Source organism: Paramormyrops kingsleyae, chromosome 6 (genome assembly GCF_048594095.1).
Source record: "Paramormyrops kingsleyae isolate MSU_618 chromosome 6, PKINGS_0.4, whole genome shotgun sequence".
In the NCBI taxonomy this organism is placed as follows: domain Eukaryota; kingdom Metazoa; phylum Chordata; class Actinopteri; order Osteoglossiformes; family Mormyridae; genus Paramormyrops; species Paramormyrops kingsleyae.
Window position 1 is genome coordinate 3,459,457 of NC_132802.1, and position 129,819 is coordinate 3,589,275.

General features: G+C 41.4%; 6 protein-coding genes and 1 long non-coding RNA gene across 28 annotated transcripts; 5 read left to right on the top strand and 2 right to left on the bottom strand.

Moving 5' to 3' along the window:
• Positions 1-14,687: 14,687 nt before the first annotated feature.
• ren (renin) lies at positions 14,688-30,306 on the top strand. Of its 5 annotated transcripts, none has more exons than XM_023793626.2 (10): positions 14,688-15,545; positions 15,799-15,952; positions 16,224-16,347; positions 17,117-17,235; positions 17,599-17,795; positions 18,198-18,320; positions 18,473-18,617; positions 19,302-19,400; positions 19,567-20,482; positions 23,120-23,725. In XM_023793626.2, exons 1-9 carry the CDS (start codon positions 15,472-15,474, stop codon positions 19,726-19,728), a joined length of 1,197 nt encoding a protein of 398 aa, XP_023649394.1. In that variant the 5' UTR covers positions 14,688-15,471; the 3' UTR covers positions 19,729-20,482; positions 23,120-23,725. The 5 variants fall into 5 exon arrangements, with proteins under 5 accessions (XP_023649394.1, XP_072569487.1, XP_023649392.2 ...); XM_023793624.2 differs by lacking the exons at positions 14,688-15,545; positions 15,799-15,952; positions 16,224-16,347; ... (3 more) ...; positions 18,473-18,617; positions 19,302-19,400 and adding exons at positions 24,902-25,051; positions 25,475-25,632; positions 25,938-26,032; ... (3 more) ...; positions 28,608-28,803; positions 29,217-30,306 and having other exon boundaries at positions 19,747-20,482; positions 23,120-24,763; XM_072713385.1 differs by lacking the exons at positions 14,688-15,545; positions 15,799-15,952; positions 16,224-16,347; ... (3 more) ...; positions 18,473-18,617; positions 19,302-19,400 and adding exons at positions 24,896-25,051; positions 25,475-25,632; positions 25,938-26,032; ... (3 more) ...; positions 28,608-28,803; positions 29,217-30,306 and having other exon boundaries at positions 19,748-20,482; positions 23,120-24,763.
• Positions 30,307-31,805: 1,499 nt separating this feature from the next.
• On the top strand, positions 31,806-63,399 carry LOC111834383 (neurofascin-like). 2 transcript variants are annotated; one of them, XM_023793613.2, is made up of 27 exons: positions 31,806-31,952; positions 38,729-38,889; positions 39,746-39,851; positions 40,422-40,618; positions 40,793-40,915; positions 41,009-41,191; positions 44,745-44,856; positions 45,435-45,619; positions 45,933-46,064; positions 46,375-46,518; positions 46,655-46,766; positions 46,933-47,099; positions 48,058-48,205; positions 49,747-49,871; positions 50,568-50,669; positions 51,484-51,681; positions 52,256-52,326; positions 53,724-53,946; positions 54,365-54,480; positions 55,119-55,329; positions 55,543-55,665; positions 55,956-56,126; positions 57,977-58,108; positions 58,309-58,378; positions 59,466-59,477; positions 59,824-59,859; positions 60,659-63,399. In XM_023793613.2, exons 2-27 carry the CDS (start codon positions 38,796-38,798, stop codon positions 60,885-60,887), a joined length of 3,522 nt encoding a protein of 1,173 aa, XP_023649381.2. In that variant the 5' UTR covers positions 31,806-31,952; positions 38,729-38,795; the 3' UTR covers positions 60,888-63,399. The 2 variants fall into 2 exon arrangements, with proteins under 2 accessions (XP_023649381.2, XP_023649388.2); XM_023793620.2 differs by lacking the exons at positions 31,806-31,952; positions 38,729-38,889; positions 39,746-39,851; positions 40,422-40,618 and adding an exon at positions 42,538-42,595.
• A 10,903-nt stretch (positions 63,400-74,302) lies between these two features.
• LOC111834312 (acidic mammalian chitinase-like) lies at positions 74,303-79,029 on the top strand. The gene is made up of 12 exons (XM_023793439.2): positions 74,303-74,379; positions 74,542-74,590; positions 74,772-74,801; positions 75,282-75,486; positions 75,569-75,625; positions 75,820-75,985; positions 76,215-76,339; positions 76,468-76,591; positions 76,706-76,888; positions 77,143-77,259; positions 77,963-78,095; positions 78,743-79,029. Exons 2-12 carry the CDS (start codon positions 74,566-74,568, stop codon positions 78,991-78,993), a joined length of 1,416 nt encoding a protein of 471 aa, XP_023649207.1. The 5' UTR covers positions 74,303-74,379; positions 74,542-74,565; the 3' UTR covers positions 78,994-79,029.
• Positions 79,030-83,758: 4,729 nt separating this feature from the next.
• Positions 83,759-92,588, top strand: LOC111834340 (acidic mammalian chitinase-like). 3 transcript variants are annotated; one of them, XM_072713387.1, is made up of 12 exons: positions 83,759-83,777; positions 86,192-86,241; positions 87,527-87,556; positions 87,676-87,880; positions 88,000-88,056; positions 88,292-88,457; positions 88,713-88,837; positions 88,970-89,093; positions 89,173-89,355; positions 89,444-89,560; positions 89,746-89,878; positions 90,090-92,588. In XM_072713387.1, exons 2-12 carry the CDS (start codon positions 86,217-86,219, stop codon positions 90,377-90,379), a joined length of 1,455 nt encoding a protein of 484 aa, XP_072569488.1. In that variant the 5' UTR covers positions 83,759-83,777; positions 86,192-86,216; the 3' UTR covers positions 90,380-92,588. The 3 variants fall into 3 exon arrangements, with proteins under 3 accessions (XP_072569488.1, XP_023649261.2, XP_023649258.2); XM_023793493.2 differs by lacking the exon at positions 83,759-83,777 and adding an exon at positions 84,461-84,598; XM_023793490.2 differs by lacking the exon at positions 83,759-83,777 and adding an exon at positions 86,040-86,083.
• Positions 92,589-94,865: 2,277 nt separating this feature from the next.
• LOC111834341 (N-fatty-acyl-amino acid synthase/hydrolase PM20D1.2) lies at positions 94,866-105,086 on the bottom strand. Of its 2 annotated transcripts, none has more exons than XM_023793495.2 (13): positions 104,816-105,086; positions 102,814-102,900; positions 102,211-102,446; positions 101,544-101,630; positions 101,107-101,240; positions 100,777-100,896; positions 100,020-100,095; positions 99,780-99,841; positions 99,620-99,698; positions 99,061-99,132; positions 98,306-98,471; positions 98,084-98,183; positions 94,866-95,392 (listed from the first exon to the last, which is right to left on the bottom strand). In XM_023793495.2, exons 1-13 carry the CDS (start codon positions 104,901-104,903, stop codon positions 95,263-95,265), a joined length of 1,437 nt encoding a protein of 478 aa, XP_023649263.1. In that variant the 5' UTR covers positions 104,904-105,086; the 3' UTR covers positions 94,866-95,262. The 2 variants fall into 2 exon arrangements, with proteins under 2 accessions (XP_023649263.1, XP_023649262.2); XM_023793494.2 differs by lacking the exon at positions 104,816-105,086 and adding an exon at positions 103,197-104,803.
• A 147-nt stretch (positions 105,087-105,233) lies between these two features.
• lemd1 (LEM domain containing 1) lies at positions 105,234-114,379 on the bottom strand. 14 transcript variants are annotated; one of them, XM_023793507.2, is made up of 11 exons: positions 114,229-114,379; positions 111,217-111,343; positions 110,187-110,336; positions 109,791-109,855; positions 109,327-109,392; positions 108,676-108,762; positions 108,061-108,147; positions 107,314-107,406; positions 106,723-106,803; positions 106,369-106,433; positions 105,234-105,965 (listed from the first exon to the last, which is right to left on the bottom strand). In XM_023793507.2, the coding sequence occupies exons 2-11, from the start codon at positions 111,293-111,295 to the stop codon at positions 105,653-105,655; spliced, it is 1,086 nt and encodes a 361-aa protein (XP_023649275.2). In that variant the 5' UTR covers positions 111,296-111,343; positions 114,229-114,379; the 3' UTR covers positions 105,234-105,652. The 14 variants fall into 14 exon arrangements, with proteins under 14 accessions (XP_023649275.2, XP_023649265.2, XP_023649264.2 ...); XM_023793497.2 differs by lacking the exon at positions 114,229-114,379 and adding an exon at positions 113,406-113,736 and having other exon boundaries at positions 107,359-107,406; XM_023793496.2 differs by lacking the exon at positions 114,229-114,379 and adding an exon at positions 113,406-113,735.
• Positions 114,380-124,936: 10,557 nt separating this feature from the next.
• On the top strand, positions 124,937-126,422 carry LOC111834411 (uncharacterized). Its single transcript, XR_002836003.2, has 2 exons — positions 124,937-125,435; positions 126,227-126,422. It is a non-coding gene; the product is annotated as an uncharacterized lncRNA (long non-coding RNA).
• The last annotated feature ends 3,397 nt before the right edge of the window (positions 126,423-129,819 follow it).

The following is a 129,819-nucleotide window of genomic DNA, read 5'->3' on the forward strand; positions in this document are numbered from 1 at the left end:
TCTAGTTATTATTATTAAGGGTCCAAAGCACGTAGTGCTATGGAACCTTATTGTTTTTGTTAGGATTATTATTATTTTTATTTTTATTTTTTTTATTATTTTTCTTCCCTAAAACTCAATGCCCAGCCTAAACCGTAAGTCCTAGGCCGACCAAATTTGGTAGGATGATTGGTATTCCTACCCACTACTCAGGTTGTCCGACCCGTCCGACTCAGCCAGAGGGGGGCGCCGTAGCGCCCCCCAACACGTTTCGGTCAATATCTCCTGTCCTGTTTGTCCTACAACCGAAATTCTTATTTCTGCTGATACAGACGGCCATGCCCTACCAAAAAGTCAATGGGACCATTAAGCTCCGCCTACTTAGATTTTTTGCTAATTTGCATATTTTGCAAATACTACTTATCTCTTAAAGTCATAGCTTCTCCTACCAAATCAGACAAATGAGGTGTCAAACGAATCAGAACTCTGAGCTCATCAAGAATTTCTAAAAAAATTGAGACATTTTTGTATTGTACGGCCATTAGCCACGCCGAAACAATGTCCAAATTTGTCCCGTTTTGGTCTGATGGCTATAACTTGGCCGTGCCTTGGTCTACATTGACCAAATTTGAAATCCTACCTCCCTACACCATTTTGGGGGCACCGTCCAAGGCGGGCCGCATTTCGTCCATAGGGGGCGCTACAACTAAAAACTGCCAATATCTTCTGACTGCCTTGGCCAATCCAACTGAAATTTGGAAGGTATGTACTAGGATGCAGCCTGAGGTCAGTCACGTACAATGGCAGTCATGAGTCCTGAAACAGTGGCCGCCATCGGCCAATCAAAATCAAGCAGCAATTTGACTGGCTTAATCATGACCAATCTAAATCAAATTTAGCTGGTACATTTGTCCTCTGACCCTCAGCCTACCCTGTAAACAGTGGCTATGGCCACTGTTTTTATATTACTAAGACCAACCTAGGCCAATTCAGCTCAAATGAGTTACCAGATCAGGTAGGAAGTTGTCTACTGATCTCACCCGTTTTGACCACAGCAACGGGTGGCTCAGTGGGCTAAACTTGTATGCTTGTAATCAGAGGGTCGCAGGTTCGAACCCAGCTTCGGTGGGTACTCAAGCTAGGCAGCCCGATGTGCACAGCATACCCTCCGTGAAGTGAGCTGGGGAGACGTGAAGGCGTTTTCCCCGCAAGGATCAATGAAACTTCTATTATTGTTAATTTAGACGTGCTCAGGCACTACTACAGAGGGTTGAACAATAATTATTTTTCTTCCCTAAAACTGAATGCCCAGCCTAAACCGTAAGTCCTAGACTGACCAAATTTGGCAACAAGATTACTATTCCTACCCACTACTCAGTAACACTGACCCGTCCCAGTCAGTCAGATGGGGGCGCTACAGCACCCCGATTTTCATTTCTGCCTATATCTCCAGACCTGTCAAGCCAACAGTTGAAATTTATTGCCAGTCCAATTTACTATGTCATGACGAATTTCAACTGCATATAGAACTTGGTTCTCCATCTTTGCCTTTTTGCATGATTTATAGTTGTTTGAAAACAGGTTATTTTGTTAACCTCCTCGGATTTTCGCCCAACATACATAAATCTGTTGTCATTCAAACCAGGAGACAGTAAATTTGAAGATTTACAGAAAAAACTTAAACTTTCGGTAAGGTACAGCCACCAGCCACACCCTGACTGTACTGTTGTCTTGCCCATTTCAATCAGACAGCTATATCTCAGGAATGCTTCAGCCAATCATTACAAAATTTGGCTCACTGATGTAGGACGGTACCACAGAGAGACCCTCCAAATTTCGTGTCGATCGGACAATTGGGAGCGCTACGCCACTGTCAATATACATCTAAGACCCACCTAGGCTCATTGAGGTAAAATGAGTTACCAGATCAGGTAGGAAGGTGTCTACCGATCTCACCTGTTTTAACAACAGCAACGGGTGGCTCAGTGGGCTAAACTTGTATGCTTGTAATCAGAGGGTCGCAGGTTCGAACCCAGCTTCGGTTTGTACTCGAGCTAGGCAGCCCGATGTGCACAGCATACCCTCCGTGAAGTGAGCTGGGGAGACGTGAAGGCGTTTTCCCCACGCGGGTCAATGAAGCTTATATTATTGTTAATTTAGATGTGCTAAGGCACTACTTCAGACGGTTAAACAATAATTATTTTTCTTCCCAAAAACTGAATGCCCAGCCTAAACCGTAAGTCCTAGACTGACCAAATTTGGCAACAAGAATCCTATTCCTACCCACTACTCAGGCCCACTGACCCGTCCCAGTCAGTCAGATGGGGGCGCTACAGCACCCCGATTTGCATTTCTGCCTATATCTGCAGACCTGTCTAGCCAACAGTTGAAATTTATTGCCAGTCCAATTCACTATGTCATGATGAATTTCAACTGCATATAGAACTTGGTTCTACATCTTTGCCTTTTTGCATGATTTATAGTTGTTTGAAAACAGGTTGTTTTGTTTACCTCCTCCGATTTTCGCCCAACATACATAAATCTGATGTCATTAAAACCAGGAGACAGTCCTTTTAAAGATTTAGAGAAAAAACTTAAACTTTTGGTAAGATACAGCCTCCAGCCACACCCTGACTGTACTGTTGTCTTGCCCATTTCAATCAGACAGCTATATCTCAGGAATGCTTCAGCCAATCATTACAAAATTTGGCTCACTGATGTAGGACTGTACCGCAGAGATAACCTCCAAATTTCGTGTCGATCGGTCAATCGGAAGCGCTACACCACTGTCTATATACATCTAAGACCCACCTAGGCTCATTGAGCTAAAACGAGTTACCAGATCAGGTGGGAAGGTGTCTACTGATCTCAGTCATCTTACCCACAGCAGCGGGTGGCTCAGTGTGCTAATCCTGTGTGCCTGTAATCAGAGGATCGCCGGTTCGAACCCAGCTTAGTATTTTGGTATTTCAGCTAGGTATCCTGATGTGCACAGTGTACTCTCTGATGTTGACTGGCCTGTTACACCTGCACTAAAAGCATCTCCATCCTAATGTCTGCCTACTACTGAGACCGTCCAGCTCTGTCCTACATCTCCTATCCTGTTATGGCAGTCTAATTCTGTCTGACTTTCTACTACCCTGGCCGCCGGTTCACTGCCGTTATTCCTCTACTGTCCGACCAGTCCGATCGTCCTGCGCTTTGGACCCTTTCGTAACTGCCTGCAGTTTCTAGTTAAGGGTCCAAAGGACGAAGTCCTTATGGACCATTATTGTTTTTCTTAGGATTATTATTATTATTATTATTATTATTATTTTTCTGCCCTAAAACTGAATGTACAGCCTAAACTGTAAGAGCTAGACCAACCAAACTTGGTCAGATGATGTCAATTCCTACCCACTACTCAGGTTGTCCTACCCAGTCCTGCCAGCCAGATGGGGGCGCCTTAGCGCCCCCCAACACGTTTCGGTCGATATCTCCTGTCCTGTTAGACCTACAATCGAAATTCTTTGTTCTACATATACAGACAGCAAAGCCCTACCAACTTGCCATTTGGACTATGAAGCTCCGCCTACTTAGATTTTTTGCTAATTTGCATAATTTGCCAATCCTACTTTTTCCTTAAAGTCCTGGCTTGTCCTACCAAATCAGACAAATGAGGTGTCAGACGAATCAGAATTCTCTGCTGATCAAGAATTATCCACAAAATTCAGACATTTTTATATCCTACGGCCATTATCCACGCCCAAACAATGTCCAAATTTGGCCCGTTTTGGTCTGACGGCTATAACTTGGCCGTGCCTTGGCCTACCTTGACCAAATTTGAAATGCTACCTCCCTACACCATTCTGGGGACACGGTCCGAGGCGGGCCGCATTTCGTCAATAGGGGGCGCTACAACTAAAAACTGGCAATATCTCCTGACTGCCTTTGCCAATCTAACTGAAATTTGGTAGATATGTACTAGGAAGCAGCCTGTGGTCAGTCACCTACAATGGCAGTAATTATTCCTTAAAGAGTGGCCGCCATCAGCCAATCAAAATCAAGCAGGCATTTCACAGGCTTCTCAATGACCAATCTAAATCAAATTTGGGTGATACATTTGTGCTCTGACCCTCTGCCTAAACTGTAAAGGACACCTCACTCGGCCAGATGGGGGCGCAACAGTGACAACTTTTGCATTTCTGCCTATTTCTCGAGAACGGTGAAGCCTACAATCGACATTTCTTGCCAGGTCAATTCAGTACGACATGCCAAATCAAACAACATGTAGAACTTGCTTCTGCATCTTTGCGTTTTTGCATAATTCATATTGGTCTGAAAACAAGACATTTCGTTAACCTCCTAGGATTTTCACCAAACCTACACAAATCTGGTATCATTTAAATCAGGAGACAGTCATAATAAATAATTCATAAAAAAATCATAAACTTTCCATGAGGTATAGTCACCAGCCACACACAAACCATACAGGTGCCATGCCCAATTCAATCAGACAGCTATATCTCAGGCCTGCCTCAGCCAATCATCACCAAACTTTAATATATCCTGTAGAATAGTAGTCCGGAAGGGCCCTCCAAATTTGGTGCCGATCGGTCAAACGGGGGCGCTACAACAACATAACATGTCTGTATAAACCTTGAAAATCAGTTCAACTTACATTTATCTCATTTCTGTTCTAGTGACATGTTACTGGTTAAAATATTTTGTACTGCCAGTTCTGTGAGTCATGCCAAATCAAGACATATGCAATGCCCAATGATAGTCATTTTCATTCCCTTGTGATGTTTAAAAACTTAATAAATAACATATTACTGTAACTTCTACAATGTTCAGCCCAAGTAGGTCATTCTGGTAGTACATCAATCAGGACATTGCCATTATGGATAATTCATAAAAATATCTTAACCTGTACGCTATGGCCACCAGCTACAACAAACCTGCACCATATCCATGCTCATTTCAATCAACCATCTAAAGCTCAGCTGTGCTTCAGCCAATCCTCATCAAATTTGACGGCCTAATGTAGTAAGGGACCTCAGACAGACCCTCCAATTTTGGTTCCAATCGGTCAAATGGGGGCGCTACAGCCACTGTCCATATATTTCTAAGACCCACCTTAGCAAATTCAGCTGAAATGTCCTTATTTCTCATAAAACCTTGAAAGAATTGTTACCTTTCCCTTCACCTGAGTCCATATTTCTTATTCACTTTCATTTTTCACCGATTTGCCTCATAGAACATTATCAGACTTAATTTACACATAAGAAGGCCTGAAAGTATTGAATACAATTTCTAAAATGGAGCGCTGACTCCACCTGCTGGCCACACTGTTTCCATGCCCATTTCATTAAAATAGCTATATCTCTGGCATGCTTCATCCAATCCTCACAAAATTTGACGCACATCTGTGTTACTAGACTTCAGAAAGACCTTCCAAGTTTGGTGGCAATCGGTCAAACGGGGGCACTACAGCCACTGTCCTAATATGTCTAAGACCAACCTTGGTTAATGCAGCTGAAATCTGCTTATCGTTTATTTAAAAATTAAAAAATTAATCACCTTTCCCTTCATCTAAGTCCATATTTTTAATCTGCTTATATTTTCCTGCCATTTGACTTTTACAAATCTTTCAAACTTCAATCTTTCTTCAGGCTGTGTACACTGCAGCAATTACAATTTTATAATAAATTGGCCAGCAGGTGGAGTCAGCGCTCCATTTCAATAATGCCTTCAATACTTTTAGCCTTTCTCCTGTCTAAATGTATAACCTAGAATATGATACAGCATGATATTACTGCTGTTACATGTCACAATACGCAACTCAGCACTTTGTTAAGAATATGCAACACAGCCTATGTTTACACAGGCAGTATAAAAAAGAAAACTCTGTAATATCTAGACTTACCAGACCAGGTATGAAGGTCCCTAAATCTACCAACTAGTCAGGCCATCTGACCCAAACCATGCATTCAGTCAGGCTAAGGCACTCCACCACAGGGTTCTACATTCTGTCCTACATTTGCTGACCTGTTAGACCGATACTAACTAATCTATATCCTGATTTCTACCTACTACTGAGACCATCTGACCAAAACAATGCATTCAGTCAGGTTCAGGCACTACACCACAGGGTTCTACATTCTGTCCTACATTTCCTGACCTGTTAGACCGACACTCAACAATCTACATCATGATTTCTACCTTCTACTCAAACCATCTGACCTAAACAAGTTCTGTTCTGTCTGACATCTGCTGACCTGTAGTTCTGTCTGACTTTTTAGTATCCTCCTCTACGGTTTGCCCTACATCTCCTGTCACATTAGAGCTACGCTAAATCTCCATCCTGTTATGGCAGTCTAATTGTTGCCCGGTCAATTAAGTACGACATGCCAAATCAAACAACATGTAGAACTTGCTTCTGCATCTTTGCGTTTTTGCATAATTCATATTGGTCTGAAAACAAGACATTTCGTTAACCTCCTAGGATTTTCACCAAACCTACACAAATCTGGTATCATTTAAATCAGGAGACAGTCATAATAAATAATTCATAAAAAAATCATAAACTTTCCATGAGGTATAGTCACCAGCCACACACAAACCATACAGGTGCCATGCCCAATTCAATCAGACAGCTATATCTCAGGCCTGCCTCAGCCAATCATCACCAAACTTTAATATATCCTGTAGAATAGTAGTCCGGAAGGGCCCTCCAAATTTGGTGCCGATCGGTCAAACGGGGGCGCTACAACAACATAACATGTCTGTATAAACCTTGAAAATCAGTTCAACTTACATTTATCTCATTTCTGTTCTAGTGACATGTTACTGGTTAAAATATTTTGTACTGCCAGTTCTGTGAGTCATGCCAAATCAAGACATATGCAATGCCCAATGATAGTCATTTTCATTCCCTTGTGATGTTTAAAAACTTAATAAATAACATATTACTGTAACTTCTACAATGTTCAGCCCAAGTAGGTCATTCTGGTAGTACATCAATCAGGACATTGCCATTATGGATAATTCATAAAAATATCTTAACCTGTACGCTATGGCCACCAGCTACAACAAACCTGCACCATATCCATGCTCATTTCAATCAACCATCTAAAGCTCAGCTGTGCTTCAGCCAATCCTCATCAAATTTGACGGCCTAATGTAGTAAGGGACCTCAGACAGACCCTCCAATTTTGGTTCCAATCGGTCAAATGGGGGCGCTACAGCCACTGTCCATATATTTCTAAGACCCACCTTAGCAAATTCAGCTGAAATGTCCTTATTTCTCATAAAACCTTGAAAGAATTGTTACCTTTCCCTTCACCTGAGTCCATATTTCTTATTCACTTTCATTTTTCACCGATTTGCCTCATAGAACATTATCAGACTTAATTTACACATAAGAAGGCCTGAAAGTATTGAATACAATTTCTAAAATGGAGCGCTGACTCCACCTGCTGGCCACACTGTTTCCATGCCCATTTCATTAAAATAGCTATATCTCTGGCATGCTTCATCCAATCCTCACAAAATTTGACGCACATCTGTGTTACTAGACTTCAGAAAGACCTTCCAAGTTTGGTGGCAATCGGTCAAACGGGGGCACTACAGCCACTGTCGTAATATGTCTAAGACCAACCTTGGTTAATGCAGCTGAAATCTGCTTATCGTTTATTTAAAAATTAAAAAATTAATCACCTTTCCCTTCATCTAAGTCCATATTTTTAATCTGCTTATATTTTCCTGCCATTTGACTTTTACAAATCTTTCAAACTTCAATCTTTCTTCAGGCTGTGTACACTGCAGCAATTACAATTTTATAATAAATTGGCCAGCAGGTGGAGTCAGCGCTCCATTTCAATAATGCCTTCAATACTTTTAGCCTTTCTCCTGTCTAAATGTATAACCTAGAATATGATACAGCATGATATTACTGCTGTTACATGTCACAATACGCAACTCAGCACTTTGTTAAGAATATGCAACACAGCCTATGTTTACACAGGCAGTATAAAAAAGAAAACTCTGTAATATCTAGACTTACCAGACCAGGTATGAAGGTCCCTAAATCTACCAACTAGTCAGGCCATCTGACCCAAACCATGCATTCAGTCAGGCTAAGGCACTCCACCACAGGGTTCTACATTCTGTCCTACATTTGCTGACCTGTTAGACCGATACTAACTAATCTATATCCTGATTTCTACCTACTACTGAGACCATCTGACCAAAACAATGCATTCAGTCAGGTTCAGGCACTACACCACAGGGTTCTACATTCTGTCCTACATTTCCTGACCTGTTAGACCGACACTCAACAATCTACATCATGATTTCTACCTTCTACTCAAACCATCTGACCTAAACAAGTTCTGTTCTGTCTGACATCTGCTGACCTGTAGTTCTGTCTGACTTTTTAGTATCCTCCTCTACGGTTTGCCCTACATCTCCTGTCACATTAGAGCTACGCTAAATCTCCATCCTGTTATGGCAGTCTAATTGTTGCCCGGTCAATTAAGTACGACATGCCAAATCAAACAACATGTAGAACTTGCTTCTGCATCTTTGCGTTTTTGCATAATTCATATTGGTCTGAAAACAAGACATTTCGTTAACCTCCTAGGATTTTCACCAAACCTACACAAATCTGGTATCATTTAAATCAGGAGACAGTCATAATAAATAATTCATAAAAAAATCATAAACTTTCCATGAGGTATAGTCACCAGCCACACACAAACCATACAGGTGCCATGCCCAATTCAATCAGACAGCTATATCTCAGGCCTGCCTCAGCCAATCATCACCAAACTTTAATATATCCTGTAGAATAGTAGTCCGGAAGGGCCCTCCAAATTTGGTGCCGATCGGTCAAACGGGGGCGCTACAACAATATAACATGTCTGTATAAACCTTGAAAATCAGTTCAACTTACATTTATCTCATTTCTGTTCTAGTGACATATTACTGGTTAAAATATTTTGTACTGCCAGTTCTGTGAGTCATGCCAAATCAAGACATATGCAATGCCCAATGATAGTCATTTTCATTCCCTTGTGATGTTTAATAACTTAATAAATAACATATTACTGTAACTTCTACAATATCCAGCCCAAGTAGGTCATTCTGGTAGTACATCAATCAGGACATTGCCCTTATGGATAATTCATAAAAATATCTTGACCTGTATGCTATGGCCACCAGCTACAACAAACCTGCACCATATCCATGCTCATTTCAATCAACCATCTAAATCTCAGCCGTGCTTCAGCCAATCCTCATCAAATTTGACGGCCTAATGTAGTAAGGGACCTCAGACAGACCCTCCAATATTGGTGCCAATCGGTCAAACAGGGGCGCTACAGCCACTGTCCATATATGTCTAAGACCCACCTTAGCAAATTCAGCTGAAATGTCCTTATTTCTCATAAAACCTTGAAAGAATTGTTACCTTTCCCTTCACCTGAGTCCATATTTTTTATTCACTTTCATTTTTCACCAATTTGCCTCATAGAACATTATCAGACTTAATTTACACATAAGAAGGCCTGAAAGTATTGAATACAATTTCTAAAATGGAGCGCTGACTCCACCTGCTGGCCACACTGTTTCCATGCCTATTTCATTCAAATAGCTATATCTCTGGCATGCTTCATCCAATCCTCACAAAATTTGATGCACGGCTGTGTTACTAGACTGCCTCAGCCAAGCTGCAAAAGACCTTCCAAGTTTGGTGGCAATCAGTCAAACGGGGGCACTACAGCCACTGTCATAATATGTCTAAGACCAACCTTGGTTAATGCAGCTGAAATCTGCTTATTGTTTATTTAAAAATTAAAATATTAATCACCTTTCCCTTCATCTAAGTCCATATTTTTAATCTGCTTATATTCTCCTGCCATTTGACTTTTACAAATCTTTCAAACTTTAATCTTTCTTCAGGCTGTGTACACTACAGCAATTACAATTTTATAATAAATTGGCCAGCAGGTGGAGTCAGCGCTCCATTTCAATAATGCCTTCAATACTTTTAGCCTTTCTCCTGTCTAAATATACATCCTAGAATAGCATACAGCATGATATTACTGCTGTTACATGTCACACTCCCGCAACTCAGCACTTTGTTAAGAATATGCAACACAGCCTATGTTTACACAGGCAGTATAAAAAAGCAACTATGTAATATCTACACTTACCAGACCAGGTATGAAGGTCCCTAAATCTACCAACTAGTCAGGCCATCTGACCCAAAACATGTATTAAGTCAGGCTAAGGCACTCCACCACAGGGTTCTACATTCTGTCCTGCATTTGCTGACCTGTTAGACCGATACTAACTAGTCTATATCCTGATTTCTACCTACTACTCAGACTATCTCACCAAAACATTGCATTCAGTCAGGTTCAGGCACTACACCACAGGGTCCTACATTCTGTCCTACATTTCCTGACCTGTTAGACGGACACTCAACAATCTCCATCCTGATTTCTACCTTCTACTCAAACCATCTGTTGTCCTACCTGTCCTACCTGTCCTACTTGTCATACCCTTTGGACCCTTCAGTAACTGCCTGCAGTTTCTAGTTTAATTTGTGTTTTTCCGGCAGGTTACTTATACAGTTTCCGAAGCTACGGTGTTTGTTATTATTTTAAGATTTTACAAAATCTTTTTAGTTTATTTCATACTTTTTGTCTAACATGGGAAGCTGAGGGAGGTGTAGTAGCGTTCAGTATATTCTGCGTTTTGCGGCTTTCTGAAGGTCCCCCTGGCCAGTGACAGACAACAGAGGCATTCCTATCCTTTGCATTTTGTATGTATATCCATTTTCTTAAATTTTGAAGGAGTTTAAATGTTTTCGTTTTCGCTTTTAAAACTGATAGGCACTCTGAATATTTCCGCTCCTAAAAGTACGAAGAATCTACGATGGTAAAGATTACGAGATAAAAAAACAGTCTGCCGTTTCCTGCATTACCCAACTTCTCTTTCCGTGTTTTATCACTTCGCTTTAGGTGTGAGATATGCCCGTCGAAGTTCCCCATTCATTTGGCATGTACTGTTGAGGACAAAATTATTAGCCCCCCTATGAAATTTCTTCAAGATTTTCCAAAGTGCATTTTTAACAGAGCAAAAAAAGTGTAAAATCCTCAGTAAGGGTCATTCAGCTGTCATTTGAGAAAGCACCATGCCAAAAACAAAAGAAATCAGCTAAGACTTGAGAAAAAGAATTGTTGATGCTACACAAAGCAGGAGAAGGATATACAAAGTTATCACAGCGTTTCCAAGTGTCAAGAACTGGAGTGAGAAGTATAATCTAGAAATTCAAAGAGAGCCACACAGTACAGAACAAGCCTGGCAGAGGTAGGAAGCGAAAGATTTCAAAGATCCTGGAAAGAAAACTAGTGAGAGATGTGTCTAAAGACCCCAGAACAACTGCCAAGACACTGAAGAATGACTTGGCCAAGTCGGGAATGGTGGTCTCTAAGAAGACAATCCCTAGAGCTCTGCACAGGAATGACTTTGAGGTTGCAGACCAAGAAGGACTCAAGTTTTGCAGAAGAGACACCTTCAAGCCAGACTAAAATATTCTCAGGACAACCTGGAGAAAGATGATGCATACTGGCCGCATGTCCTGTGGTCAGATGAGACTAAACTAGAGCTCTTTGGCCATAGAGACACTGCTTATGTTTGGAGAAGGAAGGGAGAGGCGTATAACCCAAAGAACACCGTCCCCACAGTGAAGCACGGTGGTGGGAACATTATGCTGTGGGGATGCTTCAGTGCATTAGGAACTGGAAATCTTGTCAAGGTGGAAGGAATTATGAACAAAGAAATATATGTGGAGATCTTAAAAGAAAACCTTAAGCAGTCAGCAGCAAAACTGGGTCTGGGTCGTCGCTTCGTCTTCCAACACGACAACGATCCCAAACATACGTCTCTCCTGGTGAAGAACTATCTCCAGAAGACCAAAGTGAACGTAATGGAGTGGCCTGCACAAAGCCCTGACTTAAATCCAATAGAAAATCTGTGGGGTGAACTAAAGAAGAAGGTCCATGCCAGAAGGCCATCAAATCTGGAGGAGCTTGAGAGATTTGCCAAGGAAAAATGAGCTAGGATTCCTCAGATGGGCTGTCAGAGAATTGTTGAAAACTACAACAAACGACTGCAGGCTGTTATCCAACAAAAAGGATACACAATTGACTATTAATATACAGAGGGCTAATAATTTTGACCATGGTAGTATAGATGATAGAAGAGATTTAGGTAGAACTATAGAACAATAAGTAATTAAAATAAAACAAAATATAAATTATATTAACATTGGCATAGATTAAACATAATTTGCATAGTGCCTGGTTTATTACAGCAAACATATACACAGTATACATGGTTATTTAAGGTGATTGTGCTTATGTTTGTGGTTTGTGGTTTGAGTGATCAGATATGTGAGTTAAACAGTTTTACTGTGACCGGCAGGAATGATTTCCTGTGTCTCCTGGTATTTAACTAAATACGAATTGGTCAAAGAAAAATCTGTATAATTATTTAAAATTAGGCTACATAAAAACATATAATTAGCTTTCATCAAAGTCTTTATATAATTTTGTAATGTATACACATAAGGATATACAATAACAATACGGGTATATGTTTTGTCATGTAAATTCCAGCGAGTATTATCAAGTACTTGTTTTCTAGCTTTTAGCTTTTATTGTCCAAAATTAAATTAGGTCACCCTATTACTCTTCCATGGTGCTGCTTATTGTTTAACTGATTTACTATTTCTGAAAGCTACGGTAAAATCTGACATCGGCATGTGCAGCTCCTGCCTCATTCAGTGGGCTTCGGCGTAGCAGTGGACTGAATCTCAGAGTATTTAAGAAAAAACTGCTCTGAGGTAGAAGGGCAGCCTTTTCCCATGGCAGCCTGGCTGAGGGAAGCCGGCCGGGCAGGCTGACGTACGGCCCTCACTGGGCCAGTGTGGGAACTGGGCTGGCAGACCTGCAGCCTGCACTGGGCCTGCCTCTCAACCACATTCACACGTGGCCCCAGCGAAAAAGAAAAACAGACCCTTCTCCGTCCAGGACCCTGGCCTACGAAAGAAAACATTGTCATGTTATTTTTTAAAGTGCAGTTTAGTGTAAGTGAGGACCAGATGTTTAGTAGCACTGTGCTACGCAGTCGTGGGTTCGCATAAAATGGCTCGATGAAAAACACTTGTGGGATTTCAGGAATCCCTGCAATATAAATATTCCACGTAACAGTGGAGAGGACCTTCCAGTAAATGACAGAAAGAGTACAGTCATCTTCACTTTTTTGTCTGTCAGATCGTGCACATCACTCTAGGTACTTAATCTGAATATAATGTACGTTTTTATCATCAATGTTCAGAAACATGATCTTTCTAACATCAGAGGTGGGCATGTAAAACTACACAGAAAGCCCTTACTGATGTTGCTGCTTGGCTTTTACGTTATTTTTGGTAAATCTGGACCTTGCAACCAAAAAACTACATAAAGTGGCCAAAATGCGACTAAATAAATTTTGCATGTATGCTCAATATAAATTACATGTTTTATTTTATGCAAAAGTAAATAATAATTGTCCCTGAAATAACAGTATTCATGTTTCAAAAAACACGTACAGTGTGCCTCCCATCCTCATCAGCCACGAAACATCAGACATTAACCAAGTTTCTTGATGCTTTGACAAAGGTGTGTAAGGGCATGCACACTAAAGAGAAAAATAACTAAAAAAGACTAAATGGATTAATTGTTTATGCATCTAAAACTGGTTTTATTTAACTTGAGGCCAATGCTGAAGTACTGAATAGAATTTTTGAATTTTGTTGAAGTATTCCTTTTTTTTCAGTGTATTACATGGAATAATTTATGCTTTTATTTATCCATTATTTAGTTGAGAATGACTGAAAAATCACATTTTTGTAGAGTGGCTGCTCCAGCAGTACTGAAGAGTGCATTAATACTGCATGTGTCAGAAAGCAGATACAACCATAAGATGGTCCTTACAAGGCTGTCCGCTGGGAGCCATAAAAGTCCTAAAGTGTCACTCCATGAAGCCTCTGGAAGGGGCTCAAAATCAAACTAGTACGTTTGACCTTTTATTTGATAATAATTAGAATATAGAACTTTACTATTGTCAGAGGTCTAAAATATAGTATAGCTGCATAATCCAACCAGTACATAAACACAGGTAAACCTGAAAACCAAATGTCTTCAGTTTTAATAGTTATTTTTTAATAATAAATCCTTAAGTTGCATGATTTTTGAGGCGGCACAGTGGTGTAGGGGGTAGTTTGTTGCAATTCTATGTGTGGAGTTTGCATGATGTCATTGTGGAATTCTTTCTATTTCCCCTCACAGTTCAAACATATGCTAAAGTGAACTGGAGTTGCCTCTGTCTATTTCCTAGTTTCTTATCAATATAAACCTTTCCCTTGAGTTGGGTGTTAGAATTCTATGCGATGATCACAATTGCTACAGCATAAGCACTGGGAGCCAATGAGAATTTCCTTGAAAACCATTTTCCAGCTCCAGCTAAAATCTGTACCTTATTGCAGATTTCAAATGCACCACACTGTCCTAGAAAGTCCCTTTATATAAAGTAATAAATATTTATATATTTTAACTTTATATAAAGTTAATAAATAAACAACAATAAAATGAAAACAGGAACAGCCAGTTGTGTGATGGTTAAGGACGCTTATTTCACTGGAAGGGACCTGTTGTAGGAAAATTTTCATGTTAAAATAATATTTGTTTTCACCACTTATCCTGTACAAGGACGTGGAGGTCGAGAGCCTGTCCAGGAAACAAGGGGTGTCAGGTGAGGAATAACCTAGGGTGGGGGTGCTCGCCTATCACTACACACACAGACCCTGCCTGCACACATTTACACCTATGGGCAATTTGGTAACTACCATAGCGATGACAGGCAACACAGGGCGTGAGGCGGAGAAACACTCAGCACAGCCTGTCCCAGCACAGGGCGCGAGGCGGAGGAACACTCCGCACAGCCTGTCCCAGGCAGCATAGGATTGCAGAAGTAGACCGGAGTACCAGAAAGACTAGTAAATTCTATTACTAGTTCTCCAAAACCAACCTGTTGTTTTGTCATCTCATTTTACCCCATATCAGTCAGAGTAAGCCGATGACGTAGGCAAGCCTGGGGAGAACATGGTCTCATGAGCCTTGGAGCTCTGCTTTCTGTCTCAGTCCTGCTCACAAGGGCACAGGTCAAGGTGCCCTGGGACCGTTCTATCAGGAAAGACTGGCTGGGTGAGTAGAGAGAGAGAGAGAGGTGCCCATTTTGGTTGTCATCTCCATGGAAGCGCCAAGAGCAAGCGGTGGCCCTTGGGTCAGTGGTGAGCTAAGGAAAAACAGTATATAAAGGCTGGACTGGAACTGATTCCAGCAGAGTTTCAGATAAAGCAGTTTCCTCCAAATTACACTGTTAGTCTGCACGTCCTCTATGGCACCGACGATGCGCTGTTGGCTTGTTATCCTGCTTCCGCTGATGGTCACCACCAGCCAGGCTTTGAGAAGGTAATCCTCACCGTCCTCATCAGCATCCATCGGTCTTCAAATAAAAAGAAAAACTGACACAGCAACCTAGCATGATGATAGAGAATAGTAGAGGACACAAAGAAGAGCAATCATCACAAATATGGCAATCACTGAAAGAATGCTTGTATTATGTCTCACAGGAATATATATATATATATATTGTCTTATGAATTGCTTGTGGAACTAAATGGTTGAGAAAATGTCCTTTGTGCTGCGTGTCATTTCCCTATAGGATCACTTTACGGAAAATGCCCTCCATCAGACAGACTCTTCACGAGATGGGGGTGTCCCCCGCTCAAGTGTTCCCGGAGCTCTCCCAGAAACTGGGAAGGAGTGTCTCCCCCAGCAACGGAACAGCACCGACGCCTCTCACCAACTACCTGGATGTGAGAAATCCTGGCTGGACCACTTATGTCAATATCCAGTGTAGAGTAATCTTGCTAGTCTATCTCTGTAAATACCCAGTTGATCATCAGATTTTTTTCATTAAGTGATTCTGTTCTCTTTGTATTCTTACATTATCCTACTGCTTTCAGTTAAAAAGGATACTGGTGGGAAAATAATGAATCATACTAATTAACATTAAGGTTTCTGGTGATTCAGTACTCAGGAATACTCTAATCATTACTTATTTATACCCTCTCCTTTGTTCCTCAGACACAATACTTTGGAGAGATCAGCATTGGTTCACCAGCCCAAATGTTCAACGTGGTGTTTGATACAGGTTCTGCCAATTTATGGGTGCCGTCCTATGAATGCTCGCCATTGTACACTGCCTGCTGTAAGTCCCTTGGGGGGGGGGGGTCGTGTCTTAGTGTCCATGGCCATGTCTTAGTGTCCACACAGCGTAACCAAGGCAACAGCTTATAGCTGCATCTGTGCCTAACTACACCTGTTTTATTGACTTTCAAGTTGCAGAATTCTGGAGTTTAGTTAGTCATTTGAAGTCATCTACATATTGTTGTTGTGAAGGTATTTGATATTACCCTGGTATTAAAATCTATAATAAATTTAATCTGCTCAATTCTGTTGGATTCTCGTTACTGGAAGGCATTTTTCATTGCTGTTAAGCTCCTTTAGATGGCAGCATTGCAGAGCTATAGTCAGTCTAGAACAGGGGTGTCAAACCCCAGTCCTGGGGGGCCGGAGCCCTGTGTAGCTTAGTTCTTTCCCTGTTCACCAGAAATGATTCAGCTCAAGAGCTGTGTGGTAATTAGCACAAGGAGCTGAATCAGGTGTGTTAAATGAGGGGAAAACGAAAAATGTGCTGGACTTCAGCCCCCCAGGACTGGAGTTTGACACACCTGGTCTAGAAGGTGCGGTTTGGTTTAAAAGGAAGTGATGAAAAGAAGATGGCAAAAGATGGCAGATAATGAGGTCACACGACGCTGAGCACTTTCTGACGACGAGCCCTAAGATGCTTTAATCATCTTATCTTCATGACACTGTGCATTTTAATACGATAGAAAAGTGCGTGGGCTTCTGAAGATCCCTGCTGTTTAATGTGTGTTTCATGTTTCACCTCATGTGTGTGTTTTGTGTGTCGCCAGTCACCCACAACAGGTACGATTCTTCAAAGTCAGAGACGCACATCAAGAATGGCACCGGCTTCTCCATTCAGTACGCTTCTGGGAACGTCAGGGGTTTCCTAAGCCAGGACGTGGTGGTGGTGAGCACAGTTACTACAAAACTGAAGCATTTTTTTTCTTGTGTGTCTTGGTTATACTAATTTCATGGTAAGCTGTTACTTCAAATTGCATCTGGGTTAGGGTTAGGGTTGTGTCATAGCTTAAAAAAAAAATAAATGCATCAAGGCGTATATCATGTTAAGGATAAATGTATTGTTTGTACTGCATTTCTCTGTAGTACGGTTTTATAATAAAATCAGTGATATGATTTAACACTTCAAACTTAACACTCTTCTGCATTGAGTGTAGAGCATTCCACTTCAGTAAAACTGTGTTGTTACATATGGGGTGCATCTCTAGTAAATGCACCGGTAACCCGACCTGTGATTGGTCAACACCTGCAGGTGGGAGGGGTCCCTGTGGTGCAGGTGTTTGCAGAAGCCACCGCCTTACCCGCAATACCATTTATCTTTGCCAAATTTGATGGGGTACTGGGAATGGGCTACCCCAACGTGGCTATCGATGGCATCACCCCCGTATTCGACCGCATCATGTCCCAGCACATCCTAAAGAAGGAAGTGTTCTCCGTGTATTACAGTCGGTAGGTACCTGCCTACATCTCAGCATCGAAGTAGGGCATCCTTGTCTTTCACAGTAAATTAAACATTGTTGCCACTGGTGTAATTTTGCTACTAGTAACACGGGCCATGATAATATCAAAGCATAATAATTGCTGTAATCATGGTAATAATATTTTGTTATTGTTCGTAATGTTAAATATTGTTACTGCTGTTGCTGTAGTTATGTAGCTTCCGAAGTTTTTATAATTGATACAAAAAACAAAAGAGACATGTTTATATGAATGGATATATATTCGCTGAGGTTAGACCTACCTGTACTGCCTGTCGGCCTGCAGAGCCTCTCTGATGTAGCACTCGCAGGAATGATATGTGTCTCTGTTTGGGAGACATTGCGTCTCCCCTCTGTCACCCATGTCTGCCAGAGACCCGGAACACATTCCTGGCGGAGAGATTGTCCTTGGAGGGACGGACCCTTCCTACTACACCGGGAGCTTCAACTACATGAGCACCACTGAGACGGGAAAGTGGGAGGTCAGGGTTAAAGGGTAGGCAAGACAGCCGTCACGAGCAAAGCAGTTTGGTAGTAAGAGTTGTATAAGTCGCACTTAGAGGTTACAAAAGCTGCTTTTTCTTAGCCTAGTAGTTTCTATAACTACAGAAGCTGTGATGCCTCTTTTTTCCTTTTGACCCCCTCTAGAGTGTCAGTGGGGGCGGAGGTGCTCTTTTGTAAGGAGGGCTGTACGGCCGTAATCGACACAGGAAGCTCCTACGTCACAGGTCCCGCCTCCTCCGTGTCAATCATGATGAAGGCCATTGGCGCCGTGGAGTCAGCTGAGGGCGGGGTTTGTACTCCTCACTTCATAGCAGCTAATACATTGTCACAAAAGTCTCAAACTACCAGTTTTAAGTAGCCAGTTGCGTGTTTTTACTGCATTATTAAATATGACCAATCAATCTTTGGTTGTCCAACGAGAATGAAAAACAATCGCTAATCGCTATTTCGCTAAAATGCTAATCACCCTCCACCCCCACCCCCCCAGCAGTGTTTTGGAAGTTACTCACAAAAGTAATCCATTACAGATGGAATGTTCAGGTCCTGAAAGTATAGAAATCCAGACCAAGGTTTTGTTTCTACCAACCAGTTGAGTACTCTGTGACTGTGAACTTTACACCTCTGTCTCTAACAGATTACTTTTCCTTCCACTTCTGTCTGTAATGGGTTAACTTCACTATCACTGCACCCCAAACCGTCATCATAGATGTTTCATCTTTTCATTCTCGTTTGGCGCATAGAAAATAGCATTAAAACATGTGCCCCCCTTGGGTAAAGACCACCTGTCCAGTGTGCCCCAAGTTATTTAACTTTGAGACCCCAGTTATAGTAGGTTTTAATCAAATATGTATTTTGTTCTAAAAAAATTACAGTGTAATGGTGTAGACTGAAGTTTCCCATAAGATAAGATGAAACCAGGGTTATGTGTCTTTAACTGCATTGATTTGATGTGAATATCTATCCTTCCACACAGTACACTGTAAACTGTGACCTGGTGAAATCCTTACCCAGCATCGCTTTTCATATGGGTGGTCAGGAATACGGTCTGACAGCAGAAGACTACATTCTCTGGGTATGTTGTTTGAAAATGTAATCTTGGAATCAACTAAGCGGCAGCTTTTGCACTAACACAACACATAATTGATTTTTGGTATTAGCCAAAAACCTGCTAGTCAGCTTCTGTGAAACGACGCCCCCCCCCAGTCTCATATCGAACACTTTGCCATGTGTATCCATAGCAGTCACAGTTTGGAAAGGACATCTGCACCGTCACTTTTCGGGACCTGGATGTGCCCCCACCAACTGGCCCTGTCTGGATCCTAGGAGCCAGCTTCATATCCCGCTACTACACCGAGTTTGATCGGCAAAACAACAGGATAGGGTTTGCCAGGGCTGTGTGACGCCATCCCTCGTGCTTCAGTCGAGCAGAACCCGCCTCTGTCTCCAGCCAGCCAATCGCATTCTCCTATTTAGCTTTTCCTCTCCACACAGCAGCCGTGAGCCAATTAAAGTGCTGATATGTCACCTCGCATCAGTTGTTGTCCTGATTACGCATCTTGTAGAAAGACATTGGGGAGTCACATTGCTAAAATAAATATTATTGTTCATAGTCACCATATTTAACTATTTTTTAACCAGACTTTTCTCATTTTCATAATTTTGTATTTGTTCCAGACCATTCTGCCTAAGTTGACTCTGCATCTGAATCTATTTATTTAGTTTGCTAATTGAATAAATGATATGGAGAGACCATATGGAGAACTGTACAGAAATACCCATTAAATTCTTCAAATTCAATAATGGTTTTTAAGTATCTGTATTGTCTACCACAGATGTATTATATTGCATAAAAAATTACAGAAAAGTGGATTAAAAGTAATTTGTTATGAGGTCACTGTAATAGCACAACACCTGTTTTTCTATGAAGTAGATAAACCATTAACAGAATTGGCCTGATTTAACCAATAAGCGTCCAGCATTGCATCTAAAGACCACCCTCCAGACAGCCAATAGGACATCGGTCCAGTTGGAAGGCGGGGTCATGTTCAGCTCAAAACACATGCCTGTTGCTGTACGACGAAAGCGGCCATAAAGTAAAAGCTATATTTGTAAATCAGTTTTCTTTCACTCTTTGTACCTGAAGCCAAAAAGAAGGTAAATACATCACTTTTTAAAATGGCTTTTGCAATGTGACTATAGTAAAAGCATGGAGATTACAGACTGTCCGTGACTTTTGTCTTGTGTTTAAAATCAGAGGTCATAATGACGAATACAGTGGACGTGCTATGTACTTGTCTGTTCCATTAACAATATTAAACATATCTATTATTACTTTTTAAATTTCTTATTATTTTTTAAATGGGTATATATTATTTGTATATGATATAAGTCGGCTGAGTTAGAACTAGGGTTAATTGTGATTTGTCTGAACAACAGGGTCAAATTAGACATGCTATACATTTTCAATGTATTGCATTTGTATGAACTATCTAATTTAAGTTTATTGCTTTGCATTTCCCTATTCTTAGGCTCAGAGAAACTCTTTTAATGCTTTCACTGTCTAGCTGGCACAGAAGTCAAATTGATATTGCTCTGGATTATAAGAGCTGCAGGTAGACTATGGTAACCATTCAATTATTCAATGCATAATACATTCAAGTAAGAATTTAAAAAGCATACTTTGTTTCAAAGTGAGTATCCGAATCAGCCTAATGACATACAAAAGCATTTTCATGAAATTTGACTTGGTCAACATGAAATTATCTAAAGTGAAGAGGACAATAAAATGTGACAGCTAATCTTGTTGACATGTTGAAATCTTGCACTAAGCTGTTTTTCAGAAGCATGCTTGATTCGGAATGTGTCCTGTGAGGTCTCCAGATCATACACCCACGATGCACCATCCATTTTACAACTGCTTATTCTGAGTAGATTTGGGGGGCTACTATTGACACTTACTGGCCACTAAAAGATACTACGGTACCTGCTCGGCCAAACAGCAAATCATAAGTAATCATGGGGAAAAAAGTGAGTAATACTAAATACAGCCCACAGACAGGGTCAGGCTCTATAAGCTGAGCTAAGCTAACAGCTAAGACTCTAGATCTAAGCAATTTTGAGCATGTTGCGATTGATGATGCCATGCTTGATGGTTTCAACTTTTGAGAAACAGCCACCCTCTTGAGCTTTTTATACACTGCATCGTTTAGTGGACAAAATGAATTTTGGAACGAACAAAAACATCCAGACTTTTACGTGGCCGAAAACACCCTGCGAATGCAAGAGGTCAGAGCAGATTGATCAGACACATTGAAGAGGCAAAAATAACAGTTCAGCAAAATAATCGTGTTCAGAATAGCTTCTCAAAACACACAACTCGTCTATCCTTAAAGCAGTTCTGAATGCAAAAGTGTTTTATACCCTCTAGTAGCTAGATGTATATTTCACATCATTATATTGTGGTGGTTTTGGGAAAAGGATGAATGTTAATATATAGATGTTTTGGGTACTGCTATTCTTTTGCTCTTTTACAAAGTTATTTCCTACCTCGATAGTTTCTAGATGGTCCTTGTAAATACAATTTATGTGCTGTTATGGTAATGAAATACCTGACATTTTCATAACTGCTGTACATCCAGTTAGACGCATGGACACAAAGGCTGGCTTGCACACATGATGATTTATGGCTGCTCTGACCGCTAGTGGGTGGGTGTGTGATGTACGTCATGTGGTGTATTTATAGGCAGAACACAGAGGAACATACCATGCTGTGGACTGACCTCCCAATCAGTGTCCTACTGCTCTCTGCAGTCACCCGAATGTAAATTTATGAATATGCTGGATTTTTGTTCCCCTTTATTCATTTTAATCATGTTTCACCTTAAATATTTAGCAAATTATGTTATAGAAGCCAGTTTCTTCCAGACCCTTGTGACCCTGCATAGGATGAGCGGGCATAGAAAATTGATGGATGGATGGATGGATGGATGGACGGATGGATGATGGATGGATGGATGGATGGATGATGGATGGCAGTAAATAAATATATTTGGCTTTAATTAGACATACATAATATGTACATGTTTTGAGAGAAAAGGATCAAAACCCCAGATTCCTGAATATTTTAGATACTCCCTTGTGGTTGTAAACTATTTCTATTATTACTGATTCAGTTAATTAAACATTACAACACAAATGAATCGTTATAAACATTTACACAGTTGATTCTGAATCTTATGGCATGACCCTAGATGGAAAATATCTGGCCAGACCAGCAGGAACTACCGGAGAACCCATGACGTTGAATTGGCCGCTTTCTTTCCAACATAACTACCTAAGACACCATGTACCTTTTATGGTAACATATAATTTCATTTTCTGAAACCTTCCAGGTATAGAGAAATGCAAGTGATGTTAAATGAGCATCAATTGAGCAATTTAATTCTTAAAATACTTCCATGGTATATTTTCATGTTGACATGGTGACTTTTCATTTTGACTGGTATGTCACTAGCCAGTGATTCACAGATTTCACATTTCTGTGGCATTAACTAAATGGCTGACAAGAAAAAATGCATTTTAAAACACGAATGAACAGTTTGAATGAATTGCTTCATTTTGCTGGTTATCCAAATTATTGTGCTGCAGTGTTCAAACCTGTGTAGAAATGTAAAAGCAGTTGAGAGAACCTCAAGAATGTTCAGAGAAATTGTCCAAAGCAACCGAGTAAAACTGTAATGGATTAGTAGAGCTACATTGTACTATATTTTATATTTTCATTTACATTTGCAGGCGGTTCTGCTTTTGTGACCTAAAGGAGCACGAGGTCATTGCTGAAGTCCTGGCTGTGAGGTCATTGCTGAAGTCCTGGCTATGAGGTCATTGCTGAAGTCCTGGCTGTGAGGTCATTGCTGAAGTCCTGGCTATGAGGTCATTGCTGAAGTCCTGGCTGTGCCGCAGTCAGTAAGGCCAAAAAGACTGGGACTTCCTGAATTTGCTCAGAAATTTCCACCTGTGTTCCAAGGGTTAAGTAGCGATTTTCTGCGATTCCATTCTTAGGCTCCCAGCTTTATGGGGACGACTCCGGTCAATATCATAAGATTAAAAGGAAGGAGGTTAAACTTCTGTCTTTGTTTCCACCGTGGCAGCTTCTTCCGGCAAAATATTAATCTGGAATATAAAGGCAGTATAAATTTACCAGGTTTCCAGGTCTACACCTTTTCCACTCGAGATACTCTTAGAAGCGAAGCCCTCAAAGACGCTCATATGGAGAAGAAAGCCGCTCTTCACCTGTTCTCCAAGCAGATTGGTTTTCTGGAATCACTTTGCCATCTTTCCAGACAGACTCAAACTGATTTAAAAGTACAACAGGTGTCCTTCCGGCCTATCGTTACAGAGGTTTGTTTTGTACATAGGGTGCAAAGGCGCTTTCAGAGTAACTTGTCAGATGAAGGCGAGGCAGCAGAAGCAGAGGACACTGCATCAGCCCAACCTCAGCCTCAGCCTTATTCCACATTGCAGTTATTCCACATCAGCTCTCTTGCTACCAGGTTTGGGGAGAGCTACAGTTATGTGGCCCAACACATCAACTTGTTCTTCTCCAGAGGTCCAGCCCAGGAAGTCCAGGCTCAGGTGTCTGTTGGGGAGCAATCAGGCAGCAAAAGTGGGCCAAGGAAACCCAATTCCAAGGGGGGGGATTCAGATCAGGGTCAGCTAAAGGACAACAGATGGACCTTGGTGGATTCTAGACCTTTGAATTCAGATACATCGGGCACATGGAATGAGGGCTATCTTCATGTGGCTCGCCGCATCAATAGCTATTTTGGAGCTAAGGTAACTGACACTGACCAAGAATCAGTGCTCAATCCTGAGGTTTCCAGCTCATGGGATGAGGGTTATTTGCATTTTGCCCACCATATAAACAGCTACTTCGGAGCTAAGATAACAGATGCCACCCAGCAACCAGTGAAGCAGAAGGCAGCAGAGATCTGTTCAAACTGTTCATCAGATGACAATACAAACTGGGAAAACTCACCAGAAGCCTACAGCCCCAGACTTAGCAACACCTTATTGACTCCTAAACAGGATGATTCCGTTATTCAGCCCAAATCCCTTGGCCTCTTCCACATAAGCAGTATTGCAACCAGGTTTGGAGAGGGCTATGTTCAATTGGCCAATCATATCAACCAATACTTTAGCAGTCCAGAAGCTGTGGAAAGGAAATCAGAGGAAGATGAGATAGCACATGGAGGCTGGAGTAGTGGAGAGACTAGTGCAGTGGGCATGCCAGATTCTGTTCAACAAAAACCCATGCCAATGATTGATGGACTTCTGAAGCCTGTCTCCAACATGCTAAGAAGGCTAGCAGGCTCATGGCATGAAGTGTCTGAGCTTAAGGCTGAGGCTTTTCCGGCTAAGACTATATTGACCAGAAGGGTGAGTCATGTGTCGCTGTACAATTAATCACCCGATTGCATATTTTTCGTTTAACAGTTTCCTTGGTTGAAAAAATAATTTGTTCGATTTTTTTATAGCTTAGATAAAGACCCTATTTCCCATCATTCCTAGCCACAGGTCATGAGCAGGAGGCGGGCTGAAGAAGAGACCCAGCATCTGATTGGCTTACTCCAGCAAGCCTCTAGGCCAAGCTCCCTCATTGGCTGCATTGAGGACCTGAATGGCCACTTAATTAGGCATCCAGCATGCAGAGCAGTAGTATGGCAGGTACACAGGGGAACTTAAAAGATTTCTTACTACAAGGTGGCATTGTGGTTTCCTCTTTTTTGTTTTTAATCTTTGCCTTTCTGAGTTTGATGAAAATTCTGTGACTGTATAATAGTATTATTAGACTGTAAAAAATAAGTAAATGATTTTAGACATGTTCCATAATCCATAAATAATACATTATTCAATTGTACTCTCATGCCCATTCATATATAGTTTATCTTGTAACTTTTCTGCTAAAATTTCAGCAAAACAAAAATACAGTCTTTAAATAAAGTTTTCTTTATACCTTTTAAAGAGGAATATACATGAACCTACCTCTGATTGACATAAAATTATTGGTGTTTCGTAATTGACAGGGGACAGGAAAATGCCTAATTCTTAAAATACAAATGAAAAAGGCTGCTTTTTCTTTAATTGCAGGAGAAGGCAGTTGTCGCATTGTTAAGCCAAAGACGACGTCTTGCAGACAACCAAGAACTTCAATGCGCTATTAGTGAAGCGTTGGCTTTGATTGGCTACACTGATCCAGTCAAAGGTCGAGGAATAAGGGTTTTGTCAATTGATGGAGGCGGGACAAGGTACAAGATGTCATTTTTTTCACATTGCAATTTGCAATTTATTAAATAATATATTTTGCTAATTATTAGCGCATGAAATGAACAAATATTCGTTGAAGTCTGAGCTGTTAGCTTTTTAAAAATGGCTGACTCAATATGTAAATATTTCACAGCCAAAGATTTATGTAAACACTTATCCCTTCTCTAGAAGGTCAGCTGAGCTATCAAGGAGCAGGTCATATTTGATCCATTCATTCAGAAAGGACGCACATGTGCCATTCCAGCTGCCATTCACCCTGAGACCCAGGTGTTCCCTCTCACCCCAGGGGGATCGTACCCTTGCACGTCCTGAAGCAGCTGGAAGAGGCTACGGGAAAGCCAGTGCACCAGCTGTTTGACTACATCTGTGGTGTGAGCACTGGTGAGGGAGACCGTCTGAGCTGCAGGCAATCTTCTTCATCATAAAGCACAAACAACACAGCACAAATGACAGAAGCCACCTATTACTCTGTCCCACATGGTATTACCGAAGAATAGTTCAGTTTCCATTTAACAATTTGTATAATTAGACTCATGATTAGTTATGCTGGCTACGTGTGCGTTTGAAGGTTCTTCTAGTTTTACGTAGGATTCCTGTGGGTACTTCGGGTTCCAATCATAATCCAAAAAGTTAGCTGAATTGGCATCTCTAGAATATCTACTGTGTTTGTACTCTTTGATGGACTGGCATCCGTTCCAGAGTGTTCCCTTACCTTGGTCCCTGGGAATGGCCCCGTGACCCTCTATTGGACAAGTGCTCAGCAGATGGTGTAAATAATAAGGATAACACAATTGAAGCTACGAGATTGAATGTCATTGTAGCTATTCGCCTAAGATAATTTCATCATGCAGTTAAAAAGACAACCCTGAAAATCACTCAGATGCTGTGCCTTGTGGATAGAATGCCGGTTGGTGGTATCGTATGGGGTTCTAGTTACATTTACTGTTCTGTCTTTGGTGTATTGCGTTCTCAGTTTCATGTGTGACGTGCATGTATGTGACAGGAGCAGTGGTGGGTTTCTTACTGGGACTGGCGCGAATGCCGCTGGACGAGTGTGAAGAACTGTACCATCGTTTTGGGTCTGAAGTGTTCCAGCAGAACGCTCTCGTTGGGACCATGAAGATGGGCTTCACACACTCCTACTATGACACAGAGACCTGGGAGAGAATACTGAGGTCCAGTATTCGACTTGTAATACATTTCATAGCAACCATGAACAGAACTTTTGAAGATGTATGATCCAACGTACAATAAGTGGTTTTTCCAGAGCTGTAATGCACATCTTGCTCATCTTCTTTAAACAGGGAAAAATTAAGGGACAAAGTTCTGATTAAAACATCCAGAGAGAAACTTAGTCCAAAGGTAAGTGCTATGCGATTCCAAACAGCAACATAATGAGGTAGGTGACATGCTTAAAGAGCTGGAATAGAAACTAAAATGGCCTCAGCAGTGACACCTTTAATAATGCATTCGTTCTTGATGACCTCAGAGTATCATTGCCTTTATTGTCATTGCATAAGGTGTAACGAAATTAGAAGACTATCCTTGTTGGTGCAAGAAGGAAAAAAGAAAAAACAGGAAGGATACAAAATACAAAAAAAATAAGATGAATAGAATGTAAAATAAACAGAATATTAATAGAATAATCAAAATATAAATAAGTAAATAGAGCATAAATTTGAATATAAAAGGAGTGTAAAGACAAAAATATAAACAATATAAAATTGAACAGGAAAATGACAAAAGTAGGTGTTTATGTTGCAGGTATTCCTCTCCTCATGATTCAGTTTCACAATAAATATGAAAATATTGCACATTTCAACACTGTAATTAAGAAGATACTGCACATGGCAATAAGCAAAATACATACATATATACATACAAAATACTTCATGAACCATCTGCTGTACCCCCTGACCCCACCAGATGGCACTCTGGGTTTGCTTTGGGGCATGTTTTTTGAACAGAAAATACCATGTATTGAGGTCAGAAAATACAGAAAATGGCTTATAAAGCATCGCCCTGGCCAACCAAAAAGGAGAGCGCAGCATCACTGCACCGCCGCCTTTTTCCATTATCATCATTTTTTGGAGTTTGTGGCTGCAGATTGTGATGGTGGATTGCAGGACTTTCTTCACGCATGAACAGGTTTCAGCTGTTAGCACCGTGGTGAACTGGGGCACTGGCCCCAAGCCCTTCATCTTCAGGAATTACAACCACAACCCAAGCCGCATTAGCCGCTACGCTGGGAGCTCCGGGTACCAGCTGTGGCAGGCAGTTCGAGCGTCGTCGGCTGCCCCAGGGTATTTTCAGGAGTTCCCACTCCACAACGATATTCACCAGGTATGGAGGTCTGCGCACATCAGAGATTGACAATGTGAAGTACAATTCACCTGTATTTTTTCTGCATGAATATATATTTAACCAGAAAGTGTGAGAGAGGTATGTTCATCAGCATTTTGTTAACCTTATGACCTTTTGCAATTTTTACAATAGTCCCAGTACATTTTGACTTGTCACTTAGAATCTCCATAACTGGTCTCATGGATGTCATTTCAATGAACTGGGGTTTGACAGAAAGAATATTTAAGCATCTATTTATTTTTGACATTACAGATCTGCCCTGCTAATAGAACCAATTGAGAAGAAGCTGTAAAGCAACAATGTTTTGTTGAGTTTTCTAAAGGTCATTGATCAATCATAGTGATGGACAAAAATGACACTTCATGAACCGTTTGCTGTATTTTTTTTTACCCACTAGATGGTGCTCTTGCCTTGCTTTAGGACATGGTTTGTGCCTTTTTATGAACATAGAGCACTTGTTAATTGTTAATTTATGGTCATTTTGCCCATCATTAGTCAATTCATTAAAATCACTGTCAGGTGACTGCCAGGTGCCATGTGGCTCTTCCCACTGGAAGCACTGTGTGCTTCAGGGTGCTCTGTCCGTCTGCAGGATGGGGGTCTTATCCTCAACAATCCCAGTGCCCTTGCGATTCATGAGTGCCGTCTGCTGTGGCCTGACCAGCCCTTCCAGTGTGTACTGTCACTGGGCACTGGTCGCTATGACAACACCAGACGGGCCTCAGCCACCTCCACCAGCCTGAGAGCCAAAATCAGTAACCTGATCTCTAGCGCCACAGACACTGAAGGTCAGTGTGTCATCTGCAGTAGTTACTCGCTTGACCGACTCATTACCCTCAGCTGACATCTTCAGAATTTCAACATTCTAACAGAAAGATATTTCAGTTACAGCCTTTCATCCACATTAGGTTACATAGGCTAGGGTTTTATGTAAGTTGGAGATAATTACATGTTAATAGGGATTTCTACTTTGGTCAGGGAAAGCAACAGAACCCCCCCCCCCCCAATATGAACTCTTGGTACTAGGTATTAGTAGGTAAAGTCAACATACTCTTTGCCATTGTCTTCAATTAGAATTTATATCCAAAGTACCTTATTTAATCACTGTAGAATTTTTCTCATGTAAGCAGCTCAGAATTCTATCGCAGTACTTTAGGTTATGGACTTTACAAAAGAATGAGGAACATCTATTTCTCCTTAGGGGTCCACATGCTCCTGGAGGACCTCCTGTCAGATAACGTCTACTTTAGGTTCAACCCCATGCTGAGCGCTGAGGTGTCTCTGGATGAGTGCCGGCCCAAGGCTCTGGAGCAGCTGCAGGCCGACACTCAGCTGTACCTGGAACGGAACCAGCACGAGATGGAAAGGCTGCATTGCGTCCTGGGGGCAGAGCGCAGTGCCCTGCAACACACCCGGGACTGGCTCAGCCAGCAGGCCTGGGCACTGCGCCAGAGTTGGAGTGGAGATTGACACCCAAGCCAGGGACTGACCTGACATTCTATGAATACAGAGATCTTGGCAGAAACTGACCTCAGTCTTCACACATCTGGACCAAGAATCATTGGCCACAAATCCGTGTGTCTGTTAGACGCATGAATTTGATCAAAGCCCCGAGTTAACTGAGATCTAAAGCAATTTTACCTTTATGTATTTCATTTCTATGCTGTGCTATATGCCGGTTAAACTTGCTGAATGCGAAGGAGGGCTCTATTGATTAGTGGAATTACATTGTATCATTTTTTGTTTTCTGCAGAAAATGATCGATCAGTCACAAGCCAGATTTAATAATGATATAAAAGCCTGTCGTGGGCCGGATAGACCTGTCTCATGAGCCGGATATGGCCCAGGACAGTTACTTTGAGACGCCTGCTTTATATAGTTTTACAGGATAGATATTTCAGGGGTGTCAGACTCATTTCAGTTAATGGGCCACATCAGTTCATGAACATCTCATGTTAGTCTACCTAAGTTTAGCAGGCTAAAAACTCACAGCATGTATTTTATCTTCATTGTAGCGTTACCCCAGTCTTACAATGAATAAAATCATTGATGCTTAATGTTAATATTGCAATACATGCAATGTATTACATGTAGTACATAAATCCTGGCTCAGAATTTTATTATATGTATGCAATGCAACTGTATCTATTATAAGAACAGTGACAAAATGATATGATGCTTTTGTAGCTGTGAATGGGTTTAATAACTCTACAATCCCGAATGGATTGCAGGGAAATTCGTATAAATCTGTATATGTCATTTATTTAAAATAAAGACCTTTTTGCAGTAAAGCTCCCCACCATTATTCTTTGTTCTTTAAAAGTACACAACACAACGATATTCTCACTTTAGTTTTGCCATGTTCATTTGGCATGAATATCAACTGACTATGAAAAATGCTTCAATTAACAAAAGTTTTTTTGTCATGAATTTATATATTTAAGAGAAACTATGTATCATTGCAAAATTTACACCACATCATAGGTGGTTCTAGACCCTATGTAGGGGGGCTTCAGTCACCCTATTTTGTCCCCCTGCTTGGCAAATGTTATCAATGGGAAAACCCCCTGCCTGACTTGCAAAATTTGTCGTGTTGGGATGACGTCTCGCATTTCATCAGATTGAAAGTGTCAGCTCTGCTGGGGACTGAACCTATCTAAGGGTGAAAAACCCTGAAATTGCCCCTGTCGTATATTTTAAGGTTATTATTAAGAGTGTATTCAATATGGTATGTAGTATGAATTAATGCCCATACAAATTTAATAAAGTTGAACATACTTTTCAAAGACTGCTTGTGATAATGTGCACTTTTATCGCCTGAAGGAAACTATAGCAGCACCAAGATTAATTAGGAAAACCAATAAATGCACGTATCATAAACAGAATTATTGTGTAGAAAGATCAAATGAATTCGTATAAGGTCTAATTTGTCTTGAGTGTAGGAGCTACAGGTTTTGAACAGACGTCATGGGCTTTGTGGACAGTCTGAGTCCTGAGTCCTGTCACAGAACCCCGCCTGTGTCTGTGTAAGGCCGACTTTGTTTGTGACAGAGAGGCATTGTGGGAATATGAGAGCTCCCGTGCCAGTCAGGCAACAGACACCGCATCTCTGAATATTAATCAGCAGGGATGAGCCCAGTGTAAACGTGTCAAACTAATATGTATTTCTTATTAATCTGAGAATTATACAATTGTTTAATTATAAATAGCAGTAGGACTTCGGTTACACATGAATATATTTGGATAGATTTATATGAATATTATTTTTCTTACCTGTAGTGAGAAGCAAGATTTTTGTTATTTTCTTAAGTATGTTTACTGGTAGTATTGGATTACTTGTTACTAAAATAATATTAAAGGCAAAGATTTGAACAGTATTCACATTTACATGAGGCATACCCATAAAAGGATTTTTAAACTTTATTTTTTAAACAGCGGATATCTAAAATCGTGAAAAAGATTTTAAATTGAAATATATTCAATCAATTACTGAGGCATTAGAGTCAGAATAAATTATCAGGAGAAGTAGTAATTGAAAAAGTACTCTTATTTCAAGTCCGTTTTAATTTCCCTTGTAGTAATATCATTGTTAGGCAGATGTATATCAAATATGACCTCTGGGCATGGCTGATAATGACTGATAAAAATATTTGGATTTCCCCAGTAGACAATGAACACCATGACACCTGGAAAAAAAACTCTAGCTAGTTTTGTTTGAAATAAAAATGGAAATGTGGGGTGTGGTTTGGGCTGAGGGAAGACGCTGTGTATCCATGTAGGCGAAGGCGGTGTGGCGAACCCACAGTGAGGGCTGTGGCACGTCAGGGCAAAACAAAACAGAACACAAACACATCACATGCAAGAGCAAGCAGGCTGGACTGGGCTGAGGGATTTTACCACTTGAGATGCTGGGAGGCCAGTAAAGATGACAGTGCAGGTATGATACCCACCAATACTTCTAGTCCTGATAACATTTATAAAGTGGCGAAATGCAATGACCCATGCTAGCGGAAACATTCTGTTATATCATGATCATATCATACTAGATGTTCCTATTTTTCTTAAGCATAACAAAAGGAGAACTGCAATTTTTGACCATCTGTGTTGGTTATGTTGTGTGGGGTCTATAAATTACATTGGAGATAAGAGTGATTTTACCGTGCTGTCATTGCTCCATATTATTAAAACTGTCACAATAGACACATTCATAATATAAACGTCACGTACAGGAATGCTAAAAAAAAAAATAGCTATCTGGCTGGCTCATTTTCTACCGTTGGAATGCTATTCTTAATCAGTCCTACTTATTGTTTATGCCAGAACTGTGGGCACGCATTGATGTCAGAAACCCGTCACAGAAACGGTTTGGGGGTGTTTTTTGTCTTCGTCATTGTGAGACAGCACTTTTGCTGTTGCCTTGAACTCTGTTATCCATCCACCACATCCAGGTATCCAGTACAGGGTTACAGTAGACCAGTTCATACTGGCTCATACTGGCATTGTCTCATTGTAGCCTTAGACCATTTCACTGTGAGGCAAGCTCATCTTTGACCCCCAGCTGCAGTGATCTTAAAACTTCAGACCTAGACTGGTGGCATTAGCAGTGACTAGTGAAGTGATTAGCAGTGTTTCTAGCTGTGACCTTCAGAGTGGGCAAGCAATCTGGCCTGGCAGTTTGAAGTTTTTCATTTGTAGGAATTGTTGCCTCTGATCTAAGAAGGTGTACTTTGATTTATTTTCTGTAAATATTTATGCTTTTTTCACCCCTTCCATCCTTGTAAGAATGCCACAAAATGCCGTTCCTGGGACATTAAAATTCTAAGCGTTTATGTGACAAAGATAGCAGCGTGGCCCATACTAAGCCGTGAAGGTGACTCTGTGTGAGGATATGACGGCCCAGCTGGGGAATGCTTCATCTTCAGTTCCTCCCTGGGCCTTGAACATGCCTACACACACAGCTCTGCGTGATTAGACATCTCTCTCAAAAGGCGTCTGGTGTAGGGGAACTTCCTACTGTACGTTCCATTTGCTCTCACTCCAGGCTTTATTTGTCACCCATGTTCATTACCAAGCAACCTGGGACATGGCACTGCTTAAAACAGGGCCTGAGGTGGCTTGGTGATGTCAAACATGGAGGGGGGGATCTGTGGTTGAACATGCATAGTTTACCCAAGATCTGTGGTTGCCCAGGATCTGTGGTTGAACATGTGTAGTTTACCCAAGATTTGTGGTTGCCCAGGATCTGTGGTTGAACATGCGTGGTTTACCCAAGATCTGTGGTTGCCCAGGATCTGTGGTTGAACATGCGTAGTTTACCTTCTTATGGCCACTGTCCACATTCTCTGTTGCATCCATAAAACTCCTTCATTATTTTTAGTAAATCAATTCTTCAACTTATTCCTCCACTTATACTGTTCTTTGTCTTATTATGTTTTTCGATTCTCTTTTCACACTAAAAGATAGTCGAAAGCTTATAATGATATAAGTTATACAATGATGGTGGTCTTCTTACAATGATTAACCAGCTGTTCAAACAGTTAACACTGTTCAAGCTGTTTCTGTGTGATCCATGTTGAAGCGCATTGAAATTCCTGGACACCCACTTTTTCTCAATGTGCCAAAATTACTGACATGCCTTTTGTGTGGCCCTCGCCTCTGTTGAGCCCACTAGGAGCCCCCATGCCTCTCTGTGCCAGCAGGCTTTTCACTCCTCCTGTTTTAGAAGCCTGGTCCGTAAGAAACTACAGCTTCACCACACAGACTGTGTGAAACCTGCCGTAAGGAGGACTAACTGAAACAAGTACAGTGTTTAGGCGTTATATGGTCTTTGGTTTTTTTTCAGCTTCATCCTCTGTCATTGGTTAAAAAACTGTTCATTGTGCAACAGAAAAATATACTATTTAAAGTGACCTTACCTCACTGTCGCTATTATTATTATTATTACTATTTTTACGGATTCCCGAAACACAACTATTTTTATGAGCTGTTTTAATTAACCATTTTAATTAAATGAATTTTGTTCACAATGTCTTCTTAGAAGACAGTGACCAAAATTTGGTTTAATTTGTATAATTTTATATACATATATATTGTGTTATAAAAACGTTGCTTTTCACTTCTGAGATGGACCTGATTTTTTATTTTTAATATTATTCAGCCATTTTAGGTGTCATTAAAACTTACAAAAAAAAGCAAACAAACATTCCATTCACACAGTTTCACAGTCAGGCTGCCAACAATGGAACCTACACAACAGATGTCAGGATCAGCAGGAATTTCACTGCTCATTTGCCATTTGCTTAGGCCCATAGACAAGAACAATTTTGAAACAATTTATCCCTGTTCCCATTGATAGAAGTACTTATGAATCAGTTTGGGGTGAACAAAGGATACTGCATCGTTCAGTCCTATTTACCATGTCAAACCTAACCAGTCAGCAGAAAAGAGGATGGATTCATGAAAGGGTCGATAAATCTGGCACTTTACTCCACTGTCAAAGCAGTGTTATGGACATACTTTAAATGTTCTTACTCATGTTTGAGAGCATGGGAGGTTGGAAAGGTTTGGGCAAGTTTCTAGCCATTGAAAATATCACGGGCTAAGTCAGCTTTATCTGGGGCTTGACTTTTTCTTGAAGGAAGACTGGCATCAGGGCTTAAAATACTCGGGGCTATAGTGAATCAGACCTAATGATGGCCAGGGTACTGAAAAGGACTCCTTTCTAAAACCAGGGAGCCCTAAATGAAAATCAGAGATATGTTACCAATACTAGAGCCCCGCTGCAAATACTAGTTCACAAGTAATAGTATGAATAGAATACACCGAAAACACTAAAACTAAAAAGAACATTTCTTATGTTTGCCTGTCCATATATCTATCTACTGTATCTATCTATCTATCTATCTATCTATCTATCTATCTATCTATCTATCTATCTATTTGCTAGCGCAGAGTGTACTGAGAGTGAAGCAGATATCGTGCACTGCGTCTGTGTGGGACTGAATGAAGGCTGGCCCATGCGCTGCACAGGTCCTTCGGAATTCATAAGATGGGCCAGACGGCAATGCGCTGGATAATAAGTGTTTGTGTGCGTGTTTACTGACAGAGCAAGCGAGGGAGCGCGCCGGAGAGGCGTAAGGGGTAAGAGATAACCACCCTCTCTTGAATTTTACACAGGAATTCTCCACTGCTGGTTTTCCTGGGATAGGTCGCTTATCATGACTTTAGTATTAACTGAAGCCTAAATCACTTTGCTGTGACATTATCAGTAGGCAATGCCAATGCTCTATGGGAGGCAATTCTTTTCATTAACATTTTCTGCACTGCAGGTTCATTTTGATGGGCTTTATCTTTTTTGGTTTTAATGGAGTCTTTATTAAATATGAATTCGCTGTACGTTAACTGCACTTGGGGACCGTTACGTTTTTCATAAAATAACTTTACAGAAAGACATTTTAATCATGGTTTCTGATATCTATAATAAAGTTTAATAAGAAAAATGTGCATTATAAGAAATAATCTTCAGTTTTAGTTAAAAAATTAATGTGATGAAAAACCAAAAAGAATCAGTACAGTTGATAGGATGGTGTGCGGATAGTGACTGAATGTCATTTGTATGTGTATTTAAGGAGATTGAATGCTTGTTGTAATGCACAGCAAAAAATATCAGTCAGAAGTTTGAACACCAGCGATTAGGTAAGAAATGCTTAAGAAATCAATCTCACTAGTTATAAGTTAAATAATGTGATAATAAGAATATGAAGTTTGCTAATAAGTGTGATTCTGCAATTCTTGTCTATTGAGTTTTTTTTTTAAACTATATCGATGGTCCCTGCCTCGCACCCATAGCCTCCAGGATAGGTTCCGCACCCACCACAAACCCTGCATAAGATAAGTGGTTATAGAAAATGGATGGAGGATGGATGGATGAATGGATATATCCATAATTATTTTGGTCATATAATGTATTTGCTGTTATTTGAAAGTCATCTGGCTTGTGCCTTTAATAATCTAAGAATCAAAGGAATGCTGAACTGAGAAATGCTCTGGCATAATTTAAACACCAACAAAGTATAATTAGATTTAAATATCTCCGTATAAAAACATTGCTTTGGTCGAGGGAACAGGAGAAAAATACTTCTTTGTCCGGGCTGTTTGACTGCTGCAGGCCCTTCTTTGGGGGATTCGGTCATCTTTCAATGTCCTCTTTTAGTTCTCTTTATAAAAAGCAGTTTCTGCTCTGCTCTCCTACATGGGCCGCTTTTGAATTTGTGAGTGGTTTGGCACCAATGTTGAAGAAGGGCAATTTTTCCTCCACAAAAATCTGTGTGGGCAAAAAAAGAAACAGGAGACATATGCTACAGAATATGTGTAGTTGCTTGTGTGTTATATGAAATTTATGTGCAGATATGGGGGAATGAATTCACATTAAGTACTTGTGTTCTTTGTAAAGAGGTGGAAATCAGCTACTTAAAGTGGGAAGCTTTTGTCATTGTTATGTGTATAATATCTGATTATGCAGCCGTCGAGGGACACAGACTGTGCTGAATCCATAGTGTTTATTGCTGTATTGAAGTCATTTTGCATGTAAAAAGTTTACTGCAGATATTAATGAAATGATAAACAAAACACAATACAAAAACCTAAAAGACCCTAAAGTCCAACAACCCAGATATGGAAAAAATGGGGCAGAAGTGTCGTCACTGTTGACGTGTGACAAAAGTGAAATCTCACAGGATAAGTGCTTATTCCTTTAGTGAAAATGATGGGATGCTGAACACCTTTTTCAGGAAGGACCAAGGGCTTCTGCCGTTCAGCGGTTCTCTCTCCCCTGTTGTTTTCCCAACTTTCCTCTGAATTCATGCATTCCACGTCATACTGACCTTACTGAAGTGACAGGAAATCGACATTCACTTATTTACCGCTACACTATTTCCTGAACGACATGCCAGCAGCCCCTGCACATGCTAACGTGGGAAGCACTATAGCAAAGTGATTCCTCTCTGAGGCTGCTTATCAGCTATGCAGTTTGAATAAACATTGTTTTGGTCGGGGCTGGAGACTTCTCAGTAGCAGCCAGCAAACCTCATAACGTTATTTGTAGGTCTCACTCAGTCAAGATTAGGACAAAGTGTGTTACAGTTAGGCATTGAGCTGACACTCTGACAGGGAGGCCTGCATGGGTTAGACATTGATTTGATACTCTTACTGGGAGGCCTGCTTTGCTGACACTCTGACAGGGAGGCCTGCTTGGGTTAGACATTGATTTGATACTCTGACTGGGAGGCCTGCTTTGCTGACACTCTGACAGGGAGGCCTGCTTGGGTTAGACATTGATTTGATACTCTGACTGGGAGGCCTGCTTTGCTGACACTCTGACGGGGAGGCCTGCTTTGGCTAGGCATTGAGCTGACACCCTGACAGGAAGGCCTGCTTTGTGACATAAATTGGACTTTGAATGGTCATTTCATCAAGCCATATATCATTCTTTTCACACCTGTATGTAGTTACTTTGCATAGCAGGTACAGTAGTGTAATGGTTTAGTGGGAAATGTACTCATTTTTAGATGTGTCCCCAGTTGGTTTACTCTGAGTCTGCATGTAGTCTGTGGTTTGTAAGACAAATTAAATGAACATGGGGCTTGAACCCAAGTCCTTTGACAGACCAGCAGTAGGGGGTCCTTACGAGGCAGAAATGTAAAGCGCATTGAGACAATGTAATGTTGTGATAATGCGCTATATAAATAAAATTGAATTGAATAGGCCGGTAAACAGATGAGCTTCTCTACCCAGCCTGGGCTTTCTGGGGGCTTCCTCTGCGTACTTCAGCTTCCAGCATGAAAACATGGTTTCTAATTTGTAATTATTAATTTCCCGCAATGCTCTGTGTACTATGGCTGGCCACCCTGTACTTTCTGCACGACGTGGGGTCCTTTTTAAAAAATGTTGTGCCTATTTATCAAAGGATTTTTTTTTATAAATCGACTGGTGATTATGAATGTCACTGTCCGTCCAGTTCTGGGCAGAACATCACGAAATGAAATGTTCCACAAAATGTACAGATTTTCTTAGATAAAACAGGACAATCCAAACCCCCTTGAGCCCATTCGCTTGCATCCCCTGACTGGTGTCCTGCGTTTGATTCAGAGCCCCTGGCCACCACTTCCGGGACAATTTATGCTCCACTGTTGCTTCTTTGTCTTGAATGGGAGAGGCTCCAGGCTGGAGTGCAGCCCCGTGCTTCTGCTGTCAGCACCATTGTTTGGAGCCAGACTGACAATGACGCTCTGTCATAACACCGGGCAGGGGGTGTGTGTGAGGGGGGGAGGGTGTACGTGAAATGTCATGATGAAATGTGTGTCCACTGTGTGGTAAGTGGGAAGGGGGTGAAATTAATCTGAGTTACCACAAGATGCCGTTATCGTTTAGGATAACAGCGTCATTATTTAACGTCGGCATCCCGGGCCAGCAGGTGGCGCTGCATCACACCTACAAGTTTACGGCAAGCAGGTGCTTATGGAAACAAATAGCTGAACAAATAAATAACTTACAATAAAACCTGAAATGCAACGTACAAAATTAAAACACAAGTATCGAATTTTCATAGCTCTACATCGCAATACTAATGATATCGCTAGCAATGCTTTTAGCTTCAAAGGCAATAATTACTCCAAAAGTTTTCGGTCCAAATATGTTTTTCTCTCTGTTTTGTAGCTCTGAGCCGCATGATCAAGACAATTTTTGAGCAGGACAGGACTGCAGAGAGCCAATCCCAGCAAAGATGCTTTCGCTGGTTTTGAAACTGGCTCTGGCTGAGCTGACAATATCACTGCTGTTGTCGAGGGGAGTTTACGCAATTGAAGTTCCACTCGATTGTAAGTCCTTTGCTGATATTCTGATTACCTGGAATTCGCATCGCCTTCCACTTTAAAACCAAATAACTTTCTGTCAGCAGCTAGAACTACTGAATGCATAACACAATTCTACATGAGTGGTTTCCAGTCTGCCCGCTGGATTGACAGAGTATATATATTTTTTCATGCTTTGTTGCAATAGTCAAATATTTTCTCAATATAGCAATGTCGGTTGTGAGTAGCTGCAATTTATGCAGACATTGAGAACTGCTGAGAACAGTACTGGAATACACAAGTTCCAGAAAATGCATTTATATTTTATAGTTTTTCAATATATTGTAAACTTTGTGTGATGGAAATCTTTGAGATATATTTCTATCAAATGTTAAACATTTTAATACAGAATGTTTTTTCAATACGGAATGTTTTTTTTTAATAGATTCCAAAATCTGGTGTGTGTTATTTTGGTAAAATATAGAACATAAAGCTTATTGTCTACAGTATCTGTTAATATTTTTCATTTAAATATACTATATTCCTTAATAAATACAAATATTGTGTCAAATGCTAAGTAATGCTAAGTGTTTAGCAATATATTTCAGGTATGATAATACTCATACTACCTGTATCACAGGTAGGAACCTCTTCTGCTGCTGTCTGACTTTATTTTTGCTTCACCTAAAATACATTAAAACACAAGTTCATGTAAACCTGTGGATTAATATGTGCAATCCGTTTTTTTCACTAAAAGAAAACATCTGTACTGTCCATAGATAATGTATTATAATGAAATCTAGAAATGTAAATGTGTAAAATGTGAATAAACACAGTGTGCTGTTGACACATTTGCCACCACCCCCCACCCCCACCACCACAGTGAGGCAGCCCCCCACCATTATCAAACAGTCTGTGAAGAACCACATTGTGGACCCCCGAGACAGTGCCGTGGTGGAATGTGAAGCGAAGGGTAACCCAACGCCAACGTGAGTCTGTCCTGATGCTTCACATCACTTCTCAATTCTGTCTTCTTCTGAGTTTCTCTCATCTCAATCTTTTTGCACTCCTCCGCAATCGATTATGATGCATGTCTTTTGGTCAACCTCTATTAACTAGTGATGGACAAAGTGACGCTTCATGGACCATTTAGTGTATTTTTTGAGCCCACTAGATCAGGGGTGGGCAGTCTTACCTGCAAAGGGCCAGTGTGTGTATAGGTTCTGGGATAACCTTTGATTAACTTAGCTGTTCAAACCCAGGTGTGAAGACTTTTCAGTCAATCAATCCTCTAATTAGTAATCTAATTAGGGAGTTGCACTGAAAACCCGCATACATGCCGGCCTTTTCTGGATAACATTGGCTACCCCAGCACTAGACGGTGCTCTTAGTTTGCTTTTGGGCATGCTTTGTGCCCTTTTTTGAACAGAGAGCACCATCTAGTGGGGGTAAAAAAATATAGCAAATGGTTCATGAAGCATCATTTTGTCCTTCACAACAAAAACCCAACCATGGAGCTCGTTGTGGTAATCAACACCTACCCCTGCATTTATTGACAGTTTCTCATGGCGGCGGAATGGGAGATTGTTCCAGCTGGGGAGGGATCCTCGTGTGACAATGAGAAGAAGGTCTGGCACCCTGGACATCGCCTTCTACAGTGGGCTGGCCCCCGAGGACTACGAGGGAGAGTACCAGTGCTTTGCCACCAACATCTTTGGGACGGCGGTGTCCAACAAAATCCTGCTTCGGGTGTTCAGTGAGAAGCTACACACTTTATCGACAGAGAAAACACACACGCAACCATCGGATATTCCTTTTTAGTAGTTAACTTACCTCGATCTGTAACGAATTCTTTCAGCACACTGCAAGAATCTGAAGGATATCTGGCTTGGCCAGTAAGTCTGATCCTACTCTTGTTAACGATTTCCAGAGTCTCCAGTGTGGCGTAGAGATATTCTAGAGCCAGTGGTGATTAACCAGGGACTCCCTCTGATCCTGCCGTGCAACCCGCCCCCCTTTTTCCCTGAGCCACACATCTTCTGGATGAACAACAGTAAGACCCCCGGTTAAAATCCACATCTGTCTATCTGCATAAATATAAACACATAAGTCAAAGGTAGATACTGACACAGTCTCTCTGCTTTAGCTTTGGTTCCTGATCCAGTTATGATGCCCATTTTGGAAGATCGCAGGGTGTCACTGGGGTTGAATGGAGACCTGTACTTCTCCCACGTCCTCGTCAGTGACTCCTGGACCTCTTACAGCTGCAATGCTCGCTTTGCTCAGACAATCCAGCAGAAGAATCCCTACACCCTCAAAGTGCTTACCAGTGAGTGTCCACCGCTGACCTGCAAACGCTTACATCAGTGTCAGCACCTCCAAGCTTGGCAGATGGGGAAATGACATATATTGTATGATTTTACTCCAGCCAAGTTGTCCCATGTAAGCACGTAACATGCATGTTTGAGGTCAGTTGCATTTTTTTAATGTATTTTACAGTCCTTTTTTTTTTTGCATTTTCTTGCTTTTCTTGTGTTAATAACTAACTTGTCTTACCTGTTCACAAGGAAAAAATTGCAGTTACTTCTGGTTTTCTGAGTCAGCAAGTTCCACGTTCAATTTCTAAAGCAACAGCCTTTTCAATACAAAAAAAAAGATCATTCTTACAGATATGAGTTATACAAGTATTGGTTACCAGATATTTGTACAGTAGGTGTTTTTGGTGGCTGCCCATATCAACTTTATATTTTATTTTCTTTATGATTATATCATACCACCATGTCATGAGAATGTGTATTTTTAAGTAGAGCAGATAGCTACATTCCTTCTGTGTAACTTTGACTGCACTGGATTGTTTTGTTCACTACAGCACAGCAAGGATGATGGTGAAGGATGTCGGTTTTAAACTGATAAGAACATAAGAAATTTACAAACGAGAGGAGGCCATTCGGCTCATCAAGCTCGTTTGGGGAGAACTTAACTAATAGCTCAGAGTTAGAATCTTATCTAGCTCTGATTTAAAGGACCCCAGGGTTTTAGCTTGCGCTACACTAATAGGAAGACTATTCCATACTCTAACTACACGCTGTGTAAAGAAGTGCTTTCTCAAATTGGTAACCTTAAACTTTCATGCTTTTATCTGTTGATGTAACTAAATGATGATTTGGTATAATTCAGTTCAGATTTGATTTTCTTTGTGCTTAGATCTAAATCAGCAGCCTTTGAAATACAAATGCAGCCACTATCCTGCCTTTGACCTTAAACTTGTACCTTAAATACCCTTATATACAGTTTGGCTTAGTGGACAGCTATATGTATTTGACATTGAACTCCCCCTGTAATAAATAAATATAACATGACGCAAGGCTCAGTGACCTCAGTGAAGTTATATATTCAAACTCAATAACGTGCCAGAACTGTATCTAGTTAACTGGTATGTAGAGAGGAAGACTAACACAATACTGAAACATGCTTTTTGTTGTAAGTTTACCCTATTAACTAATAGCCTGCAGTTGCCACTGTACAGCTGTATCGCTGCGCTTTTTAACCTTTATGTTTCTTGCTTCCGTTCTCCTCTCGGAGCACGGTGGATGATTCCTTCCTGTGCTATGTCTCCCCTTTTCTCTCAACACCCCCTTGTTTGGTTCTGATGGGCCTGCTGTTGTTTCATTGCAGAGGCACCTTAAAATGACACAGCAGGCTTCCCATCTCAACCACTCTGACTTTCACAGTGGTGAGTCTGCAGTCCTTCTGCTGTTTTCTTTTTAAATTTGTTCAGCACTTTCTAACCACTCGCCCCCCCCCCCAGCTGTCCTAACACTGACATCCATCTAACAACATGTGTCTCTGGGACAAACTTGGAGAGAAATGAGGCAGCTGCATAATAGAGTCTTGTAGTTTATGACGTGTGGCTGTATGGAACCTGAATGAGTCAGTCATTCATTTTAAAAGATTCTTTAAATAGGATGAGAGGAATGGCTGGAGTAGCATTTAACTTGATGTTTTCTGGCTCACTTCTCAGGTGGGGCCTTATGCAAGGTGTTCAGTCTGATTTTATTGGGTTTTTTATATTCTAGAAGATAGAGCATTGTTAGGCGACTGAATGTGCAACTAAAATGTTTCTTGTGGTACTTCAGATGAAACTCCATTTTTGGCATTCGACAATGCAATATTACGGTTGTACAACTGGTTGGATATTCAATCCAGTTTATTTTTTAAACCCAGCATATATGCACAGTATCAAACATTGCCTCCACTATCCAGATAACTGTTCCTGTCATTGACATCTAGGCTATGACATTACGTGATCCGGCCCTGACACCTTGGGGTAGCAAGCGGGAAGAGGTGCTGATTGAGGCGTTGCATCATATGTAGACCCCCGGGTCCCTACAAGGGCAGCACACACAGTAAGACAGGCTTCATTGTGCTGACAGACCGTAAGAAGCAGCACCTCAACAGACAGTGTTAGACTGTCCCTGAAGGGCCAGGGATGGGGGCCTGGTCACACCAAGCGTCACACAAGCTCTGTCTTTGTCACAACCCCTCAGGCTCCCTTTGTCACCACTCTAACAATAAATCTATAGATTGTGCTTGTAAAACTATATGTGTGAGAACAAGGTATTAAATACAACCATGAAGTTTCAAAGCTGCTCACTTCACATTTGCTCGATGTATGATGTCATGCACAGAATATCCAATGAATATCCATCATTCATTTTCCAGCTGCCTATCCTGGTTAAGGCCGTGATATGAACGTACGCTAACGATGGACGCCAGATTTCTGGAAATTTTTACTAAAATAGTAAAAAAAAATCAGTGTTTCAACGAATAGGCTTCTAATGGCCAACAGTAAAATTGCTTAATCTTTCTGTTTTTATAGAATACCTGTAGTACGAGTCAAATATTTGGACAAACCTACCCATAGAAAGGTTTATTTGTACTATTCTCCACATTTTAGAATAATTATTTTTAAAAGTATTAAACAAAAAAAAAAAATTGTTGGGGCGTGGGGCGGCTCTTTTGGTTGGGCCTCAGAAGGTTGCCAGTTCAAATCCTGTGGTTGGCAGAGTGATCTCACCATTGGGCCCTTGAGCACAGCCCTTAACCCCAACTGCTCCAGGCACTGGCTGACCCCACTGCCTCCCCTATGCCAGTTTCATGTGGTGGCCTCCTGGGATGCTTTTCCAGTTGTTCTGAAGGAGGTCCCATGTGAGGCGACACTATCACTTGCTAATGTAGGCAGCTTGTCGTGTTCAAACATTTGACTGGTACTGTACATTATTAATCCTTAATAATTGTATTAGTGTAATTTAATGTGTAACTGCTGACTAACAAACCTCAAAATAATTGTGCATTCTTTGTGCACTAAAAGCTGTACTATTTCAACACACCGAGTAAAGATTTCAGCAAAGATTTCACTGAAAATTAAATTAATGATCAGATTTTAATCACCCTGTTACGTAGAGAAGCATGTGTCCTGACCCGGAACATTTTGGTCAGCCTGCGACTGCAAAGAATTGATCTCACATCCAAGCCCCTGAGATATGAAGGCCTGACATATGCTGTTAGCTGTTAGCTGAAGCATGATTGACAAATGGGCGTTTCTCAATACCAAGAATGTCAAGATCGTACTTATGGTCTTGCTAACTTGCCTCCCAAGAACGAACTTGGGCACAATGAATCATGGGATGGGTCTCGTTTGGCAAGGATGCAACTGATGTATCATTGATATTTGGGCGGGGCAAGAACGTACTACTCTTCTTGAGTATTGAAACTGATCTTCCGTCAATGGACATAAAATGGGTACATGAGACCACAAGTATGGTCAAGTCCACATATTGAGAAACACCCACTTAGTGCTACCCTTCCTGTTCCACCTACAGCACGCAATGTGGCTGAGAAGGTTCCCAGCTTCCTGTCTCCACCCGGGACGGTGAGCTCCAAAGTGGTGCTGCGGGGGGAGCAGCTTGTCTTGAAGTGTATTGCATCTGGATAGTAAGTCTATGCCCTCTGACCTCTGTCACATGATCCGCTACACAATCATGTAAACAGGTGCTGTTCTGCCTTTGCATGTTAATTACACTCATAGGTGTCAGTCCAAGTAACAGGAAATCTCAGGACATCCTCATAGCATCTAAGCAGCCATTGAGCGCCATCTGACAAATTAAGCCCACACTGTTACCGACAGATGAGAATCAGATGCTGGCTGTAAACGCTGATAACTAGCGTGAGCAGGAAATCAATGTCAGGGAGGAGACTTTGAGTGTGGACAGGATTTGTAAACTACCATTTCAGTTAAAAGAACCTGGATTCCACTTAAGGTCTGAGTTCTTGCTGTGTGCTGACTGGTCTCCTGTAATCACGCATGTGTCACTAATGTTAATGTGAAACGGCTGGATGAGTCTTTCAATTAAGAAAACAAGCCAGTCGAAGCACAAGAAAAACTGAAATTATTATTTGCCCACGCACAAGAGCCTTTCAGTTTGAAAGTAGTTTGTAAAACCTGAAGGAGCTCAGCGTGTCCGTGCTGACGTGGGTTATCTGCTCGCCCTACGGAAACTCTCCTCCTGTAGCCCCACCCCTGTCATCAGGTGGTCAAAAATGGATGGAGATCTGCCCACCAGGAAGGTGAAGCTGGAGGACTTCGGCAAGACGCTGCGCATCATGTCCATGTCGGATGAGAACTCGGGGGAGTATGTGTGTACGGCCACCAACAGGATGGGCTTCGTCAGTCACACCGTCGTTGTCCATGTTCAAGGTCGTTCGCTCTAGGCTTCGTTTTTTTCCTTTGCAATTTCAGTGGATGTCCTGTGTTGTAAAAGTGGATATTTCATATTAAATATGACCCACGCACAAGCATAATATTACTTTTATTGCTGAGTCCAATTTTGCTCTAAATGAACAAAAAAGTCTACAGATTATGTTACTTTCAAAATTACTGACTTCAGCGTTAAGCAAAATTTTTCTGTACTTCATTTATTGTTATTTTTTGTTCAACCTAGTCGTCTAATACTTGATGCTATGAGCTGGAGGTTTCCCTACTATCTCACTCTTTTCTTCTGTTCCCACAGCACCTCCATCCTGGGTAAACAAACCGACAAACCTGGTACTGACTGCAGAGAAGAATGGACGGCTACTGTGCCGAGCCAATGGTGTCCCAAAAGCAACCATTCAATGGATGGTCAATGGGGAGCCGATTGACAGTAGGTTGGCTGGACAAGGGAAAGTTGACTGACAGTAAGCTTTCTGGTCAATGAAATTAGGATTCAGAGACGAGAGAATGACAGGTTTTCTGCAAAGTGGAGAGTGTATTGAAAAATGGCAGTAGGTGTTCTGAAAAATAGTACATCGGATGAAAGTGGGTTTACTCGTCAAGACTTTTTTGAGTTAGTGTGGTCAGTGGCAAGTATAAGTGAGTTTGAAGTAGTTAGTTATGGTTGTGCAGAACAGACTGGTCCCCCAGTTGACAAACTGGGATATGTTTCATTCATTTTCCCTGTGGTACTTATGAAGGTGCCCAGCCTAACCCCCGCAGGCAGGTGGTCGGTGACACCCTCACACTCAACTCCATTCAGATGGGGGACAGCGCCGTGTACCAGTGCAATGCGTCCAATGACCACGGCTACTTACTGGCTAATGCATTCATCAGCATTCAAGGTAAAACAGCTACCCTTACCTTGTGGTTCTATGCTGCATGGGTGTGTGTATCTCTCTTTGGCATTATACTGTACAGCTGTAATGTCTCATCTGCGTTTGTACTGAACTGTATGACAATACCTCTCTGTTTCTCCAGAGGTGGCACCACGCATGGTGGGCCTCAGGAACCAGGTGGTCAAGGTGATCGAGAGCAACCGCACCATTCTATACTGCCCCTTTTTCGGCTCACCTTTACCCGAGCTGCGATGGTGAGTGTTTACGGGATGGGCAACGTGAGAATACTCCCTCCAATCTAGCTCGTGTCAACCAACTGAGACATTCTGAATGTAAACATGCAGATGATGTCATCATTAGCACATAAAAATTCACAAAATTGTTCTTCTGTCTGGGGACTGTGTGGGCTGGGGTGTGTAGGGTTAAGGATGGGCTGACCGTGGGCGTGGATGGTGGCCCATACAGATCGTATCCCAACGGCACACTGGAGATCAGGCGCGCACGCATAAATGACCAGGGCTCCTATAGCTGTGTGGCCAGCAACTTCCTGGGCCGGGCAGAAAATCACGTACACCTGGAGGTCAAAGGTCAGTCATGCACAGCAGCAAGCGTCTGTATTATCCAAATATTCATTTATCCATCTATTGTCTTTGCACTTATCCTGTCAGGGTCGCAGAGATCTCAAAGAACAGAACATTTACTCTAATCAAATTAATATGTTGCCTAAGATTTAACATTCAGAATAAGATAAGTAATGCATTCAGAAATAAAACAAATTTTCCAGTTATTTGTCACAAAAAGCTGGTACTGTTTAGCGGGTGCGGGGCGGCATGGTGGTGCAGTGGTTAGCTCACACCTCTGGGACCCGGGTTCGAGTCTCCACCTGGGTCATGTGTGTGGAGTTTGCATGTTCTCCCCGTGTCGTCGTGGGGTTTCCTCCGGGTACTCCGGTTTCCCCCCACAGTCCAAAGACATGCTGAGGCTGATTGGAGTTCTTAAATTGCCCATAGGTGTGAATGTGTGAGTGCCTGGTGTGTGAGTGTGCCCTGTGATAGGCTGGCCCCCTGTCCTCAGTTGTTCCCTGCCTCGTGCCCGTTGCTTCAGGGATAGGCTCCAGACCCCCCACGACCCAGTAGGATAAGCGGGTCGGAAAATGGATGGATGGATGTTTAGTGGGTAGCTCTGTGGCCTGATTGTGGGTTAGATGCCCGTAGGGTTTGTGTCTGTGGAGTTTGCATTGATGTGTGGATGGCCTCACTGTGATCTTGTGGGTTCCTTCCTTTTCTGTGAGTGTTTGTCTGTGATGAGTTTGCACTGACGTGTGGACATCCTCGCTGTGTTTTTGTGGTTTCCTTCCTTCCTTTGTGAGTGTTTGCAGTGATGTGAGGACGTCTCTCTTAGCTCATGTGCTTGAGTCTCCAGGCTCACAATGACCCTGGTTGTTGAACTGGCTGTGCAAAAAGGATGAATCAGAATAAGTTTGCAAATTTCTGAATACATTTATCCCATTCTCGATTGTGACGGCTGCATTTCCTTTTGACTCAGAGCCCACGAGGATGATTCGTCCACCTGAGCACCTGAGGGCAATTCGGGGGAGTATTGCGCGGTTCGAATGCAAGGTCAAACACGACTTCTCCCTGCCCGTCACTGTCTCTTGGTTAAAGAATGGCCGGCATCTATCGCTTGGCTGGAGGTGAGCCCTGAAACATACTCATGTGCATGAAACACGTTAAAGCACAGCGATGATTCTCACCAGCTATATCAGTGTACATTCATATTTATATTCTTTAGCGGAAGCTTTTGTCCAAAGTGGTGTACATCACAAACATCTATGAAACGTTTTGGTCATTAAAAGTACTTGTGACTTATATGTAGTTTGAGACACAACTGTAATGTATTCACATTGGACCACTAAATATTTTAATATTAATTCTTTCTATTTTTGTTTTTCATTCTTTAATTTTTACATTAATATGTCCAATAAATGAAAAAAAATCAACAAATAAATAAATAAACAATATTGTCCAAAAGTCTTAGGCAACCAAAGAAAATGATGTTTATATGATCTTTATGTTGGTAAAACTATGCTGTTATGTCTGTCAATGTGTGTTAGCTTAGCCATTCCAAAACCTCTGCTAAAATCACCCCACTATTTCCAGCGACCATGCAATACACCCCTTTATTTTTTTGACCCAGCCACTAGCACACCTGGCATTACTAGTCAATATCTCATTGACTTTTTTAACCAATTAAGTTAGCTGGTGGTTTTAATTTAATAAACACATGGAGTGGCTGAGGAGCCCCTAAGGAGAGGTTTGGGATCTGAAGCGATGTTCATCTAGTCATCCAACTAGATATCAGTAACTTTTTGAGAACAGAAGAAATTTTTGCTAGTTTTTATTTTTACTCCTAATTTGCATATGATAATTTTTAAAATGTTAAATTCTATTTTTGTCCTGAGCAAATATGCAGTTGCTACTCAAATACAGATCCTCTCCTCTACTTATGAACGAGTTACGTTCTGAACGGCTGTTTGTAACTTGAAATGTCCGTAAGTCATTATTCAACATCATTTTAAGGGTATACACAAGTACAAAGGAATAGGATGCTGGGAGTTCGCACGCTACACTGATGCGCGGCGGGAATAGCGGCCAGAAGTCGTACTGGGCGGAATTGGGCGCGCAGAAAAAAAAAATTATGTTGTGGACAGGAAACGGGAGCCCAAGGAACACAATTTGGACTTACAGCCCTTTTTGTTCATATGTCTGAAAGTTCGTAAGTTGAGAGTTCGTAAGTAGATGAGTGTCTGTACATAGCTTTAAACATGTTTTGACTGCCTAAGACTATTGCACAGTACTCTGTGTGTGTGTGTGTGTGTGTGTGTGTAAGTGTTATTCTCTATATATTGAGGATAGAAATTTACTTATGCTAAACAAACATCTCAAAATAGACAAAAATTATGCCTATATCAGTGTGGCATGGATCAAATAACCCAGCAAAGACATAAAGGCATTTCACTGCACTGTCCACGAGCCACGTTTCTTAGAAGATAATGAACCAAGTAACAGTGTTTCCTCAGCTGCCCTGCAAACCAGATTAAGCACTGGGGACACTGTGACATAAGATGTTTTCCGTCATTATGGATTTCTCAAGTAAAGGCTTCATTAAGCCTATGTGACGATACTTATCCTTGCACCTGTAGTTCTTATATTCTCTTCCGCATCTCTTTCATAGGCTGAGGAGGGAGGATGACTCCCTGACCATCCCCAATGTCCACAGGGAAGATGAGGGCAACTACAGTTGCGTGGTCAGAACTGAGCTGGACAGGGTGTCTGCCTCAGCCCGCCTTATCATTTTGGGTATGCACACACCTATGCACACATACTGACACTCCCAGACCGACACTCCCAGACCGACACTCACAGACCGACACTCACAGACTGACACTCACAGACCGACACTCCCAGACCGACACTCACAGACCGACACTCACAGACTGACACTCTCAGACCGACACTCACAGACCGACACTCACAGACTGACGCTAACACTCACACACAGGTACTCAGACAAGCATTCATGGAAGCATAACATTTTAAACACAGTAACCATATCTAATGTTACATTATCAAATTACGTTATCAATAACATTTAGAGCTTTTGTAAAATCATATTGCTTACTCTGCCCATACCGTCTGCTAATACTGTTTATTTAATTGCTTTTTTTTTGCACTGTACTGGTTCTAATGGTGCTTTCATTATTATTTACTGCTTACTGCCATTTTTATCTTTTTGCTCTACTTTTAATTTTATTGTCAGTAATATCATCGAGCATGGAAGCTGCAGACTAAATCTTGTCGTACCTGTGCAATGATAATAAAGGTATTCTATTCTATTAATGGAGAGTGTGGTAACAAGGTGTAAACTTGCGTGGTCTTTCAGGTGTAATTCCAGAATATGGCTGTGTTTCCAAGATAAGATGCGTACTTGTTGTAAAGAGCTGGCAGTGAATCCTAGTTATAGATAAAAGCTGGGTTTATAATACCTCCCTGCAGACCAGCCAGACCCCCCGACGGATCTGGAGCTGTCAGACCCAACGGAGCGGACTGTGCGACTCACCTGGGTGCCTGGATATGACAACCGCAGTCCCATTAAAGGTAACCTCCTCAACTCCTCAACTTCAATGAGTACATTATACAGATGTAGAATGTTTGGTGTTACAAGGAGACAGATGCGGGTAGTTCAGGTCCACAGAGTAAAAATCCAGACCAGGATTTTATTTCAGTCAACCAGTTGAGTCCTCTGTACCTGTGACTCTTTATACTCAGCTGGCTGGTTGAAACAAAATCTTGGTCTGGATTTTTATTCTCTGCACCTGAACTACCCACCTCTGCATGATTTCTGAATTTGGTCCTTCTAGTCTTGTAACCTTTTTGGGAAGCCACAATCCACACGAATAGGTAAAGACTTCTATAAAATCTGAAACACATCTGATATGCCACCTGTAGTCATTAAATACTGGTTTCAGTGGGGTTACATGGAGTTATCATAAGGCGAAAATGCATTTTAATAGAGTACACCTAACCTAACAAACATCATAGCCTAGCCTAGCCTACCTAAAACATGCTTAAAACGTACCTTAGCCTACAGGTGGGCAAAATCGTTATCATAAAGCCTGTTTTATAAAGTGTTGAATTTCTCGTGTAATTTATTGAAAAATGTACTGGAAATGAGAATGGAATTGGAATACCAATCGTACAGTCAAAATATAGTAACACAGGCCATCGTAATACAGGCCATCGCAACCCAGGCTATCGTAACCTGGGCCATCGTAACTCCGGGAGCATCTGTATTCAATTTACATGCCTGAAGCCATAAGAGATCTTCGCCTTATTTTTGCTCCATCATTGAAGACATTCAGTCTGTTCCATCTATCTTTTTCTCCACTCTTATTTATTTCTTTTTATCTAGAGTTCCTGGTACAGTACGAGGAGGACTACTGGGAACCGGGCTGGTGGAAGAACCTGTCCAGTTACCCAGGCAACCTCAACTCTGTCATCCTACCACTGAAGCCCTTCATCAACTACCGGTTCCGGGTGTTTGCCGTCAATGCTATAGGCCGAAGCCTGCCGAGCCGCCCGTCCCAGCGTTACCAGACGAGCGGCGCTGGTGAGTCCAGAGCAGATGACGGCATTCCAACGCCATGTCCTCACAGCTGTGCTTAAACCTCATTTAGCTACTTGATTGTATGTGTGTGTGTGTGTGTGTGTGTGTGTGTATAAAATTTAATTTTTTTCCACTATAAGCAAATGTATATTATTAGTACAAAAACACATTTCATCCCATTTTTGTGGAACGAGTAACTTTCAGCTGAAGACCAGGGAAAATTGTCAGTGGAGCAACTTGGCAGCAGCTATTATTGCTGCCTGAATAGGAACAGGAACAGGAACAGGAAGTCCTGAATATCAGTAATTCTCTGCTGGCCTTTTGGATTGTTTTAACTTAGATTGCTGATTTCTTCTTTTTCCTCACTGCTATTTTGTTTGTAAATAAACTCAATTAAAGTAGGAAGTTCAAGTGTAAAAATGGTAAAATTTTAACTCTAAGGTCTATCTATCTATCTATCTATCTATCTATCTATCTATGACAAACTTAATGTTGGTTAGCATGTTTCCCATTTATAAGTAAATAGGGCAAATGATTCACTGTGTCTTGTGTTCTTGGTGTGTGCTGTGTTTTTCAGCACCAGACGCCATCCCGACAAACATCAGAGGAGTGGGAACCTGGAAGACGAGAATGGATATCAGATGGGATGTAAGAGATCAAAGGGAGGGATATGAAAACTTACAGCTCTACAGCTATCAAAACATTGAAAGAGACAAATATCTTCAGTGAATCCGGCTGTGCTACTGTGTTGTGTGCAGTGACGTGAGCATTTTATAGACCATTGTTCGCGTGTGGTATTTGTGCAATGCAACTATGTATTACATGATATATGATCGCCGCCATTGTAAAGTCACATGACCCGTCCACCATTTAGCAGTAGCATTATCCAGCTGCACGGACTATACATGGTGGCACAACCACAGCACATATCCTGCCTAGTACACTCCAAACATAGGAGTTTGTCTAAATTATCAAAAGTCAACCCGCAGCTCCCCTGAGCTCTGAATCCTGATGTTTTCTGCATTTTTAGCTGCGAAATCAACTGATACTACAGAGAAATCCTGAAAATATATATATATTTTTATCTTATGCACACAAGATATAATTTAACTTCGGCACATAATATAAGTTTTTGTGCACACAAGCTGAACTTAAAAGCAATAGTCTCCAACCCTGCTCCTGAAAATCTACCTTTTACTGTATATTATCTCCCTTTTACAGTTAATGTTGTGCACTGCACCACAATGAACTGCTTAAAGCACAATATACTTGATGTGTCTTATTTTTGAGTTGTTAGTTCAATTATTCCAGTGCACACTGAATGTACAGATTGTACTTAGTGATAATTATATATGAAAATACATAATCTGATTTCAATGGGTGTACATTGTCCCCCACAGTGAACTGTTGTAAGCACACTGTACTAGATATCTCTGTCTCGTCTTGTTTTAGAACTATTATGGTAGTTATTACACCCTTTGTGACATGAATGAACATTCAGGGCATTTGACTGTAAGTGTATGTCAAGTTCACATGTCAACAATTTTATTAATTTTTTTTGTATTAAAATTCACCCATTAAGAAATATGGAAATGCAAGCGGTGTACAAGAGTTGACATTAACTCTAAATGCTTAACTTATATCTCATTACAGCTGAAGGCGGCTATTTTCATAGCTATTAACAAGATTCAACACAAATAGTGAAAAGGCTCAAATCACAAAAATGATTGGTGTGCACTGCTGGACATCACGAATGTGTGATTAAAAACCAACTAGCTTGCTTTTGTTAAAAGATATTTCAGTCGGAAACCTGAATATCGAATATGAGGCTAACTTTGCCGTGCCATAACAAGATTTAAGTGGAATTTTATGAGCTGTGTTCACCGCACATTATTACAATAATCATCTAATATGGCAAAGCCCACAAAAGCACACATACAAAGGTCATACTTCTCAAAATCAATATTACATGATTGAAATATGTAAAAAATGGAATTGCAGACAACCCACTGGTGGACTGAGACTCTTTTATCCTTGATTGACAGGCCTTGCAGGACACAGAGAGGAATGGTCCTCGCCTGCGATACTTAGTCTGGTGGAGACGGAGGGACTCGCGGGAGGAGTGGAAGAATGCAACTACATACTGGCTGAGATACACCATCTACGATGCAGACACATTCACGCCCTACGAGATCAAATTGCAGGCCGTCAATGACTTTGGGCTGGGTCCTGAATCGAACATAGTTATCGGCTACTCTGGAGAGGACCGTCAGTATTCATTTTAAGATGATGATAATGATGATGAGGACAGTGTTATCTTTGTAGGTTAGCTACCTGTTCTAGCTTTGTATGTGTGAAACTATTTGCATATTCGCCATAGGTTTTTGTGGATACTGTGAGCTGCTTCCATAGTATGTTTTAGGTAAACTGGCGTCTCTAGTTTGCTCTTTGCAGCTGCAAGGAGAACTATTTTCCTAGAGGTATAATATGAAGATGTGAAGATTTCACTGTAACCTGAAAGCACTTTAAATATGAAAGGTTTTACCTTATTGGGGCAGTCCCATATACCTTTTACTCAGGATTTACTACCCTTGTGGGGAAAAGTACACACCACACACACAAAGGAAATCAGGGCATTCTAGAACAGCAGTGTTTAGGAAATATAGCTAAGACTTGGCTTTCACAGGTCCGATTGCAGCCCCGACGGATGTGCATGTGTCCCAGACGGACAGTACCATGGCTACCGTGCACTGGACTCCTGTACCCTACAAAACCATAATGGGCAATGTCAAGGAGTACAAGGTGGGTATTGCTTGCATTTAGGTGCTTAGATAATATTGAGTGATAAGTTTCAATGATACATTACTCTGCACAGAGTATGGCCTGAAAATAAGACACAGGGTGTTTCTCAACACCAAAAATGCATAGATCATGCTTGTGGTCTTGGGAAGACCGGTCTTGCTAAATAGCCTCCTAAGAACAAACTTTGGGAGCAATGAATCATGGGATTGGTCTTGTTTGACGAGGATACAACCCATTTATCCTTGATGTTTTGGGCGGGACAAGAACGACATCCTGAGATTTTTACTGTCCTCTGTACTTCTGTCGTTATTATTGGAACTGGTCTTCGGCAATGGAAGATGACGTTGGTTCACGAGAACACATGTACGGTCAAGTACGCATGTTGAGAAACAGCCACTATTTGTCTCTATTGTTGTAGTCATGTGATCATTGCAAGTGACCTTCAGAAACTATTACTGCACCTTCATGGTTTACAAGATATTCAGATAAATATTTATATTCATATTCAGTTACTTATTTTAGTATGTATAGCAACAAGGCTATACCATAAAGCTTGAACCAGTGCTTAAGTGTAACACTGGACCTTGCCCACCACTGGTTGAGGATTTACTGTATCCACTGGGTAATCCCTCTGGCAGGCATACTACTGGAGAGAGAGCAGCCAGCTGAAATGGCTTGGCGTGAGCCGGGAGAAGAAGTCCAAGGGCTTTGACAGCACCAACTCCCATCCCATGGGGGTGCTGACTGGCCTTATCCCATACAGCAACTACAAGATGTACATGGTGGTGGCCAACAACCGCTATGAGGGGCCACCCAGCAGCATCATTGAGTTCCAGACAACAGAGGGTGGTGAGCTGAGGAATGAGTCAAAATTTGTGGGTGTGGGGGGGGAGTGTGCAGCAAACCACGGGGAGGGGGGGTGCGCCTGGCCGAGGGTGAAAAGCAGAGTGGGGGATCAGGATATGGGAAATATCTGCTTTTAGCAAGGCTGCTCCTGGCGCTACAGTATCCTCATCATCACCCATGTGATGGTGTCCTTCCTTTTCCGGCTCTTCTGCACAGTCCCAGCACGACCCAGGTACTTCAGGGTCCAGCAGAGACACATGGATACCCTATACTTGGACTGGGATCGGCCAGCCGAGCCGAACGGCATCCTGACTGGATACACGCTCAAGTACCAAGTTGGTGCGTACAGAGTCTCATGCCACAGAAATGAAGGTCTCCCCGTTGTTACTTAGGTGCACAAATTAGGGTTGCAGGATGTAACATTGTGATTATTTGAAATATTTGCAGTTAATATTGCACTATAAAACAAAAAAAGGAAATGAAATTTACCCAAAATAAAGGAATGGCCAAATTTATACAGATTACTTCTGGGTGTCATATTTTAGGCGATATGGAAAAAGCAGCCTCTTGTATAGTACTCTACTTAATACAGTCAAATCAGTCTGGTAGAACCCATGTTCCGCCCTTAGTGAATGGGACCAGAGGAGCCCGCACACAGCTGGACTTCCCACCCAACACCACCTACTACTCCATGCATCGCCCCGACCGCTACACCCGCTACAGGTTTTCACTGGCAGCACGAACGCAGCTGGGGATCGGGGAGTTCACCATGGAGGATTCACCGCTCTTCACCACTGAAGGTGAGGCTGGACACACCGTGGTCATCAATGATGGCGATCGTACCATTCTTAATAAACCTGGAGTAGTGGGAAAGCTTGGAAATTCGATGACTCTCCAAAGTCAACTGTGAATGGCAGCAGTGGGCAGAGACTCTCTGAGGGGCAGGTGCAGGAAGCCTTCGACACATACTGTACATTAAAGGGGCAATCTGTATGTTTAAAAGGAGGTTCTGAAATTAGTTTGGGCAAAAGGGGAAGGTGTCCCCCCCCCCCCCCCGCCCACATGTGCCTGGTGAACACTGGTTAAACAGTAAACTGGTTAGTTCACTGTTTAAAGATTTTAATGCAAGAAACTGAATTGTATTTTCCACTGCGCAAGTAAAAGCAAGATGACCATCTCAAAATACATCCATCCTGTTTTTATCCTTTTTACTTTTTCATTTATTGGAACATAAAACTTTTTACTATCTGACTATCTGATTTATTTGTCCTAAAACTGCTGAGACAATTCAGAATGACTATCAATTAATCTTATCATAAATAATTGAGATTTTAGACTAATATACAGTATCGTTCAAAAGTTTGGAATCGCTCAGAAAATTTTCCATGAACTCAAATTTTTCTTAAATAAGTTGCAACTTTGTTTTCATCAAAGAATCCTCCATCTCAGCAATGCCAGCCTTGCAGTCCTGGGGCATTCTAGCTGTCAGTTTGCTGAGGTAATCCACAGAGATTTCACCCCCTGCTACCTGAAGCTCTTCACATGAGTTAGACTGGCTTGACAGGCACTTCGTTTGTACCAAGCGGTCAAGCTGCTCCCTCAGCAGCTCAACAGGATTGAAATACGGCTTTTCCATCCATGTTGTTCTGGCCAGTTTAATCTTTTCTTTTATTGGCCAGTATCAGATAAGGTTTTTTTTCTTTGAAACTTTGCCTAAAAGTTCACCATCCTGGACTCTCTTCACTGTTGAAGATGTGACTGGTGTTTTGCAGGTGTTATTTTAAAAAGCTACCTGCTTAGCAGCTGTGTGGCATCTGCCTGTCAAACTAGAGACTCAGATGTTTTCATTCTTCTGCGTAGTTGTGTATCTGGGCCTCCCACTTCTCGTTCTGTACTCGTTTGAGCCGGTTTGCACTGCTAAGCAAAGGGGGAAGTACGTATCTTTGTAAGATATTTTCAGACATGGCATAGCCCTCATTTTGCAAAACGACAACAGGCTGACAGGCATCTGATGAAAGCTTTTTTCTTTTTGATCATTTTGAGACCATAATCAGAGGTGGGTATTTCAGGTCCAAAGAGTATAAGTCCAGACCAAGATTTTGTTTCAACCAACCAGCTGAATATAAAGTGTCACAGTCACAGAGTACTTAACTGGTTTGTTGACACAAAATCTTGATCTGGATTTTTACTCTCTGAACCTGAACTACCCACCTCTGACCATAATGATTTCTGCAAATGCTGAAGCTCCAGATCCTCTAGTAACAACAAAGGCCAGTTTTATTGCTTCTTTAAACAGCACAATGATTTTCAGCTGTGCTAACATAATTACAATGATGAATTAACCTATTGACATGATAACTTAGGAATAGTTAGGTTAGGAACAGCCAACACAATGTGTCACTGGAGCACAGGCATTGATTCCAAACTTTTGTATGATAGTGTATATAATAAATGGAGATTATACAAATAAACTTAAATCTAATAGAACTCTAACTTCAAGATGTAATACATTGCAATGAGATGAATAGATAGTTGTGTTGTTTTAATCTTTTTATTTTGCTTACATGAAACAGAAAAATGGAAGTGGCAATATAGACATATTTGTATGTTCTGTCTGTTTGTTTCTCTCTGTTACTGTGTGTGATGGAAGCGTTCACCAGGGAACAGGTGGACATTGCCACCCAGGGCTGGTTCATTGGACTGATGTGCGCCATTGCTCTGCTGGTGGTCATCCTGCTCATCGTCTGCTTCATCAAAAAGAGCCGAGGAGGAAAGTACCCCGGTAACCCTATCTTCAGCCGAATCTCCGTAAAATGCATGATCCCTGCTTGACTCATTGTCACAACGTTAAAATTTACACTTCCGTTTCCGCCATTAGGGTAGAACGAACTCATCGACTTTTTTGAATGTGTAATGTAAACAGATGTAATGGACCTAATAAGTTTGCTGAGTGCGTAATTCTCTTCCTTTGTGTCTCCTCAGTTCGGGATAAGAAAGACCTCCCGTTGGATTCGCTGGAACCAAAGGATCAGGATGGTTCTTTTGATTACAGGTTGGTTACCTCTCCTGAAGAAGTTGGTGGACTCTCGATAACTCTATCTGGTTGTCCCTCAAAATAGACTGTTTCCAGGACAGGTCAATGAACGCTACTCCAAACATAAAGAAATTTTAAAATGCATTTTTTGACATATCCAGTACACAGGAAACACTCTTAAGGTACTGCAATGTCATCTTGCAAGCCCCTAGTAAAGTACAGGTCTGTACTGATCTTCAGGCTTCTTAACTAGTTTACCAGTGTCCCTAAACTCTCTTTCAGCTGTAATAATCATCCTACATCCAAGCCTTATCTCAGTAACTGAGATAGTAATTATTTGTTAGACAAATAATTTGCACTATTTTGATAAATATTCATATTTATCCATATACCCACCATCCATCCATCATTTTAATAAACAGTTACCAAACTAATGTTTTGTTGATCTGGAAGCTACCCAGTGAACATGTGAAATGCTGGAAACCATCACATAGACACAAGCGCACACACACACACACACACACACACACACACACACACGCACACTTTTACACTAGGAAGATTTTACACCTGCTTAAAGAAAAACACAGAACATGTGCAACCCAACAAATATACGAGAGAGGGATTTTGAACCTGCACCCCTACTGGTGTAGAGCAGCGATGATACCTACTTTTCTAGCTTGCTTCAGTCCCCTCACATTCTCCAGTCACCTGCTTTTTTTTTACAGCGCCCCCTATTGCCATTGTCCCAAACTTATCTGAGATGCTATTTTATTTAGAGAACGTCAAACAGCTTGTTTTACACAATGAAGTATTTATGATCACTGGGTGAAGAATATGACTAGTTTCAGGTGTCAGGTGAATGAAATGCAAAATGAAATGAGCAGGATCATTAACAAATTTTGCATCTTGTAAAAATTAATGTCTTAGAAAAAGGCATTTTCTGGGCTGACAGAGGCTATATTAGACCATAACAACATCCATCAGTAAAGTCATGGTCCCTGTTTCTCTACCATTTTCTTAGCTCTTTCTTTGTCCATCTCTCTCCTTTTCTGCTCTTTTCTGTTTTTTTGTCTTTGCTTCATTCTCCATCGGACTGATGAAGGTCTTTTGAAAGGTATGAAAGTAGTGAAATGTCAACATCATAATTCAGCTAAATGTCATTAACACCAAGATGAACGTTAATTAATCTGAATTTATGCTGCCAGAATTAATCAATTAATAATTAATCCATTAATCACTGAAAGGCCATTAAGTAACACTCCTGGAGTTCGGGGAAACAACACACTTTTTCATTCTGACTTCCTGTTTTGTGCAAACAAAAACACAAGCCAAAAATAATGTTTTCATTCTAGAAGTTCCAGGATTGGGGGATTTGAAAAGGACACTTTCAAAGTATGTTTCATTGAAGGTCTAGAAATTTCACGCAATAAAGGCTGTTGTTATTTTAATGCATCCTTTAGGATAAACCGTGTCTCCACTCTTCCTTATCCCAAACGGTACGTATGGCCCCCTGCAATTAATAAAGTCACAATGTGAGTCATTCTCATCACAGAGATAATCAATTAAAAAAACAACAACAACGAAACATTCAATTGTGTTTGGAGTTTCCAAGTGAATCTCGACCCATCTTTATGTGTGTCCACCATCTGGTCAAATAACACTTTTGGATTCCAGTGCTGGTTTTATTAAGGGAGACTGGGATTTTTAAGTATTTTCAACAGACATTTACATGACAGAAAATGTCTGCTGTGTTCTCAGATTACATGGTAACTCAATACAACCTGACTCATGATTAAAATCAACCTGATTCAAGACGAAACTAAAGCTTATGTTCTGGATCATCATTCTGGCCTGGCAGTGGTCCCAGCTGGTTATGCAACACGTGACATTATAAAATGTCTTTAAAACCTGTAAATGATCTATCATTCATTATGATGTTATGCTTGCACAGAACATGAAAACTCTGACTACTGTGAAATAGGCCATCTGTTTTTATCATGAGAGCAGGTTGTTAGATAAATAGGAAATGGTTGTCCTGCTTACTAACCACAGTAAATATTTATACTGCTTCCGTCTTGAAACTAAAAACCTGCTGTTGTCAATATTGTAATCTTTTTCTAATTCAAAATGGGGCTGTTGTTGCTTCATAACCAGCATGTAGTATTAAAAAAGGAGTAAAAAAAAAATCATATTGAAAATATTCACTCTGCATGTCGGACAAGGTAAGTCCTCCCAAACCTTTCTGAACGAAAACTCATGAATCTCTTTGCCCCTTCTGTCACCCCGACCCATCAGTGAGGAGGACAACAAACCCCTGCGGAGCAGCCAGATATCCCTGGACGGCATGGTGAAGATGCAGGACAGCGACGACAGCCTGGTGGACTATGACGGTGGCGATGGCCAGTTCAATGAGGATGGCTCCTTCATCGGCCAGTACGCTGGGAAGAAGGACCGAGACGATAACGAGGGCAACCTGAGCTCAGAGGCCACCTCCCCCATGAACGCCATCTACTCGCTGGCGTAGTCATGGGGTAGACCACCACCTGGCTGAATGGCATATACACCAGCACATACTTATACATTGTGATAGGAGACATGAGTCATTGGAACTCATGGTACATGGGGTTTACCATGACCTGTCAATCAGCAACTGCATAACAAAGATCACCTACTAAATAAATAGCATGACGTGTATTAGTCATTGTCAGTGACTGACAGCCCATGGTAATCCCACGCTCTACCCTCCTTACACCGTCACTAACTCTATACCCAACCCCAAGAAAACTAAAGAGTCCAACCTCTATGAGGTCAGTGTGTCCATCTCCTGCTGTTTCGTCAAAGTCTGCAGATGACTCTTAAACTCGATTCATCAGACCCAGACCTGTTTTTCATGTCAGTCTTTCAACATCGGAGCAGTGCTGTGCATTTCGGGTTCCTTTTCTTCATCTGCAAGGCATGTCCTTCCCTACAAAAGGGAATCCCAGCATTAGCTGAAATATACCAACCACCACGTAAACATTCCAATGTTTCATGATTTGTCAAAATGTAAAGTTACTAATCTGATAACTGTTTATTGTTTTAACATGTAATGTAACACAGTCACAGTATCATCATAAAATAGCAGGATATTCCACATTTCCCTAATATGTCACCTGCATGGAATAATCTTTTAGACAGTTCTTAGACACTCAATTTACACATTTCATAAAACGTGATTCAAAGTAGTGTAACTGTGAAAAAATATCATTTTATTTTAAAAGTTAATTTTCACTTCTTTTTTATTATCTCAGATCTGTTTTTATACTGTTATTCGTGTATGTACGTATGTTTCAGTTTAGATTAGACAGATGATAGATAGGTACAATGTATCCAAAATAGGTCATTCAGGCTCAACAGCAGTAAACGGAAGAGCAGCTGCATAGGTGCTGTCTAAAAGTCTTAATATTTCTGGATTCTGGCATAAAACCCAGCAAGCTTATTCATAATTATGCCTCATTTTTGTATTTTAATGTTTGCTTGTCTCACAAGCCCTGTTGTCGTACATGTGAGCAAAATAATTGAATTCTGTAAAGGAAAGAATTAGCTGTACCTATGGGTGAAAGTGTCATTTATTTCTATTAAAGGTGTCGATAAAGTAAGAAGATATGAATAAGAGGAGTGCATGTTGGTGTGTGCACACTCAGTCCTAAGATCTGAGTTTATTCTTCTAAGTTTATTCTAGCATATCAACAAAGTCTGATGGGCTTTTGAAAACTCTGCATATCTGTAATGACTGTGCTCTATTCAAAGACCCTCCTTTGTGTTTCTCTCTTTAGTCATCAGTGACCAGGGACCCAGAATCCATAGGTACTAGGAATTACATATATAGTTCATTTGATGTTGATTAATGCCAACACTAATTCCAGTTTACATGGGGGATCGTGATAAATGTATTTATCGGTCCATGATCATGCAAAAAAGAGAAGATTGTATTTCCTGTTATGTATTTAAGGGCCTGTTAGTGGAAGAGATTTGGTTAACATTTCCAATAATCTTAAATTCATTTGCATATTTGGTCCTATTTTCCTTACTCTGATCACAAATCATCTTTATTCACAGAAAAACTTTTCTTTGGTAATACTTAGAAATATTGATCCATGATGTTTGTCTTTTCTGTTGGCTTATATAACATGTTCGTAGTCTGTTCTTAAATGTCACAAATAGTTTTGAGTATAATTAGAATTAATATAACAGAATATTAAGAAGTGTGTCAGATGTGGACGTTTGAAATCAAATTGTGTGTGTTTAACATCTTAACAAGTTTATGTCTGAAATTGTTTTTAATTTATGATGCTACAATACAATGATATATGGACATATATATATATATCATTACATTGTCTGTTTTATTGTACAGAAAAGTATGGTGCCTAATAGTATGTGTTGAAATTGTAAGTGTCAATGCCAGTATGAAATAAGACAACAAATTTATGTTTAAAAATGTACACTACAAGTTAAAATGTACATTTTGTTATTTATATTCCAGTCACTTTTTTACATTTATCACTTTACCATACTTCTGTGAACATTTTCTAAACTTACAATATACCTATAAATTATGACAGTATACTGAACTTGCAACGCAAAGTGATGTCAAATGTATTCTTCTTGCCCCATATGTTTCTATTCCTCAACCTTTCCATTTTCTTTTATCTCTATTTTCCACTCATCCTCGTTCTTATCTCCCCTTATCCTCCTCCAGCTTTCATTTGACAGTAAAATATTAAGTAATATTGTTCCTGTAAGTTTATTGTGTTAGAATTCTACTAGCCGTGCTCAGGTGTATCAGAACTGCACCATATCAAAGTGCACGTCTGCCTGTTATCATTTTCAGATATATAGCTTCAAAAGTTGCAGTGAAAAGCATCTTTTGCACCATGCCCTGACATAGTTTTCACTGGATTAAGCCTGTGTATGGATAAAACTGTCTGAATTGAAATAAATGTCATTTTGGAATGTGTATTGCTTCAACAAAATATTAAACATATTTATGAGTTTATTAGCTTTATTAGTAAAGTGCAATAAAATGTCATCTGTGGTAACACTGTTAAAAGCAAAAGGCTCACAGTATAAACGATCAAGCACAGCAAGTTAAAGGGCTGCTGTTTGGAAAGCATTATTTCATAACGCATAAACAAGCTTGTAAAAGCTGCAGTTCCTTGACTGACAGTCCCCTGGGAGACACATCCTAAAGCAGTGGGGTTCCTGTGGATGATTTTCTGAGAGCTGAGAAGTGGGATCTAAATGCAGAGCGTGGACTGCATAGGGAAGAGTATTGGGTGGGATAAAGCAGCAGGAATCTGTAGCAAAGGGTTTGATTGAAGGTAACACTGCTAGGTCCTACTTCATGAATCATATTGTCACAACGGACAAAACAATAGATTTTCCAGCAAACCTGAAGAGAACAAAAAAGTGAAGGTGACAGACACCTCTGCTAATATGATAAAATGGTGATTAGCACTGAGTGCAAATCTAAATGTCATATTTTTACACAACAATTACATATGAAAATCATAGATCTTGTAAATGTTCATTAGATAAAATAGCTCAGCATACTCCCAACAATATAAAATGAAAGGCTGCTCTGAAAATACTACTGTTTACTGCAGCGCTGTCTTTTACGAATTTCTCTTTCATGAATTGCAGTCTACCGCTAGAGGGGGCAGCTGACCACGGAAATATACAAGAAAAAAAAAATCAAATCTCTTGTAACTGGAAGTGAGGAAAATTAGCATTTATGATGCGACTTTGTGATGTTCATGTGTACACGTGACAGTTATGTGGCATACATTTCGGAAGTAGAACTCTGAATTAATAAGGTGACATTTTGTATATAACATGATTCCTAGACAACACACATGTACTGTATCACCACTAACGCTGGGACGTGGATACTTGCTGGATGACTGAAGTTTCAAGTCAAGTTTTATTTATTTATTTTTCTTAATAAAATGTATGTTCTGTAAATACACATTAAAATACATAGACAAATTAAAACTAGAATTCAAAACTGATTTACTTGGGCCTTAAATTTTCTAATATCTCAGACATACTTCATGTTACGCAATATCTATCAGCGTCTGCGCATACCCGCTGAAATGGGCATAGGTCAATGTACATTTGCTGCAGATTCAATACAAACTGATAGTGAAGGGCAAAGTTCACTGCTGCAGTGCGAGATCGGCCGACTGTAATTGAAAGGTGGCATCATACAGAACGGACTTAGGCATGCAGTGTTGATGTGGGTGATACAGACAGACTGCGATATGTTTCTGCAGTTTCCATTTTGCAAGAGTACAATGACACGAGGCTGGGGTGGGTAATCACGTGGCGAGACTGGATAAAGTACGTTGGCACCATGAGTAAATAGTGGGGCTGACAGCATGATTTTTTTCATTGCATGTCAAATTTAAAGTCTGATAGAAAATCATTTCACCTTCTGTGTTTAAATCAATCGAACACTTACAGGCTGTTATTAAGCCTATGAAATTTGACAGGATAAGAGCTATCATAAGAACATGATAAAATCCATGATAATAAAAACAGATGGAACACGATAACCATTCTTATAAGCTTAACTGTTGCTTTCACCAGTATGTACCTGGTGGAGTACATTTTGTGATATGAACGTAATTTTCCCGACGATGCTGCATGACAAAGAATGAAAAAACATCATTCACTGAAGGTAGAAAAAATATAACAGGAATAATTTGCAGTAAAAAAAAACTAAATTCATCATGTGGTTTCTGTACTCCAAACTTATGTTATCCAATCCAATCCAATCCAGCTTTATTTATAAAGCACTTTAAATAACCTGTACAAGACCAAAGTGCTGTACAGTAACAAATAGATAAAACAAAGAACATAAAAACATAATAACATAAAAACATAATATATAACTAACTAAAACAATCAAAAATAAAAGCGCAACAACAAACATCTCATTAGGTGTTAAAGGCCAGAGTATAGAGATGGGTTTTCAGAAGTGATTTAAAAACAGACAAAGAAGAGGCCTGTCTGATCTCTAACGGGAGATCATTCCACAGTTTGGGAGCTGCCACAGCAAAAGCACGGTCTCCTGTAAGTTTATGCTTAGTCCTGGGTAAAATGAGGAGCCGCTGATCGGCAGACCGGAGAGAGCGGGTGGGCGTATAAGGTAGTATCAGTTCCGAAAGATAGGATGGGGCAAGGCCATGAAGGGCTTTAAAAGTAAACAAAAGAATTTTAAAATGAATCCTAAAAGAAATGGGCAGCCAGTGGAGTGAAGCTAAAATAGGGGAAATGTGCTCAAACTTCCGAGTGCCAGTTAAAAGACGAGCGGCTGCATTTTGCACCCTCTGGAGGTGAGCGATGGATGAAGCACTGACCCCTATATATAGTGCATTACAGTAATCCAGCCGGGTGGTCACAAAGGCATGGATTACGATCTCAAAATGTTGCCGGGTAAGAATTGGCTTTATTTTAGCCAGCTGCCTCAGCTGGAAGAAGCTTGATTTTACGACTGCCTTAATCTGACTGTCAAACTTGAGCTCAGCGTCCACGTTAATCCCCAGGTTTCTAACAACTTGCTTTTTGTACTGATCTAAGGAATCTAAGTACACACTGGGGGCCCCAGTAGGGTTACCAAAAACCATCACCTCAGTCTTCTTATCATTAAATTTTAAAAAATTAAGAGCCATCCAGGCTTTAATGTCATCGAGACACTGAAGTAATGGCTGCACAGAGTACGTGCCTTTTTTCTTTAAAGGGACATAGATCTGACAGTCATCAGCATAAAAATGAAAAGCAATGCCATGTTTTCTTAGTATAAAACCAAGAGGGAGTAGATACAATGAGAAGAGGAGGGGGCCTAAAACTGAGCCCTGTGGGACACCAAATAGTAGACGAGCGGAGTGGGACACATGATCACCTAGACTGACACAAAAGGTTCGCTCCGCCAAATAGGACCTGAACCAGTCTAGTGCTGTGCCTCTGAGGCCCACCCATTGCTCCAAACGAGAAAGTAAAATGGCATGATCCACTGTATCAAACGCAGCTGTCAAATCTAATAATAAAAGAACAACACAATCGCCAGAGTCAGTAGCTAAGAATATGTCATTAAAAACTTTTAAAAGGGCTGATTCAGTGCTGTGTAAGGATTTAAAACCAGATTGGAAAACCTCTGAAACATTTTCCTTTTCCAAAAAAGATGTCAATTGACTGTGAACTATCTTTTCAATAATCTTAGAAAGAAAAGGCAGTTTGGAGATAGGCCTGTAATTTCGGAGATAGGCCTGTAATTTCGGAGATAGGCCTGTAATTTGCAAGAACCGTGGGGTCAAGAGAAGGTTTTTTAATCAGCGGTTTGACTACCGCATGTTTAAAATCCATAGGGACCCACACCTGACACCAAACTGTGATTTATCAGTTTAAGAACCAAAGGTCCAACTGTGGGCAGAACCTGTTTAAAGAATTTAGGAGGGACAGCATCGTTTGGAGACCCAGCAGGCTTCAAACGACCAACAATCTCCTCTAAATAGAACAAAGTCACAGGCTCAAACCTGTCAAACACGGCGGGGCAGGGAACAGAGACTGAAGGGTCAAGAGTAAAAGGAGAGATTTGAGCCCTAGTGAAGGAGACCTTCTCAAGAAAAAAGCGTAAAAAATTCTCACATGCTACAGGGGAGGGCTCGATAAAATTTGTCTGCGGTGCATTAAGAACAAAATCAATGGTCTTAAATAAAACACAAGGATTATGACAATTTGACAGAATTAAGTCAGAAAAGTGTTTTCTTTTGGCCTCTTTTACAGTTGATTGATAATGGCACCAACAGTCCTTTAATATCTGAAAAGAGACTTGCAGTCTGTCTTTTTTCCACTTGCGCTCAGCTCGGCGACACTCGCGTCTGACAGCTCTGGTCGTGTCGTTCAGCCAGGGCTCCGATTTAGCTTTAGGCTGTCTGGTTTTTAATGGAGCCACCGTGCCCAAATCTGTGAGGTTCCATTTGATTCAGGTGGCCAGGTAAGTAGGAGGAATTACTTTGCAGTAGCAGGTCTGGGATCATACAGCAGGTTGAACAGCCACACAGGTCACAATAAATACAACATATGAGAACATACAAGAGAAACCGCAGTCTCCCTGTATCCGTGGGCGATACATGATTGCACCACAATGGCGAACAATCCGCGGACCCCATCTATATAAAGTGATCTTCGTGTACTTTCATACGGTACTTGATAGATTATGCACAGCGATACATTACTAACATTAAAAACACTATTAATAAAGTAAATTGTATTTTATTGCAGGGAGTGGTGGGCAGGGTTCCGTTAATCCGCTTACTGCTAATTAGCGAAGCTAACTTTTCTTTAGCGAATTAGCATTTCCACTAAGTCTGAAAACCGTTAGCAGATCGGTCTGCTAAATTTAGTTACGCTAACTGTAAATCCGCTAACAATTTACCGCATTTAACAAGTTTTGCAAGTAAAATGAATTAAGTTTAACGGTCAAAAACGTTTGTAAATGCTGAAATCATACACATATCCTGTCTGTTGCGAGCGTATCTGCAGCAGTTTCTCTGGCGTGCTGTTGGCTGGTGTTATCACAAGATCGGCACTTTTCCACCGGCATACAGGAACCGAACCTGACCCGAGCCGTACCGTGAATAGGGACTATTCACAGCGCTGCCCCAGTGACCGTGACGTAAAACCGAAGAGACGCTTATTTACTGTTTCCACGATGTACATCATGATTTACTATGTGCATTTTATTTCGCTAGCACATCTGTGAGAATCACCTTGTTATGCAAATATCAAATGTTAGTAGAATAATTAGCATAAAGTTTGCATTACAAATAATCCATTCCTTTCAGCTGATCTATACTACTTTTTTAAGTAAGAGGTTGTAAATTCTCAAGGTCTGAGTTTCCCTGGAATGCATGGCGATGTGCAGTACTACCAATAAAGAATAATATATAGAATGGATTCTTTTCCCTTCAGATAATCCATTTGCAGAATATGGGGCTATCTCCGCGCATTTCGGCCAATCAGATAGTGGTGACGCAACCAGCTCGGTTTGGTCACGTGGTTATGGCTCTTTTATGGTTCAGGTACGGCTCCCTTACTGTGCTACCGTGGTTCTTGGTGGCAGTGGAAGCCCGATGTGATTGGTCGATAACTTGTCAGACTTAAGATAGTCTGGGTTTAAATGTAAGTGAAGATGAAGTCCATTTAAACTTGGGTAACCCTGACCTAAGCGGAGAATAGAGGCCTGTACCACGAAGCTGGATTTCTTGCTTGTCAGATTCAAGGTACCCTACTTGTCGGATTTAAGGTACCCTAGTTTAAATGTATTTTATCTTCGTTTACTTGTATTTTGCCCAGATAATCTTAAATTTAGTTATCCGACTAAGCAAGAAATCTTGCTTCGTGATACAGGCCCCAGTTGTATTTTCCATGTTCTGATGGACAAAGCTATACACCAGGGGTACCCAATCTTATCCGCAAAGGGCCGGTGTGTATGCGGGTTTTCGCTGCAACTCCCTAATTAGATTACTAATTAGAGGACTGATTGGCTGAAAGAGTCCTCACACCTGGGTTTGAACAGCTGACCTACAGGTTATCCCAAAAACCTGCCATACACACCGGCCCTTTTTGGCTAAGATTGGGTACCCCTGCTATAGACCAATAAAGAGCTCCTGCCTAGTGTAAATGGCGCCATGTTTGTAGTCCTCAGCCGGCTTCAGTGAAGGCAAAATCTCAGCATGGGTCAATCACAAAATAGGATTTCTCAGAAAAATGCTTAGAAAAATCTTGTACACAGAATATCATAGAAAGAAAATTTCAATGCATATTTATTCCGGAGACTCGATATAAATTAAATATGCTCTGATAAGATAGGATTAGAGTGTAAGCTCTCACTTTTAGTTTCAGAGCCAAAAACCAAACTGAAGCTAATTTCATTTAATAAAAATTAGCTCTCAGGTTCCACTAATATTTTTTTTAGTGGTTTATCAGTTTATTGTTGTGGAATTAAACTTTGGAGTTACCGGATTAGTGGTTATCAAAGCTAACTTTCTGCATAGCTGTGCCGACCACTGATTAAAGGTTACAGTATCACAGGATTGCCAACTGTCTCGTATCGGCTCACCCAAGAAATCTTACGGCAAATCTATATTATTCCATTATAAACTGGGGTAACATAGCTACATCAAAAGCACTGGGGATAGTTGGCAAACCCTATAGACTATTTACAAGTTAATAAAACTGTTGCATACATGTAAATCTGCGTGCAGTCTGAAAATCTCACTTCAGTCAGCTGGCCAATGTTGGCGACCCTGGTACTGTCTCTCTCTCTCTGGAATGAGAGGGATTTTTGCCTATTTCTCATGACGGTAGAGCAATGAAGAAATGCTATCATGGGATGATGGAGCAATAAAAATGCTTTTTATACCTCTAAAAAGATGAAGGAACAATGAAAAAACATACTGTTACACATTTCACTATCTTTCCTTTCGGTCTGTGGCAAACCGCAGATTACTGAAACCACAGATATGGGGGACTGTTGTATACATAAATTAATAAAGTTTATGATAACAAACCAAAACAAATACAGAAGCAGCTTGGGCTCAGACCGCAGAGGGTGAGGGTTAAGGCATACTGCTTTTGGAATATATGCATTTCTGCCTTTGCCTACAATAACTTCCTATTTTTCGCAAAACTGAAACTGGTGGACTTGGTTCACATGATCATTAACTTCAAAAGCACCCAGTTCTTCTCCATTTGTCCCAGTGTGACTTTGTCTTCTGCAATGTTGTCATGCTCTTTTTCTCCACTTTCTGCCCTATCCCAACTCATAGAAACTGATTTCACATGCCAGCATCAAGCATTTATTCAAGGTACAAGATTCAATTCTTTATTCTCATTATACATCACAGTAGAATGAGACTGGGATAGCAGCTCCCCGAGCAGTGCACACAAAACACGAGACAGGACAAGACATGCAACATTGAACAATACGTACAAAATATGAATATTTAGCATACAGTGGTTTGGTGCATTGCAGTTGGGAATCCTTAGTGAGAGTTTTCCAATGCCTGGTTACCACTTTGGGCTAGAATGGCAACAATTCAAACAAATGGTGTCCAGGGTGTTAGAAGTCGTTGCGGAAAGTTGTAGCTCTGCAAAGACTTGCAGGGAAGGTAGCAGAGTGGCAGTAATCTTCACTCTACCACTGTAGAGCCCTGGCAGGCAAGTAGGTGACCTACCTTTCTTGAGGTTGGAATAGGTTCCAAAGAGGAATCTTGAATGGGTGCCTTGGAATATTAGCTGAGCCATGCCTCTAGGCCTTCTGCTGGAGAGCCTTGTGATCGTGTTTGTCATCTTTGTCTTCTTCTGGGAGCATAATTTCAATTTCAATTTCAATTTCAAAAAACTTAATTTTTCCCCGAGGGGCAATTTAAAAGGCATAGAGGAGCAACGCACACAAATAACAGTAGTAACATTAAACGCAACCGATGACACACAGACACACAATAAACTATGAACATAATAAATGACTAAAAGTACAGAGGCAATAGTATGCATGATGGAGCAAGTGGGGGGGGAAAGTGAGAGACTCAGATCTGAGGAGGTCTGGATTGTAGGGGGGAGGGGCAGATGGGAGTGTGAGGTGATAATGGTGGGTTTGGGAGGGTGTCAGGAGTTCAAAAGAAGGACAGCTTTAGGAACAAAGGTGGCCCTCCTCCTCTGTGTCCTGCAACCAGGACAACGGAGCCGGCGTTTGGAGGGGAACCACTCAAAGGCAGTGTTCAGCGGGTGTGATGGGTCTTTAATGATTTTGAGTGCTAGCCTGTGTGTCTGCTGGTCACAGATGTGTGATAAGGATCTCAAGGGCAGACCAATAATCTTAGAACACACGTTGACAGTGCTCTGTAGCCTATTTCTGTGCTGCGTGCTGGTGGAATGGAACCAGCAGATGATGGAGAATGAGATGACATTCTCTATGAAGGAGTAGTAAAAGGACCGTAAAATGTCTTTCCTGACTCCAAAGGAATTCAGTTTCCTAAGGAGGTATTGCCGCTGATGACACTTCCTGAGAATCTCCTCTGTGTTGGAGGAGAATTTCAGCAGATGGTCAAAGATGGTGCCCAGATATTTATACTCCTGGACTAGCTCCACTGGTTTACCATGGATGAAGGTGGTAACTGCCGCAGCCAGGTCCCTCTGTTTGTTGGTGTAAGTCACCACCATCTCCTTGGTTTTACTGACGTTTAGTTCCAGACATGAGGTGTCACACCAGTCCACAAACTTCTGCAGAGCCAGACCATGGTTGTGTGAGGGGCCTGACAGCAGAGTCAGGAGGACTGTGTCGTCAGCGTACTTCACCAGATGGCAGTTGGGCTGTGTGGTTCTGCAGTCATCCGTGTATAAGATGAAGAGCAGAGGAGACAGCACGCATCCTTGGGGTGACCCGGTAGAGGTATAACGAAGGTCAGAGAGAGTATTGTTTACCAGAACTCTCTGTGATCTGTTGGTCAGAAAGTCCAATATCCACAGGATTAACTGATTGTCCAGATGAAAGTTGAATGAGAGTTTAGCAGCCAGGATGTGGGGTTGTAGAGTGTTGAAAGCTGAGGAAAAGTCAGCAAACAAGAGTCTAACTGATGAGTTAGGCTGCTCCAGATGTTTATGCATGGTGTCTATAATGAATGATTTTGCGTCTTCAACACCTCTGTCTGTGCGATATGCAAATTGAAGAGGGTCCATATGCGGGTTAGTTGTTCTGAAGATGTGCTGTTTTACGACCCTCTCCATGGCTTTCATCACTAGAGAGGTGAGAGCCACGGGCCGAAGATCATTCAGAGCTTTGGTTATACTTTTTTTGGGAATGGGGATAACTGTGGAATGTTTCCAGAGGCGGGGTACTATGCCGCTGTCCATAGAGCTCTGGAACAAGGTCTGGAATACGCCACCTAGTTGCTGAGCACAGTGCCGCAGGACTCGGCTGCAGATGTGGTCAGGGCCGGGTGCGCTTCTCTCTGTAGTCCTCTTAAGGGCATTAACTACATCCAGAGTGTTGAAGGTGAATGCAGAGTTGTCTGATTTAAGTGAGATAAAGATAAGAAGAGCGATGGAAATTGGTCGTGTCGGCAGGGGCTGTTGCGTACACCTGACAGATGAGTCACCACTGTTGTAGTTTGTGGCTTCAGTTGGCAGCAGCGCTGGGTCAGCCATACTAGCTGGCCTGTTTGGCTGTGGACCAACAGGTCAGGAGCATAGCTCCAGTTGTGAAACCAGCACCACATTGGCAGGGGAGAGTGCAGTGCAAGCCAAGATCTCTGTTTTCAAGGTATTGTAACCTTCAGACACTAGGATGCCTATCCGTGAAGGCAGAGAAAGCATAACCAATTTACTTAACCTTTACTTTCTCTCTGACATTCTCTCCATTGTGGGTCTAAAGTTATGGAACAGCTAGTAGCTACCAGGTTAGCATTCCCTGTTATCATTTCCCGTTAGCCAACACTTTACTGAAAGCCATCATCTATAATACACTAAAGGTACCTTTATAGTACATTGTAATTTTTAGTATAAGATTTAATAAAGCATTACAGCATCATCTATTGACAGTCAAAAGGCATTATAGTGTTGATTATACTACTTCATAAGCTCGAATGAAGCTTACATCTATAGTACACTATATGGTACCTTCATAATGCATTACAATGGTTGGCATAAAAAAGCTTTGTACTGCATTATGAGGTATCTATATTGCATTATCAATGAGAGCTTCATAAAGCATTCATAATGCAAAATAAACATTTTTATAAATATTGGTACCACTTCAGAATAAGGCTCCTTTTTGCCTCTTATGCATGGTAGTAACTCATTAACAGTAAAAAAAAAAAAAACATCATAAACGTGTTTATGATTGTCTATTAATAATTTGCAAAGTGTTTCATAATTATTAACCTGATTATAAACCATAGTCTTATTGTAAAGTGATACCTAAATATTATACCTGTGTTTATAATGCTTTATGATTACATTATGTGTTATTAATGTATTCATGGGTTTTTATAGACATGATATTCATAGAAAGTGTTATAACAACCATAGTAATATGAAATTTTTAGTTATTCTCTCCATTATACACTGCTGGATTGTATTTTGACTGAAAGGAAAAGTGATTAATGAAGTTTATTTATAATAATTCTGGATCTCAGAGTTATACTGAAATAATACTACTGATTGAGGTGTTGATATTTTCTTCCATAAAGGTTAGGTATAAGACGAATATAAAAAATGCAATTGCATTTGCACCTTTTTATTAATAATTTAATAGTTAAGTTAATGATTTACAGTCTTTCCAAATGAATATCTGTGTTATACCAGCTTTTCATTATCATGACCAAAGAACTTTACTGAATCTTATCTTAAATGTAATAATGAAACAAGTTTCCACTTTTTATTTGCATTGTGTTTGTTTCAAGGTAGACTATCACGCTAAATTCTGAAAAGATCACAAACAATGAGCTGGACAACACAGAATATGTCTGTCAGACCTTTTTGACATAATCCTATATTTATGGCCTATATTAATTTACTTGAGGCTAAAATTGTAACGTTTTTTGCACTGTGAAAATCATTATTAAATAATATATTAAAGTGCATTTAAGTATGAGTGTGTGTCTATGTGTGTAACAAAAAAATAATAAGATAAAAAGAGAAAATGGGGAATAAGTCACAATTGAGTCACTGTAACTCGTAGCAGAAACAGGAGTTAGAAAAATCAAAGCTGATATTCCCGGCAGGTAATATATATTGTATGTAATATGTGTTCACGCACCCTGTGCTTAACAGGCTGGTGTGAGATATCACTGACCTACTTACTCTAAAAATTATTGGTCCCACACACCTTTGAGCCCTTTATCAGGAGTGTATAAATTGTGAGTATGAACAGATTTCATACATTTTCCTGTGATTTTCACATGCAACAGGTAAGTTTTCACTTGATAATTGCCCTGAATACTTTCACAATTTTTGACTAACAAATGATTTTTAATAGACTTTATTATATTAAACTACCTATGGGCTGACATATGTGATACGGTTCGTTTATTTCCTTTTGCAAAAATCTTAAATATTATTGTCCCTTCCAGTAGTATACCAGCATCTAAAGCATCATGAACAAGTTCTTTTTCCTCGCAGGTATGATTTTAAAAAATGTTTTTACTTATTACTTTTTTGTCCGTAAACAATAAGTACATCTTGCTCCACTTAAAAAAAATATTTTTTATTAAATGTTACTTGTTTGATATTAATGTATTTGCGTGCATCTTTAACGTGAAGTATAATGAGTCTTTCTGCTTCATGTTGTTCTACCATGAAGGTCTCAGCCTGCTGCTGTGCGTAAACATTGGTGAGTTCACTTACTGCGTCCCTTTCATTGCACAAACATGAACAGAGAGACAATGGTAACACTTTGCCATTACATTTTGATAGAGCAAAAATACTCAGTAGTGACTCAATTACTAATTAAGTACTAATTATGAACAAATATAGCTAAAAGATGCATCATGATTTATTAATGATGAACAGTTGTTCCTTCAGTAGTTCACAAAGGTTTACAGAATTAACGGATACACTGTAGTAACGGACAAAGTAATTGCTTGACATAAAATATGCATCACAATTCATTAATGATGAATTAACATGAGATCATTATGTAACTAAGACTTAGGTTGTGGTTAATTAATACATGAGCAATAGCATAATACTATATTATTTGTGCCCCAGGTAAAGTGTCACCATTGCGCTTATTATATTGTGCATTGCAGACTGAAGTTAAACTTCATGTTGTTGTCATCTTATCTGCATCATGTATGTTCTCCATTGTCAGCTGCCTCCACTAAGCTGGTGTGCTACTTCACCAACTGGTCCCAGTATAGACCCGGCAGTGGAAAATACCTTCCCGAAAATGTGGACCCACACCTCTGTACCCATTTGATTTACGCCTTTTCCGTCATTAATCATAACAATGAGATTGTTACCTATGAGTGGAATGATGATAGTCTGTACAGGTCTTTTAACGCTCTAAAACAGAGGTAGGTTTCAAATTTTTCTACTCTTTTTCCATTTCTGTCGTATATATTTTTTATATAAATGTGCTTACAAATCGTCCAACAGAAACCCACAACTCAAGACACTACTAGCTGTTGGTGGTTGGAACTTTGGAACAAGCCAGTAAGTACTTTCATACTTAATTTCATACTTAATTTCATAAAATTAGTTTTGCACATTAGAAATTTATTTAATAAATATTTGTATTTGCCCATATTTACAAGATGTGCCCAAAAGATTAAAAGTTATCTTGCACAAAATTATTTTAAAAAGTAGTTTAATCTATTGTTTAATTCCTGCTCCCTCTCATCTTCCAGGTTCACCATCATGGCTTCTACTGCTGCCAATCGCCAGCGATTCATCCAATCCACCATCAAGTTCCTGCGCACCTATGGCTTTGATGGGCTGGACCTGGACTGGGAGTATCCTGGGGCTCGAGGGAGCCCCCCAGAGGACAAACCGATATTTACGATACTGTGCAAGGTCAGTCTTAGCATTACAGCATCTTTGCCTGCTCATAATATGCATGCCAAACGAAGAGTGGATGCTTTTGGCTGCCAAAACAAATACGTACAATAATACAGATAGATAAATAACACATTAAATAAGAGGCCTTTACGTCAGCTCTGCCCTTTAAGACTTTAATAAACTATAGCTATATTTTTAAAAATAAATTTGCCCTGTTCTTTCTAAATTAAACTCCCCATTACAGGAGATACTTGCAGCTTATGAGCAAGAAGCGATTGACACCAGACGTCCAAGGCTGCTGTTCACAGGTGCGGTGGCAGCCGGAAAGGGAAACATCGATGCTGGTTACGAGATCAGCGAGATCGCCAAGTGAGTATCAGAATATACTCACGGCCATGTTACCTGTAGCGTGAAACAATCGTTTCTGAATCAAACGATTGCTGGAGCCCCCGGGTGTTTTTCATGCAAAATTACCAACGTACCAACCTGCGTTTCAGGTACCTGGACTTTATCAATGTGATGACCTATGACTTTCATGGAGCATGGGACAGCTTCACTGGACACAACAGCCCTCTGTACCAGGGAGCCTCTGATAATGGGGAGCACATCTACTTCAACACTGTGAGTAAAACATACTCTGTGTTTCAAAGCAGAAGTACACTCTCCCCTTCACCTAACTGACTGATTTCCAGACTGTTATCACCAGCTCATGTTTATTGCATGTTTTCTCCCCAGGATTTTGCCATGAGGTACTGGAGAGACCATGGTTTTCCAGTAGAGAAGCTGATGATGGGATTTGCCACGTACGGACGCACGTTCCGCCTGACGTCAGCCGATAATGGAGTTGGAGCTCCAGCTAGCGGGGCAGCTTCCGCTGGCCAGTACACCAGGGAGGCTGGCTTCTGGTCCTACTACGAAGTAAGCGGAGAGCAACAAGCCACTCACAGCAAACATTACTAACATACTTTACTCCAATGACTACTAGCTATTGCTAACATACTTTACTCTAGTGACTACTAGCTATTACTAACATACTTTACTCCAATGACTACTAGCTATTCCTGACATACTTTACCCCAATGACTACTAGCTATTACTAACATACTTTGCTCTAGTGACTACTAGCTATCAAAAACTGAATTCCAGTTTTCATAAACTCTGTATTTTTCCAGATCTGCTCTTTCCTTCATGGAACCAACCTTCAATGGATTGAGGAGCAGAAGGTTCCCTTTGCCACCATTGGGAATGAGTGGGTGGGGTTTGACACCAAAGAGAGCTATGACACCAAGGTAGCACCAGTTACTTTATTACTAGAATAATATTAGAATTTTAGCCATATAAACCACATGGTCCTGTCCTGACAAGCCCAGTGAGTTTGAATAGAACCTTTTCATTAGTTTGCTACTGGTCTCATCAAAAAAGGATACTATGTTATTTACAGTAGCTGTAATGTCAGTCTGGAGCCAGGATCAGGGGGAAATCAATGCTATTTACACAAGGGCTTCTACACTGAACTCCACTGTAAAATTTTCCTCAATGGTGCAGACAGTTAAGCAAACAAATGGCCTTATTGTATTACAAACTGACCACAGCGTGTACTGTGGTAGGCTGTCAGGGAAGTGTAATGTATGAGTAAGAACGAGTCCCTGGACAGTATGGTTTCAAAACAAGAACCAAACAATAAATATGGAAATAGAGCTTTCCTTCAAAAAAAATTATAAAAAAACGATCCACAGCTGCCCGCGTACTGGGAATTCTGCCCCACTGGAGACACCAGTGCCTGATTACCTGGAGTGTCAGTAGGCACAGGGTCTGGCTCCTCTCACCATTTCCCAAACCTCTGGCAACTCACAGGACCAGTTTTCTTGATTATGCTTTGACTTCTAACTACATCCGCGCCTCCAAGCCCAGTAAAAGGTTATTCCACAGTAAAAGGTTAATGATAACTTAGTATCTATTTGCATCAGTACACTAATTATCACTCTTTTACAGGTTCGCTATCTTAAGGACAATCATTTTGGAGGGGCTTTCGTTTGGGCTGTTGACCTGGATGACTTTGCGGGGCAGTTCTGCGGACAGGGGCCCTATCCCCTGATCAACCACTTGCGCAATCTTCTTAACACAGGTAAAACAGCACCATCCGTGAAAAGGTTTCTTAGCAGGAAATGGAACATTTTGGGAAAGTGCAGGAAATTGACAGAACCCCCCCCCCCATCCGTGAATCCACCTTCTAACCATTTATCCAGTACAGGGTCAATATGGACCTGAAGTCTGTTGCAGGCATCAGAGGCAGAGAATAGACTGAACAGGATGCCACACACGCACATAGACACTCTATGGACAATTTAGAGACATCACCTAACTGCATGTCTGTAGACTGTGGGGATGAGCTGTACTATGCTGGCAAAGCATGGCATTAATCATTAAGGCTGAACTGATTAAGTGTGGTGGCATCGAGGGCAGGATGATCACCAAAAGCCTCCAGGTTTAAATTTGTGGGAAATTTGTTCTTGCTGTGTGTGAGTTCATTTCTACAGTGCATGCAGTTGGATCGATGACTGTAAACGGCCCTTACTTATGTGTCATTACGTTGCATATCAACTTAATCCTGATTGGTCAGTTACCTCATGTCATGCCTGAATTGGTGGGAGGTTCATATCACTTTGCTCATTATGATACTGTGATGCACCTTGAACGTTAAACATTAACCCTTTGGTGGCCTGCCTTACATTACTTATAGTTTCACCATTTTGTGAAATTCTGCTTTGACAGAGACGCCGGTCCTGCCAAGCCCAGCTCCAGTTACAAGCGCTCCCAGCAAACCCAGCAAACCCTTACCTCCCACTGCTCCCCCCGCACCTGAAAGTGGCTTCTGCGCAGGCAAACTTGACGGACTCTACGCTAACATAGAGAATCCCTCCACTTTTTACCAGTGCTCAGGTGGACACACCACCCTTCATACTTGTAATGATGACCTGGTTTTCAATGAATCATGCAGCTGCTGTGACTGGAAAAAGAATTAAAATAATAAACAAATAAACTGATATGGCAGCATAAAACTGTGTCTGTACTTCTTTTACCAAACCAGGTGTCCCATAGAACTTAACATGCACTACTTTGTGACGCTCGTCAAATCATTCTGTGGCTTCAGTGGTTCACTGACTTGAGGTACAGAACAGTCCTGTATGTAATTACTTTTATTACCATTGTATTACTTTTATGTATTATTGTTCCTACAAATTCAACTTAATAAAACAGGATTCCCCAGTTCCTGTGCTGCAGAGCCAGAATCCAACACAGTTTGCATATCTCCCTGTTCAAACAAGCCTGGTAATTAGCTGATTTAGATGCGCCTGAGCAGGGAAACCTGCAAACCCTGTTGGATTCTGGCCCCCCAGGACTGGATGTGGGGAACCCTTGAGTTACGAAACTAAACTTAGAAAGTAAATCACAGAAACAAATCTCGTTTTCTTTTAATCTGCTTCTTTCATAAGAATAATAAAGCGTACATGATGTGTACCTCAGGGGTGGAAAATGTTTTGGAGGACTTCCCAAAGAATTTCTCTTTTGACTTGCAAGATGAAGTTCAGGCGTACTCTCGGTCAAGTTCTCAGGCCGTATTACTCCTGTTTATGATCTGTTGGAAAACGGAAGAGAATAAGAACATAAGAACATAAGAAATTTACAAACGAGAGGAGGCCATTCGGCCCATCAAGCTCGTTTGGGGAGAACTTAACTAATAGCTCAGAGTTGTTAAAATCTTATCTAGCTCTGATTTAAAGGAACCCAGGGTTTTAGCTTCCACTACACTAGCAGGAAGACTATTCCATACTCTAACTACACGCTGTGTAAAGAAGTGCTTCCTCAAATTTGTTTTAAAATGTTCTCCCGCTAATTTCCACTTATGGCCACGAGTTCTAGTATTTAGACTAATATTGAAATAGTCATTTGGCTGAACAGCATCCAGACCCGTTAGAATCTTATAGACCTGAATCATATCCCCCCTTAGTCTCCTTTGCTCAAGGCTGAACAGATTCAGTTCCGCTAACCTCTCCTCGTAAGACATTCCTCTAAGACCAGGAATCATTCTCGTAGCTCTTTGTTGCACCTTTTCTAAGGCAGCAATGTCCTTCTTGAGGTGTGGTGACCAAACCTGCACACAGTATTCTAGGTGGGGTCTTACCAAGGAATTATATAAGTGTAACATCACCTCCCTTGACTTAAACTCCACACATCTAGAGATATAACCCAACATTCTGTTCGCCTTTTTTATTGCTTCCCCACACTGGCGAGAGGGGGACATGGAAGCATCAACATACATACCGAGATCTTTCTCGTAATCAGCTACCTTTATTTCAGTGGAACCCATAAAATATCTGTACTTTATATTTCTGCTCCCTGCATGGATTACCTTGCATTTATCTGTGTTAAATTTCATCTGCCAAGTATCAGCCCAGTCGCTAATTAAATCCAGAAGTGATGATGTGTACCTCAGGGGTGCTGAGCAGCAAAGCAACATTCAGGGGAAGATCTTCCCAAGGACTTCTCAGACAAAAAAATCAAAAGGAAAAAAGTCAGACTGATGGCAAAACAAAAAAAATGAACATAACCTAAAATAAAATAATAACTCTACACGACCTCACTTCACTGGTCATGTGCAATTAAAATCATCTGTGAAACAGGATGGATGTGCAATATCCTAAATGTGCAACAGGATAAGATGTGCAATAGTCTAAATGTGCAATATTATATATGGGCAACATCTGCCTTCTATGCAGCTGTGCAATAATTTGCATGCAGTACTTTTTGTATTTATTTATAAAGTTCTTTCATAGTTCGTTCTTGATCAGTACTTATATTTAAATTTCTTTCCTTTTGTGTAGATATTACCATCTTTTTTCTTTTTTCTGTAAATAAGTGTTCTATCTACTTCACTCAGAGAGCTCCGCACAAGAATTCCAATGTGCCTGGAATGTTGGTTTTATGCACAAATGGCAAATAAAAGTCTCGTATCTCGTATCTCGTTGTGTAGGCACCAGAATCACCAGAATCTTCCACACGCCCAAAGCACCCTCTACAGCAGTGTGTGTCTTTGGTGTGCGGTGTGTACCTCTCCTCAGCCAAGGTTTGGGGATTCAACACTGGAGTCAGCAGGTATTATCTAAGAGGATATTTGCTGTCTCCCAATAACCAGCCACCAGCAAACACACCATCCTTTGCCATCTGACACTCCAAAGCGGGACCAGATATAAGCACCATCTGTACTCCTACACCATTTGGCGACAATGTCTGTAAAATGTCCTTGATGGTTGCATATCACCTGGACATTTAGGCCTAGTGCCAAGAACCCTTTTCCACAGGCGCAGGTGGGATTCAAGGGGCTACAAATATGAAAAGGGTTGAGCATAAACAAACAGGAACTGTAAATTAACAAGATTGCATGGGATCAAAGTGTGAGGAATATAACAAGAACAGGCACAGGCAACACAAGGGAACGACTGGACTGGGGAAGGCAGAACTGAGAAGCAGTCATACACATGATAGGCGGGTCCAGAAGGACATCAGGAGACTAGGCTGGAGCCAATAGGACATCAGGAGACTGTGCTGGAGCCAATAGGACATCAGGAGACTGTGCTGGAGCCAATAGGGCATCAGGAGACTGTGCTGGAGCCAAAAGGACATCAGGAGACTAGGCTGGAGCCAATAGGACATCAGGAGACTAGGCTGGAGCCAATAGGACATCAGAAGACTGTGCTGGAGCCAATAGGACATCAGGAGACTGTGCTGGAGCCAATAGGACATCAGGAGACTGTGCTGGAGCCAAAAGGACATCAGGAGACTGTGCTGGAGCCAATATGACATCAGGAGACTGTGCTGGAGCCAAAAGGACATCAGGAGACTAGGCTGGAGCCAATAGGACATCAGGAGACTGTGCTGGAGCCAAAAGGACATCAGGAGACTAGGCTGGAGCCAATAGGACATCAGGAGACTAGGCTGGAGCCAATAGGACATCAGGAGACTGTGCTGGAACCAATAGGACATCAGGAGACTGTGCTGGAGCCAGTGGGACACCCGGAGACTGGGCTGGAGCTGGCGGCACATTACGAGACCTGGAACTGGAGTGATTAACACGAGAGCAGAAACAAGAGGTTCCACAGGTTCAGTAACAGGTAACAGGCGTGACTTGTTAGGGCCACGGCAGGGAGAAAACAGGAGGGTCAGGAGGAAGAGGCAGGCAGGATGTGACACAATCTCTGGGTCTCTGTGGCAGGACAGCAGGCAAAATATCAAATAAAGAACAACATAGAAAATAAAGACTGGGTTGGAGCACAAGCAAATTTACGAGCAAGATTATGAACTACTCTAGTTACCAAGGGATTCAAGAAACACATAATTAATGATTGATCTTACTAGATAACGAAGAACTTAGTGTTACAAAGCTTTCGGGAAATGCATGCCTGTTTAGTTCCCTTCCATCCCCTTTCATGATGTTGCTCCTCCAGCAAATTGCAGAACATTCGAAGTAGGTTGCTACACACATTCAAAGACTGTAGCCTTCTCAAAATAGCCTGATCTGCCCTTGCTTATAGAGAGCAGTGTCTCTCAATCTGGTCCTTGGGGAGCCCTAGGCAGTCCATGTTTCTGCTCCACCCCAGCTACAGGGGGAGCAAAAATGTGGATTGTCTGGAAGGGAGCTGGGAGGGAGCAAAAAAAGTGGACCTGCTGGGGGGGTCCTTGAGGACTACCTGTACAGTTTGGTAAAAAGGGAATTCCTTTGTTGTATCACCATCTAGTGGCATGCATTTAGCATTCCATCGATATAAATCATCGTGCACCTGAGAGAAACAGAGACAGGGTTGCCAACTCTTGCGCATCTGACGGGACACTCATGCTTTTTGACTCTCAGGCTCACTCAGGAAATCTCACGGCAAATCTATATTAATCCATCATAAACCTAAGATTATCAAAAACACTGGGATAGTTTGCAAACCCTACAGACTATTTACAAGGTAATAAAACTGTTAAATGCATGTAAATGAGCATGCAGACTTATCTTGAATTGAAAATCTCATGCCAGCAAGTTGACAAATCTGTCGAGATTTAAAGATATATAACAGATATAGTAACAAATATAATAACTACTTGGGAGAAAAGTTGCATCAAGATTCATTAATGATAAACAAACATGAGATCAGTATTTAACTTGTGTTATGCATTACTTGTTCCTTTACTAGTTCCTTCAGTCGTTCACAAAGGTTTACAGAATTAACAGTTATAGTAACAAATACAAAAACAAGTGGCTATCATTTAGTTTATTAAGACACAATCAAGAGAGGCCGCGAGTAAATAGAATTGCGAACACAAAGTGAATGTCAATGCACTAAAGACAGACCTTGTGCCTTAATCAAAACCAATAGTTTCAGCCTTTGTGGTTAAATAACTTGTACTTTATATAACTTACACACTATAAATTACTGTTACATTTGTTTTTAAGTATTTCTAATATTTTCCTGTAATAAAAGTTTGACAAAGCACGTGCATCGTTTATTTTTTTCTTTAAATCAATCCGAGGGTGGGCCCAAACTTCTGGCCTGTAGTGTATATGTCCTTGTTTTACTGTATGTTTGTTTCGTTGTCTGAAAGAAAAAAAACTCAATGGCACTGTTTGCTGTTGCTCCCACTTGAAAAACATGAACCTTGGTTCCACTCAGAGCATGTGAGCGGAGCAGGAGCGAGTGTGGGAGGATTGAGGCCAGAAGAGGAGCATCCCCTTGTCTCTCGCTCCGTCTCGCTCCAGTTTGGCAAGGTATGCAAGAAATCTCACGGCAAATCTATATTATTCCATTACAAACCTACAATTAGCTACATCAAAACTGTGGTGTGGTTTGCAAACACTACATACTATTTACAACCCAGATAGCATATATCATGTTATTGTTTCAGCGCTGAAGTATAGTGAAATGCATTGAATTGTGGTCAGTGTTAAATTGTCAACGTTGAAACTGAGTTGATTTTTGGTCAGATTTTCAATACTGAAAAATTGATGGTGGCAAAACCTTGATTCAATGTTGATATAAAGTGATTTTTTCAGCATTGAAATTAAGATGCTGAGTCAACATTGATAGTACTGAAAATATTCAACATTGAATCAATGGATAAAGAAGTTGCCAAACAAGTGTTGAAACAACATTGAATCCTTATCATAAATGGTTGATTTTTCAGTGTTGGATAGATGGCCTTTTCAACGAGCAAAATCAATGCTAAATCAACATTGAAGATCAACGTTGTTTCAACCTCTTTGTCTGATATGAAATCAATGTCATTTCAACATATGTGTGCTATCTGGGAAGGTAATAAAACTATTACATACATGTAAATGCGTCTTCAGGCTTGTTTCGAATAGAAAATCCAATGCCAGCCAGCTGACCACAGTTGACAACCCGCTGACGTCATTTCTGCTTTGATGTGGATTTGGTTGCTCAGTTTTTTTTGATGCCAGGCTACAGTTTAAGATGACATACAATGCAGATTGTTTTCTTCTTTGGAGCGAGCGGTGAGCGATTTCATCGGAGAGGGGAGCGATACTGAGGGACAGTTGCCAGGTCCAGCAAACATCTCCAGTCCCAGGTCTGCTTAAAAGCCGCCAAACGGAAGCTGAAACTAGAGCAATATTTGAAATACCAGTATACTGTATCTCAAAGAAATAAACCAGTATTTTGTATGCTGATCACATTCAAAATGTTTAACATTTTAAAAACCACAGTTAAACACAATGACGTCACCTAGACGGACTTTGGTTTCCAACTTTGGTCAGCTGGCTGGAGTGAGATTTTTTATTCGAGACAAGGACGGGTACACATTCACATGTGTGTAATGGTTTTATTACCTTTGTTTGAAAACTACCCCAGCGCTTCTGATGGAGCTAATTTTAGATTTATAATAGAATCATATAGATTTGCCGTAACACCTACTGCTTGCGTGGGAGTCTGAAAGCGTGAGTGTCATGCCAGATGCGTGAGAGTTGGCGACCCTGCTTTCCGTGTGCGTCTGTCTGACTTTAAGCGATTCAATATAACTTACCGTCCGCTACCGCGGAACATTATGAAAAGACCCCGAAAACCTGCAACCTTCCAATATTTACCCGCAATGGGAAAACCGCGGACCCTAGCAACTCCGGAGCGGTCTGCAGTGGCTGGGAGCGGGAGAGTCGCGGGCAGCGTTCCGCTCCACTCCGCTCCTATACTGTATGCTCTGGTTCCGCTACATCTCTCAACCTGGGATTTATTGTGCTTCGTGCACCCTTCGCAGTGCCACGGCGTCCCGCACCATTTGAGAATCACTCTCACCCCTTTGAGTCACAGTGTTGGGCTCGTTCAGATTCATTTGGGGCTTCATCCCCAAATGGCCAAGGATTGCGACACACCTGCTGGCAACCATATTATTCAACCAGGGATTACGATCAGTTTTCACATTTCCAGTTTTTACAAGTGTTAATAATAGTTTTTGTCATTTAAAAAAAAAATCTGACCAATCTCGATTTTCAAGTATTGTTTTCGTGACCAATCTCGATTTTCAAGTATAGGCCTATAGCCTATTGTTTTAGTTACGAGTCTCGATTTTCCGGTATTGTTTTCGTGATAACAGAGGACTGAGGAAGGGACCCACGTTTCTATTCACACCCTGCCTGTCTGATGAGACAGTGCAAGTAAGGATATAAAAGAGAGGTCAGTCATGTCTAAGTTTTTGTGAAATGGTGACACCAAGGTGAAAATAGCTTTCGTTCTGCAGAGAATCACTGGAAATACACCAGATAATCCGTGAAGTGAGTATAACAGGCTACATGCATGTGAATTAATTAATGACTTAATATATAAATTGAAATGATTATTCTAGAAGCTGAAATGGGTTTCTGCTTTCCAGCAGTGCAGCATTATGCAGGCTATTGTTGCTAAATGCAGTTTTGTAATAGTGGCGCATGATGCAGTAGTTTTTGTAAAACCGCAAAAAAAAAAAAAAAACATTCATATACACCTGAATGACAGTCACATTAGTTTCCTTCTTTCTTCAGCACAACACGTATGACATCATCCTGGTCATAACTTATAAAAGACGGTAGGCCTACCTAAACATCGGACATGAGACTACCCGGATTAATGCATCACTCATTTAAAGTCACGCCAATTTGAGTCATTTCTTGTCCACTTCTTTCTTTCAACTCAGATACACTTCCAGCCTGGCAATTACAATGAGAACTTTTACTGCTCTAGGAGGTAAGTAATCTACAGGTAATTTTTAACAGTATATTTTAATGTATTCTCTATTATTCATTTTGAATGAAGTTGGTAATACTTTACTTGAAGCTCTCATCTATAATTCATTACAAAGTATGTATAATACATGTTAGGGTCAATATAAGAATTTATAAAGCATTACAACATCCTTTAGTGACAGTAATAAGATATTATATTGATACCTTGGAACACGAACTTAATTCGTTCCAGGAGGCTGGTCGAGTTGCGATTTGGTCGAGGTCCAAGTCGAATTTCCCAATAAGAAATAATGTAAATTAATTTAATCCGTTCCAGACCGGCAAATGATTGCCTATTTAAGCTTATCTACCTACCTAACTAATGGAAAAAAAACATTAACAATCAATGTAAAACTAATATACACATGAAAAAGCACACATACAAAAGCGATAAACATTAAATAAATGTCAATTTCATACTCCGAAGCAAGAACAGACACACGTGCACCACCTTCAAGTTTCGCTTTAATTTCCTTTTTAAGTTGTACAGTTACTCTCACTATTTTCCTATTGGGTTTGCTGATATCACTGCTCACTTTCTTAGTGGCCCCGCTTACTGCATCACTAAATGTACTGTAGATAAAGCACAAAAAAAATTCACACCGAACACAGGAATACAGCTTTCGCACGTCAAACTCGGTGGAGAGGTACGGCGAGACTGAGAGCGATTCATATGCATCAGCATCCCAGCAGGTGCTCTTGCTTTTGTCCGCAGCCCATCAGAGACACGTATCAATCCGGGCAGGTTTTAGAAGGTCTGTTGTGTTTTATCGTGTTCGGAGTTTTCGGACGACATGCGGCTTGGTTTTTCTCGACCGACCCGTTCGGGGTCGGTAATGGTAGAGGTGAACGTGTCTCGACCCATTCAAGTTTTAGCAGGAACGGTCGACTCCCAAGGTTCTACTGTATAGTGTTGATTGTAATATTTCATAACGCTCCAATGAAACTAATCTATAATGCATTACAAAGCATCATTCATGGTGCATTAAGTATCATAACACTCATGCATTATGAGGTATTATAATCAACACTGTAATGCCTTATGACTGTCAGTTCAATATACTGAAATGCTTTAGTAATTCTTATACGGACCATTATAATGTACTATAGTTGCGCTGTAATGCTCTATAGATGAGAGATTTAAGGAAAGTTTTACTTAGAAGTTTATAATACGTATATATAAAATGCATATATTGCATGTTTCCAGTTCTGTTTTCATAGAAAGCAATTGTATGTTTTTTTAATAGGTCTCTTCCTTCTTGCTCTAAGCCACTTGGGTGAGTTCATTTAACTTTAATATTGTACTGGGAAGTAACTCTGACAATGTTTCGGTACTGATCCAGTATCATGCCACTAACATAATGTTATGGTAAGATCCCACTGTCTGTTGCTGCAGGTTCTACTTCACAGCTTATATGCTACTTCACAAACTGGTCCCAGTACAGACCTGGAATTGGGAAATACCTACCAAATGACATAGATCCCAACCTGTGCACTCACCTGATCTACGCTTTCTCTGTCATCAACCACGCCAATCAGCTTTCTACCTATGAGTGGAATGATGAAACTCTGTACCAGTCCTTTAATGCGCTAAAACAGAGGTGAGTGTCTCAAACAGTATAAAATATACCAAAATTGCAAATCATTATTTTAGTACTGAAAAAATCACAAGTGTACATTATATAAGAACCATATCATTTGGTCTGGATTTTCTCAACAGAAACCCCACTCTTAAAACTCTTCTGGCTGTTGGTGGATGGAATTTTGGTACAGCTAAGTGAGTAACAGAACTATTCGACATACCGCATATGAGGATTTTTGTGCTGGAGTTGCAGTCATGCACTGTTTCTCCTTATTCTTAATCTGTTGTTAACAATTAGCTAAATGTATTGGGTCCAATGATTTTTTTTCTTCCAGTGAGTCACTTGTTTTGAAGCACTTTTGAACTTATGAGTCATTCTTATTAATAACAAACCCAAAAACCACTAATATGGCTCCTGAACTCCCCACAGGTTCTCCACCATGGTCTCAACATCTGCTAATAGACAGACATTCATCAGTTCTTCTATCAGTTTCCTGCGCAAGTATGGCTTTGATGGGCTGGACCTCGACTGGGAGTATCCTGGGGCTCGAGGGAGCCCCCCAGAGGACAAACATAGATTCACACTGCTGTGCAAGGTTACCCAAGAATTTTTAGTTGAACTCAGGCTGCACTCTGCTTATAAATACTGACTTAGATTTAATCTTTGACTAGAGGTGGACAGTTCAGGTCCAGAAAGTAAAAATCCAAACCTAGATTTTGTGACAACCAACCAGTTCAGTACTATTACTGACTCTTCATCCTCAACTGGTTGGTTGAACCAAAATACTTAGTGTGGATTTTGACTTTCTGGACCTAAAGTATCCACCTCTGCCTTTGACTGAAAACTGCAGGAGCTTTCAGAGGCCTACAAGGATGAAGGCAGAAAAACAGGACGTCCCAGACTGATGCTTACGGCTGCAGTGGCTGCTGGGAAAGGGAACATTGACAGTGCTTATGAAATTACTGAAATTGGGAAGTAAGTCTGGATCATTAGGTTGAAAAACAGAATTTATAGATGTTTTAATTAGACAAGCAAAAAGTAAATACTGCAATGATGTAAACAAAAGCTTTATATGAGAAATGTTGGTCTTCATAATGCTTGTCTTAGGTACCTGGATTTCATCAACGTGATGACTTACGACTTCCATGGTTCTTGGGAGAGTTTTACTGGGCATAACAGTCCCCTGTATCAGGGCAGCCATGACACGGGAGACTTCATCTACTTCAACACGGTACAACGACACACCTCGGAGTCACACGGCTCTCTTGTGCACTGGTGCTTTATCGTGTGTTCTGCATTCCCTTCTGTAGGACTTTGCCATGAGGTACTGGAGAGATCAGGGAGCCCCTGTGGAGAAGCTGAGGATGGGCTTTGCCACCTATGGCCGCACGTTTCTCCTGGCTTCTCAAGCAAATGGAGTCAGAGCTCCAGCTAACGGACCCGCCTCAGCCGGCCCGTATACCCGTGAGGGCGGCTTCTGGTCCAGCTATGAAGTAAGCCAAGTATCCATTAAACTCATACTGTCTGCCAACTATGAATTCAGCTTTTTGCGTATTTAAAAGATTTCAAATCTTTCTCCAGATCTGTACGTTCCTGCAAGGTACCAATACTCAGTGGATTGAGGACCAGAAGGTTCCATATGCCACCAAAGCAAATGAGTGGGTGGGATTTGATAACCAGGAAAGCTTTGAGACCAAGGTAAACAAATTCATTTATGGTTAGAGACTTATAGATAACTTAATATGAATATGATGTAATAGTGTCCAAAAGATCTATATGCTCTAGGATATCCGGCCTGAGCATCTCGTAGAGGGCTAGGAGGAGGAGCATGTATGCTGGAGACCATAAGCCGTGATTCTTAACTTCCTGTTATATTCCTTTAGGTGCGGTACCTTCAAAACAACAGCTTTGGAGGAGCCTTTGTCTGGTCTCTGGACCTGGATGATTTTTCTGGCCAGTTTTGTGGAAAAGGAAAATATCCTCTGATCAGTCATCTGCGCAAGCTTCTCATTTCAGGTTTGCCATTCCAACCGGCTTTGCAGTTTGTCAGTGGCATCTGCCTGCAGACCCTTAAAGATCACTCTGGTATTATTACTCAGCTATAGGAAAAATCTCCAAAACATTACATTATGAAACAGTGCTGTATGTGAAATTTAATGCACGAGAAGATTTTACTATCTGCTTAAATGTCCAAACGGTACTAGAGTTCTATTTTTTCTCACTTCAGAGCCCCCCCAGCTATCACCTACAACCCCAACGTCATTACTTAATACAACCACCACTGAATCACCCCGCACTGGCATCAGTGACCCCACAATGACCACCCATGAACCCCCCCAAACAACGACCAAACAACCCAACGGCAGTGGCTTCTGCTCCGGCAGGCCTGACGGACTCTACCCCAAAGTGGACGACCGCAATGTTTTCTACAACTGTGCCCACGATATGACATATGTCCAGCAATGCCCCAGTCGCCTGGTTTTCAACAACAACTGCAAGTGCTGTGACTGGCCCTAGAGACGACTGCGGTTTTTCTGCTAGTCCTCATCCGCTTTCTTTGCCACAGTCACACAGATTTTACGAATTGCTCTTAAGTATTGAGTATACTTCTGTATCTAACACTCTGTACAGAAAATAACTAATATTTTAATAATCCTACATTTTACAATTACACAACACTGAGTTTTGTTGATTGCAGTTTGGCATAAACCCTTATACCATGCAAACCATGTATCTGTATATTTTCTATGGCTGGGAAATGTATTGCATTCATACTTTGCGTTAATTTTAGTCATACCGTGTTTTTATTTCTTTGCTCGCATTAACAGATCTGTCTCATTTTCTTAGCTGAATAAGAGAATAATATGAGCACAGATTTTTATAAATACCTATAATATTTCTTCTTGGTTGTAAAAAAAAATATGAACTTTTAGGTTGTGATGTTGCACAGAATCTCAGAATTCAGAGCTAAATTCAAAACATGCAGTTAGCATCTCACGTGGAGGCCAGTGCCACCCGCTTTATTTCATTTTAAAGATCGGCAAATGGAGGCATGCGTTAAAAATATCATAATTTGCACGTTTTATTTTGTTGAAGGCTTAGACCTTAACAGCTTAAGGTATTTCATGTCGTAAAGTGTCAGGATTTCGTGTTTATAGCTATTTGCTAAATAGGTTTAAGATTTGAAACCAATCACATGGTTGGGATTATATATGATTCAGGTGGCCTGTTAAATGAATGCGATTATCTGTACATGGGACATACATCATTAATCACCAAGGTGTATGATTCAATAAATAGAGTAATCATTTAACAGCCATCCTTATAATACAATGCTCTCACTTGTCTTATAGTCAGCTGTGCATCTAACCTTTTGAAAGCATTCAAATTCAGCTTGTACTTGCTTGCAAGTAGTATTTTTGTTGGAAATTAAGTTTGTTTAGCTAAAGGACTTGTTGCTACAATCCCTAAGATAATCAGCAATTTCTTGATGTTTTCTTGATGTTCTGGGGTGGGAAAGAGGCAATCGATATGTTTTCAGCAACCCGCATGAGGAGCAAATGCTTCACTGGGGTCATCAGGTGGGCACCTTCCTTCATCGGTGTTTCGTTGATAGGCCCAGAAGAAGTCAAAGGCTACCCAGATGAGAGAATGGGGGACGGATCCAAAGGTCCAGGAATAAAACATGTAAATCTTTCCCCTTTTGCAGATTGGATTTGATGCCATATCATGCTTGTATGTTCTAAGCATCCTGAGAAGCCTGGTATCCCAGCCTTCTGTACCGATGTATCAATCATGTTGTTTTGTTTTAGGTAAGTCATCATTCTTTGAGCCACAATGCTAAAGAAGATTTTTCCTTTAACATTCAAGAGATTGATTTGTTGGAACTGGTCGATGTGCGAAGCATCTTTTTCCTTGGGGATCATTACTCCTCCTGCTCTTCGCCATGCCTTTGGAATGAATTGTCTCTTCCATGCCACCTTCATTTGCTTCCACAGGAATCGTAGAACATTAGGAGCATTTTTATAGAATCTGTACAGAACAACATTTGGTCCCGGAGCCGAAGCTGCCCTTGCTTTCCTCACCACCTTCTCAATCTTGCTCCATCTTGGTGGGCTGTTGTCCAGCAGGTATCCTGGCTTCGCTATTGGTGGCATGTCTGAAGGTATCTCCCTTATCTCGTGTCTTCAGAGGTCTCTGTGCGTTGTCCTCAGGTAATCCTCCAGCTTCCTTTTTGGAACCTTGAGTGATCCGCTCTTTTCTTTAGTGAAGAACCCCTTCACGAATCTTCATGAATTCCTTTTGTGTCTGTTTCTGAGGTTTTCTGCTCTTCACAGCATCCCAAGGCATTCCTTCAGATCCACTTGCAGGAGGTCAATACCCACTCTCCTCTAGTGAGGATTTCATCCACTGTTTCCTCAATTTCCTTCTTTCTTTAACAATAATCTATATATCACAAGTTTAAGCTAAACATTAAACAAATATTAAAATATGGGTCATTCTCACAAACTGTTTTGTGAAATACACTGTTTATTTTTTTGTGTAGAACGATTGACATTACCTGAACTTTTTAGGTATACCATGTCATTCAAATTTGATAGTTTTTTGCCGTTTTTCCCCAAACAGGTAGCTAAAGCTAAATAACATAAATGCTGCATAAATTGTTTTTAAATCTTTCTTTATTGCATGTAACCCACAATAAATTATCCATTTGTTTGATAAGGTATTACTTTCCGCTCAATTTTTTGTTAGGTCTGTGAGGTAACATAACTGCAAGCAGCAATAATGGCCAAGCAGACTATCAGGGCATAGTTGCCATGGAAACATCTTCATGTCATTTTGTCATGGGTATGGTTATATACAGTATATTCACAGCAAATTGCACGTCAATTGATCAAAGATTGGCCAAGGTAGGAGATCTATTCATGCTTGGCATCTTCACTGCCGAATTTGATAGGCTGTAAACGGATCAATGATTTTGAAAAAAAAATCCGTCTGATAACTTTGAAGAGGCTTTATCTGAAGATCATCTTTGCGAAATTTGGTAAAGATCCGACAAGGTTTACGGCCATTGAAAACTTTTTGATTAAATCCAAAATGATGACCACAAAAGTTTGGTCGACTTGATAGGTTGTCATGGATTGTCTTTGCTATCTCTTAAGATATCACTGTCATGCCTGAATGTAGAGTGACAATCCATATCTGGACTTCAGTACACTGAAGGGGACTTTATTACAGAGCACACACACTGGACCACAAACAAAAGGACCGTGAAGGGTCCAAACGAGATGAAGGGAGGGCAGTAATAGTGAAAAATTCAACAGTTTAGCCAATGAAATTGTATAAATTGAGTCTGTCTAAAGATTAGAGAAAATAATTATGCTTCACTATTAAGTGTGATTAATTGAGATTAATCACAGAAAACTGTGATCGATTAGATGCTTTTTTAAAATTGACTAACAGCCGTAACATTTTCTATATATTGGAGACACAAAGTGCATCATAAGATACTGAAGCTACGTTGCTGATTTTGCACTATCTGTGCATTTGATTGGCTATCAGACTGATGTATATCCTGAAAGTGTACTGCTGTGGTTAATACACTTACCTCCTTCTGAACTGATACAACTAAAAATAGCTGCTTTGTGATAACAGTATCTTTATGAACATCATTTTGAAAGGGTAGTAGATACAAAAAATAAAATAAAATTAAAAATCACTGACTTACTGGAGAATCTGTGAGAACGTGCTGTGGGCAATAACTAGGCCTAAAGCAGAAAAATGACTTTGGGTGCCATTGGAAAACAAGGTGTGCAAGAACTCCAGCACAGTAAAGTAATAATACTATAATATATACTGCACTATAATAACCATTGCTTCTAATTCTTTCCTTAACGGTAGTTAGCGTTGCCACATTCAGTCTGAAGAAAGACGGGAAATGAAGCTTGCAATGTCAGACCACTGGGCAGTGGGCAGGGAAGTGCTCTGAAACGTCATGCAAGAAGTTTCATAATCACACTGAAAATTCCCCCCATTGAAGGTAACCTTCTCATTACAGCCAGGCATTTTGTTTTAAAAGTTCTGTAACTTTTCTACAGGGAATCCTGGAATGAGATACTGTGTGAGTACTTAATTATCATCCATACCAAATTAAAGGCAAACTAATCTTAGTTTCAGGGTATCTGCAGGTTCAAGCAAGTTAGATTTAAGACTCCTGAAGACTTCTTAATGCCACTCAAAATTAAATTAAAGGCCAGTTTCACAAAACAAAATTGGCTAAAAGCAATATCACCATTTACTTTGGGTTGTTGGCGATATTGTAGCCACTTTGTGTTTTTCTATGTGCGTATGGGATTCCACGGCTTTGATCCCACTGTGCCCACTTTGAAGAGCTTCTTTGAATGAGCTTCATATTGATTTTCTTTAACAGGTTTCAACCAGTTGCAAAACAGGTCATCCAACAAGTTTTCATTGAGTTTGCCCTACCAATGGCAGATGACATTACTTAGTGGCTAACTAGAGTAACTTGTTGGTTACTGGAAGCTAGTGTTGTGTTGTTTTTCTATGTGCGTATGGGATTCCACGGCTTTGATCCCACTGTGCCCACTTTGAAGAGCTTCTTTGAATGAGCTTCATATTGATTTTCTTTAACAGGTTTCAACCAGTTGCAAAACAGGTCATCCAACAAGTTTTTCTATGTGCGTATGGGATTCCACGGCTTTGATCCCACTGTGCCCACTTTGAAGAGCTTCTTTGAATGAGCTTCATATTGATTTTCTTTAACAGGTTTCAACCAGTTGCAAAACAGGTCATCCAACAAGTTTTCATTGAGTTTGCCCTACCAATGGCAGATGACATTACTTAGTGGCTAACTAGAGTAACTTGTTGGTTACTGGAAGCTAGTGTCCCTCCCTCCCCTGCAAACAGAAATGATTGTTGCTGGTTTCGCTCATACATGTGTGTGTACAAATGGGTGGCAACATAAACAATCATCCCATTCAAGAACATGGTAAATCATTGTTATTTTCCAAGCTTGTGCCATTTTTCATATGCTTAACAGATGGATTTAAGACACTTTAATAGCAATTAAGGCCTTAAATTTAATATTTTAAAAAGACTTTAAGGACAGAACCCTGAGCTTAGACATCACACGATCAATTGAAGATGCAGCTATTTCAGTAGAACAATTTCCAACACAAACTAGATTTAGGTTTAACATATCTTAGAATTTCAGTCAAAATGTATCGTGTCAGCAGGTATTAGCAGCATCAGGCCAAAGTGAGTGGGTGGTGTATGAGCTTAGGGCCCCCTTCGCAGGGAGCCACACCACCGTCACCCCTCATCTGCAGTAGCATTACACCTCGCTGAAACAGCGACGGAGCTTCAGCGGCCCGCGAGCTTCACAGCTCGTGCAGGCTGCCGTGGGGCTCCGGCAGCTCCCTGACGTCGCAGTTCTGGATGAACTTGAAGTAGAAAAACACAGAGTCTTCGTAATTCTTTATGCCGATTCTCTCGTTCACCCCATGAAACCTAGTCATGAGAGAGGTACTCAATTATGAGAATGAATGGCTGAGACTCCAGCCTAGATCACAACAATGAAGACTTGGAATTATGTAAAAACCTTGAAATTCTACAAGAATAAAACACTAATTAGAATTTCAGTCTGCCTGGCTATCCTACACTTCCATTGTCTACTAATATTGGCACATCAACCCGAAAATCTACGCAATTGCCTTGTATTGGTTATAATTCAGCCTGGTATCTAAAGCTATGACTTCCCTCATCCATCCATCCATCATCTGCCGCTTATCTGGGGTCAGGTCGTGGGGGCAGCAGTCTAAGCAGGGACACCCAGCATGAATGTGCGCATATGTACGCCAACTCTGACCCATGCGTGCGAACATTTTGGAGAAAAAAATACGACCTGTATTTATACGACGAAAAATACGGGGGAAGAGGGTGAGCAATAATGTGAGTGGCAGCAGTGCATATATAATAATTCCTTGTGCTAGTGAGTCATACACCGTACATTTAATTTCACTTATTCAGTCACATATTTATAATAGTGAATAAATATATAAGTAAAATATAGAATCCAACTCAAATCTTAACTTAATCTACACTGATGAAATGAAAATGGATAAGTGGTGGTCGTGATTATCACGATCATTTGGACACGGTGTGAAACAATCAGTCTCATTGCTGAAAACACATAAATACCGCGAACACATTCGTGCACAACACAACATAATGGACATGCTGGCATTGAAGATTCCGCCAATGGCAGAATCAGAAGGGAACAGGTGTTCAGGGACCACGAAGATTTTTTGGCCCATGATGATGGCTCTAGGTTCTGGGCTATGGGCTCATAAGCCGATTTAGAGCTTTTGGAGCTATGTGCTGAATTGGGTCCAATGTTAGAGAGACCAACCCGACGGAACCACGCAATCCCGGTACAAATACAGGTACTGACGGACATGGGTTCCCTGCAACTGGCTGTTGCCAGCGGGAATTAGCCGACAGGTATATGTTATAATTAACAATAAAACTGTGAATTTGTGCTAAAGCTAGTTTAGGAAATACAATAATAATCTATCGATAAATCCATCCATTTTCCAAACCGCTTATCCTTGTGTTTAATTGTATTTTAGGTCTGGGATATCACAACCGTCACTAAGCTCAATAATACCTGTCGTTTTGGATGGGATTATTAAAATGACCAGTAGATACATTAAATTCCATTACACTGTGGGAGAACAGGCCAACATCAACAGGCAATTTGCAGCAATGTCCGGTTTCCCAAATGTAATCGGCGCAATTGACTGCACTCACGTTGCAATGAAGGCTCCATATGAAAACGAATTTATTTATGTGAACATGTGCATTCTATAAATGTGCAAGTTATTTGTGACGCTGATATGGTCCTGACAAACGTGGTTGCACGATGGCCTGGTTCAACACGACTCGTTTATCCCGGAACACAGCAGTGTAGGGAGCAGACTGCAGGCAAAAACATTGTGTAATTTATAACTATTCATTGTTCATGCATTGAATCGTTATGTTATGAAATGCAGGTGACAGCGGCTACCCTCTGAAGCGCTGGCCCCTCACTTCCCTTTCAAACCCCCAGAGCACACAGGAAAATCGCTATAACGATGCTCACGCTCGTGCGCACACTGTTGCGGAGCGTGCGATCGGCCTACTGAAATTCAGATGGCGATGTTTGCACGCATCAGGTGGCCGGTTGTTATACCTATGGAAGCCCGTTTCCGCCACCGTGAAATTTTTTTTTTATAATTTAAGGCAAAATTTTGACTTATTATCTCAAAATAATGACATAACCAAGTCGAAATTTCGACTTAAATTATATATTTTTTTTTCCACGGTGGCGGAAACGGGCTTCCATACCCACAAGCACATCTATCTCGGTTTCAGAAAAATTTCTCTTCTTACTTTTCCCTCGGTTGCCATGATGCCATGAGTTTTTTAGGTTTACATCAGATGCTTAAATATGCATGAGGTGATTTGCATTGACCATGTATGGTTGAACGGGGGCGTGTAGAGGGCGGAATATGCGGCAAATCCATGTGCGTACAATCCCAGGTAGTGTGCGATTTATAAAGCTTATATTGCTTGGAGGTGAGCGTGTGCACGTTTTCATAAATCTGATTTGTTCTTTGTGTCCGTCATTTTCGTCTTTTGAGCGCACATACACTTTTAGTGTGAGTTCTACGCAAAGTTTCGTAAATGAGACCCCAGGAATAATTTTTGTAGCCAAAAAGGTGTGTTTTACAGGGGCTTTAGTACTATCTATACATCTATGTTGTTCTACTGGGAGCTGTGCAGAAAATACGAGCACAAGCATCCCAGTGCTTAGTGTGTGGAGTTTGGTACAAGAAAATTGTTCCTACATTAACCCGCTCACTGCAAAGTCTGTGGATTATCTTCAGTAACGGGGTCATGATTTCTGGTCAGATACATGAAGGATTTTTCGCTTTTGGATTTTTCAAATGTACTTTTCTGGCACTTTAATCACCACAGAAAGAATGCCATTCACTCCCATTATGTCCAAGAGAAGCCCGACATTTCCAGTAACTCCGAAACGGGAACAAGCTATGTGGATAAAAAGAAGTAAAGCCCCTTTAAAACACCTTTTTTAGTTTGGGGGTGAACTGCCCGTTTAAACTGAAATAATAATGTCTTCCAGTCCACAACACTAACCTCTTTGTGTCCCCTGGTTTAAACCAGACAGGGGCAAAGCGGTATACGTTTTTGGTCAGCGTAGTGTAATGACGACTGTCTGTGTTTCCGATGCACAACCCTAGACAAAAAAAAAAAAAAAGTGCAGTGACCATGGATACGGGTTACAACTCTGCTGTTCAGATTTAACTTGCCATATGAGTGGCTGAGCAGCAATTGGCTTGGATCTCTAGGCAGTGTTACCTGGGGCCACTGTCACATGTGGGAACATATCCAGGACCGTTTTCTTGATCAGCTGGTACCCAAAGGACTCGTCATCGTAAGAGCTTACGGGCAGCGGGTCAAATCCATCCACCAGTTCAATATTCACTCGTTCGTCATCCACCATCCCGTTGATTAGCTCTAGTACCTAGGATGGAAAGCTGAACGTCATCTGCCCGTGTGTCCTTCTGCTAGCCAACACCTTCTCAGACCGACTGTCCACACATAATACAAAGAGAAATATAGTCATATCAATATCATGGTCAGTATTACGTAGATGAAAACAGACACCACTGGTTTAACAGCATTTTAGCGAATACCTTATATTATATTACATTTAGGTTCAATGGACGCTGAGTGGTGTTAATGAGAAGTAAGTGAAGCCACGGGTGGAAGCAGGATATTAGGAAAACAGGAAAGAAAGAGTAACAATGTACAAGAATCCAATCTCATTCATTATCCCATTCATTTGCCTGGTTCAGGGGTGTGAAACTATTCTTTTGAAGCAGGATTTCAATATCAGCCCTTACCTGAAATGCTTGGACACAGAAACACCACCTTCACGCATCAAAGCTCTCGGGTGCTTTTCCCGTCATTCTTGAGTCTCCAGTTATCCCACTTAATGAATTATCTTACCCTGTGGTACATCTATGGAACTCTGCCTTAACCCATCCCATCAACATTTTTGTTCCCACCCTCTAATCCAGCAGTGATTCGGAAGATGGGGGGTTACTCACCTCCTGTAATGTCTGTGCAGGGTGGATGCGGAAATTCACAAATGCCTCTGCATATGGAGGTATGATGTTAACCTGTAAAGCATGGAAGCCAGAGGAATCATCACCGACCCCTGACAATACACACAAGGGTTATTTTCATGTTGGCAAACAAAGGCCAGAATCATGGATATGAAGAAGGTCTCCTGACATTTATTTACTCTCAGTCCCATGCATGAGCAAGTGCTCTTCTGAATAAACGGATGTTAGATATCTCAAAACCAGCTTGATCTGTGAACAGCCATAATTACTACAGACTGGAATTTGAGAGGATGGAAAATAAAACTTTCTACATACCAGACTAAATTTTTGTCAAACAAAAAAACAGGAAGATGTCAAAAGAGTAAAACAGTCGGGCTTGAGGACTCTTTTAAGCTACAAGCTTTAGGTTAAACAGAGGTTACCGGTAACAGTAAATAAGTAAACAAGAGTAACAAATATGAGGAAATAACTGGTATGTGGCAAGAGGGTTGTTAATGCAACAATGAACACATGCAAATTTCAGACAAATACAATGTAGCACCTTAACCCCTCCGTGGAACACGGAGACAGCAGTGGTCGTACGGACAAAAGCATTCATTTCCGGCCTCCTTTCCATTATCCTGCAGAGACAACAAAGCCAGAGAGGTTAGAAGAACCACATCAGAAAAAGACGATACCATTCCATGTGAAACTGTAATCACCTTCCAAGCAGGGGAGAAAACAGCCACAAGTTGGACATGATAAACTTCAGCGGGAGGGTAAACTGTTAAGAGAAACCACAGTAAGTGACTGTAGAGCAGACAGGCAAATACAAAGCAGGCCCCTCTGCCTTACTTTTGGTACAGTCCGGTGATACAGTGTAAATCTGTCAGTCAGTAATCTGCCATTATCATTGTGGACAGCTGAGATAGGGGTTCAGGACCTCAGGTGAAAAGCCTGACCTTGTACGCAAGATGCTCGAACATGCTGCGCTCGGGACCGTAGCCAAACAGCATAGGCATGGGATTCTTCTCAAGTCTGGGAAAAGACAAGGCTTTCAGCCATGAAGTCATTCCGAGGAAATGGCGCCCTCTATGGCTTCAACTTATATTAAATATGTACACATTAGAGAATAATAATAGATAACCTTAGATGATATGATATGAAAACAAAATATAATGCATTTTAATCTTTATATGCTAAATCTACTTCATTTGCGGTATACAGGTTAAAATGCAAGGTGTTTATTTGTCATATCAGTGCAAATGCACATAAAATAACTATGCATTTACACTGTTACAGACAATCGATTGCCACATGTATCGTTTTTAAAGGTGCATACTTGCGTACAAGATATGTCCATCTCTGATGATAATAATAATAATAATAACTGGTAAAAATCCAACAGATGATGAAAAGACAGACAGCATGGAGCTCAACCAGACCATACTAAAAACAACAATATACACAAATGATAAAACTGAGTAAGTTGACAGAAGTAAACAATGCAGTAATAAACAATGTGCCATTTAAAAAATGATATTAATAAACAGCTCAGATCACTGGGATGGCTTCCAAATAAAGGAATCAGTGTTCAATTTAAACACGCATTTTTAACAACTTTAGGGTGTGTTTGTCTAAACCTATCCCCCTACGTCACCCACCGCGTACACAGCTGGATACCATGGAAACAGACCTAAGGAACCCACTGGGTGTTACCTAGTAACTGCACCAGCAAGGATGCCGATGCTGGTTTCTCTGGGAGGTATGGAGGAGTGGCCGGGGAGGGCGGTGACGCTGAGCTTCACCGTGGCCTGCCCCTTCTCTGTGACTCCGATTCTGCAGGGGGGAGGGTGATCACGCATTATAAAAGCCCATCGGCTGAACCCTGAACTGCTGGAACAAAAGGCAATCAGAAAGCAAACCTGGCAACTAAGTTCACAGCCTCATGGGGGTCAGTAGTCCTCTAGCCATTTCACAGGTTCCATGAAGGTGTTACTAGCGCTACCTAGGACCTAAATCCCCAGAGAGCACATGAGGGAGACTCACAGAGCAACTGGCCCCTGCAGGTTACTGATGACTCCATCCAGAAGAGCCAGACCTTCATCCAGGACAAAAGCCAGGCTGACCCCTCGCGACTCCAGCAACTTCACAATGCTCTTGGCTCCGTTGTGGCCCCCCACCTGGCGCAAACCACATGACAACACTGCTAACTGTGTTCCAAGTTCAAGAACCACAGTCAGGCTCTTTATAACTTGTTCTGTATTTGGGGCACATGCTGCCTGTCCCTCTTCATTCCTGCCAATGTGAAATCACACCCCGCGTTCCCCATTAATATGGATAAATGCATATTTAAAAACTCTTCCAGCGTCCATGGTTACAGCTGAAATCCTGATGGAGCGACAGCATCGATATTAAACTTTCATCAGTTTTAAATGCAAATTAAGGGTTGTTATCAGTTAAAGGATTTGCATTAACTCACTCACCTCTTCATCATGACCCAGTCCAACATAGAAGCCACGTCTGGGTACGTAACCGCGCTCGACCAAGTACTCCAGTGCCTGCAAAATTCCCTTAATTTACAGACAAAAATGTCCTTGTCAGTCACTGCAACAAATGTATACAGTGGTTTTATCATGAGTTGTACTGTAGTCAATAAGTCTCAATAATAAGAGTCTACACACTGGTTCTAGAAAATTACTTTTGTATGGAAATTGAGGGCAGAGAGGCACAACACGCCTTTCCGATTCTCCAATAAATGTTTTTCAACCATCACCGACCACGTGAAAGGCGCCAGCTGATGGAGGCAAGCACAGCGGGCTCACAGGATGCCCTTGACCGAATGCTGTCTGTCTCTCGCGTGCTGCCCGCCTTACCCACAGCATGCCAATCTGTACTGCTGCCTCCCACTCCCCACAGGTGTAAGACAACTGAGATCTGAACTGTGACCGAAGCTGTCAGAAGTGACGGGAAAAGGCGGTCTATGAAATCCGTGATTACCCAAAGGGAAGCGGCAAAGTAACGCAAGCAGAAGGGAGAGACAGACAAGGCAAACGATCGCCCGCAGGTAGGGACCCGCAGGCAGGGGCCCGCAGGCCTTGTCTTGCCCATCAGTGAGTGTGATCATCATGACTGATAGTGTAGGATTCCCACCACAACGGAATTCTTGTCGTCGATGGTTCCCCGGCCATATATGAACCCGTCTATCTCCTCTCCGGAGAAAGGTGGAGCATCCCACCCGTCGCTCTCCGTGGCAGGAACCACATCGATGTGGGCGAGCAGCATGTAAGGCTGCAGGGAGGAGTCCGAGCCTGGCATCCAGAAGAGGTGGCTGTAGTTGGACACCACCTCATGCTTCACCAGAGGAGAAGAGAACACTGCAGGAAACACTGGTGACCAAGAAAAATAGGTCAGCATCACCTGAACCAGAGCAAATAACACAGCACAGTTTTATTATATGTGGATAGTAAATTGTTTTTCAATACCTGGTGTAAAGTGCTACTGATAAATGCCACCTTATCATCTAAATAAGTGCCTCAGTGATTTTCTTTATCGTGATATAATGTTTTTGGAGACTTTTGGAAAGCGGATATCTGCTGACGTCCCTCATATCTTCAAACAACACAAGACCCAGAGAATGCTCTTATCTCCTTATGACCTTAACCGATTTCAATCGCGTTAGCAGTACCTAGCTTTTATTACAAGTTAAGCGCTACACGCGTGGACAAGGAGCCGAGGCGTTGGCGCGGCTCGCACCTCTTTGCAGGAAGCGCCCGAACTCCTGCAGCGCGGTCGTGTTCAGGTCGTTCTCCGCAAATGACACGGTGGGAATCTGGATGGCCTCTTAACGACAGATACATAATCGAATTAATGCATGTACTCATCCGTCAGAATAGCAATCCAGCCACAATATGCTTTGTGCAAGATTATCGCAACTCTCAAAGTTACAGTAACCATATTACTGACAATAAATTTCAAAGTCCATTCATGTTATTTGTTGCGTAGTCTTCAGTGCAAACTTAACTGTGACAAGTCTAAAATAATGTAACTGAATCACTGGCTTATCGATTTAAGACTAAAAATAGTAAGTAACGGGAGTCTGCAAAGTGACAGAGTGGAAGCCGTGGTATGTATGCTACCTTTCAGATTGCTTAGGAGCTGCTCTCTCTGTGCTGCGCTTATATGCTCTGAGATAATGGCTGTTCTCTCCCATTTTCCGAGCTGAAGCCCGGAATTAACATCCAGTGAAAACGTCCGGATCGTAGCAACAAGTAGCAGGACAACCAAGACCAGTATTAAGCTTAGAAATGCAATTCTCAAAAATACAAGCACCTTCGGTCCTCTCGACTGACCAGTCATATTAGTGCCGCTTGCTGTCGTTCGAATAGCGTGAATAAACCGAGCGGCAAGACTTCCGGTTACATGCTTCAAAATAAAAGTGACGTCAACTGTCGATAAATACAATCCGTACCGGTTACACGCTTCGCGGCGTACTGCAGTCAGATGTAACATATTGAAATGAAACCAAGTAACAGCTTTTCAAAGATGTCTCTACAAAAAAATAAAAACAAAGGCAGAAGACTCGAGCAAAACCTAAAGATCTTAATCTGTGCTCAGTAATTTGAGTAAGGTAGCTGTCAGGTTAGTTCGCTTTTATTGTTAATTTCAACACAACGCTACTGGAATCCATTTACCTACCGTTTAAGTCTTACGTGAACATAAGTATTTAAAAACATAACCTTTGCATGGCGACTATGACTTGTTTTATTGCATTCTACGGTATCACACTTAAATTTTTCATACTGTAGTAAATACAATGTATTTCTCGGGTGGCCCCGTCATTCCCTCCATCTAATCCCTACTCCTTCCACACCCCAACACACTCTCCACACCACTGCAAAGAAATCTTTCTCAGCGTAATCAGGATCCCTAGATCTGTGTCTCTGGCTGTCCTTTTATGGGACACAGCTAAGTGTCACTGCTTCCATTTGTCTCAAATAAACCAGTGCCAAATCATCGCCTATACAATGTCCCAAGGGAATTTGAAAAAGATAATTCAATTTTACAGTTAATGTGTTCACAATGTTAACCGTCTTCTGCAGCTGCCCCCCTTTCCTTCCTTTGCTGCCACCTAGTGATGCTTCAATTTGGTGTGATTAGCCTCTAAATGAAATCTGGCATAGACCTTCTTCCATATAATTATTTTTTTTTAATTGGCAATGCAATCCATCAAATACTTTTTAAGTTTTCACATTCACAAGATTAAGTGTCTTCTCTAATTACCCTTCTTTTTGCTGCAATAAGGGGTGCTGCTTTGTTTTGGTGTGATTTGTCTCAAAATTACCAATTCTAGAACTTCATACGTGTGAAATTTGGAAAGATCAATAATATACTTTTTGAGTTGTCACACTAATGAAGTGTATGTGGCTGCCCTTCCATTTGCCATCAATATGCGGCCGCAGGTTTGGATCCAGGCACCCGCCTAAGGCTAGATTTGCACAGAGGCCCAGAGAAAATCATGAAAATCCACATACTCATATCTAAGTTATAAATACAATTACTCAAAATAAAAATTTAAGTAAAACTATACACAAGATCATTTTCTCCTCCCCATTAAAGCTTTGCCTATAGGGTCCCTAAAAAGGTAGATCAATTTTGGTTCTTTTTGTCTCAAAATGTCCCCAGATGTTCCTGGGGAGTTTGAAAAAGATACATCTGTCACAAGATCAAATATCTTCTGTAGGTGGCCCCATCTTACTTAGTTGGCACCTAATGCAGCGCCTCCCGTTTTGCTGTGATTTGTCTGAAAATTTGATCAGTTCCAGATCTTTACCCATGCAATGCATCTGCAAAGTTTGAAAAGGTTAAAATATTTTGAGTTATCACACGAACAAGGTACTTGTTTGCAGTGGCAGCAGACAAATACGTAAACTAGTAACAACAGTAAAACAAATCCCAACATAGTAACATACCCATTTCTGGTCAGCAGAACATCTACATTATTCAAAAACAGATAGATCTGTTGTTATATCTTACGTTGTGGTTTGTTTTGATGTTACTTGAAACAAAAACAAAAAAAGATGCTCAAAAAACAAAACCAAATATGCGTCCTAAATCAAACGTAAATTTTGGATTTTGTCTGCATGTAGCATCATTATACTGAAACACACAAGAACACAAGTTAAATCCTTTAATGATGAGTGGTCAGACTAAAATGTATAAGATCACTTTCTCCAGACTGTGGTTGCCGTTCTGATAAACCATCCGTCTTGAGCTTCCTCTTACCTGCCTAGACAGGACTGCGAACATGACTGTAAATGGACAGCAGTTTGGCTTCTACTATTTCCATATTATAACCACTTCTGGCTCAAAGTGAAAACACACAGACATCATATAAAACAAACTATTTTTAAATTCAGTATTTACTCATTTCCATTCAAAAAAAAATATACAAATAAATCCAATTCAAGGATCCCCCTTTCTTTTACATGGAGATTAAGCTTTATAAAAGACAGCCAGTGTTTGTGTATCTGGCAAAATTTTCCCTTTGTTGCTACGGAAACCAATAGAAAGAGCCAGAACGAGGTAGCAGAAGTTACTCCTCCCCAGAGACCAAGGGAGGATCCTCTGAGGTGGCAAAGGATGACAGATCCCCTAGCAACTCTCCCTCATGGCCAGAACGGTGAAGCAGCACAGCGGAGGGACTGTCCGGGACACCCTGCATCGCACTGAAAATGAGGTAGAAGAGGAAGGCCACCAACAGAAAGACCAGCATCTGGATCCATGTCGGCACCAGATGGCGCTGAAGCTCCCGCCTCTCCTTAGTACCGGGGCTGGACGGGGTGTCAGGGTACTTGAACTGCACGGGCCTCCCTGCCGCCCCTTTTATGGGCCTGCGGCAGGTGGCACTAGAGGGCAGGAGGGCACATTGTTAGCAGAGCTGCACTACATATCCCATGATGCCTCCCTACAACCTGCTAGGGAAGCAGTTACCCATTTTGAGAAGCTTGCGTCTGGCTAATCAAGCCCCAATTATTAGCTGTATCAGAAATTAATGTTATCACATTTGGTATTAGTCTTTAGACTGTACTTTAATAATGCGCAAGTTGTAAATTATTCATAAACTTACAATAATTTATTATTTACAGGCAAATAGCATTACATTTCTTAAAATGCAAAAACAAAAAAAACACATTCAGTAAAGTGTAAATGGTAAATGTAGGACCATTTCATTTTTACATCCTTTTACCTGTCAAACAAGCCAAACGACAAGAAAAAAAATTAATTATCGGGTTCAGGAATTACACTGACCTTATTCCAGTGGGAGTCGGTTCTGTCCCGGGAAACATCTCCATCAGAATATCACTCACAGGCTCCTGTGGGACGTGGAGAAAGCAGAGCTAAGCCGGACTGGCAAGCAGTATCTTAGACTGGCTTACTGAACTAATTCAGTACCAGCAGTAGAATCTACAGCTATTTCCCGGCAAACAATATAAAGCTGCAATTATACAGGAATAAAACCAGTAATACAGAAAAAACCTGCAAAATTCTCTTATTTGATGATATATGAAGATGAGACAAATTTACTTTTACAGGAATGTATGCATTATAATTAAAAATAAAGCCGTTGAACAAACAGAAGTATATGTGGAACCATGCATTTGCCTTGAACTGAGGTCTGAACACAGATGGTTTGGGACTGAAGGCCGGCGATTTTCTTGTGGCGTTTTTGTCCTTCATCAGGTCCTGTCAATGGCATGAAAACACCAAAAGTAATGCAAATTCTCCTCTCCATAACCATCACACAGACCTTAAACCCAGGCAAAATAAAAAATCTAAATAAAAAAATAGGCACAAAACCTTAAAGGAATCTGACAGGCCGATTTGAAAAGAAACTTTTGCGTTTGCTGATTTAGCAAGTTTGTCTGCCTCACAGGCAAAAACAGAGACGACCGACAAATATGAATGAGAGGGACCTGCACTGATCTAGATATCCTTAGTAATATATTCAAAGAAGAAACTGCTGAGGGACGAAAAATGGAGGGAAGAAGTCACAATTACTTCTTTTGCTCAGCTGACAGCTGCACACAAAGCAGCTTAGATTTAACCCACAGTTGAGCTCTCAAGTTAAACACCTTCACGGTTACGACAGCAGAGCTTCTGAAGCAGAAGCTTACGATTCCATGGCCTTAACTACTACAATGGCCAGGGCCTGGAGAAGGTCACATGACAGTTGCCGTGTTGACCGGTACTGACCATTTGGCTGCTGGGCCCCAGTGGCATTTCACTGTTCACACCAACCTTGGTGCCTGTCGCTACTTTGCTGATGTCAGGGCTCCTGCTTTCCAGCTGCAGTTTAGTGGAAAAAATATTCATAAATATCTTCTTTACACCAGGGTTCTCCAATTCCAGTCCTGGGGGGCCAGTCTGCAACACAGTTTGCAGATTTCCCCGCTCAGACACACCTTATTCAGCTCAAGAGCCAACTGTCAGGTTTAGTAGGTGTGTCTGAGCGGACCGGCCCTCCAGAACATCATGGAAAGCAGGCCGGAATCTTCTGACACATAGGTTTATAAAATATATCCAAAATTACCAGTAGCATCGCAGTAGCCTAAGCACCATCTCAACCACTGTCTCCAGTAATGCTGGGCTTGGGTCAATAAAAGTATCACCGATATCATTAATTGAAAATAATAATTAATAAAATTTTAAAAGCCTAAGCAGACCAGTCTGATGGAATTCTTCACTCACAGCTTGAAGCTGCAACATGTCAGATTTACAGTGACAGTGCTGCCTTCCCAACCAAACAGAAGCCATATGACATGCACGCTACGCAAAGGACGACAACTTCTGTGGAACCTGAATGGTTAACTTCCAGTACACAACAGGTAAAGGGTAGAGTTAGATGAAATCTGTAGAAAGGAACAGGCACATCCATGTGAAGAGTAATCGGTGATTTAGTTAACTCTTAGTGGGAATGGACGTCAAGGAAGAGGCACTTTCCTCTTCGACCAGTTGAGTGATGCTGAAGGACTGGAAGGTGCAATGGGGGGACCTGAGCTCATCTACAGATGCTTGCCGGGGGCTCATCTGCAAGGACCGTGTTAGAGGAGAATAGAGGTTTGTATGCTTCCGTTCACATTCAACTGCATAGAGCTGTGCATCAAAAGCGGTTAGAACTACTACTGAGACACCTCTTAGGAGTGAAAGATGTGAAAAGGTGAGGAGAGAGAAGCTGAGAGACAATTTCTTAAAAAAAAAAATATATATATATATATATATATATATATATCATCCAAACTTGCTCAATTATGCAAATAGTATTAAAAATGACCCAAGAATTGTGTTGTCGGAATGATCACAGCCTGGTTCATTAATATTAATCAGGATTCCCCCTCCGCCTTTGTGTTACAAGGATAAGCACAAAGTAGCCATTTGGTGTGAATAACCCTAACCTGCCCACCATACAGCAGTATGGGCAGGGAAGTTTGGATGAGTCTGCATTTCAGTAGCCAGGTTTGGTGCATGTGGCCCCCGCTGCCGTGTCACCCAGGTGACCATGCATCCCAATCAGATGGAGGCGGCTTGCTGTGATTGACAGGAACAAAAAAAAAATACCCCTGATGCACTCGGCTCTCTCTGGGGTCTGGACGTCTGGGCCCGGCCCCTCGCTGCACCGCGGCGTGTCAGGCTGATGGGATCCCCCTTTGGGTTTACAGCATGCAAATCCACCATGGGCTCAGGGTCTCTGCACTCCACGACAGTAGCATATACACACGGCACGCACACACACGCGCACGCACGCGCACAAGAGTGGAGGCACCGGGCCGGTGTGTGTGGCGGGTTTTCACTGCAGCTCCCTAATTAGATTACTAATTAGAGGACTGATTGGCTGAAGAGTCCTCACACCTGGATTTGAACAGCTGACCTACAGGTTATCCCAAAAACCTGCATACACACCAGCCCTTTGCGGATAAGATTGGCCACCACTGGGCTAGAGTCTTACACAACACTGTGCAGAATGTGGGTCACCTAGCAGATAAACAATGAGCCAGTGTTGGAAGGTTATCGTGTTGCCGACGGCGGTGATGCCACACCTCAGAGAACGCGCAGTCACATTATTGTCAAACAGCAGATATCTGGTTCAACATTTAGGGACGAATCAAAGGGCACCATTCACTCTCTCAGTCCATAAAGCAAAATCTGCAATTCTCTCAGGTTTTGCCATTAAGAGAAAGAGATGGTGTAATCAGGTTATAGTGAAGTTACCATTCCAGAAGAGGGCAAAAAACACTGGGGATAGTATCTGGCATCACCCTGAAAGCGCAGCCCCACCTGTCCAGTAAAAGGAAATGAGCAACTGAGTCCTGCTTTCCCATAATCAGCTCTCAACTTAAGAAACAGATGGATACCAGTACTAAGAGCGAAAGCAATACGTAAGGAAATTAAAAGCTGAACTTAGACAAATTTAGAAAAACTGCCGATTTGACATTCTAGGCCAGTGTTTCCCAGTCCGGTCCTTGGGGACCCACAGTCAGTCCATGTTTTTGCTCCCTCCCACTCCTGAGTCCCGAAAGACCAGACTGGGAAACAATGTTGTAGGCTATAGATCTTATTTAACCAGTGATTTCTGATAACAAGAGTGGCAAAAACTGTACTGTTCTTTAACTTTCAGAGCAGCAGCTTTAAGATGGCACAGAGGTATCAAAAGATGCCCTGCTACGCGTCCTCACCTGGTTGTGTCCCTCTTGGTCCTGCTCCTCGTCAGCCTCCAGGTGGCCCCCTGCGTGTACTGAGCCTGAGAGGACGCACAATGACATCTTAGGGAATCAGCCTTAAAATGCAACACGCAATGTTTCTCAAAGGGCTTTGAAACTGCTGAATTGAGACCAACCTGTAATTAGAAATCAGAAGAATGTAATCCAATTAAGGTTTGGTGTACTCGTACAAAAACAATTTCTTATCTATATAATGATATTTAAACAAAACAGTATTATAGCAAAATATATTTGTATACACAAACAATTTTATATAAAAGATTTTCAATTCCCTGGTTTAGCTAAACAGCTGCCTACAAAAACATTCATTGCTTCCAATGCAAACAAAACAAGGAGGATTTTTCTTCACACCATAATCACGCTCTTCATCATCATCATCATCATCATCCTCATCCTCGACATCAGAGTACTGGGCTGCATATCCAGCACCATTGAGTGGGGGCTGTGAGACAGGCTTCAGTAATATCCGCAGCTTTTTCTCATACAGAGTTCTGGTGGAAGCTGACACAAACAGATGGAACGCCATAAGCTTCCGAAGAAAAACGCTTCGTATTCAACTATTACAAAGAATGTCAAGCACACACATGAACCGATTCTAATTAACTGAATGTTTTTTAGAACAGCGTGTCTAACAGGCTTACATCTGTGTTTTACAATATTCTCCCCAAAATTTGGTCTCTGTGGTATCAGGAGGAAGAGAAATCAGCATAGCTGCTCAATTGAGAGGGAAAAAATTCCACTAAATTCACAAGAACACTCAGATTTTAATGGCCAATTCCAACCTTAATGTTTTCATTTTGAATACGCAGAAAGCATTTAAACAGGCCCCGTGTAAAGAAAAATGGAAGCCAGTAATTCTTTACTTTTCAATTCCTCTCTTCACCAGAAAAGTCTGGCCGTGATTATACTGGTCACTTAATGGTTTTCTGTAGGCTTCAGTCATACAATTTGACTGGATATAGGTTCTGATAGAGCCAGCACTATCTGGAAGATGTGGGCATGTGTATACCAGTATTAGGGCTGGGCAATTCATCGAATTATTATTTCAATTACAATTCTGGCCTCCTACGATTATCAAAACAAAATGATGGTGATAAAATGATTGTGCGACATTTCATGCCACAATGACATTCCCATTCTGACTTGTGTTATAAATCCAGCGCAGCCGTTTCCAGCCCCTTTTTTCTCATTTTAATTATATTTGGAAATCCACTCTTAAAAAAGAAAATCAATGAATGCAGGATATTTCCAAAGTCAATGAGTTATCCTGTAAATAACTGTAATTTCACTGCTGACCAAGATAATCAAGTTTATGATTTTTGCCATAAATCAAAGAGCCCGAACCAGTATATAAAATCTGCTGCTGAGCCATGTGTCTCACCGACGATAGGCCCAACATTAACACCGTACTGGAGCAGCCTGGCCTTCAGCTCCACGTCAGTCAGCTGGCTCACATCCATCACTTCTAACTCCGTTTTCTGCCCTTCGTCCCGAATGCTGGCTTCTTCCTAAAGGAAACACAGCCAGCGGAAATGTATTGAACAGCTTCCCCTCTAGCATTGAGAAACAACTGAGTGTCACATCATAAGTTTGTGTGTCAGAAGGGTTACATTTCAGGGTCTAGTTTAAAAATATGGATGTGCACATATCGCTGAATAATACTGAATAGCTTAACATGAAGGTTTATGAGGCACATGACCTGAAATGTCACTTAAACAAGAGAAAACCTTTGTGTTCTTCTGGAGTAAAGTGCAAGCAGATGTACCAAGGAGGAGAATTCTGCGACAATACCCAACAAGGACATCTTTAAAGCATCATTACAATGACACTTAATTATGCAGAACATGCAATCTGGACATGTCTCAAGGACTTGTTTTTAATTTCATGAAGACATTAAAGCTCACATTTATGCCTCTTTAGGCTCTCTGAATGTTCTTTTGTTGCACTTCTGGTCCTTTATTAGGTTCTTGCTTTGTTAGAAGTTGTTGCGTAGCTCCTGCTCCAGTCCTGCTAACCCTCGTACCTGGACATTCACTGGAAGCTCAGCCTAGCTGCATTTACGCCTAGTCAACTCCTTGACAGCACATGTTTGCAACGTGCCATTTGCCTCACTTATACGTCGCTTAGGACAAAGGCGTCTGCCGGGTATGTCAGTAAGCGAGCGGCCATGAAGTAGAAGTGCGGAGATAGCCGGAATCGGCTTCATGGTGTCGCTGCCCACTGCACCACAAAACAAATTACTCCAGTGTGCGGGGGAGGCAGTTATTAAATGATAGGCAAGCCGTGGGCAACACTGCAGCTTAAAATTAAACAGAACTATAAATAGGGCATCTGTAGGAGGAGCACATGACATGTTACATACCTCCCGCGGCTGACCGCCCATCAGCAAGGCGAGCGAGCTCATGTGTCACCAGGCGAAATCCAGCAGAATGTGCAATGTGACCATGAGATTCACGAAAGTGAAGTTTCTCAGAAAACTTCCGGACTAATGATTCAAAGCATTAGAAGTCAGTTTTTAACACAGAATAAAAATTGGTTATCCGCCCTAAGACGGCACGCATTGCAAAAAAAAAAAAAAAAACATTACAAAACTTTGCTCTTAACAAATGTGACACGTCACCTTAAAGAGAGGCACCAAAAAAAGCGTGATGGAACGGTCTCCCAGTTTGAGTTGATATTTCATTTCTAGTCAGTGTCTGGAGAATAAGAATGGATAAATATGCAGGAAAATGACAGCCCTCGTGCCAGCTGAAAACACTGACTTGGTATAATGTGAAAGCCTAATTTCAGCTGATTTCAGCACATTTTGGCAATAAAAGCCATCGTTATTTTTATATTTTTATTTAATGATGCCGTTTTAGTTCTGCTGCAACTGTGATCATCATTTATACCTTATTGGCTCTATACACTTAAAATACTCAGACAAAATTGCACATATTCAGATACACTTGATCATTTAACAGAGTAATTAATAACGGGGGATGGGGGCTCCTAAACCGGCCAGCCAAGTCGGGGTACTTAAAACCTGACCGGACGTGGTTCCAACGACACAACACTGCAACAGCTGCACGGTTGCTCTTAGTCCCTGTCTGCTGACCTCAGCTCGCTTGTAGAAACGCATTTAAAACTTGGCTGAAGTCCCAGGCATCCTGTAAGCTCGGATCATTGCAGTTAAACACTCCCCCCAGCGACATGCTAATAATATCTGCATTGGCGATTCAGAGCTGCGCTTTTTGTGTAGGATAATGCAATAATCCGCCAGCCTGTCACAACGCGACCAACGTTTAGCATTTTAACATCTTACTCACTTAACAGGCGCCCTGAAACAGAAAGACACATGGCCAGGGTGGCAAATGTGGGACACAAACATAAATAGGAAAAAATCCATTCATGGTCTTAAACGTGGGCCTTCTGAAAATGCCACTCGCACCTGTAGTTAAGAAGCAAGTTGCCCAAATAACCCCCGTTTTCGACAGACGATAGATCTTCCAAGGTTACGAGATGACAGACACCATAATCGATGAAGTCCGAGTCGGATTACACCTTAAACCGAGAAGAGGAGCCACTCACGCCGCTGCCGCCCGCCTGCCCCCTGCCTTCGTCCTCATCGCTTGAGAAGTCGGCGCCCGACCTGGCGGCGACATGCCTACGGTAGAGCTCCACGTACGCCTCCTTCCCACTGTCCGCGGCCGGCAGCGGCACGCTGTGCGCCGCCAGCTCCGACCGGAGCCTCCGCTTGGAGAGCTGAGCGGGGTCCTCCACGAACGAGGGCATGTCGGGGCAGCCTTCAGGCCGGACTTCTGCCAGCACTCAGCCCGGGGCGGGGGGGGTCTGCTGGCCCTCCGATGGCGCGAGCTTACAACGCTGTAACGTACTCAACCCCCGCCCCCAAGGCGCTACAGTTTTAGTTTTTTTGTCTTTACTTGTTTTAATGTCCCCACCCCAAAACAAAAAAAGTCTTTAAAGCAGAATATAATTAATTGTATATAATGACTTAGGCCTATATCCTATATTATTCAATTTAAAGGTTAAATAGTAAAAAAAAAATAAAAGGCTTTTTTGGTGTTAATTTATTGAATTATACAAAGTACATGTGTTCGATTTGATTTTCGGCAAAATCACAGAAAATTACCGTAACTTGTTGGGAAAAGACAAGAACAACCACGTAAAAGTGTTAATAGCTTGGAAAGCGCAAACAGGTCGGCGCTACACAGTAACGCAGTTACATCTTGGTTCGCGAGCTACAAGCTGGCTAAACTCTTAGCCTACATCCTGCAGTATTCATCTACTTTGCAACGATACATTCAAACAGATACGGTGAAATAAGCGGTTACATATTATACTGACACAGGCCTAAATAAGATGCATAAAAACGCCTGAAAATGACTCTGACCTTACTGCTCCGGCAAGTGACGCTCCTTCGTCCGCCGAGAAGCTCATTTTCCGGCAAAATCGTGACGTATTTAGCTAGTTACGCGGCATTCCGTGCCATGCTTAATTCTGCTTAATCGCATGAATTAAAAAATAATAGCTTTTTAGGATGTATTCGTTATCAAGTCATTTGTTAGTTTTCATTCATACCTTTAAAGTATTTTGTTTTATTTTTGTTGCCCATACTCTCTAAGATAGCTAAATCCTCGTCCATTAGGCCTATCTGAAATTCCACTCTGTGCTCAATGGCTTTAAACCCTACATGAGATACCAAATAAAATCACATAGGAATAGAAAGCCATAAAACACAGAAAGGATGAATAATATATTGAAGTCTTCATTCAGCTGCTGTGCTGTTGTAACAGCCCATTGCTGATTTTCAGACCAGGTTAAAGCAGGTTTCTGTTCACCCAAAATGTATGGGCACATTTATAATTGTCGTGGACCTTGTTAGTTAGTTTGTTTGTTTTTTAATCATGAACGGAAAATGAGCAGTGTTATTGTGGTCACGCATATGTTATTCAAAAAAGATTGGTAATGTAAAACTGCAGCAAACTTGGCATAGAAAAAGTGTATTTTCAGATATAAGTAACATTATAGACAAGGCATCTGATAAAAGTACAGAAAAGGAACGAGAAGTGCCCAAATAATCCCAGGCTTAGTCACATGCTGGTGGCACCGTCCTTCTGATAGTAATCTGGGGATTTACAGGTGTCCCTAGACCAGAACCTTCAATCTTCAAGCCAATTTATTCTAGACAATCTTTATCAGACAAATGCTGACTTCTGGTGACCAAAGGCAGTCAACCAACGATTCTCAATAAAAATGTGGGAAAGATAAAAAATGTCAGAAACTGTGCTTTACTGCTAAGTCAGAGCAGTCTTTAGGAGATTTCTCATCTCTATTCTTCTCCTTTAACAAATTCTTCATTGATCATACTTGTATTTTCTGTCAGAGTAAAATGCGTTGCCTAAGAACCACTACTGTCCACCTTTTAGCTGAGTCTGATTTTAGCATTTATCAGTTACAGCAAATTTATGTAGGAGCTGCTTTTATTCAATGCGACATACAACTGAAAACAGAATCAGACAGTCCATGATGTGATTGACAGTTAAGGGCCTTGCTCAAGGGCCCAGCAGTGAACTCTGCTACCCTAACCCCCCAGTATTCAGGGCAGGTGGCACACCACACAGGAGATGCTGGGGATTGGACCCAGGGGGCAGTGTGTGGCCCAGCGTGTGGCCCTTAACCCCCAGCTCTCTGGGCACCCCAACAGGTTGCTGCCCTTCGCGGACAGCTTATTCTACAAGGAGCAAGTCGAGGGAGGCGTAAAAAGACAATTTCCCCACGGGGCTCAATAAAAAGTATCAATCAATCAAAGGTTGTTTGACCACTGAGCCACGGCTTATCCTGTTCAGGGTTATGGTGGGTCCCGAGCCTATCCCTGAGGCTATGGGCACAAGACAGGGAACAACCCAGGACGGGGCTCTAACCCATTACAGGGCACTATGGGCACAAGACAGGGAACAACCCAGGACGGGGCTCTAACCCATTACAGGGCACTATGGGCACAAGACAGGGAACAACCCAGGACGGGGCTCTAACCCATTACAGGGCACTATGGGCACAAGACAGGGAACAACCCAGGACGGGGCTCTAACCCATTACAGGGCACAGTCACACATCACACACTCACAAATACACACCCGTGGACAATTTGGCTGCTCCAATCAACTGCAGCATATTTTTTGGACTGTGAGGGGAAACCGGAGTACTTGGAGGAAACCCTACAGTGACACGGAGAGAACAGGCAAACTATACACACACTGCTAACCACTGCACCACCATGCCACCTCCCACTTTTTATTGTGGTTATATAATATTTTATGTGTGTATATAAAGTAAATTTATGTCATTCAGCTGCATATTTTACTTTTATTCTGGTCCCCACTTGACACTAGACTCTTCGACCTCTCTAAGTTCTTTAACCACATCACGTCTTGCTAATAGTTAATGGAGAATAGTTGGCAATACAGTGATTTAACTTTATTTACTCTTAAAATGTCTTGTGTTTTCTCCAGTGTGCCCCCTGGTGGCTAGATCATATAGCACAAGGATGTGTTACAAAGGTTGGACCACCACCTTAAAAAGAATTGTGCTCACAGCCTACAGTGTTGATATATGGAACATAATATATAGACAACTCTCTTGTACAGTTGATAGGATCTGTTCTGCCATCATTAACCTTCAGGTTCTATGTTCCATGTGTTGGCCTTTGCTCAGATCAGTCCACATGTGGCTAGGGCTACAGAATTTATAAAATATTTATTTACAAAGGAATGATATTCCATCAATGTTGACTCCTGGTGACTGCATAGCATTCCTCCAGAATGTTCCATCTTCTTTCTGGGTTGTTATACAGAGACCACATATGTTGATGTAGATAGGGGTCTCCTGTGCGGAACTCTGGAAGAGCCCTGATAAGTCTAAGACCTACACAGACGCTGTGATTCATCCATCTTCCCCAGTCAGGCCATTGCAGGCTTGGGGTCATTTCCATGATTACAAAACTGCAAATCTACATACAATAAAGAGCTCAGTTTTAGGTCATTTGTAAATGCTTTGTTATAATGTTCTTTCATGATACCATATCAACATACAACTAATGGATTGTGGAAAATTCCCTCGTTTTAGACAAACTTTTCTTCACGGAGCCTGTTAAACAAGCCGTACGATCCACTGTTATCCAGACCTTCCATAATGTTAGTTTTTTGTAAAACATTTCCGTAAATAAGCATTCATGTATATTCTGTACTTACAGTACGTATGTGAAGGAAAAGAAAATGATCTATCCTGCTTCTGCTCATAATCATCATGATATGGTGATGGTTTGACCAGCTCATTTGGTCACATGACTGTAAGAGTCCTGCCAGAAATCATACTCGAGCAATCCTGCTCTCCATAAGCTGGTAGCATCATATTATGCTTCAGTACAATGAAAACTTTCCATGGCAAAATCATTTTTCCTATAGCTTCCCATTCATCAGCCATGATTACCTTCATTCTGCTGACATGCCGACCAGAGTTGCTGAGCTGTGCCGCTCCTTCCCTGCCCTGATTTGCATGAGCATGAGGTACAGAGATAAGCCCGACAGGGAACAAGAGCACTGTGATCACAGTCCCAGACTGTTGATCGCCTGTAACAATAGCAGCGACGGGAATAGCTGATGCCAGGTGATAGCTGTCTTAGTGCCTTGTACGACATAGTGGCTGAGGGTGAAACGGTTTACAAAAATCATCATGAGGCATCCCCAAAACAATCTACTTCTGCATTTGGCCTACTTATTAGTAGTCCCTTGTGGCACAGGCCTGTCCTTTGTTATATGGCCCGTGTTCCCCTGCCGAGAGTCACAGTCCTTTCATGCAGCATCTCTGCTCAGATTTCTCCACTGGGCCATTAATGTGCAGCTCTTTGGCAATCAGTTGCACCTGGACTGCCAAAACAGCCACAGTCATTAGTCGGAAATGTAACGATTTGTAAGCCACCTGACTCTGTGGATTCAATCGAAAGCCAGACAGTAGGGTGTACAGCTTTTGCCGTTTCGCCCAGAATGGTTTATCCATCTGGAAAACCTAATAGGCTGTCGAAAGTCTCAATTCGGACTGCTACCTGAGTGTTTCCTCTGCACCCATTTCAGCTGATAATGACCTGCAGCTCCATGAGTACAATGTACCAGCATCACCTCTCCAGCCGTCGGAGGTTCTGACAGCTCCCTCACTATTACGTAACTAAATCCTTTCCTGGTCAAACTTCCCATTCTTCAGTCAGTGGTGGCCCAAGGATAAAGCACACATCCTGTACAGCTTACTTCAGCATATCGTGGGTTTGCTCCTAGATTTAAACTGGCATTGACCTTAAAATGCACTGCTCTATATGTTACACTGACCTGGGTTTGTGTTTTTAAATTCAGCACTTGGTTCATGCTGCCACTTCACGCACAGAAACGTGAAAAGCCGAGTGACAGGCTTCATGATGTTTCCTACTTGCCCATCCTTGAATTTTAGCTCCAGCTCTGTTTCACTAATAAGCACTAAGTAATGGTTCTTCTCAACATCTGTTACATAATTTTTCAGTGGAATTGCTGTAACTGCTCTCAGAAGAAATCAAAACACATTATTCCAATGGACATATCAATATCACTGATAAATTATTATGTAAGAGAAAATTACTGTTAGCTTCATTCTAAATAGATACAATATTACTGCATATTTACATTTATTTTGCTGACACTTTTGTCCAGAGGACAAAAAGGAGAGGAGGGCCTCGCTCAAGGGCCCAAGAGTGATATGATTACTCTGCCTGTGATGGGATTCGAACCCACAACCTAACAAAACCGTTCTCTAACCTACTGAACTATGCTGTTTCAAAAATCCTTATCTGAAGGTGTGGTACCTTCTGATTGGAAGCATGCCAACATAACGCCCATTTTCAAAAAAGGGGATAGAAGTAATTTGTCAAACTATAGGCCAATCAGTCTAACTTGTATAACTGGTAAAGTTATGGAGGCTATAATCAAAGAGAAAATGGTAGATTACCTGGACTCAAATAACATTTTGAGGGATAGCCAGCATGGATTTAGGAGAGGTAGATCCTGTTTAACAAATCTGTTGGAGTTTTTTGCGGAAGCTACTCAGGAAGTTGATGATAAGAAGGCCTATGATGTCATCTATTTAGATTTCCAAAAGGCTTTTGATGTTGTTCCCCACAAGAGGCTCTCACTTAAACTCAAAGCGACAGGTATTTTATTAACTGTAGCGACTTGGATTGATAACTGGTTAATGGATAGGAAGCAGCGAGTAGTTATAAGAGGCTCGATGTCACAGTGGGCCTGCGTTCATAGTGGGGTACCGCAGGGTTCAATTTTAGGACCACTTTTGTTCCTTATTTACATAAATGATATAGACACCAATATATACAGTAAACTGGTGAAATTTGCAGATGACACCAAGGTGGGTGGTGTAGCAGATACTGAACTAGCGGCTCAGCAGCTACACCGGGATCTTAATTTAATTAGTGACTGGGCTGACACCTGGCAGATGAAATTTAACATAGACAAATGTAAGGTACTCCATGTAGAGAGCAGAAATATAAAGTACAGGTATTTTATGGGACCTACTGAAATAAAGGTAGCTGATTATGAGAAAGACCTTGGTGTGTATGTTGATGCTTCCATGTCTCATTCTCGCCAGTGCGGGGAAGCAATAAAAAAGGCCAATAGGATGTTGGGGTATATCTCCAGGTGTGTGGAGTTTAAGTCAAGGGAGGTAATGCTAAGATTATACAATTCCTTGGTGAGACCTCACCTAGAATATTGTGTACAGGTTTGGTCACCATATCTTAAAAAGGACATTGCGGCCTTAGAAAAGGTGCAGCGTAGGGCCACAAGAATGATTCCTGGTCTTAGAGGAATGTCATACGAGGAAAGGTTATTTGAGCTAAATCTGTTCAGCCTCAAGCAAAGGAGACTGAGGGGGGACATGATCCAGGTCTATAAGATTCTAACAGGTTTGGATGCTGTTCAACCGAATAGTTACTTCAGCATTAGTTCAAATACAAGAACTCGTGGCCATAGGTGGAAATTAGCGGGAGAACATTTCAAACTGGATTTAAGGAAGCACTTCTTTACACAGCGTGTAGTCAGAGTATGGAATAGTCTTCTTGATAACGTAGTGCAAGCTGAATCCTTGGGTTCCTTTAAATGCTAGATAAGATTTTAACAACTCTGAGCTATTAGTTAAGTTCTCCCCAAGCGAGCTCGATGGGCCGAATGGCCTCCTCTCGTTTGTATATTTCTTATGTTCTTATGCATCACCAATGCAATAATACTTGTAAAATTAAAGAATATTTATAAATAAAATGATTATATATAAACTATATAAAAACATAGCACAGAGTTAGGTTTAGAGATTGCATACTTTTAAATGATACAATATATTGTTTCAGAGTTTTTTTTAGTAATAATTAGTTTACATTCAAGAGACTGCAGATATTCTTTTCTAATACTGAACAAACCAATAGCCATTCACATGTCCAATTATTGTTTATTACACTTTGGGTGTCGTCTTCGTACAGTCAACCTGCCTCATTTGACTCAGAACCATTTCTATAATTCATTTGTATGCAATTTCACCTACACGGTACATTCAGAGACGTCCGCCCAGCTCTACCCCGAAGCCACAACGCGGTGAATGGGGGGGCCGGCACTATGGCCATGCTGACTGATGTGTAGGAGGTACAGAACGAGAGGGAAAACTTCCGATGCAGGCATCCACCCTCCCATCTGAAAAATGCGCAGTCGAACAGCGGCAGAAGCGGCACCACGAGCAAGCAAAGGGGAAAAAAACGGAAATAAATTCGTAACTCGCATGGGTCATTGACCCCCCCTACTGGCAACACTAGCTTTTAACACCTTCCCCATAAATTAAATTTTACTGCCAATTGTTTGATCCTGATGCAGTCCCTGCACAGCCAAATCAGCAGTGCATACGCTCGAGCCAAATGTTTCATTACATTAGAGGGAAAAAACAGGGGAATTATCCCGGGCAATTACCTTCCTGCAATATTGTAATGCTCTGTCTCAGTTCAGCACGCATGGAGAACCTATAGAATTTCCATACTTTCAATTACAAGGCCTAAAATCATTATTGTCATTACTAGAAAAGGACAGAGGAAGCGTGCTACATGGGTACACTAATCTACAGCAGCAAATGTGACAGGCGTGATTTACCCTGATGAGCCGCTGCCCAGGCTGCTGCTTCCAGGGTGTTTATGAAGTCACGCGTGCCGCCATCTCTCATTTCCCCAACCATTCCATCACCTCCATCTCCCGGGCGACCCACTAGCGCAAGCTGCCAAATCCTGCTGTTTCGGGAGGATCGTCCGTCGCACTGTCGCTACGCTGCCGATTGAGAACGTCTCCTACTGTTCGCCTACCCTTCGCTACTCTGTCAAATATTGTGTGCACTTGATTGCAAATGGTTAATAGATACAGAGATAGTAACTCATTTAAAATGGTATATTATAACTTTTGTGAAGTTTGATTGTCATCCCAGGCATAGATAGATAGATAGATAGATAGATAGATAGATAGATAGATAGATAGATAGAGTGAAAAATAAAAATGTGTACCGTTTTAGTTTTAACTAGGCTAGTGAGGAGATGCCTGTTGTGTTAAAAATAATAATAATAATAAAATAAAAATAATCTCCTTGCAGTTCCAAAGATGCCTCTTCTCCTGGAACGAGAGAAATTGCTTCTCTGCTACTCTGATATGTGTGGCTCTCTCAGAAAGAAGCGATCTTCAAATCTGTCCTTCTCTGGGGAATTCCTCACATATCTCAGCCTGCTGGCAAGCTGGGTGCAGGTTCCTCACGGAAGGTAACTCCACCCTTGATTAATAAAGATGACTATGGCTGTATAAGGATACTTAAGCTATCCCAGTTTTAACTATAGTGCATTTAAAAAGTATCCTTGCAGGTGTGCAGCGCCTGTCTGATAGCAGTCCTCTATGTCAGGCTCCAAGCCTTTTCCCTGCTGCCAAACCTCCAAGTAACTCCAAAGGAGTGAGCAGGGGAAAAAAAATCTGTTACATTCACAGTACTTCCTTGTCTCATCTCCAGAGGACACAATCATTAAAAATCATCTAGCCTAAGGTACACATTTTAAATATTAATCTGTGATTAAGCACAGTTCATAAAATAGATCCTCCATTCAGAACTTTATGCATTATTTTATTGAGTATAAGTATAGAAACCGTACCCCAAATCAGTCAAGTTGAACAGCATTCAAGGACATGTTTATTTGCACAAATATCTGAATAAAAATAAAGCTCTTGAACTTTATATTTGTATACTAACAGCTCATACAATTTTCTTTATTTTCAGCAAACATTACAACAAATCAGTTATTACACCTTGAAAATGAAAAAGAATTATTTGAGCCAATGATCTCTTGGAAAAAAAAAATACAGTAGCATTAAATGAATGTAAAACAAAAACAAATCAGTCTGCAGTCGTATTGCTGAGAATGCTGAGAGCCCAGGACCTATTAGGGTTACGGAGCACAGGCTGAAACCTCGACCATAAAAGCGTGAAGAAATGAAACAGAGTACAAGTTTAGTTACCTGATGCTGGAATCTTTCATTGTGCGCCTACCTGGGCTTCATCCCCCCGATTTTAAGCTGAAAAGCAGGTTCTTTTCACGAGGCGCTCTGTGGACAGATAATGAACGAGTGAGGAGTGAGATGGAAAAAAGGAAGCCAGAGAGAGAGAGAGAGGGAGAGAGAGAGAGGGAGTGAGAGAGCAATGGCAGATCTGAAGAGTCTGTAAAGCCAAGTAGCACAGAAAGCAGTAAAAGGGATATGAGGGAATCAGCAATCTGAAATGTTTGCTAATATGGCTGAATAATGAATGTAAGGATGGTTCACACACGATGAGAATTTTTCTGGGATATCTTCTACAACCACCAAAATCCTTCAGATGATACTGAAATATCAGTACTTCCTTTTTCAGAAGTGTTTTTTTTTTTACTTTATTGCCAAAAAAAAAAAACTATCTGGTTAATCTGAGGCTGATAATATTTATTCAGTTAAGTTCACTTACAACCTATATTCACAGCAAGCAAGTACCGAAATATTTCAAAGAATCTATGAATGTATTCAATAAAAAAAAAGATAATGTGCTTTTAATCAAGTCTATCTGGAAATATATCTGTATGTATATCACTCAGTGTATTCTTTGATTTTGTTGTGTGATGCTCTAATGTTGAATATCAGACTGATTGTGATGAGGACCCATTATTTCTCAAAGACATACTGTAACAATCCAAGCAGCACAGTGCAATGCAAGTGCCAGCGCACCATCAACCTGTAGCTGCCTGAGAGTCAATAGGGGGCAGTAACACAACAGCCAGACATTTTAACCAGTTGTACCGCGCTCTTCTTATGGGTTGAGCCAACCAGAGAGGCCTGTTGACAGTCATTTCAGATCTCAGAATAAAGGACGGGTTCAATGACAACATTCCAGCCTAGTGCCAGGTGGTGACCCTGATCCAGTTCTCAGTGACCTGAGAGTTTTACGCAGAGTTTTTAGTATGATAAGAGGCGTTCAGGAGGAATAAAAAGCATTTTTTTCTGTTGTTTTTATGTGCTAAGATTTTTCGGCATTCCTATGTCACAAAGTTAACCAGGGGGTGGATTTAAAGGGTAAAAAAAACATGGAGAAGAAGCAGAAAAAGCAAGCGAACGGTTAAAGAAAGATCTTACACAGAGAGAGTATTGTGCTGAGGATTTTTTCATCTCATTTGAGCTTTTCAGTATTCTAAATCCATCTCCTTCTCTCTTTTCTGCTCTTGCTCTCCTACTGTTAATCCATCAATGGCAGAGGGGGGGTCCTGATTGTGGTGGAAGGGGAAAGGCGCGGAAAGCGCCGTTCCCTCCTACGGGAGTTATTAGTCACCCCTCCCGGTCCTCCGCGTTTTCTGTGAGCGCTGCCAGAATACCGCAAAGACGAACACCGGGGTACGAGAGAAGGGTCGACTGGGAGGGGAGGACGGCATCGTTTGGGAATATGGGATAAAATGAGCATGCAAGTGACGGAAAAGAAACTGGATGGTGGAACCGAGGAAGCCGTTTCCTTTACCATTCATTCCCCAGCTCCCCCACCACTAAAATCAAGTTACAAGGGGCTGTGTAAAAATGAAAGTGCTTCATTGGGGAACCCCCGCAAGCCAAGATCCTCCATCTTCTTGTCTGAATACAGCCTACCGGAATGGTTTGCTTAAAGCACCCGTAGGTCCCCCCTTCCCTCTCGGCGCTGTCTCCTGTTTTCCGCAGGCAGACGCGCCCGGTTCATTAGCATTCGCCGCCTTTTCGGGAACGCGGCTCGCTCGCCTGCCTGCCGTGACTCCAAGGCGAGAAAAGCGAGCGCGGTGAGGGCAGAGCTCTTCCCTTTGATTTGACTGCAAAAAAGCCCACTGTTGTCAAAACTGTCAGGCAGGCCTTTCTCACGCCGCAGGAGCCTTCACGGGAAATGAAATGTGCTTCACAAGTCGGCAGTCTAGACTATTCTATAATCTACCGAGCTATTAAATGACGGCGAGCGGTATCAGCGAACACATAACGCAGGATTGCAATAAATGCCAAACGCTTACAAATAGTTATTTTTGGTCAGATTATTTATTTTAGACCCCTGCCCCAAATTACTTCCCTTGGATACTTGACAGCATTAGAATGCATAAGAGATTTGTGTTCACATGCTTGTCGGTGGATTTGCTAGTCATTGCTATGCAGAGCGAAATCGTTTACGCTTCTTCTTAAAGATTATTGACACCATGGGTGACATTTAAGAGTCGGCAACGTGATTATAAGTCATGCAGCCATTTTTACTGTATTTATTTTGACCAGTTGACTTGTACCGCGCAACTTAAAAATTCATTGCAGCCTTTCTGTGTCCAGGTCTGTAAACTGCTATTTGTATTGCCACGTTAATTGGTCTGTGGCTACTTTGAAAACAGAATTGAGCTCCAGCAGTGTAGTAATAATACAATCATGCATTTCAATGGAGTTTACAAAGAACAGCATGTCCTTAATTGGGGACCATGAGATTATCCATCCATGCATCTATCCATTGATTGACGGACTAACCGGTTTTTGGATTTAAAATCTGCAATGAGATGGACTGACATACAGTTCATGATCTGGGATTTGTAATGTTTACCAAAATAGTCTCGTGTTGCGGCATTACTGCATTTTAAACTGGTGTATTCTTTTTGAAGACAGAATAACTAATACATGATCATCTGAAGGGCTCTGCCTCACTTTCCTGTAATTAATCACCTCCGAGGTGCAGTCTGACAGCTCCGGTAGCACAGTCTCCTACTTCCCCCGCTTGTTTCGGGGCTCTGGGCTTGTCTGGTTTGAGGGACTCTGAATTAAGCAGAATAACTGCGGCGAAATTTCTCACCCCGGTAGCCCGAAGCACAAGACCGAAACGCGGTTGCCTGGGTGCAGCCAGGGGAGGTTGGCTGTCACACAACAGTTTAACTCCAAATCTCAGTCTGTTACACGGCACCGACGCTCTTCAAGCGAATCCTCCAACTATAGCACTCGGGTGAGTCGCCCCGCTTCGCTAAACCCTGATATATAGTTACCGAATCAGAAAATGGAAGGACCGTGTGGCGTGAAGGGACACGTTTGCCTCTATATTGTTTCCGTTTCCCTCTACAACTTTCATTTTCAAGAATTTAGACCAACTTTTGACCATACTTTTTAAATTAAAATATTGTATTTTGGGTTTTTTAAGAAAAGTTAGATTTATTAAACATGAGTGAAAATACAGGAGAGATTTTATAATCCTTTTCGGTTTAGCTGATCAGTGAATTTATTACAAAAAAGACGCTCACTTATTATCTAGAGGCTGTGAAATTTGACAGGTCTGCGTCTTGAAATAAAATCTGTAATTAATACCCACACGCTCCAACTGGTCAGTTTCAATAATGTCAGGCCTTCGATGGATCAAGGGCTTATCCGAGTAGCATTCAGAGAACGGAAAATCTAGCAAATGCCATGAAATTCACTCTGGCAGATGAAATAAACTCTGAACTATGTAGTACTTCACTATTTTAAAGAATATAGACAGCACTGAGTTTTTTTTTTTTCTTTTTTTGCAGAGACTAACACTTTATTAACCTCCATTTATAATATGGCGTTCGGCTGCTTGAACAGGCACCCTTTAAAACTGATAAAATGCATTCTTTCATTTATGGTCAGTTTGATTGTGATGGATGGTGTCTGGCCACATTTTAAAGAAACTTTGGCAGGCGACGTCCTTTCCTAACCTGGCCTCATCTGTCTCTATAAGAGGTAATCGACCCTCACAAGCCATGGTCTCATTGTATTCAGGCTGCCAGAGAACCACCTTCGATCAGAGGAGCTGGATCTCAGTACATCTGTGATATGTGGAGGTGCCAGCCAACGGAGAGGAGCAAGGGTGGAGGCCGCAGGTCTATCTGCTGTCCTTCTCGGCTGCTGAGGATGCCTGGTTTTGTGTTATCGAGTGACAGCTGCATACCAAAGTAAACGAGGTGGAATTTGGGCAGAGGAGTGTCTCTGTATTTCAGCTGAAATTCTTCCATGTTCGGACTGCTTAACTTTGGCAGGGGTTGGTTAAAGGAGCCGGTGACTGCTCCAGCAAGCACAGGACACAAGGTAGGGGGACACCCTGGATGGGGGTGCCAGGCCTGCTTAGGTCACACACTCATAGTCGCACAGACAATCTAGAAAGGCCAGTCTGTCCGACCAACGTATCAGAATCAGGTTTATCGGCCAAGTGCGTGTGTGGCACACACAAGGAATTTCCAGCAGTTAGTGCCTCTCCGGTTCATTACAATACAATAGAACAAAACAGTACAGATGAAATGCAATATGAAATGAGCGCAACAGAGAAACAAACTCTACATATGCAGAGCCGCACTTAATCCAGACTGCAAGGTGTAAGACAACAGAGCCATCAACTGAGCCTCCCTCTTTGTAAATATTTGTGTTGATTTTATATTATAAAATAAATGCAAATTTCTTCTGTTCCAATGAAATGTGTAATTACAGGAGGCAATTGCACGAGATTGCTGGCTGTTGAATACTCATTGATGAAAGCAATTTAATGGTTTCCTCTCTAAACTATAACCTGACATAATCAACCTTCACCAAACTCTGAGGAGGAGAATGGTTGAACTGGAGGTAATGGAGAAAGCAAAAACTGAAATCAGAAATGACCCCCTCCCCCCTCCAGTAACCCAGACAGCACAATGAGGGCTCAGATGGCTAGCGACACTGGGAGGATCCGGTGCGGAGGACCTGGGAGGTATCAGCCTGACTTGGTGAGAGAGCGGGGTAAAGCACTGTCTGCCCTTTCATTACTCCTGGTGGCAGCTTTAATTACCCATCGGCACCCTGCTGTCTCCTCAACAGGAAAGTCAGCCAGATGGGCGAGAGGAGGGGGCGAGAGGAGGGGGCGCACGAGCAGTGGGGGCGGCGGAGGCTGTGGATTACGATTCCCCTCACAACCGACCCCAGCACTCTGTGAGAGCTCAGACTCACTCAGCTGGCCGGACGCCAGCTTGCAGGGCCCCGGGGTGAGCGAGCTTCTCTCCTCTTCACTCTGTCACCATAGCCGCTCTTCAACCTACAGGGGGCGCTGCTGACGAGCCCCAGGCAGGGTGTGTTCAACTCAGTCCAAAACCTACAAGCGCAGAGTGTGCTGAAGCAAGTTAATAAAATCAGACGACAAACAGCATCGTTCCCTGGAGATTGGAGACATATGAATTTAGGTTTGTTTGTGAAAGGTCAAGCTTGTTAGTATTTGTTAATATGCGTACAGTTGGTTAAAAGTGGATTGTTAGATTTGGGGGAAAATTATTTAAAATGATTTCATTTTAATGGGACTGGGATTTTTCTAGTTGAGCGAATGATTATAACCTATGTTTGTGGCAGAAACAGGAACATTTAAGCACTGCTTTCTAAGCCATTTTAGGAAGTATTAACTGTTGATTAACAAACTCACGAATCGTTCAAACTCTCATGGAACGCAGTCCAACTCTGACCTCTAGTGTCAAAATAGAGAACGGGCACCTCTTTAACGTCATCATAGAGCAGGACATACTGTGTTTATTACAATATTTATTACTGCGCCTATATGGAGTTTTTAAAAAGCTGTTTCCATTAATCAGAATTTAAAAATTATAAGATGATAAATACCTAGATTAATTTTCGGCTGCATGGGGGCTTGTGGGTAGGTAACTGCTGCATAACGCCCCCAGGTATGAGGGTTTGAATCCCCCCCCCCCATGACCCTGACCAGTATATGCAGTTAGAAGATAGACGGATATTTTAATACTGTCATTTATAAGCATTAATAGCATCATATATATTGTTTTGTTTAATCATACCATACTCATCTAAAACCCAGAGCCTGGCTTTGAAAGGAAAAACAGACACATATTACAATGCTTGTCCAAAAAAATAGAACGTTGAAAATAAACAAATCCTCACTTGGTGTCACAAATTCAGCATAAACACGGCACAAACAAGAGTGCTGACTGATTTCTTACATTCAAGGGTAAATGTATTATTCTAGTCAAATAATCAGGCACGGCTGCACGGCTAAAGCTTTGCAAAGCTACAACGCAGACAATGTAAACAACAGATAGTATAACCATTAAGGAGTTCGAGCTATGGGTGTTGCTTTAGGAAAGGTCACTTTGGATTAATACATTAAGGGGCTGTTATTTGGACCGGTTTTAAGTCAGGACGATGCTGAGTTGACTAAAATTAGTCCACATTTAAAAATGAGTTTCTGAGATTTGCCTAATTGCAGTTAGACTGGGGATTCCCAGCCTTAGGTAATCGATTAGTCAGATCATCTTTTCGAAGCCTGTACATGCACACTGACAACAGAAATGTTGTGTGGAACTGGAATAAAACCAGATGAATGGCAAAAGTTCAGAGAAAATGTTTGAAGAACTTCTTGAAGCAAATTGTGTGGAACCACCTTGTTATTGGGAGCAAAAAGGAAAAGACAAACTAGGATGCATGGACTGTCATTTGTAATGAATTCAGCTTAAGTGAAAAAATAACCAGCAGGACACCAAAACAGCTTTAGGTACGAATATTTATTGTTGGCCCACTTTTACAAATCAGATTCATTTTTAAGTGTTGGTTTCCTTATAGAAGTGGGGACAAAATGTATTATTCTGACAGAAATGTGACATGAATACTATGTAGTATTACAACTGATTTCTATATTGCAAGTTCTTGTGGAAAAACTTAACAACAAACCTGAAGACAAATGCTGTGGTTCATGGAGAGCATTACAAGACAGGTGGTGGACATCTAGGAAGACCAGTCAGGTGAGGGGGAAGCTGCAACTGGAATCACTGATAACAAGCAGACATTTGTATCCATCCCCAACAATCATAATTTGGATAGATCTGAAGGGCGACCATTCTGATATGAGGTTAAGTAGGACATGCTCACTCAGTCAATATACATTGTCAGTTTTGTACTTCCATGATATAGGTTAGTAATTGTACTTTATGGGATGCTGTTGTCAGATGCATATGTTTGAAGCTGCTATTCACCAGATCATGGAGGGACTCAGACAGAACGATGGTCAGTGCCAAACTCCTACAGCCGCTGGTGAAGAGGCTGATCGTTACAAATTAGGGCTGCAGCACAGGCGTAAAGAAGCAGACTATGAGAAGCTGCTCACGAAAATTGCACAAATTCAAAAATATTAAAGCATTTAACGAATGACGATGAAAATCCCTGATATTAAGCAGGCTGTGATGGAGGAGGGGGGAGTAACTTGAAGCAACAGCAGCAGCCACTTTACTGTGGGATCCAGCACCAGGTTAGAGTGCTGAGATTTCCTTTCCTATAATAAAATAAATAAATTCCTTTATTACTGGTCTTTGCCTGTTGTCTTCAATCATCTGGTG

Excerpts from the sequence above, each read along its gene's own strand:
- ren (XM_072713385.1), top strand. The coding sequence starts at position 23,399 with ATGGGGACGACTCCGGTCAATATCATAAGATTAAAAGGAAGGAGGTTA. Across the intron at positions 24,764-24,895 it reads AGACTATATTGACCAGAAGG|CCACAGGTCATGAGCAGGAG; the intron begins GTGAGTCATGTG and ends CATCATTCCTAG. Across the intron at positions 26,827-26,955 it reads ACCTGGGAGAGAATACTGAG|GGAAAAATTAAGGGACAAAG; the intron begins GTCCAGTATTCG and ends TTCTTTAAACAG.
- LOC111834383 (XM_023793613.2), top strand. The coding sequence starts at position 38,796 with ATGCTTTCGCTGGTTTTGAAACTGGCTCTGGCTGAGCTGACAATATCA. Across the intron at positions 50,670-51,483 it reads CAACCGCAGTCCCATTAAAG|AGTTCCTGGTACAGTACGAG; the intron begins GTAACCTCCTCA and ends CTTTTTATCTAG. Across the intron at positions 58,109-58,308 it reads CCGAGGAGGAAAGTACCCCG|TTCGGGATAAGAAAGACCTC; the intron begins GTAACCCTATCT and ends GTGTCTCCTCAG.
- LOC111834312 (XM_023793439.2), top strand. The coding sequence starts at position 74,566 with ATGAACAAGTTCTTTTTCCTCGCAG. Across the intron at positions 75,986-76,214 it reads TATTTACGATACTGTGCAAG|GAGATACTTGCAGCTTATGA; the intron begins GTCAGTCTTAGC and ends TCCCCATTACAG. Across the intron at positions 76,889-77,142 it reads GCTTCTGGTCCTACTACGAA|ATCTGCTCTTTCCTTCATGG; the intron begins GTAAGCGGAGAG and ends GTATTTTTCCAG.
- LOC111834340 (XM_072713387.1), top strand. The coding sequence starts at position 86,217 with ATGAGAACTTTTACTGCTCTAGGAG. Across the intron at positions 87,557-87,675 it reads TCTTGCTCTAAGCCACTTGG|GTTCTACTTCACAGCTTATA; the intron begins GTGAGTTCATTT and ends CTGTTGCTGCAG. Across the intron at positions 89,356-89,443 it reads GCTTCTGGTCCAGCTATGAA|ATCTGTACGTTCCTGCAAGG; the intron begins GTAAGCCAAGTA and ends ATCTTTCTCCAG.
- LOC111834341 (XM_023793494.2), bottom strand. The coding sequence starts at position 103,569 with ATGTTACATCTGACTGCAGTACGCCGCGAAGCGTGTAACCGGTACGGA. Across the intron at positions 102,901-103,196 it reads GCTCCTAAGCAATCTGAAAG|AGGCCATCCAGATTCCCACC; the intron begins GTAGCATACATA and ends TCTGTCGTTAAG. Across the intron at positions 99,842-100,019 it reads TCGAGCATCTTGCGTACAAG|TTTACCCTCCCGCTGAAGTT; the intron begins GTCAGGCTTTTC and ends TTCTCTTAACAG.
- lemd1 (XM_023793496.2), bottom strand. The coding sequence starts at position 113,609 with ATGCCCTCGTTCGTGGAGGACCCCGCTCAGCTCTCCAAGCGGAGGCTC. Across the intron at positions 108,763-109,326 it reads TTTTGCCCTCTTCTGGAATG|GGGGATCCCATCAGCCTGAC; the intron begins GTAACTTCACTA and ends GTAAACCCAAAG. Across the intron at positions 108,148-108,675 it reads GAGAGCCGAGTGCATCAGGG|ATGAGCCCCCGGCAAGCATC; the intron begins GTATTTTTTTTT and ends CGGTCCTTGCAG.